This window comes from Manis pentadactyla, chromosome 4 (assembly GCF_030020395.1).
Source record: "Manis pentadactyla isolate mManPen7 chromosome 4, mManPen7.hap1, whole genome shotgun sequence".
Classification (NCBI taxonomy): Eukaryota; Metazoa; Chordata; class Mammalia; order Pholidota; family Manidae; genus Manis; species Manis pentadactyla.
In genome coordinates, this window is record NC_080022.1 from 30,629,196 (window position 1) to 30,773,374 (window position 144,179).

Genomic DNA, 144,179 nt, shown 5'->3' on the forward strand with positions numbered 1-144,179 from the left:
TCTATTAGGAAAGCTATTATCAAAAAGAGAAAACAAGTGTTGGTGAGGATGTGAAGAACGGGAATCCTTGTGCATTGGTGGTGGGAGTGTAAAATGGTACATCCAATGTGGAAAAAGGTATAGTGGCTCCTCAAAAAGATAAACATAGCATTATCATAAGATTCAGCCATTCCACTACTAGGTATATAACCAAAAGAACTGAAAGCAGACTGTTGAATAGATCATTGTACTCCAGTGTTCATAGCAGCATTATTCACAATAGCCAAAAGGTAGAAATCTATAGATTGCTTTATAGATGAATGGATGAATGGATAAACAAAATGTGGGATATATATTCAATGGAATATAATTCAGTCTTAGAAAGGAAGGTAATTCTAACATATGCTACAACATGAATGAACTTTGAAAACATTATGCTACGTTAAAGAAGCCAGACACAAAAGACAAATACGGTATGATTCCACTTACCTGAGATGTCTAGAGTAGTCAGAACTCTGAACTTGGTGGCCGCCAGGGGCTGAGGAGACAAGGAAATGAGGGTTTATTTTTTAATGGATATAGAGTTTCAATTGGGGAAGATGAAAAAGTCCTGAAGATGGATGGACATGATGGTTGCACAGCAATGTGAATATAGTTAATTCCACTGAACTGTACACCTAAAAATGGTTAAAATGATCATTTTTATGTTATATATATTTTACCGCAATAAAAAGTGACCAAGAGTACTACCTAGACATTTTTACTCAAACCACACTCTAGAACAGAGTCAGCAGAGTGTGGGGGACAGATACAGAGTACCTCTGCCATCTCCTAGTCCATTGACTGTACACACGGACACGCCCTAATGACCGAAATTACTTTCTACACTCCTGCAGTAGAGGCGATGGTTGAGCGCAAGATAATAAGAGCACAAGCTCTGGAGACAGACAGGAGCTCCTATCAAAGTTCCACACCAGTCGTGGTTCACTTAACCTCTGTCCGCCTGACTCCCAGTGTGCAATTCGGGGTCATAAATGTATTGATCTGGAGCTGTTGTAATGGCATGACAGCAGCCCCTCGCTTCACCTCAGGGCCCAGGGCCTAAGTCCCGGGAACCCCAGCCCCATCACCCCCCGGCCTCTCTCAGCCTCACTTCCTCTTCCGTAGAACCGACGTAAATGACACCTGCTCCCCTGGTTGCCGGGAAAACTGCTATTAATAATAAAATAGCAACAATATACAGCCACCACTCTGGAGAACTTCCTCTGTGCTCAATCCTCACAATAGTGCTGTGACGGGGGCGCTCTCCCCACTTTACAAAGACGCTCGCAGTGACCTAGCGATGATGCGCAGAGCTCAGGAAATGGCAGCTGTATCCTTTCTGTGCGCGGGCCAGGGTGGGTTGAGGGGAGCCACGGGTGTCCGCGGAGATCACAGCTGGGGTCAGAGCCCCGGCCACAGTCCAGAACCCACGCCCATCACGTCTCCCCGGGCGCTCCCAGGGTCGGAGCTGCTGGGCGGCTGAGTGCTGGGCGCCGGCCCCACTTCTGCGCCTGATCGGCTCTGCCTTCTGGGTGGGTGTGGGTCGCTATCCCTCCCTAGCCCTGTGTATTCTTTTATGAAGTATGAAATCGGGGTCAGATCCCTTGCTCACCAAGATCTCTCTCTCACCACAAAGGCTGAGAGGTGAGGAAGACAGGGAGCCTGTGTCTGGATTCCTGGCTTCTCTCTGCCCCCTGGTGGACGCCAGCAGCCTAGCGTCCCGGGGGAAATCCTGGTACAGGGACTCCCTGGGGACTTGGGGACTAGCTGTGTGGCCTCTCCCAAGGATCATACCCCTCAGGGCCCCAGTCCCCATCTGTTAAATGGGGATAATAATAACACATGTCTCTTTGGGCTGTTGTGAGGATACAAAGAAGAAGATATATGAGAAGTCCTTGGACAGAGGCGAGTAGAGCCAAGCCAGCCAGCCAACAGAACTTGAGATAAGAAGTCCCATCATCAGTGAACAATGTAATGACTAGAAGCTTATAAGACCTGTTCGTTACTGGAAACCAAAGTTGTTTATTTAAGCTGTAAATGTATTCATGGTCACTGTGATAATTAACTTACCTCTGGATTAAATAAACTCACCAGCCTTATATATTTTTTTTTCTCCAAAATACCAAATTTAAACTAATCCTCATTTGCTTGTTCTCTATCCTTGGTTTCTGACTTTATCTTTATTGTTTCCTTCTTTCCTACATTTAGGGGTTTGTTTTATTGCTCTTTTTTCACATCTGAAATTGAATGCTTGACTTTATTTTTAACACTTTGTTGAGGTGTAGTTTACACATCATGAAATCCACCTGTTTGAAGTGTACAGTTGAATGCTTTTTAGTAGAGAGTTGTGCAACTATCACTACAATATAATTTTAAAATATTTCCATCACCCCTAAAAGAAAGCAATGTCATACCCATTTGCAATTTATCCCTAATCCCACCCTCAGCCCTAGGCAACCACTGATCTACATTCTTTATAGATTTGCCTTTTCTAGACATTCCACAAAAATGGAATCATATGTTATATATGGTATTCTGTGTCTGGCTTCTTTCACATAAAAGAATGTATTTAAAGTTCATCCCTATTGTAATGTATAGCAATTCTTTGTTCCTTTTTGTTGCCAAATAATATTCCATCATGTGGACATACCTTATTTGTTTATTCATTCACCAAAACACTATTTGTAGTATTTTTCCATTTTGGGGCTATTTTAAACACTTGTGACTATGAACATTTGCTTACAAGTGTTTGTGTGGTATGTTCTCATTTCTCCTGGGGGCTTGTTTATTTTTGTACATGTATTATTTCCTAATAAATGTATTTTTCAAGATATCAATTTGCCTCTAAGCACTGCTGTAGCTGTGTCCCACAATTTGATATGTAGTTTTGTCATTATTATTCAGAGCTAAATATTTCTCAAATTTCTTTATGTTTTCCTTTTCCAACAAAACTTACTTATCAATACAATAGTTTCCAACATAAAGCCTATTATAATTTGTAATTTTATTGACTCATGGATGGGGAACATAGACTGTATGGTATTAATCCTTTAAATTTCATTGAGGATTCCTTTATGACCTTAAAATATAGGCTCTGTTTTTGTAAATGATCCATGTGTGTTCCTTGGGAGCTGCTTGAAATAAATGGTTTCGCTATAAGATTCTAACATAAACATGTGTAATCTTACTCTACACTACTCCTCCCACAAGGGCTGCCGAGACCCTCTGAGAAGTTTCCACCTGCAGAGAAAGGTACAGGAACATAGCTCATGACTCTGCCTTCCTGGCTTCTCATTCCTTATGTCCTCATCCGCACAAGTGCATTCCTTCTGCATGTCACTGCACCCCTGATGAATGTGACAACCTACTGCATCTTGTCAAAGCCAAGGATCACTGTAAGCCCAGACGCATGTATCTCCAATTTGCTTCCTCCCATAAAGCCCCTCCTCCTCTTGACCTCCTCAAGACCTCCAATCCACTGAATCCTCCAACTTCTCCTATCTACCAACTCTTTCCTGCCTTCGTTCTCCTCTTTAACCAGCTCCCAGTTCATCTTCCATCGTTTCAATCACTTCCTTGCAGACATCCTGAACTCGAACACCTTCCCTTACCCCTCAGCACTTACCTATCAAAACTCCAAATTCTAGACAAACCCAGCTGTCATCTCCATGCCTGTGTCCAAGCAGTAACCATTGCTGAAAAATGTGAACTACTAAACATAAAACACACACTATAAATTCAGTCACCAACCTCAGTGCTGCTAAACATTTCCGTGTTTTGTTGTTTAGGCACACTGTCCTCAAAATTCTAGCTTTCCTCTAACCCCTCAATCCCAGAAGACACCTAATGTTCTACCTGACAGAGAAAATAGAAGCTATCACACGGCTGCCTTGCCCTCCTTTCCATCTCTCCTATCCAAGGACACTCCTGTGCTCAGAATTCTACCCCTCCTGGCTTCTCAGGAACTTTGCATTATTCACTGGAGGGAAGTGAGGCATTATGGAGGGAGAAAAATTAGGAGATAGTTTCAGAGGTGCTTGTTTTAAAATGCAAATCAGGGTATTTTTGTTTCCAACAAGTAACCCTTCAACACCTTCCCATTGGTCTGAAGATTTTTAAAATGCTTGACATAGTCTTCACCCATATATAGTTCACAAAGAGATGTGAGCAGCCTTTAAATATATCAAAATATGCCAATCTCACTCATAACAAGAAAAGTACATACTGAACAGTACAGTCTCTATGGAGGGCAATTTGGCAATATCTATCAGAATCTCAAATTCATTCACACTTTGACCCAGTAATCTCTCCTTCTTTTGAGAACCTGTTGTATATCTATATCTCTGCACTAAAAATGACATATATATGATAAAGTATATTGCATGTGTATATATATATGCACATTAATTTTTTAAGTTATATATAAGCATATCAATAATTTTGAATATTCCCTTTTATTCTCTAATTTATCTAACCCATATCTTATGTAACTGGTTCACAAGTGATATAAATTGTTAGGTGCTAATCCATTCATCAGATTATTCTCATGATTTCCAAATCATATATTGATTTTTAGAAATTGTTGGCACATTATTTGTATAATACAGCTGTCACTAGCTAATTGATACTACTGTCTGAATCCTGATGAGAATTTTTTCTTAAAAGCAGTGATATTGCTGGCACAAGAACAGAACCATAGACCAGTGGAACAGACTATAGAGAACCCAGATATAAACCCAATCATATATGGTCAATTAATGTATGGTAAACGAGCTATGGACATACAATGGGGAAAGAACAGCCTCTTCAACAGCTGGTGTTGGCAAAACTGGACAGCTACATGCAAGAGAATGAAACTGGATTGTTGTTTAACCCCAAAAACAAAAGTAAACTCGAAATGGATCAAAGACCTGAATGAAAGTCATGAAACCATAAAACTCTTAGAAGACAACATAGGTAAAAATCTCCTGGATATAAACATGAGCAACTTCTTCCTGAACACATCTCCTCAAGCAAAGGAAAGAAAAGCCAAAATGAACACATGGGACTACATCAAACTAAAAAGCTTCTGTACCACAAAGGACATCATCAACAGAACAAAAAGGCATCCCACAGTATGGGAGAATATATTTGTAAAAGACATATCCGACAAAGGGTTAACATCCAAAATATATAAAGAATTCACGCACCTCAACACCCAAAAAGCAAATAACCCAATTAACAAATCAGTGGAGGATATAAAGAGACAATTCTCCAAAGAAGAAATTCAGATGGTCAACAGACACATGAAAAGATGCCCCACATCACTAATCATAAGGGAAATGCAAATTAAAACCACAATGAGATATTACCTCACAGCAGTTAGGATGGCCAGCATCAAAAGATGAAGAGCAAGTGCTGGCAAGGATGCAGAGAAAGGGGAACCCTCCTACACTGCTGGTCGGAATGTAAGCTAGATCAACCATTGTGGAAAGCACCATAGAGGTTCCCCCAAAATCTAAAAATAGAAATACTATTTGACCCGGGAATCTCACTCCTAGGAATTTACCCAAAGTATACAACTTCTTAGATTCAAAAAGACATATGCACCCCTATGTTTATCACAGCACTATTTACAATAGCCAAGATATGGAAGCAACCTAAGTGTCCATCAGTGGATCAATGGATAAAGAAGAGGTGTACATATATACAATGGAATACTATTCAGCCATAAGAAAGAAACAAATCCTACCATTTGGAACAACATGGATGGAGCTGGAGGATATTATGCTCAGTGAAATAAGCCAGGTGGAGAAAGACAAGTGCCAAATGATTTCCCTCATTTTTGGAGTGTAACAACGAGCCAAAACTGAGGGAACAAAACAGCTGCAGACTTGCAGACTCCAAGAAGGGACTAATGGTTACCAAAGGGGAGGAATTGGGGAGGGCAGGTGGTGAGGGAGGGAGAAGGGGATTGAGGGGTATTACGTTTAGTATTCATGGTGTGGGGGGTCACGGGAAAGAAGTGTACCACCGAGAAGGCAAATAGCAAATTTGTGGCATCTCGCTACACTGATGGACAGTGACTGCAATGGGGTATGGGTAGGGACTTGATAAGTTGGGTGAATGTAGTAACCACATTGTTTTTCATGTGAAACATTCATAAGAGTGTACATCCATAGTACCTTAATAAAAAAAAGGCAGTGATATTCCTCATGGTGCTGAAATTTTTCTTAGCTTTTGCTGAACCAAAAGCAATCATATTCAAAATTCTTCTAACTGTAATACCATGTGAGATTTAAAAAAAATATTTCAGACTTGTTTATTAGAGTAATATGAAAAGTCTTATTTTAATATCAAATAATTAAAATTGTATAGAAAAATTATATATACAGTAAATGGATTTGAATATTCCTTTTGAAATTTTACTACTGATATTCTCTAGTTTAGTAGATGTATGAGATTTTTATATACACAGTATCTTTTTTATCAACCAAATCATGAAGATCATTAATTCAAACGTCATATTTAATTAGTTGGCTTAATTTTGTTGATCTTTTTTCACCTTTAACCCACAGAACTTTGCAAGCATCACTTGGCCAAGTTTCAGATTCAATAATAATTTGGAAGAATTTAAAGTTGATTAAATATTTTAGTTTTGTTATCAAATACTACATTTTTATTTGACCCAGGAATTCTACTCCTAGGAATTTACCCTAAGAGTGCAGGAGCCCAATTTGAAAAAGACATATGCACTCCTATATTTATCACAGCCCTATTTACAATAGCCAAGAAATGGAAGCAACCTAAATGTCCATCAGTAGATGAATGGATAAAGATGTGGTACATATACACAATGGAATATTATTCAGCCATAAGAAGAAAACAAATCCTACCATTTGCAACAACATGGATGGAGCTAGAGGGTATTATGCTCAGTGAAATAAGCCAGGCAGAGAAAGACAAGTACCAAATGATTTCACTTATCTGTGGAGTATAAGAACAAAGCAAAAACTGAAGGAAGAAAATAGCAGCAGAATCACAGAACCCAAGAATGGACTAACAGTTACCAAAGGGAAAGGGACTGGGGAGGGTGGGTGGGAAGGGAGAGATAAGGGGAATAAGGGGCATTACGATTAGCACATATAATGTGGTGGGAGGGGCACGGGGAAGGCAGTATAGCACAGAGAAGACAAGTAGTGACTCTATAGCATCTTACTACGCTGATGGATAATGACTATAATGGGGTATGTGGTGGGGACTTGATAATGGGGGGAAATCTAGTAACCACAATGTTGCTCATCAAATAAAAAAATACTACAGTTTTCATAGACTTTATTAAACAATCTACTAATTTTTCTTTCAAATTTAATACTGCACTGATATTCTGTTTTCTCATCCAGATCCATTTTCATTCTTCTCCACTCTGCTTTGTGTTCCTGGAAGCCAGCCTTTATAGACTGCAGAAATTGGACTTCCTTACCATCTGGCTTCTGACAGTGTTTGACCAAGGGATGGCAGTGACAGACATGCCTGGAAGATGGGAGGAGAAAGAGGTCAGGGTATTTATTCCTCCAAATCCATCCCTGTCTGGCCATGGCTGCATTTCTCCTTCTAAGGCCGCATCATCCAGGTGTCATCACTATGTAGGGTTCCATAAATTCTCTTTCTCTTGCTCCTTCAGAATTAGGAGTGATACCAGTTTCCTGCTTTTGCTAGTATTAAGGATAATTTCTTCTCCATCCCTTGTTGATTTCTCTAACTCTGAATATCAAATATTTTTTTGCCTATTTTTGAACTTTATATAAATGGAATCACACAGCATACATTCATTTGGGTCTGGCTTCTTTCAGTCAACAGTAGTTTTGCGAGATATGCTACTCATGCCGTTGCATAAAACAGTAGTTTGTGTGTTTTTGTTGCTGCATAGTATTCCAACTATTTATCCATTCTAATGTCCATAGATATTTGAGGGTTTTTTTCCTAAGGTGTCCATATATACCTAAGAATGAAGTTTTGGGTCACAGAATATACATAATTTCAACCTCAGTAAACACCCAATTTCTAGAGAGGTTGTACCCATTTACAGTTCCATACGCAAGGTAGGAGTTACCATTGTCTGTAGGATCTGTAGTGTTATTTTTATCTTCACTTCTGACATTCCTTTTTGGTGCCCTCTTTCTTTTCTTGATCAGACATGACAAGGGTTTGTCACTTCATTCATGCTTTTTTCAAAGTACCATCTTTTGGTTTTTGTTGATCTTTTCTTTCATGTTTGCTTTTATTTCATTATTTTATGTTCCTAATTTCCTTTCTCTTTTGGGAAGGGTTTGCTATTTTACTACCTTCTCAACTTGGATACTTAGCTTATCAATCTTCCAGTTCACTAATTCTCATCTACTGCATTTTTACTTTTAATGTCTATATCTTTCAACTTTGTGCTCTCTGTATTCATTTCTCAGGGCTGCAGGAATTATACCAAAACTGGGTGGATTAAAACAGTGGAAATCTTTGCTTACAGTTTTAGAGGCTATTAAGTCTGAAATTAAGGTGTCAGCAGTGTTAGTTCCTTCTGGAGGCTCTGGGGAGAATCTGTTCCTGGCCATCCTTGGCATTCTTTAGCTCACTGATGCATTACTCCAATCTCTGCCTCTGTCGTTACATGGCATTCTCTTCCCTGTGTGTCTTCACATCATCTATGAGGACACCGGTTGTATTGGATTAGGGGCCCATGCTACTCCAATCAGACCTCATCCAAACTTAACTAATTACATCTATAGTAATCCTATTTTCAAATAAGGTCACATTTTGAGGTGCTGGGGGTTAGGACTGCAACATATCTTTTGAGGGGACACAGTTTAACCCATAACACTTTCCTTTTGATTCTCTTTATAGTTTACAGTTCTCTGCTGGAATTTAAGCTTGCCTTTTATATCTTTGGATATAGGAAGTTGCTTAAAGGTCTAGGTCTATAACTCTAATATCTGAAGCCTCAGAGGGTCCATTTTTCTTACCTGCTTTTGTTCTTGTTATCTGGTTTTATTCATGTTAACTCATGTGTTTGTGTGTGTGTGTGTGTGCACATGCATATGCTGAGCATTATATTAGCAAAATTCCTTGTAGAAACAGTTTCACACCAAGAGTAGTGCTATCTTCCTCCAGAGAAGAAGTCCAGAGAGGACTTCCTTTTGCTTCTGCCCAGCATTTAGAGGAACTTGCAATCTAGAATCACCTTAATACAATTTCAGGTATCATGATGGTACAGGGCTAAGATACATTCTTTGTGAGGAACTATCTACTTCCCAATCATCCTTACATACTTCTAGAGTTTAGCCTTTCAGGGTACTAACTCAGAGTGAGGGGGGTTCACCATGAAATCCTCCTTAACGGTCCTTGACTCCAAATCCTGTTCCACCTACCCTGCAAATCTGCAGAAGTACTACTACTCAGCTCCCCCTCCCCAGTGGAAAAGCAGCCCCAAACATAAGGCCCACCTCCCTGAGCCTCTACATTCCCAGGAGTCTTGGCCTAGTTGCTAATTCTTCACTACCTTGTTAGCAGTCCACTGCCTTCATGTTAGTTATCGATTACTGAGTAACAAAGTACTACTAAACTTAGCAGCTTGAAATAATAAACATTTATTATCTTACACAGTTTCTGAGAGTCAGGATCCAGAAATGGCTTAGCTGGGTGGTTCCAGGGCAGGGTTTCTCATGAGGCTGCAGGAAAGCTGTCAGCTGGGGCTGCAGTCATCTGAAAGCTTAGTTGGGCCTGGAGGGTCCCCTTCCAAGACAGCATGCTCACATCTGGCAAGATAGTGCTGGTTGTTGCCAGGAGGCCTCAGTTCCTTCACCTTGCAGACCTCCCCACAGCGATGCTTGGGTGTCCTCATAACATGGCAGCTGGCTTCTCCTGCAGGGAGTGATCCAGGAGGGAAACCAAGAAGGAAACCACAATCTCTTTAATGCCCCAGCCATGTCCTGACACTACTTAATTCATTAGAAACAGGTCACCAAGTCTAACCCACACTCAAGGGAGGAGGAATTGGGCTTTGCCTCTTAAAAAGAGGAGTGCCAATGAATAAATGGATGCATTTTAAACCCGTCACAGCTGTTAAGTAGAATGATTTTTAAATGATTTTGTCCAGATTTTCTAGTTGTTCTCAGGAAAGGGATTGACCAGAATTACCCAGCCCATCAAAAGCTGAAGTCTATAAATTTGTTTTTTTAATTCCAGAAATACAAATTATTTGTCTTACTTTGTATTGATCCTTGCATGCTAATAAATATTCTACACTCTTCAGATTTTAGCACACTAATAAAAGATATTCCAGGCTGCAATTGATCATTATTGCTATTTATTTCTTCATTTCCCTTCCTCCCAGGGAAGGAAGATTCATATATAAGATATTTAAAAGAAATATTAAGAAACACCCAAAATTTTTTATCTCATAATTTTGGTGTTTGTTTTAATGTTTAGCTATAAATCTTAGATTTATAGATAGCACATCACTGCATTCATCCTACTTAACAAGGATTAAAATGAACCAATAAAAGTTCAGTGAAAACTTAAAATATTTGCAAGTGATAGAAACTAGATAATTAGAGGATAATGAAAAACTTGTGATTCTTGTAAAATACAGAGTGCTCAATATGATCATACAGTCACATCACTCATCTGGCATAAGCTAAGGCTTTAGTTAGTATTAATATTATTTTAATAATATCTTATTATTTATTTTAGTTTATGTATTATTTATAATTAATATAATAATATTATTATTAATAAGTATTAATGCTCCCAATGGCCCAGATGCCTGTATGGCAGGAGGCCCAGTCAACAAGTCCTGATATCCTACAACCAGTTTGAATAAAGAGTTTATAGCAGAATTCATATCATTAGTTAAGTTTATCAACTGTTACAGTTGCAATTATATCATTTACCAAACACTAAAAGTATTTCCATATTTTAACAACTGGTAGAGCCGTACTCTTGATCTTCTTGCACAGTCATCACCCTGTGTAGGTAAGGTTTTCATTACAGTATTGCCTGTGGTAGCAAAAGTCTGAAAACAACCCAAGTGTCCATTAGTAAGAAAGACACTGGCTAAATAACCCATGGTATCCCTATGATGGAATACTACACTGCTGGTAAAAGAATAAGAAAGATCTCTGTGGATTAAGCTACAAAATACATTGTTAAGTGCAGAGCATAGTATGCCTTCCTCTGAGTAAAAGAGGGTGTGAATGAATACAAATATGTGTTCATATTTGGTTGTATTTATTCAATGAACGGTACATGGGAAACTAATAAAATCGATTTCTTACAGCAGATGAATGAGGTAGATAAAGAAATAGAGATACAGAATCTGGTAATGGGTAGCAGGGAGACTTCTAAAAGTACATCAGTCTATACATGGTTTCTTGGATGTTGTGAGTATATTACTTGTTGAATTGATGCATGCTTCATATAACCCTAAGGAGCCTATTTTTCCTAATCCCAACCTCAGTTTCTCCAAGTGACCTGCAGGACTGCTGAGTGCCCCCGCTACTTTCTGCCCCAGCCCTGACAGAGGGTTGGAAGGTGTCTTCCTGTTATATCAGGGTCAGGGCTGCTCCCTGGGGCCTCTTCTCCACCTGGTCCTGCAGCAGGCCAGCAGGGTGAGATCACAATGAGGGGCCAACCAAGCTCTGTGCTGTACCCAGAGGCCAAGGCTATACTGCCTGTTCAGAGCATGCCCTGCTGGGGTCTGAGGCTGCTGTGGGGCCTCGGAGCTCTCATCGCACGCCATGCCTCGCCTTGAAGCTGCAGATGGGACTCCCCACTGATAACACTGAAGACAGACCCTCCTTCCCAGCTGTAGGCACCTGGCTTCCCTTGGTGGCCACTGCAGACCAAGTAGTCGGTGTATTATCTCTTCTCATCATCACAACAGACCAATTTGGCCGATAAGGAAACTGAGCTCTAGAGAGTGGTTTGGGCAACAGCAGAGGAGAGGAAGGGAAAAGCAAAGGCAGGTGAAGTAACCTTTCAATGGACTCACCTGGGAGGCAGGACCCCTGGGCCCAGGCAAAGGGCTGCCAGGAGCTCATGTGGTCAGAATATAGGGAACATAAAGGCACAGGTTGACTGAGGCTGCAGGGGTGGGCAGGGTCCCTGATGGCTGGGTCGAGAGGCATGGACAGGTGTCTGAGCTGGGGCCTTTGCAGGTCTGGCCTCGTGGCAGGGGCAGACTGGTCACTGAGAGGAGGCACAGGGGGGCTGGAGGGGTGGGGTGCGGTGGGGCAGTGGTGAAGCCGTTGGTGGAGCCCAGGAGAGAGATGGTGAGGCCTAACGGGTCTAGGGGGTGAAGGGGATGCTAGAGGACTGAGAATCAGCAGGATGTAGTGACTGATCGGTGGTGGAGGTAAGGGAGGAGGTGGGGGGGATGATTAACCTCTACTGGACACATTCTGTGTGTGGCTCATTAGGAGTGTTACATACTGGTGATTGCACTTAATCCTCACAACATCCTGATGATGTTTGTACTATTATTATCCCCATTTAACAGATGGGGACTGGGGCCCTGAGGGGTATGATCCTTGGGAGAGGCCACACAGCTAGTCCCCAAGTCCCCAGGGAGTCCCTGTACCAGGATTTCCCCCGGGACGCTAGGCTGCTGGCGTCCACCAGGGGGCAGAGAGAAGCCAGGAATCCAGACACAGGCTCCCTGTCTTCCTCACCTCTCAGCCTTTGTGGTGAGAGAGAGATCTTGGTGAGCAAGGGATCTGACCCCGATTTCATACTTCATAAAAGAATACACAGGGCTAGGGAGGGATAGCGACCCACACCCACCCAGAAGGCAGAGCCGATCAGGCGCAGAAGTGGGGCCGGCGCCCAGCACTCAGCCGCCCAGCAGCTCCGACCCTGGGAGCGCCCGGGGAGACGTGATGGGCGTGGGTTCTGGACTGTGGCCGGGGCTCTGACCCCAGCTGTGATCTCCGCGGACACCCGTGGCTCCCCTCAACCCACCCTGGCCCGCGCACAGAAAGGATACAGCTGCCGTTTCCTGAGCTCTGCGCATCATCGCTAGGTCACTGCGAGCGTCTTTGTAAAGTGGGGAGAGCGCCCCCGTCACAGCACTATTGTGAGGATTGAGCACAGAGGAAGTTCTCCAGAGTGGTGGCTGTATATTGTTGCTATTTTATTATTAATAGCAGTTTTCCCGGCAAACAGGGGAGCAGGTGTCATTTACATCGGTTCTACGGAAGAGGAAGTGAGGCTGAGAGAGGCCTGGGGGTGATGGGGCTGGGGCTCCCGGGACTTAGGCCCTGGCGCCCACACCTGCCTCCGGAGGGCCTCTTCCTTTGGACAGTTTTTTAATTCACCCATCTGACTAAGTATTTGTGCAGGACACACTCTGAGCCTGGCTCTGGGTGCTGAGATGAGTAACAGGGACGGGAGCAAACAGAAACCTGAGACTGGCCAAGCCCAGGGTTACAGGCTCCCTGGGTCTGAGCCTGGAGCAGTGAGCTGGGGGAGCAGAAAGTCAGGCCCGAGGGTACAGGTTCAGAGCCGTCCCTGCCGGGCCAGGGCTTATCTTCCATACAGAATCACACTTGAGGTCAGAGCGCCCCCTGGACAGCATTCCGCCTTCAGAATAGCCTCAGAATACCCACATCTCAGGGGTACTCACAGAGCTGGGTACTCCCACATCTGGCTTCTCCAAAGCATAGGGTTCCTCCTGGAAAAAGGTTCCCACCAATGGCGTTGGGAGCTACTTCTCAGGAACCCCTCGTGATTCCTTGCTGTGCTGTCTAAAGCTGGTTTGGGCCAGTGAAGAGGAGCCACCTCTGGAGTGACCTTTTGTCCAGGACAGGGGGACAGGGTTTGGCCTGGGAGCCAGGGGCCCAGGGTTGCAGTTGCGGATGACCCTAACAGGCACTGCCCTGAACAGGCTGGGTCTTCACAAGGTCATGTAGATAAGAAGCAAGTGGGGGTTAAGCCCAGCTCCACTGAGCCCTGCGGGGGGCTGTGTTCCCCTGGAAGAAACAGCTTTTTCTGAGTCATCAGAGGCACCACACTGGCTGGGAGTGGCCCTGATGGGAAGGTAAGGCTTGTTTCTGGCCAGGGGCTGGGAGTTGGGCCTGGGGTTCCCGGGCCATCCAGATCCATGCCCATGCAGTCTTGCTCACATGACAGAGGGAAGGAGGAAGGAACTGGTCATAGGCTGGCCACCCCCTCAGAAGGCCAGATCTCCCCCATGAGGAGCTTTGCTCACATACATCCGAGGAGAACCACACCATCACCCTCAGGGGCCAAGTCTTCTCCACTTTTCATTCTCCCAGACCCCAGGTCCAGATTCACTTCCCCCAAGTGCCAGTTGTTGACTAAGCTCAAATTCCTTTGCAGGGCCTTTGGTTATTCACCAGACACACATCTGGCAAGCCCGACCTCCTGGCTGGAGGGATTCCAGGCCCCAGTGCTGTGAAGCCCCCTGCCCTGGACACCATGGGAGAGGGTGGCAGTCACAGGAAGTCCAGGCAGCAGAGACCCCAGGTGGAAATGAGCCTGCACCTGGGGCAGCCAGGGAAGTGTCTCCACACCTCCTGAGGCCATGTGAAGACCCAAACCGGCCTGGCTCAGGGGTCGGATTCCTCAGCTGAGGAGCTGGTGGCAAAGGACAGGCGGCCAGTCCTGGCGGGAGGACGCCTTTGTTACAGGTATTTTCTCAACAGTATGGCTGGGCTGCCTGCCAGGTGCCAGGGTGCGGCTCTGGTCTCCCGCCGCACAAGCAGCTTTGCCGCCAAGCCCTGTACCTGGTTCAGCAGCTCCTTGCCGCGCTTCCTCTGCCAGGCCCGGCAAAGTGAGAAGCCGGAGCTGTGGAGCACACAACTGGGCGGCTCCCAGCTCACCCAGCCTCGTTTCAGGAGAAAAGACTCACTTAGGGCTCCTCATGGGGTTTGGCACTTAGAACTACATTCTCCCGGGTGAATGGATTAAAAAACACAAACTTTTGCTCAGCAAAATATGATACAAGTGCAGTGTTGGGGATGGGCTGTCTAGATTGGAATCCCAGCTCCACTACTTACTACCTGCGTGACCATGGCAGGTTACTTAACTCTCTGTGTCTGTTTCTTCATCTGAAAACTCGGGCCGATAGTTGTACCTACCTCATAGGAATGTTGTGAGGATTTAACAAGTCACTACACATAAAGCTCAAAGTCTGAGACATTGTTAAGAGCTGTGGCAGTGTTTGCTGAGGTCATGATGGTGACATCAATGAGTAGCATCAGTCAAGCTCTTGGTTGCACAGAACAGACCACTCAGTCAAGCTTAAGCAGGAGAGGAATTTAATAAAAGCTTTCAGAGGTATCACATGGAACCCTAGAGAAGGGGGAACCAGGCCTCATCAGGAATGAGAACCACTATCTTAAAAGCCATTGAGCATCCAGGAAGCTTCTCCCCTTCGCTGGGCCTCACCATCCCCACCTCTCTGAATACGTGGCCAAACACAGCCAGCACTGAGTCCTCAGGTCAGGTGGCCAGCAGAAATGAAGTGGCACCTCTAGATCCCAAAGCAAAATCATGGGAGGAAGAACCCACTGCCCAACGGGGGTCAGGCACTAAGAGCCCGTCAACTACAGCTGAGAGGAGTGCCAGAGACCCAGTCCTGGGCCCACAGACAGAGGCACAGGTCAGGCAGACATTCATTCCCACGAGCCGCCGTCTACTCCCACGGCGCTCTGGAGCCGGGGCAGGAAGCCCCTGCGGCTCTGCACGCTTTTCCTCTTCAGTTTACTCAGCGCCTTCCACAGCCCTGTGTGACAGCACATAAGTTGTATCACAATGATTTGTTTAGGTGTATCTGGCTTCCTCATCACAGGTGACTGATTTCCATTCATCCTTTCAATATAATAAATATCCACCAGGCACCAGCCACGTGCTAGGGATACAGGGTGCTTGCTGCCCTCCCAGAGGCTCCATCTGTCTTGGCCCGGTTCCTCCCAGGTTCAGGTGCTGGAACTTTCCTTCTCCCACCATTGACACTCAGTGTCAAGCCCCCACCTTTCTTTCACGAAGCTGTTATGAAAGGCAAGTGTCCACGGGAAATGGCTTGGGGCGGGCACAGCATGGGTGGGCAGTTTCTGCTGGCAGAATCAACAGCAACAGCAGGCAGCTGATCGGATAAGCACTTCACCAGCGAGGAAGGAGCCGAATGGCGACCACGGCTCCTCGGCCCAGGTGATGGCAGTGCCGATGCAGGGGCTCTGGATGGCTACTGGTAGGGGCTTGAGCTGCCCACACACACTCTGGCCCTACTGCTGGGAACTCTCTCGACACCAACTCTACTTCCCTCCATGTCTTTGCTTCCATCTCAGACAACTCTATTTCCAAGATCAACTCCTCTCCCCACTCCCCGCCTAAGTGATCCCTAAGCAGTTTTCCCGTGAGCAGGATGGGACAGTCACCCTCCTTTGCTCTTTCAGTCCACTACCTAGGCATAAACTTTAAACCCTGCCTCCTTTAGGGCCCCTTCTTTGGGTTCTCAAAGTCCTTTCTCTCCACAAAGCACACCATTTTGGCTTTCAAAACTATACGTGTGGGTGTTCACACTGAAGCCTGGTTTGGAAGTTGAAATACTAAACATAGTTCTTTTCCTTTCTCTTTGCACTCTCACTACAGAAAGATGAAGGTAATGTGAATGCATCTGACTGACCAGGAGAAGGGCCACTTACAAGGAAGTATGGAAAATAAAAGCCTAAATGTTAATATTGCAAGATGTTTTCTCCTACACACACACATAATCAAATCATGGTAAATACAACATGATAGGGTCTCTATGCAGGTCTACAGAGTTCCTGGAGTTCTGGCACATGGTGGGAAGAGAAAGCCAGGAGACCTGTGCAGAGGAGGCGGTACTGGGATGAGCCTTGAAGGGATAGGTAAGAACTTCCAGGGAAACAGGGTTGTGGAGAGAGCACTCAAGATAGCATCCACAGGAATGAAAGGACACGGGGTGAGGGAGGAAAAGCTGTGTCCCAAACACTGGATATGTACTTTTAAAATAGTGGTTTAATCATCACAGCCACCTTTGGATGGCTGAATTTTTTAAAAGATGAAACTCGGGCACAGTGATTAGGTCACTGGCTCAAGAATTCCTGTCTGGCAAGTGCCAGAGCTGGGATTCAAGCCCAAGGAGTTCGGCTTCAGAAGCTCTGTAACACAGACTATTTGGCCCTGAAGTATTGAAAATAACTCTGTCATGGTTGGTGGAGCTTCCTCTAAAGGAGTGAGCAGGAGAGAGACCACAGAAGACCTTGAACAGCATCTCAGGAGCTGAGGCTTTTTCCTAACATTGTACGGGAGTCAGTAAACACGTGTGAGCAAGAGACAGGCACACCAGATGCCATAGGATAGTGGGTTAGAGAGGCAGGACCAGAGGCAGAGACAGGTAGGTTGCCTTTTTTTGTTTACAGCCTAGACGGGGAGACAATGTGACCTGAAGGCCGTGACCACTGGAACAGATGAGTTCCGGGAATATTACGCGAGTGGGATGGTGCAAGATGTCCACATCCTAATGAGTGGAACCTGCGAATATCATGACATGGCAAAAGGAACTTAGCAGATGTGATTAAGGATCCAAAGATGGGGAGACCATTCGGGGCATCTGGGGGCCCTATGTAAACCCCAAGTTCCTTAGGAGAGGCAGGCAGATCAGAGTAGGTAGGAGGAGAGCCGAGGGAGAAGTGCTGCGGCTCTTACACCAAGGAATGTGGGCAGTTTCTTGAAGCTGAGATAAGGAATGGGTTTTCCCCTACAGCCTCCAGAAGGAGCAAGCCCTGCTGACACTGATTTTAGCCTCATAAAACTCATTTCAAACTCTGACCTCAACTGCCAGATAGTAAACTTATGTTGTTTTAAGTCACTAAACTTGTCATTATTATGTCCACAGCAGGAGATACAGATGATAAACCTGGTGACCTGGTAGTTTATGAAAGAAGGAAAGGGAGGGATGATGGGAAGAGTCGAGGATGATAACCAGGATTTTGGCATGGGTGATGGTAGTGAGGACATCATAACCAGGATTGAGACTGGTGAGGAAGGGCAGTTTGGGGAAGGTGGGAGAGCAGTGTGTTCAGTCTTGCTCTTACCGAGGTTAAAGTGCCTGTGGGACACGCAGGCGAAAAGTCTAGGTCTGGAGCCAGGATGGAGCTTGGGAGCCATCTGTGTGCACAGGCTCTGGTCCAAAACTGTGCAGGAACCCTTGTGGCCAGATAAATGGATTTCCTCTGCTAGCCTATTCTCTGTGAGGTCAGAGGTCTCCTAGATGCAGCTGCTGAGCACTTCCAGCCCAGCCTGAGCAACCTCCTCATACTCCTTTGGACTGGGGGGCAGACCTTCTGCGGATGGCAGAAGCCTCCTCAGCTCCTGTGGAACGAAGGTCCACAGAGATCAGCTCTGCCAAGCCATGTGAGCTTCCTTGGCCCCTGAAGAGCCACCCCATCCCACTGGCCCATTTGAAGGTGTAGTTTAGCATGAAAGCCAGTTTAACTCAAAGGATATGAGTGGACAGCACCAAGGTGCTTCTGAAAGTGACAGAAATACCTCAGTGGAGTTTCTGGTCAAACTGAACATAAAAACACTGACTACAAAAGTGTATGGGCTAAGAGTCACAGTATCATTAAACAAACTAAAATGAAATAAAACAAAGCCTGCTCACCCTGCAGAACTGGTGGGAGCTGAGGCCTGAGCAGATGAGAGCACTCTGAGAGGGCTTGTGGCCCAAGGAGAGGGGGCCAAGGGGAAACAACTTCTACAGGGTGGCCAAAGAAGGCAAGGGGAACCCTGCCGTGCCCATCTTATATATGCAAGGCTGACAATATAGTAGGAATTCAAGGCATGTTTGATGAACGAATTTGTACTTTATCTTCTGTAGACTGTAAAAAGGAAAGAGAATGTGGAAAATAAATCCACCAAAACAAACAGATACATGTTTATTAACCAAATAACTGAATTAAGTATGTAAGTTATGTATGAAACTGGATTCTACTCAGAAAGAGCTTACATGTAGATATGAATACAAAGTTATCTCAGGAAAGTAACTGTCTTACCAGTCAAAATAATGCAAATTCAATTACCTTAAGGATAACATTATAGGCCCATAAAACTAGAAAAAGACAAAAACAGGCTAATGAAGATCTATGCTGGTGAGGCCGTGGGCAGCAGGGGCGCCACCAGCCACAGGTGAGAACGTGGCCAAGAAGGGCAGGAGTCATAATGTGCACACCCTGGGACAGGGGTCCTTCAGTTACATGTAAAAGAAATCTACTTAAGCAAAAATGGGATTTTATTAAGGAAATAAAGGAATCCAGCACCCCAAGGAAGCACCTCTGGCTTCAGGAGGGTCGGAAACCAGGAACCGGAAGTAGCAGGAACCCTTCTCTCCCCTCTTCCAGGCTCCCCTCCCACACCCGCTGCTCTTCTTGCTCTCTGCAGACCTTTTTGTCACGCACCCATTCGTACAACAAATATTTATTTTGTGTAAAACATGCCCAAACGTTTCCGTGTTCAGAGGGATCCAGCAAAAACTGAGCTGCAATTTTAAGTTCTGGGAAGGAGTCTGATTGGCTCAGCCTCAGTCCTCTACTGGTCTAATCAGCTAGGCCCCAGGGAACAGGGGATTTACCTCTAAGGGGGCTGGAATGTCTGATCCCCTTTTCCACAAGATTGAGCTAGATTAGCTGGCAGCAAGGGGATGCCCCAGGGCAGGAGACAGCTAGAATTAATCTTTAACCCACCCAAACTTCTGAGCTCTAGGCCTTCCTCCCGCCAGAACATCAAGTTAAACATTTTCCTGCTTCTGCATTCTACATCCTCATTGCATTACAGTCCATTCTCCACAGAACAGCCAGACTTATCTTTTAACATGTCAGACTGTATTCTCTGCTAAAAACAAAACTCTCAACTCCTTCCAGTTACAATCAGAACAAAATCCAAAATCTTCACCATGGCCTGTAGGCCCTACCTGACCTAGTCCCTGGCCCCTTCTCTTTCACAGATCTCCCGTCATTCCCTCTGCTGTAGCCACGATGGCCTCCTCGCTAGTCCCCCAACAGGCAAGGTGCATTCCCACCTAGGGCCTTTGCACTTGCTGTTCCCTCTGCCGTATTTTCTGCACAGCTGACTCCACATCATTCTGGGCTCCGGTGATAACATCTCCTCAGAGGGTGTTCCCTGATCATTTAAAGTAGTAACACCTACCTCCACACACACACATCTCTAGTTCTCTCTACCTTGTTTTTCGGTTTTCTTCTTCATAGGACTTCATATTTTGTTGAAATTCTCATTTGTTTCGTGTGGTCTCCCCCTTATCCACAGTTCTGCTTTCTGCAGTTTCAGCTACCCGCGGTCAGCTGCAGTCCCGAAGCAGACGCTCCTGCTCCTGAGGTACTGTTCAGAGGTCCGCAGGAGCCCAACGCTCTATCGTGGTGCCTGTGTCAGCCCCCTCACTTCACCATCAGTAGGTATTTTATCATCTCCCATCATCACAAGAAGGGTGAGTAAAGATGTTTTGAGAGACAGAGAGACCACAGTCACATAACTTTATTACAGTATATTGTTACAGCTGTTCTATTTTTAGTTACCATTGTTGACCTCTTACTGTGCCTAATTTATAAACTGAACTTAGTCATAGGTACATGTATGTGTACAGGAACATAGCATATACAGGATTTGATATCATCCATGGTTTCAGGCATCCACTGGGGGTCTTGGAATGTATCCCCTGTTGATAAGGGGGACCACTGTACACGTGGATTTTCTTTCTCTCCATATTAGAATGTGAGCTCTGCCTGAGCAGGGACATAGTCTGTCTCTTTGATCTTTTCCCAGCAACAGAACTGAATCTGGCACTTAGGAGACACCAAACAACATTTGAACAAAAGCCTGAGTAATTTGGTTTCGATGTTGTACCACAAGGAAGTCCAGCACAGAACTTCAGAGCAAAGGCTTTGAGGCAGGACCACCTGGACTGGGCAGCTCCCTCACTTCCCACCTGCGGGGACTTGTACAAGTTGTTTAACTCATCTGTTTCAGTTTCCCCATGTGCAAAACTGGGAGGATAACAGTACCCACACCATTGTTTGAGGATTACATGAGTTCACACATGAGAAGGGCATACAAAATGCTTGCCACAGAATAAGTACTCAACATGTTGTCACTTATTATCTTATTATTAATCATGAATCCATTCCTTTGAATTCTTAAAATTCATCTTTCATGATCCCACCCTCTATAACTCCTCTTTTATTTTCGTATCTTTGTTTCCTCTGTTCTGGGAGACCATCTGACATTTGTTTTCTTTATTAAAGAGACCCACTGTGTTCCACCTGACATTCATTGCTTCCATGCAGTTTTTTTTTTAACATTTATACATTTTTATTCCTTAAATAGAGGGAAGCATTTCAGCTTTATTTATTTTAATTTTTTTATTTGGTATCATTAATGTACAATTACTTGAACAACATTATGGTTACTAGACTCCCATTATCAAGTCCCCTGCACATACCCCATTACAGTCACTGTCCATCAGCATAGTAAGATGCTATAGACTCATTATCTTCTCTGTATACTGTCTTTCCCATGTCCCCCCCGCTACATTATGTAAGCTAATTGTAATGTCCCATTTTCCCCTTTATCCCTCCCTTCCCACCCATCCTCCCCAGTCCCTTTCCCTTTCGTAACTGTTAGTCCATTCTTGGGTTCTGTGAGTCTGCTGCTGTTTTGTTCCTTCAGTTTTTGCTCTGTTCTTATACTCCACAGATAAATGAAATCATTTGGTACTTGTCTTTCTCTGCCTGGCTTATTTCACTGAGCATAATACCCTCTAGCTCCATCCATGTTGTTGCAAATGGTAGGATTTGTTTTCTTCTTGTGGCTGAATAATATTCCATTGTGTATATGTACCACATCTTCTTTATCCATTCATCTACTGATGGACACTTAGGTTGCTTCCATTTCTTGGCTATTGTAAATAGTGCTGTGATAAACATAGGGGTGCATGTGTCTTTTTGAAACTGGAATCCTGCATTCTTAGGGTAAATTCCTAGGAGTGGAATTCCTGGGTCAAATGGTATTTCTATTTTGAGTTTTTTGAGGAACCTCCATACTGCTTTCCACAATGGTTGAACTAGCTTACATACCCACCAGCAATATAGGAGGGTTCTCCTTTCTCCACATCCTTGCCAGCATTTGTTGTTGTTTGTCTTTTGGATGCTGGTCATCCTAACTGGTGTGAGGTGATATCTCACTGTGGTTTTAATTTGCATTTCTCTGATGATTAGTGATGTGGAGCATGCTTCCATGCAGTTTTTAATTCAACAGCCACACTTGTAATCTCCTCCTAATCCTTCTTTTTCTCAAATTATTACATTTGCAGGCTCCCTGGTTCTAAATTCATTATGTACCATGTTTCTGAAGCCTACTGAAACACAGATCAGGTATTGCCTACAATTTCTTCTGTTCCTTGCAACAGGTCTTTTTCTAAGGTAGGCAGCTCCCCTAAAACTGCAGAGAAGTGGTAAATTGCCCTTCTTACAACTGTAGAGTATTTCTTACTTATCCTTTTGGAGGGAAGGCTACACCTAGAGTAACCAACCACCCTGGTTTGCCCAGATTGAGGGGTTTCGCAGGTTGTTGGGCTTTCAGTGCTAACACCAGGAGAGCCCCAGGCCTACCTCCAGCTGACCTACAGTGTCAAGGAGGAGCTGTCAGACTGGTACATCCTCCTCCAAATCTTTCACAAAAGGAGTAACCATTTTCTAGTACTTAGAACTACTAGCCCCTTTCAAGTAGCATTTAAATATGTGAAAGTCTCTCGGAGATAAAGGAAAAGTTTCCTTCAATCCCAAGCCTCCTCTAACAGCCACCCTCTCTTCCTTTCATAACTTGAAGAGCAGATCACACTCACAATGGCCACTCTGCTCTCCTCACACTCCCTCCTCAAACCACTGAGCTGTGGCCTCCATCCTCTAACCACTGAGACTTCTCTTACCAAGGTTGCCATGATGTCCTTGTCACTGAAATTCACTGAATGCTGCTCATTCCCTTAACAAACATGGCCTTTCTACACATTTTCCCCCTGCTGACAACTCTTCTCAAAGCTTTCTTTCATTTTTAAAAAATTGAGGTACAGACAATAAAATGTAAATCTTAGTGTACAACTTGAATTTTGACACATGTATACACCCCTGAAACCATTGCCCCAATCAAGATATCAGACATTCTCAGTGATGTTTTTCCCCTTCACCTCTTCACCCATTCCCCTAGCCCTCTCCTCTACGGTAACCAGCACTCTATTCTGTTTATGAGTGTAGTTCAGTTTTATTTGTTCATTTGTTTTGTTTTTTAGGTTTCACATATAAGTGAGATCATACAGTATTTGTCTTTCTCTGACTGACTTATTTCACTTAGCATAATACCCTCTAGGTTCATCCGTGTTGTCACAAATATCAAGATTTCATCCTTTTTAATGGCTGTTATATTTCATTGTGTATATATATATATATATATATATATATAAGATATATATATATACACATATATATAGCACATTTTCTTTACCCATTCAGCTATCAATGGACATTTAGGTTGTTTCCATATTTTAGCTATTGTAAATAATGCTTCAATAAACATAGGTGGACATGTTATCTTTTCAGATTGGAGATTTTGTTTTCTTTGGGTAAATTCCCGAAGTGGAATTGCTGGGTCATATGGTACTTCTATTTTTAGTTTTTTGAGAAACCTCCATACTGTTTTCCATAGTGGCTGCACCAATTTACCTTCCCACCAGTGGTGTACAAGGGTTCCTTTTCCACACCCTCACCAACACTTGTTATTTCTTGTCTTGCTGGTATTAGCCACTGTAAGGTGTGTGGTGATACCTTGTGGTTTTGATTTGCATCTCCCTGATTGATGAGTGATGCTGAGCATCTTCTCATGTGTCTCTCAGCTTCCATGACCCCAGCCTACTGGTTTCTCCTCTCCCCCTACATCTCAGTTTCTGATGTAAGCTCTTTTTCTGCAATTGTCAATGTCCTTTAAATTCTCTTCTAGACCTTTTCTCTTTTCACGACACCCCCAGTGATTTCATCTTCCACAGCTTCAAATACCATCAATGATGACGACTTAGAGATCCCCATCTCCAGCTCAGGATTCTCTCTGGACTCAACCTGAATATCCAGTTCCTTACTGTCCTTGCCATTAGGATTCTCCTGACACTTCAGTCTCAACAAGTCCCAAACATCGTTTGCCCTTGGCCCAATGTGCTCTTCTTCCAATGTTCTCCATTTTGGTCAAGGAAATCACCACCAATCAATTGCTTAAGTGAGAAACCTGAGCCTTATTCTTGCCCCCTTCCTCTCCCTCACCACCAATCATCCTGTGAATTCTATCTGCTACATACTTGAATGGTTTCCCTGCCTCTCAACTGTCTCCAGCCAACTGATTCTCTGCATTGCCCCAGAACGATCTCTCCAGTAAACACATCTGATGTTATCTTGGGGTTAATGACTTACAGAGACCTCTATGGCCTGGTTTCTGCAGATTTCTCCAGCTTTTTTTCTAATACTTCCCTATCTGGCTCACTCCTATTACGTTTTTTGGTGTTTTCTTAGATGCCCTTTCCTCAGAAATCCTTCCCAGACTCCTCTGAACTGGGTCAGGAACAATTGTGCATGTTCCCCTGAACAGCTCTGTTACAGTATTTATCACATCCATTGAAACAGCATGGAAGACTTGAACTCTCTGAAGACAGAAACTGTCTTGTTCAATAACTATCTCTAGCACCTAGAATGGGGACTAGTAAGCACTCATTAAGTTTGTTGAATAACAAACAGGAGTTCCTAACTATAAACCTTTTATCTGTTTCTTAAATTAGGCTCCCCAAGTCCTCTACCCGCCTTCCTGTTAGCCCAGTTCAAGTCATGATGCTCCTGAAGGAAAGCAGGCCTACTTTGTTAGAGGGAATGTTCTTTCAAAGTAACTAGAAGCAGTATGAACACTAGGAATAACACAATTCCTAACCAGTGTTCTAGTCACAGCACTACTACCCTTGGGGCTGGTGTGAGTGACCTACTTAACCTCTTTGGGCCTCAATTTCCCATCTGCAAAATCAAATGGTTATTTTAGGTCAGTGACTTCCAAAGTGTGTTACACAAGGGAGGAGATAGAATCAAAGGCTCCAGAGGCTTCTGTGACCTGCCCAGAACCCATGTCACTTTGCTTCTATCTATATCATACATTAGAGTTTAGGTAAGGTTTTATTTGGAGGAAGGAAGAAATTAGGATCCACAGCCAAAACAAGTTTGAAAACAACTGAGCCAGGTGATCACTAAATTCTCTGTACCCTTTACATGCTGACATTGAGATAACTGAAAGCCATGAGTGTCACCATCAAGAAGGTAGTTTTTAAAAAGCATGTGACAATTCTGTGAAAGTTACAAGAGGGTGGGCTGGCAATTCCATCTGCCATCAAGAACCCACTGGTTTTCATGCAACTCTACCTAATGCAGACATTTTTTGATCCACAAATAAAATTTATACAAAGGTCTTTATTTCTTAATCCCCGATATTAACAAGAAATTTCAGGCAGAAGACATAGGCCTAAATGATTTTAAGCCCCACTTTCAGGAGGCTCATCATCCTGTATCTGGTGGCTCAAAAGCTGATCCCAACCTCACACCTAAGAATGCACTGTCCCAGGGGCCTTCCTTTTGCATGGGAAGTACTCAGTAGTTAACACATGCTACTGAGGGCTGTCATCAGAAGACGTGGGCTTCTCTTCTAGTCTGCCACTTACTTGCTCTGTGTCACTGCTGTCAACACCTGTTGTTGAATCTACTCAGCATCAATCCCATCCCCACCCTTTTTGAAAACTGTTTTCCCCAGCCCCATTCTGGTCATATAGTTCTATCGGGAGCTGCCATGTTCTTAGGTGACCAGTTGCTGTTTGATCCAGGGGAAAATAGAATTCAGCTCTACTTGGAGTCCTTCCTTGGGATTCTTAAGCTTAGAACTCAGGCCCACTTCTGAGCAGGGAGGAAAAGATACAAAGATGCAAGGTGGGGAAGCGTCCAAAGACCATTTGAAGAAAACCGGTTTGCATGGAGAAGAAAAGTCAAGTCAGCACACAAAGGAGAGAAAGGAGGGGCTGAGAGAGTGCTGGCAATGCCTGATTTCCTGGTGGCAGCTGTTCCTGATGCCCAGCTGCACCTGACCTGCCCTTCGGGAGGGGCTCGGTTGTTCAACTTGTCCTTGGATACCATGAGCCAATAAATGTTTCTTTATACTTAAATTAATTCAAATTGGCTTTTAGTCCCATGCAATTGAACTGACACCAACCCTACATTAAGTCACTTAAATAGTATGAGTCTGTTTCCTCATTTGTAAAAATTACTTCGAAGATTTTGGCAAGGACTAACGAGCTTTGTAACTTTGTTAAAAACTGTGCAATTATAAATATGTAAGGAGTGACTATGACAGATGTCTGATGATGAAGGTAATGGCAAGAGCTACACAGGTGGAGCCTGGACTTCACAGAAGATAATCCCTACTGTCAGAAAACAATCATCCTGTCGACTAGAGGGCAGCAACTCCACAGTGGATACCCACTGCTTGTCTGTCCAGTTGCCCTCTCCTCCCCCAATCCACACACCTACTTCTAGGAATCACTCCACCTCCACTCCATCCATTTGAGTTCCACAGGAACGCCCTATTCTTTCAAAATTCCATCCCTAGTCTAGTTGATGGGCCTCAGGGTAAGTGCCAGACCCAAGCTGGGCTAATGAATCCCTTTCTTGGAACTATTTTAATTGTGGTAAATACAGATAAAATTTACAATGTAACTATTTTAAAGTATACATTTCAGTAGTGTGAAATATTTCACAATTTTGTGCAACCAGTCTCCAGAACTTCTCATCTTGTAAAAATGTAACTCTATACCCACATTTCCTCCTGTCTCCAAGCCCTGAAGACCCCCATCCTACTTTCTGTCTCTATGAGACCCACTCCTTTAGCTACCTCATGTAAGTGGAATCATACATTGTCTTTTTGGACTGGCTTATTTCAATTAGCGTAATGTCCTCAAGGTTCATCCATGTTGCAGCATATCAGAATTTCCTTCTTACAGCTGAAAATATTCTATTGAACACATATACCACATTTGGTTTATCCATTCATCTGTCAATGCCTGAAGTACTTGGAGTTATGTCCAACTTTAAGCAACTGTGAATAATACTGCTATGAATATGGGTATGCAAAAATTTCTTCAGGCTCGTTTTCAGTTCTTTTGGATACATGTTCAGAAGTGTTATTACTAGATCATATGGTAATTCTTTTTAATCTTTTGAGGAACCACCGAATGTTTTCCATGGTGGTGTGCTATTTTACATTTCCACCAGCAGGGCACAAAGGTTCCAATTTCTATCCATCCTCATCAACACTTATTTCCTGTTTTTTTTTCACAGGAGCCATCCTAATGGCTGGGCGATATCTGGCACTTTCAACAGAGAACCAGAGAAAGCACCAGCAGGATCTCTCAGATGTGCAAGCTATTAAGAGGTAAGGCTTGGATGCAACTGGCAGACCTGTCTCCTGCCACATAGAGAAAACCTGTTTACAGTGAGAGAAGGGAGAGGGTCTCCACAGCATCAGATTAGGTAGAACTAGTTGTGGCTGCGGCCTTGATGCTTTTCTGTCTTTGAATTTGATGAGACACCTTAGAAGCCCTCTCATAAAGTCACCATTTTGCTGAAGTTAGGCTTTGGCTTGTTTCATTTGTAATCATGAGTCTTGACTAACACAAACACTTTAGTAGAAGAGTTAGTTCTCCTGGAATCTTTTTGGCTTTTTCTTGTCTTGATTCCTTATAAGTAATGGGATAGAAATAATTTGTACATTTACAAGGCCTAAAGGAATGCCCTTGGAGAAGTACAGCATAATGGTTAGAGCATGGGTTTGGAGTCAGCCCAAACTGGCTTCAAATCCTAGCTCAACAAATGTTTACTAAGTGCTTTTCAAGTAGCAAGCCCCTTGTAGGTGCTAGGGATAAAGCAGTTAACAATGGACAAAAACCTATGCCCTCACAGAGCTTTCTTTCTAGTACTCAGTGAATATTTGCATGTCTACTCTGTGCCAGCCACCATTAAGCTCTCTGAATATGTATGATGCCTGTTGATAAGGCAGGAGTAATGAATTACCTTGTCCATCTGCTTAAAGGAATCATTATTAAGGTATGTATGTTCTTAACACGTCTGACACAGCACGCACTCAATGAAGAGTGGCCACGTTTATGTTTAGACATAGCATCACGCCTTGCAGGAACTAGCTTCAGTATCTACTGGGTAACCACTGTATGTCCCACATTTGTCTTTAAATAGGACACACATCTTGGCAAAATTTACTCTCCAATCAGAGCAAGAGGTAGTTACAGGTGATATGTGCTAGAGGAGAATCATGAGAAGGTAAATGAATATGGTGGCTAAGAACACAGATCTTGGAGCCCCCCACCTCAGCAAATCCCAGCTTGCCCTCAGGAAAATCTCTTAATTCTTCTGCATGGTTTCCTCAATTGAAAAATAGAGCTAATGACAACAACTTTATAGGGCTGCTGTTAAGACTAAATGAGTTGTTATATATGTAAAGTACTTAAAACATGCCTGGCACATGGTGCTATGTAAGTACTTCCTATCATTATGTATAAAATGCTATGGGAACACATAGGAAAAAACTAAGCCTCTCTGGAATTGCCAAGGAAGCTTTGTCTGAGAGAACATCAGATTTGGGCTTTGAAGGATGTACAGGAGTTCATTTGGCAAAGAGTAGGGTAAAGGGAATTTCAGATGAAGAAAGCAGCTGTTCACACAAATGAGCTAACCCGTGAACCATATGCCTTAAAACACAACAACTAGCTGAAGCCTAATTGGACAGCAGATAAAGCCTGAGGCACCATTTTTGGCCATTAGCACCGACCATGGACCACCAAATTAGTCAGTTCTAAGTCAGAGCTTACCCTGGATAACTCTTGGGGACTGACACTATACCATAACCAACACTTCAGTAACATTAACAATTTTTCTCCAATGAAGCAAATAAATCCGATTTATACCTACCATTTATTTACTGGGCTCTGCATTGCCAAACACTGCTGTTTTCAGAAGGACCTCATTTAATCCTTACAATGTCCTCTGCAATGAAGTAATAACTCATTTTATATATGTGGAAATGCAGGCTGATTGAGCAATTTTCTCAAGGTCACACAGACAGTATGTTAGATAGGAAAGTGTTCAACTACAAATACAAATAGCAGGGTTTGGTTTCTTTCCCATATAAATACAAGTCTGGAGGTAGGGAGTTACAGCCCTTAGTTATTATTCCACAACACCACTGAAACCTTCTATCTGTCCTCCCTACCATCTTTAGCCCTAATGCTCATTCAAGTCTCACATTTCCTTCTCACAATGCTTTTTTTATTCTCATCTTAAAATCTCACCAGCCAAGATTTTGTCAAACTTTACTTTTTGAAATACTTGAGGGCAGCTCATACAACTCACTGATTTCACAGATGGGGAATTGGAGAGATACGCCCATAGCAAGCTATCAAAGCTAATCAGTTAAACCAGCCAAGAACTCTGCCCTTTCCATGATACTAATTTAGTGGAGACTGCAAGTTGCCCACCAAAATCTGTTCTCCCATTCTTTCTTGGCACATGGCTTAACTACATTTATCAGCCTCATTTGCAGGAAGGTGTGGTCATATGACTAAGTTTTTGCCCTTCGAACAGAAGTGTGCATGCCACTGCAGGGTCTAGGCCTTAAGGCATCGGGTGTGCCTTCCCTATGCTCTTTTCCCCTTTCCCACTGGCTTAAACCAGTGATGACCCGGCTTCAACCATGCAGGGGATGACAATGCTCCCCAGAAGATGGAAAAGCAACATGGTTTAAGGAAACGGTGTCCCTGAATGACCACTTAGAGCAGAGCTGCCCTACTGACCTAGCCTGTTCTCTTCAGAAATGTTAACTCCCCTCAGAGTTGTTATGTGAGAAAGAAACAAACCTCTTTGTTCTTTAAGCCACTGTATTGTGAGTCTCTTTGTTACAGCAGCTTAGCCCTTTACCCTAACTAATACAATCATGCAGCTTCCTTTGTATGTATTCAGAATAGTTTTACAAACAACCAGTTAGCTACCTTTTTAGAAAACAGTCCTAACTGTCCAAGTAGGTGGTAACCAAATAAAGAAATTCCTTCCTGGAGCTATTATCCCAAGATTTCTTCATTCTGGTGAAGAGCTATTTTATGACTGAAACTGATTATTTAAGTAAAGACCCACTTAACTTTACACTTTTATGCAATTAATTCAACAAACATTTGACTTTCTAGATGCTAGGGATATATAGACAGATTACTGCATTCAGAAAGCTTGCTTGCTTTCTAGTGGGTGTTTGTATTTGTTTAATGTTGTACTGTGTGTTTTGTTTCAAGCAGAAAAATGCTCTTTGTAGAATGTGGAACTGAGGCTAATACAAATAATTACTGAGAGTTATAAAGGATCAAATTACATACCTAGACTACAAATGAACTTCTGCTTAGCCCTAAAAATCAAGCAAACGATTTTAAAGACTAAGAATCCACTCTCTTTTCAGAGTCAAAATATTTCTCACCCACTTAAAACAGCTTGTCTGAAGTGTGACAAGTCTGTAAAGTCTAGTCAGGATTTTTACTTTATATGTCAATTGTACCTCCATAAATCTGGGGGGTGGGGGGAAAGATTGTTACTACATAAGTAGATGGGCCTAAGAGCTTGCTGAATGTCAGAATTAATTACCACAGCCATTTAGCTAGTGCTGCTATGGACAGGAGACTCTGGGTACCTGGACTGAAGGGCTCTGTTAGATAGGAAAGTGTCTTGCCTGGGGCCAGACGGCACAAGATGGGCTTCCTCATCCTCACTCCCAGATGAACAGACAGCCCAAGCTATCTAACTGTCTGTCTCTGCTCTCAAGTGAGATTACATATGAGATTTCACAGTTGAGACAGGGGACCTACGGTTTGTCCTCGTTTTGCCAAAACTTGCTCTGAGACTGTGGAACATCCACATTTTGGGCCTCAGTTTCCCATCTGTACAAGAAGGTGCTAAGGACCCTTTCATCCCTACATTTATGACAATTACTAGAAAGAACTACGTTCCTTCCCTACATTCAACAGCAAAGTCATTCCAAGGGCTGCAGACAGAGAAGAGGAAACTGACCTCAGGGAAGTGCTTCAGACTAGAGCACCAGGCAGATTTCTAGTGAACATTCTGCCTTCCCCAGACTCTGTGCTGCTGGTAAAGGAATTCCACCTTGCTGAATTTGCAGTTTCTAAGAATAGGAGCAGTGGGCACAAATACAATGCCCTAAGCTTTGTAAGTGCTTCATAAATAATTAGGAACTGATTTTTTTTTCAAGAAATTCCTGATGTCCAGTTGCCATAGAGATAGCAATGAGTTCAATGAGAAGTTGCTGCTCCACGTATTTCAGAGGGAAGGATTAAAGGCTTTTTGAGGGAGGATTATTAAAACTAGTTTTTCCTGTTTATCCACTGAAACTTTTTAAAAGCTTTAAAACATATTTAGCAACTTGAGTGAAGAGCATTTCAAAGAGACTTGGGTCCTCCCTAAAAACAGCCAGCTTAATTTAACACAGTGCTCGACAGCTTGAGCTCTGAAAGGTGCTGGGCTCACCTCAATTTCAGCTCTGCTGCTTACTAGCTTTTTTGACCAAAGAAAAATTTATCCCTGAGATTCCAATCAGTTAATGGTGGGTAAGGCTTAATAAAACTCAAGGAGCACAGGACATCCCAAAGACTGGGGAAAAGGGAGAAGAGAAGCGACTCAAGCCACGTTGAGAAACCCAGCTGTCCAAGTCACATGGTACCCTATCTGCAGTCCAGACCCCAGATTCCTGCTCCGGCATTGTGCGACGCCACGTCACATGCCTCAGTACATGCCTACCCTTAACACACACACACACTCCCACGCACCTGCATCAGGCAACTCCTCAGATTACTTGCTCTTACGGCAAGTACTCTTTCTTTGCTGCCCTTGTTATAGTTATAATGCTGTAATTACTTATCAATGTGGATTTTTTTTTAATCACCATTGTATCCTGAGAGTCTAGCACAGCACTTGGCACAAAAGTTCTAAAAATACCTGCTGGTTGAATGAATGGGCTGGTTATAGCTTCAGAGTTCCTCAGAGGCAGGCTGTGACCTAAACCCTAGCATCTGACTGAAGTTCAGTACACAAAGGTAAATGAACCATGACTATGGCCTAGAGCTAACTGGGGAACCCTAGGGTGGGTGATTAAGACAAAAAACAGAGACCTGACAAAAGGTGGCAGGAGGAATCCATGCACACCCAGTTACCAGTAGGTATGGTGACAGATGAAGAAAGAATGTGTTATATGCTACCTTTTGAGTAAGGGGAAAAATAAGGATATATATATGTATTTATTTTTGCTTTAAAAATTAAGAAAAATGTAAGAAACTAGTAAGTAATTATCTATGGGAGGAGAAGGGGCTGGAAGTGAGATCAAAATTTTTCAATTAATATATTTATATATCATTTTGATTTTTGAACTATATGCAAATAAATCTAGTGAAAAAATAAAACCTAAAACATGTTAGAAAAAAAAAGGTGAGGCTACGGAATTCAGCACTGTTTTACATGGTCAATCAAGTTCAATAGTTCTCTTACTTTACCCTCTCCTTGAATGCACAGCTAACAATACATTTACCAAGAATTGCTTAAGGTCCAGCAGAAATGCTCCTTCCTCTCCCCTCCAAAGTGAAATTCAAGTTTTTACAGCCTTTAGTATTCTCTTACCTAGATTGGTTATGTATATATACATTTACAAGCTCCCTAGAAGCAAGAACCACATCTCATTTTATCTCTGTTTTCCTCTAGCCTAGTCCAGGGCCTCTCATATAGTAGATTCTGAATAAAGTATTACTTGAGTGAAGAGTTATTAATGGGTAGAGAGTTTGTTTGGGTGATGAAAAAGTTTTAGAAGTAGAGGTGATGGTTGCACAGCATGATGAATGCTAATTAATGCTGAATTATAAACTTAAAAATGCTTAATTTTATGTCAAATACACAAATACATATACTTAACATTGCTGGCAGTTCAGGTCATTCTAGAAAGAGAGCTTCAACTAGAAGTAAATTTCCAATAAAAGACCCTTTCCAGGGGAACCCTCCTACACTGCTGGTGGGAATGTAAATTAGTTCAACCATTGTGGAAAGCAATATGGAGATTCCTCAAAAAAACTAAAAATAGAAATACCATTTGACCTGGGAATCCCACTCTTAGGAATTTACCCAAAGAAAACAAGTTCTCAGATTCAAAAAGACATATGCACCCCTATGTTTATCACAGCACTATTTACAATAGCCAAGATATGGAAGCAACTTAAGTGTCCATCAGGAGATGAATGGATAAAGAAGATACGGTACAATGGAATATTATTCAACCATAAGAAAACAAATCCTACCATTTGCAACAACATGGATGGAGCCAGAGGGTATTATGCTCAGTGAAATAAGCCAGGAGGAGAAAGACAAGTACCAAATGATCTCACTCATTTGTGGAGTATAACAACAAAGCAAAACTGAAGGAATAAAACAGCAGCAGGCTACAGACTCCAAGAAGGGACTCGTAGTTACCAAAGCGGAGGGGTGGGAAAGGGTGAGTGGGGAGGGAGGGAGAAGGGGATTAAGGGGTATTATGATTGGTACACATGGTGTGTGGGGGGGTCACAGGGAAGACAGTGTAGCACAGAGAAGACAAGTAGTGACTCTCTGGCATCTTGCTACACTGATGGACTGTGACTTCAGAGGTGTATGGGGGCACTTGATAATATGGGTGAATGTAGTAACCACAATGTTTTTCATGTGAAACCTTCATAAGAGTGCATATCAATGATACCTTAATTAAAAAGAAAAAAAAGACCCTTTCCAGAGGTCTTCTAAGAATATAAGTGTTCAATAAAATTCACTAAATAAATGAATAGGCAGCATGATCATATGAAGAATGTCAAATCTGAAAAAAGCTATTGGGTTAACAGCATATTGTATATAAACTAGACATGGACATATACATCTTTTTAAGAATGAGAGAGACTCTTGCAAACTTTTTCTTTATTGAACTTTCAATAAAAATTATTTTTGATTAATAAATAGAAAGACAGCAGTGACAGTAACTGTCACACAGGAGGGGCTCAACAAATGTTGAAGTCTTTAGTTTTCAAGTCCCATGTCACAGCTATCTCAGTCTTGATTCTTTCCTCCTTTATAGAATTCCAAGAACTGGTTTGGTTTATTTCATCATCTCACTGGGGCTGGTCCTTTCCTGCTATTCACTCAAATCCAGAACTCCTAATTTGCGGCTCACAGTATCAGCCACCCACAAAAGTCCATCAACTAGGTATTTTTATCCAGAATCAGGGACATTAAGACTTCTTTTCTAAGGGATATAGTGAATCCTGGTGCTCCTCACCAAAAAGATCCTCAAGTATAAAAAAATGCAATCTGTGCCTCTTTTAAAAATAGAACCTTTAAGGTTGAAAAAAAAAAATCCCTTGCCAAACTCATCATTACCAGACACATCAGCCACATAAGGAGCTAACAAGACCTGCTGTCTCCATGACAGAGAACATGAGACTTTAAAGCCGTATCATTTAACAAAAGAAAAGAATGGAAGCTTTCTGCACAGCACTACTCTGTCCAGACTATGACACTAACATGATCTTCCCTCCTGCACTGGATCCCCAGCGCCTTTGCAAAGGCCACTGGACATATCTTTTAAACACTGGATTTCAGTGTATCATCAATTTGTCCTGGGGATCCCTTCTCTTTAAGTTCTTTTTCACGGTCTGGAGATATACTTTGACTTTTTCTGGTAATGACATCTGAGTCCAATTTTCTTCTTTTCTTCAGTTGGTGCAAGTGGGATTTTGACTTTATATGTGCTAAGACAAAACCAAAAAAAATTAGCATTTTCTAGAATTAATCCTAGAAGCATACAAAATTAACTATATAACTTTTCTTTAACAATAGCAAGATCAACACACGTATTGCTATCGCTACTTAGCATTTTTAAGGGAAGTAACATGGACGGCTAGCCAGCACACCAGTGAGCTACAGTGTACAAAGTGCTCCCTGCTAGGTGCTTTAAATCACTGATCCTCACAGCAATCTTGCAGGACAGTATTATTCAGCTCACTTTATACTGGAAGAAACTGAAGTTCACAGAGGTCTACATTTTGTTCAAGGTCACATAGCAGGTAATATAAATCCTTTGGTTTCCCTATAACAGCTCAAAGAGAGACCAAATTTTCCAGACTCAGGGTGCTGCAATCAGTTTTCCAGTATGGAGCTTCCTGTTACAGATACATTTCAACTCACATGGCTAAAAAGTTATAAATCCAAATCCGTGTCTGTACTGCAGGACATATAGCCTGTTCTGCCTCAGGCCTACAAGCACCCAGAGCTGTCCTTCCCACTTCCCTGCTTGCACAGGTTGCCCCTCCTGATCTGACATCCTTACCCTGGGTCAGATAAGCCATTTGAATGACTAACCCACAAGGCTCACATTCTCTCAGCACACAAAGTTCCAGAGAGGTAACATGAAACATTCTTCTCTGATGATCCCTTTTGAGGGTTCCCAGAAGCAGTACAGCTAAAAAGCAACTGTTGCTCGATAGCAATTTCTGACCTCTCACCCCAAACACAGTTCCCACCCTCTAACTCATACAAACTCTTTTTTCACTATCCTGTTCTTTTTCAAGGAAATCTTATTTGGAAACACCTAAAGAGATCTTTTATACATATTAAGAACATCTTTTTTAAGGGTTTAGAAGCAAAAATAAGCAAGGAAAAGAAGTCAAACAAAAGTTGGGGGAAAAAAGTCAGTTTTGTTCTCCAGCTAGAGCCTAAGGCAAAAAATGGGCTTCTGGACTGCCTTTCCATAGCAGCAGGAGATGGGAACAAGACTTGACAGATGGTACTATAGAAGGGCTTAAACAAGCTAAGCTCACAAAGGCTCACAAATGTTGCTTCTCTAAGGCTATCCCTAAAGGACATTCGACAAATCGAACCACTAAGTTTCCTTTAGAAAAAACAATCAGACACTCTCTTTCTCTTCCCCTTTCATCATTATAAACCAACGACAATCAAGGCTTCTTCTGCTGCGTGGGCAATCACAGCCATCCCCAGTCTCTGACAATGGAGTTCATTTTGTCAGAGTTACCAGTTAATAGAACTAATCATTCTATTGGTCGGTATGGGGCAAAAAATCTACTTCTATGAGAATCCCATGCAAAGCAGTACTCTGAACAGAAGGATTCTAGCCACTGGGTAAACTACAAGTCCTACTGTGCCTAAAAGGAGTCTTAAACAAGCTTTGACATATGATGTAAATTCAAGGCTTGCAGCTAGGGCCCTTTGGGCCTTTACTGGATTAATAGAGGAATCTGACAGGGAGTGCAGTGTAACTCTGTGGCAGAAGCAGATCCAGGCTCTAAAATGGAAACAGAGCTTTAGGGCAGGACCACTCCTGGGTCAGGAGTACCTTTTACAAAGAAGGTATGACCCTTCTACCACTTTTTTTATACACGTCTCTGACAGTCTTGCCTTCAGTTTCCCTTAACGTTTTTTATCACAGTTTTAGCAACCACCACCATGTCAAAATATTACCTTAAAAATTACCCAAGAGACGCCATTTTTGAAGAACATGCTCGGGAATAACTGCCTTCCTGCTCCCTCCCAGCTGCTTCTCTGTCTTCGGTGTCTTGGGTGAGACCCTGGCTTTCCCTGCAATCGTGCCTCACCCCCACTGAGGTCTAAACATGAAAGGCCAAGAAACTATAAGGCAGGATCACAAAAGTCAAAGGAGCTCTGGAAAATTAACTGCAGACCTCTCAGTATAAAATATCTACTCCAGCTGAAGCTGGAGTGCATATGATCTTCCTTTGAAATTCAGAATAGAGATAACTCTCCAATTTGGGAAAGACTCCATGAAATTTGAGCACTTGGGCTCTTAGAGGAATCTGGCCATCCCTTTACTAATAAGAAGACTCCAGTGTTCGACCTACCAAAGGCTTTACACTTCATAAAGTCAATGTGGCCCACCCTTACAGATTACTCTGTGCCCCTCCCCAGACTCTACCTGCCCATTCGCGGTCCCCAATGATGATTCGATCACAGGGGTCACACATGTGATGACTTCTCTTGTTCTCAGTTTCACTGCATGGCAATTTTACTGGAGCAGCTGCAGGCTTATGGCCCTGAAAAAATAGGGGGAGTGGGGAAGGAGCATTCAATTCAAAAAGATTTTGATATCTCTTTGAGAGCAGGTGGGCTACGAACAGATTTTAGCAACAACCTTTCTAAATGTGAGAAGAGAAACACAGCCTCAAGGGATCTAAAAGCAGACAGCCCTTCTGCTCTATTTCATAGAAAAGAAGGCTTGGTTCCCCAACATAGCAACAAAGGTGTCAGCTAAGGAAAGCTCTCTGAAAAACAGAAAAAAAATGGAAAGTATCATTATTAATAATCACCTGGATGAAACTCTGCACAATTTCAAAAGCAGGTTCAAGAACAGACTCCTCCCACTTTGAGATATCAGATACTTCTAAGCCATACACTGGTGGGACACTGGGACCAGGTCCTAGTGATGACAAAGAAAAGTTGTGAGAAGTCAGTCTCCAATACCAAATCTATTCTGCCCCCTAGGACTCCAAAATCCTCAATGGAAGTACAGGCGGCCAAAAGAATAAATGCTGACCATGCCATTCATTCTAACCAGAAACATGAACCAAACAGCTACATACATTCCAGGAAAGACTGGTCAATCCAGGTTGACTGGTCTGCAGCCAACATCTGGCTGTATAATCTCGAGACTCGAGCACAGGAACTTCAAGATCAGTCAGGAAAACAGAACAGAGCAACAGCTCTAGTGACCACTGTGTGGGCTAAAATATAAAGAAGCCCTATCACAGGAGAAAGTAAACTAACAGCTTGAAGTAAATGTCTGTTCTAAGTTCCATACCACCTTACAGTGATGTTGCATTGTGGCAAGAGAGTTACAGCTTTCTTTAGGAAAAGACTCTAGTTTCAGGTTTATAAATATATCCCTTCAGCAGTAGAGCACTCGTGAAATTCATTTATACCATAGTGATAATCATGGGCTGGGAACAGTATTAGTAGTCCCTGAGCCATGGAATCTGAGAACTAGAAAAAAGCCTTGGAATTGAACTAGTTGAGCCCCTTCTTTTAAGAAACAGACGTAGCAGAGTATTCCAGAAATAGCCTCTGGTAAATACTTCTGAATGGAGATTTGACTAGAGGTAGCCAAGACTACAGTTACAGCTCCATCTGAGCTGACCATGTTTAGTCTCTGCTGGTAGCTTCCCCAAGCCCCTTGACACACTAAACTGCCTTCTACAGCTAGGTTATTCAGCTGCCTCAAGCAAAGGGCACTGCCTCATGGACAAAAACATCAAAGTCTTCAGGATGCCAACGGCTGGCAGGTGCTGGCCTTTTGATTATGCCAACCACAAATAAGATTCTTCATAAACTGGACTGGGCTGCACCTGCCACCACACGGAAAGGTGAGACTGGGAGGTTGCAGGCAGCATCCACAGCACACCTGGCCTTGGCTAAGCTCTGCACCTGTTTCCAGGCCCTTCTATATTTTCCTTTCCCCTCTAAGTCTTTTGTTGGGCTTCTGTGCCCTGTCTAAGCACCTTTCAACAAGTTCTCGGCTCCCAGCTGCTATTTCTGGCTTGAGTCCAAGGCCAAGCTGGGGTGGGGAAGTCCCTCTGGCTCCTTGCCAGAACCATATCCCAGCAGACCAGCCCTAGCCAATCACACACGGCTCCTGATTTACAGGGCAGCTGTGCCTTTCACTCTAGCACCAGGACTGTGCAGCACACACATAAATGAGGAACGGGCATATAATGTGCTGTGCCATCAACCCCTCCTGACTCAGAGATGGGGGAGTTGTTGTGGCTTTACCACAGAAGGAAGTTCCAAATCATTACAAAAAAATGTGTTTTGTTACAGGCTAATTGTTAGTCCTGGAAAGAAAAGAAGCTGCAGTACTGAACTTCAATTTCAGCTGACGCAAAGGCTTCTCCTATCCAACAGGACAGCTGAGAAGGCAGGATAAGCAGAAGAAGTGTAAAGAGCCTCCTGGCACCAAAACTGCACTGGAGAGCTCGGGCACAGAGGACTCCAGCAACCCAGTGGTCAACAGCATGGATCAAGGCTTTTGTGATCAGAGGCACTGGAGAGCAGGGGTGGAGGCCTCAGCTGTCCTTATCTGTAACTGAAAGCGGAAGTCTAATGGTAAAAGGTAAACAGGAATGATTCAGAAGCATATTAGAAAATGCCCACACGATAAAATTGGTGTTGTACTCATGCTTAATCTCCTTTAAATTAATCTCCTTTTAGCTCACAATCACACAATTTTTTACCCAAGGCCCAATACTAATGCTATCTAGATAAAGTTATAGCCAAAGGCAACAAGAGTGGTATAAAGCAAAGAATGTGGACTTAGGAGTCAGGCCTGCATTCAATATTCTACTGTTTATTAGTTAGGGGACTTCTGTCAAATTACTTAACTTCTCTAAGCCTCCATTTCCTTATCTGCAAAAAAGAAAAAGAATAATACCTACTTTGAAGGCTCAGTAATGTATGTAGAGCACCAAATTTAATGCCAAGGACGTAGTACAGAGTCAAATGAATGAGAATTTCTTTCCCTTTTCCTTAAAAATACTGTTCAACTAAAGTTAAAGTTGTAACAGTCTGAGGCACCACATGCCTGAACATGAAGGCAATGCTGGGAGAGTTGGTGATAGTTTGTATAAGGCCCATATAGCCCAAGAGCCATTTAAATTATGAAAGCTGCCCTATAGAAATCTGACTGTACTTCAAGTACAAATGTGAAGCTAAAATCAACCTTGAGCACCTACTTGGCTAGAAAGATGTTGCTATTTTGCTCTTACCTGTTTGTAGCCAGCACCCATGTGTTCAAGGCATAAGGCAGACTCCTCATTGGAAAGATCTAATTTGTTTTCTGAGACATCAAAAGAAAATATCCCTGGATAGTCATTTATGCAATAGATACCCCCACCCCCACCCTGAGTCAGGTCCTAAGTCTTAGAACAGGTCCAGAAACTAGAGTTCATTTGTACATTTTTTGGGTGAGCTGAGGACATCTATAGCCTATTGAAAACAGACCCAGGGCATAAAGAAAAACGTGAGACTTACTGTTCAAAAAACGGTTTTTAACCCATCGGTTCTGCTTCCGAGCATATCTCTTGGTCACTTGTTTTAGAGCCTCAATACCTGAAAGATTAGGCAAATATAAGATCCTCTAAGTAAGTACTTCTCACCCTGCCACAGTCAGGCCCACCTAGCCCAGCAGAAAAGAAAATCAGCCAAGGCAGAACACTGGCGCACACGTGGTAAACAAATACCTCAATTCTGAGTTGATGGCCATTTGGCACTGTTAGGCTGGCTCTTTCTCAGACCATACCAGCAGGGTAGGTACTCTGTCACCCAAGGATGCCCAAAGCTAGTTTAGATGGAGGAATTCACACCTTTCTTTAGGAGCTGGTTACTAGTCTCTGGTGTACATTTTCCCTCAGTGATCAGGTACTCGTGAAATTCCTTGAAGCCAATTGATTGGAAGATACCATGTTGATAGTCCTGGCTGGGAACAGGAGAGCATCAGCAGATGAGCCATTGCACCTGAGAGCTAGCAAGGGCCTTGGAGATGACATAGTTAAACCATTTCATCTCACAGATGAGGAAACAGATCCTTAGCAGTTACCACCTCTCTGAAATCTCCTCCGCTACCACCCCGCTACCACCCCCAGCTCCCAGGTTACTTCCCTTGAAAATTAACCCCTGGGAATGTCTGACAGATTAAAAATTGCAACTGTAACAAGTACACCAAACCTCATTCCAACAAGCCTTGCCAGTGCCAAGGACAAAGGCTAATAAACAAGTAAATCCAAAGCCAGTATTACGTTTAGTCTTCTGACTATAAACAAGGAATAGAGAATAGGTCAAAGTAATAAGCAAATCCTCACCTATTTTCTGCAACTTTCTCCTCATTATAACGTCTGTGAAAATCTCTTAGTTCATCCAAGAGCCCAGCAGTAAGCATGTCATCCACCCTCTTATCCAAGCGCTCATCTAGAACTTCAATCAAATTAGCCCATCAACCAGCAAGCCTATCACAGGTACCTACTATACACTTACATAATGAATGGACAGGCTGCCACAAAGAAAATTTGTTCAAGTGGAAGAAAGGGTTCAGAACCTAAAGATTATATAATAATTCATATTATATTTAATCACACATAAGGCTCTACAACTTCAATAAAACCAACCAGAATGAAGTACACATCTTCTTATATAAAGAGAAAGCATACAATTACAGCCATTAACAAGAACAAATATTTTATCCCCATATGGAATATATATCCACTGTTTATATTAGAGGCAGCTAAGAGACCCCTAGCTTACCCCTATTATTTTTTTCCATTATATTTACTATTCTTTGTGTTATTTCACATTAAGAACTTTCATATGATACTTTGGATAGGAACAAGAACTTTAATCCAGAGCCATCCTAGATATATCTTGCACCAACCACTGAGCCAAAGAAGCAAACAGTGAAAGGTTATAATCACTCAGATGTAGTCAAGCATAGCTTTATTATGGATCAGATACCATTATTTTATGCTGAATCACAGTACATTTTTCTTTAAATTTCACTATTAAAAAATTACTTTTCTATAAACTTATAACTGATATTAACAGATTTTCACCATTTCAATCATGCTCTTCCACATCTCTGCCATTGCTATTTTACAGCCTGCAACAGTAACCTTTTTTCCTATCTTCCTAAAAAGTTTGCATTTATTGAGGATTCACCTTATGTCAGGCACATTCTGACCACTTTGTATTCTTAATTCATCTGATCCTCAATAAAGCTTTGAGAAATGTACTATTATTATCTACATTTTACAGAAGAGAAAATTCGTGCACAGGAAAGTAAATTAACTTGCCTTAAAACTCACAAAGCTTTGAGCAAAACTGAAAGTTTCTGTGATGACTGCCCTTGTACTGTTCACTATGTAACTTATTCATTATGTAAGAATTTGTTCTCCATGTAAGAACTTGTTTGTTATGCCTCAGAAGATTGGAGACTGACGAAAATTAGGCTTGGGGTGGATTAATGATTGTGCATTGAGCATTGACTCCCCTATACAGAATTTTATTGTCGTTAACAATCATTTGATCAATAAATATGAGAGATGCCCTCACAAAAAAAAAAAAAAAAGGACAGACTTCCAATGGTAAAATAAATAAGTAACCGGGATGTAATGTATAGCATAAGGAATATAGTCAAGATAATGTAACAGCTTGGTAGGGTGATAGCTGGAACCTCGAATTATGTATATAAATGTTCTACCACTGTGTTGTACACTTGAAACTAATGTAATGTAATACTGTGCGTCAACTACCCTTCAATAAAAAAATAATTAAAAAAAAAAAAAAAAAAAAAACTCACAAAGCTAGAAGATGGTGGAGTAGAAATTTTGATCCAGACAGTCTGGCTCAGAGACTGCACTTTTAATCACTATGCTATTACTGCCTATTCATGTAATAAATCTCATCTTTCCTGACCTAGATTATAGGTTACTTTTAAAAACTGGTCCCTTACTCCCCACAGACAATGCTCATCATCCCTTCTCTGGGGCCCACAGCACTTTCTAGCCCAGCATTTATCACAAGTAGTATCTATCTTGGTATTTCTTGCCCCACTAGACCGGGAGCTCCTTAAGAGCAGTCACTGTCTCATATTCACCTCTGAAATCTAAGTCCTGTGCAGCATACCTGATACTTCCTTGAATGCTTATTGAATGCTTGTTGGGTAAAGAAGGTAGTACCAACATGGGGCATTTACATTTTAGCAAAAACAAAAAAAACATTATCAGGCTAGCTAGTTAACCATTATACCCAGCCCTTGGGTGCACTGCTTCTAGAATAATCAGTGATCCAGACTCCAGCCAACCCAGGGACTCAGACCTCCTTCCACAGGAGCCTTCCTTCTCTTTTTCCTTTGGACCTTCCCTGGATGGCCATCTCTATCCCATTCCATCCATCCTATCTTATCCCACCCTTGGCATCTTATCCTAGTGCCAGGGCTACTCTTCCTCCCTTTACAGACAGATACCTAGGGGAATGGCACTGCACATGACTAAGTTGATGAATAATGGTAATGAGAATAAAGTTAATAGCTAACACTCATTTAGAGCTCCTCTTGGTTCTAAGCACTTTATAAATGATACTGAATTACTATATGCTTATCTCAGCTGGACTCTTAGACATCAAAGGGCTTTTACCTGACTGGTCAGCATGGAGCCAGAGGATGCAAAGGTTAGGGAACTTCAAAGGGCCTCCAAGGGGACCACCACCTTCCTCTGCATGTTGACGATGAAGAAATTCACTATGAGAGATTCCCGTTTCCTCAAACACTTGCAAGCTCCTAAGTCATTTAAAAGGGTAGCAGGGGGGAACACCCATAAAAAACATTAGCAAATATTGATTCTCAAGTGAAACAAGAAGAAAGGCTATTTATTATAGCACACCTCATTGTCATTTGCACAGCATAAACCCCCGAAGCCATGAAGGTCTGGGATTACTCCAATCCTAAAGCTATTCAGAAAAGACTACTAAAGTAAGAAATAATACTCTACTTACAAGCATACATTAATTTTTCTCAAATCAGTTAAACAGGTTCAGAAACAACAGGTTTCTTCTATACAAACAGAATAGGATTCACTCATTTTCAGGTAAGCAATAAAAAGAGCCTATTTGGGACACTGTTACAAGCTAACAAGTCTAGTCTCGCTGGAATGCCTTTCCCATGGTACAAACTATGTTGTATATCCAGCTCATCAACTCTCTTGTTAAATAAATATGTCTGCAATTAATAAAGAATACTTCTGACTAATTCAGTACTCTACTAGCACAAAGATCACTGAAGAACTCGCATACTTATTCTAAAGCCACCATCCACTCTGTCCGTATCTATTATGTTATGCAGCAGTAGGTAATTTAATTCCCAAATCTATACTCTACCACTCAAGGTGATTGCAACTTATCAGCTTGAAAGCGATCTTTCCCTTCCTGACCCAGTTCTACTTCCTGAAACCCTAACACAAGAGTAGAGACCCCTTGTCTTTCCATATCACTGGTCACTCAAAGACAACCTATGAAGAAAAAATGTAGTAACAGATATCTCACTGATCTGGAGGTTAGAATACAGCCTCAAACTAAAAGAAAAATTAGGAAAGTGCTCCAGTGCTCTCTAAATGAGACTCTAGAGCTCTTGCTTAGAACCTACTGACTCTTACTACGACACAATTCTCAATGTATTACAAGTAGCAAAATGAAAGAGGTGATAAGAAAGAACCAATTAATAAAAGGAGAGGATAATAAAGACCAAGCTCTAGAATCATGGGATAAACAAGTATAATGATGCATGTTCATCATGTTTCTGATTTCCAAAAATTTTTTGGAAGATTCCTGTTAAAATATTTAAAATAAGATGTTTGAATAACTGAAAGCATAAGCTTCTTCTATATTTATCTAGACTATGCATTATCATGAGGGTGATACTGGCCTCAAGGGGGCAAAAAAACTTACATTATCACAATGTGTGTGGCTCTCCAAAGAGTAAACATGCCCCCCAAAATTGTATTCTTTAGTATGAAATTTGATAGAGGGCAAGGAGGGAGGCACAACTAGGAAAAAAATTTCTAAAAAGGCTCTGGGTGTGTATGTACAGGGAAGAATAATGAAAAAAGGATTAAGAAACACTAATCTAGAACATTCACTCACCTGAGTGGAATACTTTATAATCCCAATCTATACCAGATGTTGCTATAATATTTAATCTGTGTAACCACCTATATAGTAGGTCCTTCATTAGATCCTCTATCTATTCTGCCAGATATGGTGTCACTCCCAACATGGCAGAAAAATAAACCTAAAACATGAGGTTTCATTTCAAAACAACCTATGGAACCACAACCTTATGAGTTCATTCACCACCACCTCTCCCTTCCCTTCAAAAGTCTCCATGTGTAGTGTCCACGTGAGCCAATCTATGAGACAGTTTATAAAATCTAACTCCCCACTGGGAAAGCTGTGGGGCAGAACTCAGCATTGCACAATCAATTATGAAACCCAAATCACAAAGTACACCAACTATATGCCAGAAAAAATGTGTATGAAAACTGTTATACAAGCAAAGATCAAATAGAAAATGAAGCAAGATTATATAGGCCCTAGGGAAAAAACTGTATTGTATTACACCTTTTAAATAACAACAAAGTAGGGTGCAACTATTTATTGAGGGAGTTGGCTGAGGCAGTAACTCAGGAGCCTCCCAACCTACTGAGCTAGAACACATCAATCTCTACAATGGCTATGACCAGACTTCTCTTATCACCCAAACACACTGAAGAACTGACTATCCCCTCACTCTAAAGGAATACAGGGTCAGCGGGCCAGTCTTTCTTACCTGGCCACTTTGCGTTTATCATGCGGGTGTAGTTTGGCAGCCATTTCTGGGTCCACCTGGCTTAGGCGTTTGTGGAGTGTGTGGATATCTTCCTTTTCGAGCTCTACCTTCCGGTCAATCACTTTCCCAGTGCTAATCTCCTGAGGCTATTAAATGAGGGTTTAAAAGTAAATTTAATTCAACAATTCAATAAACAATGAAACAGTGAATGTGCCAGGCACTTTGCTAAATGATAGGAATACAGAATAGAAATGAGGTCAGAAACTTCTGCCATATAGAGAGACCAATCATAAATGGAAAATTGCAATAAATGGTGGTAGTGCTGTGCGGCCACAGCAAACAAAGAGAAAGGAGGACTTACTGTCTGCTTCCTGTGAGAAGTACAAACAGGTACCGGGGCTAACACATCTGTAACTAACATATTCAAGAGTCTAGTCTTCTCAGTAAGACTGACCAATGAGTGAACCAGAATTGTCAGCACCTTACAGTGTGTAAAGTCCCACCCTATGCAATAGCATCTCTGTAAGAAAGATTAGTGTTGGACACATCCGTGACATAGATTGTTACACACAGGCAATGCTGAATCAGACTAACGTACTTTTAACTCACATGGAGATGCTAATTAATCCACAGAAGAGCATTTTTCCCATACACAGCTCCTGCCCTTAGGCCTGGAGGAGCACACTTCACATATGGAGGTGGCATTTGTTTCAGAATATTAAGTAGGAAAATTACAGTTGCTGAGTATAAGAAATAGGCAAGAGTCAACTTCCCTTCCACTAAAATTAGCTGGCAAGAAAGAAGAATCCATTTCCTCAGCGAGTTACAAGTGAACCAAACATACCTTAGTATTAACAAGAACTTTCCAGAGCAGGGACTCAATGTAATAATTGGTTCCTCCCACAACAATAGGAATTTTGTCTCGGGCAAATATATCTTCAATGTGAACGTTAAGAAAAACATCACAATATTTAATATCATGAAGAGAATCTTGACTCACTCGGGAAGGAGAATATTAGTTAGAAACCACATTCATTTGTCTGAAGAGCACAGGAGAAAGGGTGGAAATCAAGAACTGATAGCAGTCTTCATTGTTTCTCATGAGTTCTCACAATTATTTCCTATTAGTTCTGGAGGTAACTTGAATAAACCAGAGACAAATGCATGATGGTGATTCCTTCTAGATCTGTCTATGCCTTGCTGTTAAAATTCAAAGCTTGTCTGGTATTGTGAAGTAGTTTTATGAGCACAAGCCCAAGGACCCTCACAGAACCAAATATAAGATGCTCAGGAAAACACCAAGGTCGCGTCCACTATGTGACTTTGCCTTGGAAGGCAAAATACAAGCTGGTTTCTCTAAGCCATGGTTCTTAGATTCAGTCACCACCATATGTGATAGTGCACATTTCAGCCACTTGAGACTCCACCAGATAAACTAAGCAGCACAGGTTCTGAAAACAGATTTCAATTACCAGCTCCAACTCTCTGGCAAGTTATTCAACCTGAGCTTCAGTTTTCTCACCTGTAAAATCCTCGTGAGTTCTTATAAGCATTATATGTGACAATGCACATAAATCCCCTACCAAAATGCTGGAGGTATTTTTAACTCAATTTTAGCACTCAGTTTACTTTAGCCACTATTGTTTTTATATCCCTGCTACTTTTAATTCTTCTCTTTAGAATCTCTGTTGAACAGATAATTATCTGCTTTAAGAAGGGCTTTGCTTCTGAGGATAACTGATAAAAAGAGACTTTCAACCCTGATAAAGACTCATTTACACACTTCTTTCCCTTGCCCGTCTGTAGGCACAGAGATAGGTGACCTCCTTTCTATCAGAAGCCCACTAACCTTTAAGAGGTTGGGGGGCATTGGGGTGGGAAGAAAGATGTTATCAAAGATCATAAAGAAGAAACATTGTTGTTGTTGTTTTTAAAGAAACAAATTCTGTATTTCCCCTTTAAATCAAGTATTGGGAGCATACAATTCCACAATAATTATAATAAAACTTCAAATATATGATTAACAAACTGAAAGGGAGCAAGGAAAATAAAACAGTAAGGGGAAAATGGTGAGATATCGAAGGGGAGAGAGTGGAAAAGAGGGAGTTGGAGGAAGATGGGATAAGAGACATCTGGCAAGCAAAGGTTGAACTTGTTTGCCTGAGCCATGAAACAGCTGTGATCCTGGGCAACTCCCTTCTCCTCTCTGGGCCTCAGTATCTAGTCCCTTCATCTGTCCCATCAAGAAGGTCGACTGGGTACTTCTTAAGGTACTTTCAGTTCTGCCCCTCTGATTCTAGGTACTGACCTCAATTCACAGATCTCCAATCCTGTAAATGATATGACTACCACCCCATTGCTGCTGCCCTTTGAACATTTTAATTAGCTCTCCATTTGCTATCTGCTCTTTCAAGACTGAACTGTCTTATAGTGACAACATACATTTGGGGATATATTTTAATATGCAAAGGGTTTTCAAATACATATACATCACCTCATCTGACATAACTGCCTTGTAAAGCAGGTAAGGCAAGAATTATTATTTGCATTTTAATCTCTGCCCATTTGATAGGCAAAAAAAATTATCTCATTATTTTGATTTGCATGACCCTGATTAAAGCAAGGGTAAAGACTTTTTCATGTTTATCACCATTTATTTTTCTTCCTTTGTGAATTACTACTCATGCTCTTGTAAACATTTTTTTGTATTGATTCATAACAATTCTTCATATATTAAGCATATTAATAATTTGCTTTTCTTATGTTACAAATATTCTCTCCCTGCTCTGCAGCAGCAATGGGATGGTAAAAACAAAGTTTTTAAACTTTGTTTACAGTGGGCTGTTTCCCTTTTTTAATTATAAAATTCTCAACACATATGAAAGAATGTAAGTAACATGTGAATTATGAAGCCTAATAGTAAACATTCATGAACCCAAGGTAAGAAAGGGAGTATTATCAATTCCTTTAAAGCTTCCTGTGTACTCAGTCCCATCCCAACCCCTTACTCTCCCTCCCTTCTCTCTCTGAGGGAAACACTATGCTGAACTGTTCTGAGGTTTGTTTTTCATCATTCCCTTTCTTTTCTTTACATTATTACTGATATGTATATACCCCAAACAATAGATTGGTTAGTTCTGCTTGCTTTTTGATCTTTACAATAAATGATATGAACATGTATGTATCCTTCTATAATTTCTCACATTTGACATTTCTGAGATTCCTCCACATTGATTAATGGATTTAGCTAGAATTTATTCATTTTTCACTCCTGAAAAATTAATTTACATAAGCAAAGCAGATTTTATGTATTCTTCTCTAAGAATCTGGGTGTTTATGTTTGCTGTTAAGAGCAATGCTGTTATGAATGAGATCTACCATATATCTCCAAGTATACTTGTGGCAAGGTTTCCCTGTGGTAGATACCTAGGAGTTCTAGTCGATAGACATTCTTGCCAATGCAAATTATTTGTTCTTACATATTCAAATCTAGCTGTATTCCTTTAAAAAACAAAAAAGACTTATGGGGATGGACGGTGGTGATAGCTATACAACAATGTGAAAGATTTAACACACTGTACTGTACACTTGAAAATGTAAATTTTGCTATGTGTAATCTAACACAATAAAAAGGAGGAAAATTAGTTTAATAATATCTTAATCCTTAAAATTTTTCTTTAAAGATTATATCTACAAAGCCCTTCTCTTCTCTAAAATCACATTACTCAACTGTGTTATCCCATTTGATTCAGTTTCATTAAAAATATATTTAACTCTGAAATCCAATTGGAATTTGTCACATATAATGAGGCCCTGATTTCATTTTTTTCCAAAAAATTTACCTACCCCAAGAATAATTATTAACAATGTATTATTTCTCTATTGTTTTGAAATACCACCTTGACCATAAGCTATTAAATATATATATCCATTTGAATTTGTATCTGTTTTCCACTCTGTGCCAAAATTTGTCTAGCATAAGTCCCATGCTATTATAATTATTAAGTTTCAATGTTTTAATATCTGGCAGTTCAGATATTAAAGGTTATCTGGACAGTTAAAATATGAGTAGTCCTCCTTATTCTTTTTTCAAAACTTTCTTGACGTTAACCAGACCTATTTTTTTTCCAGTCATTCCCCACCCAATAATCCCTTTGAAATTCTATTAGTAACTCCATTTTTTTTCTAAATGTATTTTGGATCCTCATCTAAAGGGTGGGAAACTGAAGCTCAGTGGGGTAAATGCTTTACCCAATAAAATTCACCTGGTCAAAAGAAGCAATTCTGGGACTAGCGCAGGGATTTTCTGGTTCCTAAATCAGTGTTCTCTCCACTAAAACAGTGCTTCTCAAATTTTAACGTGCATATGAATCAACTGGAACTCTTGCTAAGCACAGATTCTAATTCAGTAGGTCTGAAGTGAGGCTCAAGTTCACCATTTCTAACAAGCTCCTGAGGTATGCTGACGCTGTGACCTGAGGACAAGACTGAGTCGCAAGGACACTGTATCTTTCTGTCCACAGTTCTGATGGGGATGCTCCCTATTGGTAGTCAGATCTTGGGTGCCCCTGCGTAGAAGAAATTGTCACCAGAAAGAAAACTTTCTTGGCTCGGGTTGCCTTGCTCCCACCAAGCCCCATTGCTGTCTTTTCGAAGGATATCAGAGCAGTTGCCTTGTTCCTGAAGTCCACCACGGTGTAATTTGTCACAAGAGGATCCACAAAGCTGATCATGTGGTGCCGGCACATTCTCTGTTCCTGGGCAGAAACCTTGTTGGTGATGATGTCTAGGCCTTCATAAACCTAGGGGAAAGAAAATTAGCATGAGAAAGCCATCTGCCTCCATAAAATGCACACCTGAAGGGAGGAAATGGTGATTTGCTCTTCCTCCAGCCAAATACTTGCCTGACCCAAATCACCAGAGTAGAGGTGTTGTAACCAGAGCACATTCAGATCCATGAAACCCCAGACAAAGGAAACAAGAAAACAGAATGCTGGCTTCCCTATCAAATAGTGGTTACTAGCTCAGACTTAAAGATAAAAAGTGTGAACTAATTCTGCAAGATTAACTGGAGGTTCTTTGTCCTGAACTTGAAGTATTTTAAAATGGGCAGGTTGTTTTATTGATTCTACTTATCACAAATCTCCAGAAAGGGAACATTTTGCATTGTTCATAGTTTTACTTCAAATGCTTAGCTATTTCTTGGATTTAAGTGGCTGACAGGTTTTTAGAATTTATATAAGACTGGCTCCACTTGTGGAGAAGTGGCCTATCTACAAGGATATAAATAAAACACACACATACACACTTTGAAGTCAGAACCCCTAATACTGTTATACTCTAGTGGAAACACTGTGCTCAATTCAAATTATTGCTTCAAGGGGTCAGCACACAGTGTCTAAATACTCAAAGGCAATATCCTGTCTGTAAGCTCTTGATCTGCCAATTCAACTAAAAAGTTCAAGTGTACTTTTTCTAAATGCAAGGTCTCAAATGGAGAACAGATCTGAAAATACTAGTTTGAAAACAGGGATGAATGCTTTGACATTAAATGTTCTCTCTGTAATCATTGATTCTACAGGGAGCATTGAATGAACGAATAGTAAGTACCATAGAGTCCACAAAGACGTTAAAAGCATTTTTTAATCTCACGTTACCCTTTACTTATAGGGGTGTCAAGTAAGTACAGTACACTATAATAGTTAGGAGGAAGGACCCTGGTACCAAGCTGCCTCAGATCAATTCCTAGCTCTGCCACTTCCTAGTTATTTGTACTTGGGGTAGTCAGTTACTAACCTCTCTGTGCCTCAATCCCTAGCAATACAATGAGGTAGTAATAATGCCTATCTCAAAAGGTTGTTGTGTGGACTAAACGAATTCATGTAAAGCACTTAATTTTTGCCCTGCACACTGTAAACGCTACATAAGGGTCATTATATTAGTACCTCTATTAAGACCACCATCACAACAACTCAGGGAGAATGGGAAATAAGTTTAGTGTCACTACTTATCACTCTGAGGCACCTGTGATTAGCTACTGAGATTATTTACCCAAAAAAGGATATAAGCTATCTTCAAGTAAAAGAAACTTAATTAGTAAAACAGTGCACAGAAAAAGGATAGAGCTACAGGGAAAATAACAGCTCTGCCTACTCATTTAATCTGTACCTGACAACAGACTTGCTTTCTTACACCTGAAAACTGATGGAATCTTAAATTACAGGATGTTCTTTTCTGTGTATCTTGAACAAGACTTGTCTCTGACCTGATAAAGTGCCATCACAGGAAATTTCTGTGTGTGTGTGTGTGTGTGTGTGTGTGTGTGTAGTTATTTCCATTATGTAGGAAATAACTGTATACTGGGGTCTTCTGTGCAAATTTAGAAACCTAAATTTAGTTAGGTTTTAGGAAAGGAGTTAATAACCGTGTGTTCCTCTCCCTCTTTTCCCACAGCCTTTAGTTGGCTCTATTATAGCTTAGAATTCCAAATAACCCAATGTTAAAGAACTTAACATAGCAACAACTTGGTTTAGTCAGTAGGGGATTTCTGAACTCTCTAAGTGGATTCTCATTTTTAACACTGAGATTAATGTTAAAGATTGCATAGTTGCAAATGTACAATTACTATCCCCCACTTCCAAAAAAGCCAAAATGTAGACATCTCTACCAGTACATTCATCAGATATATACACAAACTTGTAAATAAATTTTCATCCTCTGTTCTGCCTTTAGGTGTATCTTCTACAGCCCCTTAAAATGATCAAGTTCAAACAAACACACACATAAACATAAATCAAACAGACAGTAACCCCAGGATGAGGTTCTCCTTATTTACTAAAGGAAGTGGCCTACTGCACTGTTCGTAGTATATCCAAGTGACAACAAATACCAGAAAGATAAGAGTACTAATGGTTTAAAGAAAGCAAGAGTTCTTGCTCACAGAGTTAACTAAAAACCGTAACCTATATCAACACACTACATCTTGGTTACCAATGTAAATTGTCATCTCTGAGTGACTTGTCAACCCTTTGTTTCCTGTACCATTAGATTAAAAGAAACTGGGTATAAAGATAGGGGTGATATTAACTAGATACCTAATAAAAAGAATTACTAACTTTTAGGTATAATATGGCTTAATAGTTGTGTTTTAAAAAGTCCTTAACTTTGAGTTATACAGTATACTGAAGTACATATGAAAATATATGACATCTTTTTAAAAAAATGAGCTGATTCAAGATTATGTCTGTAATGGTGTTGCTTCACTCTTTTCCATTCTAAAATGACTTCTTTTGGTAGTTACTGGTGAGCTGTTATTATAGTTCTATTTACAAATGACTGTGCAACTTGTGATCATAGCTCTGCATTTTTTAATTCTACCCATGAATACATTTTTTACAAGCAAGAAGGCAAGGGTAGATGAAGGGCACATGTAAAGTACATCTGTACCTGCCCTTCATGAAAGCAGAATGATGCTAACAACATGGTTGTTAATAATGACACGAGAGTTATGATCACTGAATCAAAGGCAGAACAACATTACAATGATAAAATTTCCAGTAACATCATCCATAACATTAACATTTTATGTTTTATTTTCTGTTCTGAACAAGAAAAAAATATATGATGACTGGAGTCTGCATTCCAATAAATGTGGGGTGGGGGGCTGTAACTGAAACAAGACTGGCCAAATGTTCATTAGTACTGAAGCTAAATGACAGACACATGGCAGTCCAACTATTATTCCACCCTATTTTTTATTTGTTGAAAAATTTCCATAAGAAAGTTTGTTTTTTTTAATTTTAGATGCACTTCACACCCACAGGATAACTGTTATCAAAAAAAAATAAAGTAACAAATGTTGGTAAGGATGTAAAGGAACTGGAAACCCTGTGCCCTGCTGGGGGTAATATAAAATGATGTGGCTATGGAAAACAATATGGCAGTTCCTCAAAAAATAAAAAATACAATTACCATATGATCCAGCAATTCCATTTCTGAGTATATACCCAAAAAAAGTGAAAGCAGGGAGTTGAACAGATATTTATATATCCATGTTTACAAGAAGTATTATTCACAATGGCCAGAAGGTGGAAGTAGCCCAAGTGTCCATTGACAGATAAACGGATAAACAAAACAAAGACATACAATGGAATGTTATTCAGCCTTAAAAAAGAAGGAAATACACAAACTATAACATGGATGACCTCTGAAGACATTATGCTAAGTAAAGTAAACCAGTCACAAAAGGACAAATGTTGTATGATTCTATTTATAAGACATACCTAGAGTAGTCAAATGAAATGACCGAAATGAATGGGCCGAGGCAGAGTGGAATGGGGAGTTAGTGTGAAATAGGTACAGAATTTCAGTTTGGGAAGATGAAAAATGCTGCAGAGATAGTAGGTGACAATGGTTGCAGAACAATGTGAATGTGCTTAAGGCATAGTAAAATTTATATTATATATATTTTAACACAATAATAAAAAACTTAGACTTTTAGATATAATGAGAAACTGGTGAATACTAGCAATGAAATAAAATTTTCAAAAATTTGTTGGATTTTTCAATTTTTTTAACTATATACCCAGAAATGGAATTGCTGGATCATGTAATTGTCAAAATTATTGAGAGGGCTGGTAATGTTCTATTTCTTGAACCAAGTTGTGGTTACAGAGGTATTTTCACTTTTTGATAACTTACTGAACTGTATAGTTACAAATTGTAAATTTTATGGTGTATATTATCAATTAAAATCAGAGCACATGGCCAAAAAGCAAAAATACAGCAACATTTTGCATATTTGCACTAAGAATAAATATCTGATCAAACCTAGAAACCAATTTTGTACATGTCACTTGATCCATAAAAATATTTATATAGTAAATGATACCATCAGACTTATAATTTTATTACCTGTCTAGACGGTAACATTCTACCAGAACAGGTCAGGTTTGTAGCTGATGGCCTTATATTTCACCTGTTTTCCAGCTTCAATTATAGTTTCAGCGTGACTGTATAGCACACTTAGCCCTTGGTACTAGAAGAGTTTAAAGGATCTGTGTTATCTTTTAAAGGCATCATGTCACTCTATTCCATTTCCCCTTCTCCCAGAGGACACCTGTGACCTGTCTACATAGAAATGACTGGCTAAAATGCTTCTCTGCGAAATCAGATTTTGACAATAATAAAAGAACTCTGGACTTTTTGTGAGGCCTGATAACTGGAATATGCTGAAGAATTACAGGTTTAACCTGTAATTCTTATCTCAGCAAACATTTATTGAGAGTCTATTATGTACAAGATGTTAGGCAAAGATTAAGACAGGGTTCCTGTCCTCAAGTAGTCCAGGCTAGCAAGAAGCAGACATATACAACTGTACTGTAAGAAAAGTGATATGAAAGTTTCTGAGAGATATTAAAGTTTGTACAATCTTCTTTAAATATCATAACCATTAAACATTTAATGTTTTAGGTATTTAACTGGGCGCTACAAGGAAATATGCCCCTTTGTCTCACCTCTATTGAGGGTTTATTTCTAGACTGAAAAAAATTTGGGGAGGCAACAAGACTGAAATAACCTGAATTCTCCAAACCCACAGAGCTTAAGTGCCGTGGGGAGCTAATGAAAGTGAGGGAAATCTACAGAGATCTAGAGGAAAACCAGAATATAGAGCTGTGGTTGTCAACCGGAAGTGAATTTGTCCACTAGGGGACATTTGGCAATGTCTGGAAACATTTCTGGCTGTCACAACTTCAAGGGTGGGGGTGCTACTGACATCTAGTGGGTAGAGAGGCCAGGGATGCTGCGAGACATCCTGTGATGCACAGGGTAACTCCCTACCCCCACAATGAAGAATTATGTCAACAATCCCAAAGCTGAGGTAGCCCTACAATCAATCAGCAGCATCCTGAGCACTGAGCAGATCACAGAGCTCTCTGTCTGAATGCTGGTTGGCTGATGCTCCAATACAGCTGTCTTCAAGCAAGAGAAAGAGCTTCCCCCTTGCTCCCAAGTTATCTTCCCTCTTTTGACTTCATTTCCTTCCCAATTCAAATTAGATTCCAAAGCCCTTCAATCACTTTCTTGCCTCTATGGATTACTCCTGCCTTGAAAACTAATCTCAGATTACGGATCAATACCACCATACACCTTCTCTGCTGGCTGCCCCATATGCACTGTCTGAGATCACCAACTGAACCCTGAGACTCCCTGACTGCCAAATACAACACTTTTCTCCTAAGTTCTCAAAACACCTGGTGGAAAAAGCAACAATCTGACTCTACTGAGCTCTCCATAAATCATTCTCCTTTGGGGCTTCAATGGCACCAATCTCTCCAGCTATTCTTATCTCACCACCCTCCCTCAGTTTCCTTTACTGAGGCCAGACACACTGATCTATTAGCAATGTCTGTCATGGGAACAATATTGAGAAATGGCAGTCTTTATGACACCTACCTCCTGTTTCTATTCTACAAAGTGTCTCTGGGTGACACTCATGGCTTCTACAACCATTTTTGTGTTGATAACCCTAAAATCCATATCTGCAATCTAGTTCTCTCTCGTGGTGCCAGACCTGTATATTTAACTGCCAAATGGACATCTCCACAATCAATGAGAGGCGTGATATAGTCAAGTGGTTAACAGTACAGACTCTGGAGCCAGTTTGCCTGGATTTATATCCTGGCTCCACCACTTACTAGCTATGCAACCTTGAGCAAGTTATTTAACCTCTCTGTGCCTCAGATTTCTTATTTATAAAGTGAGGATAATCTTAAATATAACCTCAAAGGTTACTGAGAATTAAATCATTAATACATACAAAGCATATGGACTAGGGCCTGCCCTATAGGAAGCAGTCAATATATATTAGCTAGCTAGCTGTCACCATCATCACCACCAGGAGCAACAGCAATCCCAACAAGCACCTGAAACCTGACAGGTCCAAAATGAAACTGCTTATATCCCCAGCCACACTTGAGTAAACCACCTAGATAATCAAACCAGAAACCCTGAAGTGATCCTAGTATTTCTGTCTGTCTCTCCCCCAACGTTTCCAATCTGTCTCAACTTCTGTCCACACTAATTTCTAAAATTACCTCTACCTTTATCACCATCACATTTCCCCCTGCAAGTTCATCAGCTGAAGTCTTCATAATTTCTCAGCTAGACTGTTTCCTCACTGACCTTCCTACATTTTTGGTACAATCCCTCCAATTACTTATGTCTGCACTGCAGCCAGTGACCCTTCTAAAATGAAGATTGGCTCTTATCTTTAGCATCGCCTCCTGATGAAGCCTGCCTTGAGATCATTCCCCAGTCCCCAGTGTCTGTGCTTGTCCTCTGTGCTCCCACAGTACCCTGCCTTTACCTCTATCACAGCACTTATTGTACATGACTTTTCTCCCCCACTAGGCTACAAGTTCTAAAGGAAGAAACTTGTGTATTTTGTCTCTAGCCCCAGCACCATGCCTAATATATGGAATATATGTAATGAATACTCTGTGCCTGAGGTCAGAGTGCTTAGATCCTGTGGTAAATTTCACACGCCATGAAGTTATGTTGCCCTCATTTGCCTAATGAGAAAATAGGAACTTAGACAATTAGGTAACCTTCCCAAAGTCACACAGCTAATTACTGGCAGAGGCAAACTTTGGATCCATGTCTTCTGGCTTCACAGTGTTATTTTCCCACTATGTTGCTAATCTCTGTTCTGTAACCAATCAGCTTTGTGACTTTGGGAAGTCAGCTTTCTCTCCTACAATCTCAAATTCTTCACATCTCACATCCTTTTACTTCTGATAGTCCAAGCTTCAGAAAAAAGTTTTGGCATAGGAGGGTGAAGGGGCAAAATAAATTTTTTTAAAGGATGTTGGCACTCACTAGAAAGTTGGTTTTCCCTTTTTGATTCAAGGCATTTGAATCTGAATTTTATTATTCAACTGAAGAGATATCTGAAGAGTAGGGAAAAGGTCAGTCTCTTGGCTAACTTTTCTTTCTTAATAAAAGGATGAGTTTTCAATACATTTACACTTTACTAGGTTAGAAAGGATGATTTAGCTGCAGGAACATCATGGCAAGCAAGTACTCCTTTTAGCTTTGTTTGGCAGAAATTCAACTGCAGACATGCTGGATATCTCAGTCAGATTAAGATGCTCAGAAAGCAGGAGAACCTGTACCTGACCTGTTCAATCAGTCTTGTGAGAGGAGTGGTTTGGAATTTACAGTGCAAATCATGACTTTTATTCTTCCTATGGTCCTCCCCCCTTAAAAGAAAAGGGTCTCTAATCATGATAGAAGGCCATGCTTCTCAAAATAAGAAGTGCATACATAATATGTATGTGACACATTCTTTAGGGGCATCAGTCTTTGGTAAAAAGATGTGAAACATTTTTACATTTAAATAAATACAGATTAGGAGAGAGAATGCAAAATTGGCACATACTTTACAAACATGAGAAACTTGCAATGCAGTCTGTGCAGTGGCTGCTTAGATGTCCACCTGCAAATCCTGGAAAAGCATGGATATAAGAAATTCAGAAATCACCCAACCAATCCAATCACCTGAAATTTTATACTCGAGAATACTGAGGCTCAGAAGCTCCCCTGGCAATATCACTGTCTGGTAGTAAAGACAGAACTTAAAGCCTGGATGCTCTACCTGTAACACAAACTGCTGCTTCTGCCTCTTACCAGTAGAATTTTTATCCCCATTTGATTCTGGTCTGCTTTTTTGCCTGCAGTAATGAATTTCTACTCAGGTAAAATTAAGTTTCCAAAACTGAGGAGAAGACAGCTACCATCTACCAAACCCCTTTCAAGGTTTTCAAAAGTGTGATAGAAAGCTAGAAAAAGACACAGAGACAATGCTATATGACTACAATACTGAGACAGAAACAAAGGGCTCGTTTGAGAATTGAGAAGATAAACAATAATAAAGTTCCATTCTGTGGCCATTTTTACAGCCTCAAGATTGGTCCACTTCTTAGGGTTTCAGTGATATTTTATCTTAAGATACCTAAGACAGAATATAATAGCTAATGTGCTCCATTATTTAGAGGTATATGTCTGAGTTAAGGAGAGGCAGTAGATGCGTAGGTTCAAATTCCAACTCTACTACCCAGTTGTAGCCTTCATTTGGCTGGTTGTTTATCTAATTTTTCTTTGCCTCAGATTTTCTCATCTGTAAAATGGGGATAATAATAGCACTTACACACTTCCCTGGGTTATTCTGAGAGTTAGAGTTAACATATGTAAAATGTTCAGAACAGTGCCAGGCAGATGGTAGGTGCTATATAAGTACTTGGTATTATCTATATTTAATTGGTGGTAGCAAAATAAGATTCTGTTATTCTTTGAGGTGAGACCCATGGTTACGGTTTGAAAGAAGAGAACCACAAAATACCAGAGCTGAAAAGAGCTGTAGACATTGTGACAGACACTGGCATGGCCCAGAAAGCCTAAAATATTTTGTATCTGGACTTTAACAGAAAGTCTGCTGATGCCTGGTCTAATCCAATCAATTTCCCCTCCTTAATATATCCAGAGGAACTTAAAGCCCACAGAGGGGCAGTAACTTGCCAAGGTTGTATATACAGTGAAGTGGTGGCAAAGCTGGGACCAAAACCCAGTCTTCCCAACAAATAAAACTGCCTATCAGGCTAAAACAAGCTAAAAGAAGAGCTTAAAGACTAATTAGAGTATATCAACTAATCATTTGTCAATTAAAAAAAAAAAAAAACAAGAAAAAAAGAGACCAACTGTAAATTAGGAGAGAATACTGGTACCTTAAGAGTTAGGCAAATCACCTAATTCTAGTCAACAGATATTTACTGAATACTATAAGCCTGAACATCAGTATTTTCTAATATTCTCCAGGTGATTTCAGTGTAGAGTTTGGGGTGAGAAGCACTGTTACAAGTATTGTGCTATGCAGCAAGATGTAAACAGAGAGAGAAAGAGAGGGAGGAGGAAGAAAGGAAACTGGGAAGCTAGCCAAAGATTTCCTCTGCAATTACCTACACGAATATGTAGGCAACTCTAAGAGCAACAGGCATAGCAAGGGCAAGGAGGCCCTGGGTATATCCTTATTTATACCAAAGAATTCAATGACTTTTTAAAAATACAAATTCTAAGTTTCAACAGTTCAATGGATTATAAACTTTATACCTGAACTCTTTCTAAAAGAATGTTAAAACTGGTACTTCTAAAATATGTACAAGAATATACAAATTTAAAACCTTTATGTGGCTAAAAAAAAATCACAGAAGATAACCAACTGAAAAAATACTTTCAATACATGAGACTATAGAAAGTGTTAAAACCTGCAATACATAAAAAGCTCTCACCAATCAAACACAAAAATGAAAATTATTATGTATATTAAGTGGACACAACAAATATGAACAAAAGAAAATTCAAAAAAGAAAAACAAATGCACTCTTGAAAAGACAACCAAAAAATTAAATTAAAATGAAACCCATTTCTTGTTTACCAAGCAGAAAACAATGAACAGGTAATATACAGAATTTGCAAGGGTGAAGGGAAACAAATATACCACCAGCACAAACTTTCATGAAAGCAGTATGCCAATATGTATCAAAATGTAGTGTGTACAACTCAAGAACAAGACAACCAACTCAATTTACAAAGGAGCAAAGGACCTGAGTAGATATTTCTCCAACGAAGATATACAATGGTCAACAAACACATGAAAAAAGGTCCAACATCATTAGCTACTGGGAACTGTAAATCAAAACCAGTGAGATACCACTTTCACATCCACTTAGGATGGCTGTAATTTAAGACAAAAAGGTTGGGGGAGGGGGATAGAATAACAGTGTTGAAGATGTGAAGAAATTGGTACATGGCTAGTGGAATTGTAAAATGATGTAGCCAGTGTAAAACAATTCCTCAAAAAGTTAAACACAGAATTGCCATATGACCCAGAAATTCTACTCCTAAGCATACACAAATTAAAACAGATATTCAAACAAATACATGTACATGTGCTCACAGCAGCACTATCACAACAGCTTAAAGATGCTAATGTTCATCAACAGATGGGACAAACACTGTGATCTGTACATACAATAGAATATTATTCAACAATAAAAAGGAATGAAGTACCAACACACACTACAATGTAAGTGAAGGAAGCCAGACATAAAAAGTCATATGCTATATGACACCATCTATATGAACTATCCAGAGTAGGTAAAAATCTATAGAGACAGAAAGCAAACTGGTGGTTGCCAAGGGCTAGGGGAAGGGGAATTGGGAAGTAACTGCTTAATGGGTACAAGGTTTTCCTTTGGAGTGATGGAAATGTTTTGAAACCAGAGAGGTGGTGCTTGTACAACACTGAAAGTGAGACAGGGACTGTGGGCTTAGACAAAATAGGGTAAGGGCTTCCGGAAAAAGCAAGGCAGCATATTTACAGTCAGAGCAATATAACTACATGCAAGGAAACCCTCCTACCAAAACTCTGTGTTAAACATCAGCCTTTAGAGCCATTCTTCAGTGAGATCAGTTAATATACCCCAGATAAAGAAGAGCAGCACATGTTTTTATTATGCTAATCATTTGTAATCACGTGTAAGATTCACTTTAGCATCCTAAAATACCCAGGCCTATGGGCTGTCTTTCCTCCTTCAGACCTGATGAGGTGATTTGCAGTCTGGGCAATTAATGGCAAGTAAGCGCAGGCATAAATAACATAGTAAAAGGCAGGAAGGATTCCACCTTAAAGATAAGATTGCATTTTAATACCCAGGAAGTTAAGAAGTAAGATTCTTAACTTACTCTTCAGCAAACAATACCTCAGCCCACCTAGGGGGCTGGGCAGACAGCCTTGTTTGATTGCTCCTAGACCAAGACACCAGTATCTCCAGAAAAAATCAGAGCAAGAAGTTCCTTGTGTTAAGTTAATTCTAAATATTCAGGGATGACTTAACAAGTCCACACCCCTAAGCCTTTTTTTCACATTCCCCAAAATCCTCAACTGCCTATAAAACCCCTAGATAACGCACCACTACAGGCTCTCTTGTCCCTCGCTCTTTCCTCTCACTGTATCTCTAAATAAAAGCCTCTCCCTGGCTCTCCTACCTTGGGTGTTTGCTAAGTTCATTCTTTGACTCTGCAAATAAAAACCCCCAGCATAAAAAGTACTAAATGCCACGGAAATTGTTCAATTTAGAATGGTTAGTCTTAAGTGAATTTCACATCAAAAGGAAAAACAATATAAAACAAGTATATCCTTAAATAAAGCTCTTAGAAAATTGGAAGAACAACAAGGAAAGAATGTGTGAATCTCTCTCATCCAGCACTTTCATTCTAGGAAGGTACCCTGAAGAGAGACTCACACAAGCACAAAAAGACGTATGTGTAAAGATGGTCATCAACACCATTATTCTGGCAAAACTGAACCCTCTAAATGTCCTTCTGTAGAATTCTGGTTAAGTAAATTAAGATACACATATAAAATGGAATACTACACAGAAATTAAAAACAATAATGTACCAAGTTAGAAGAGCTTACACTATCCAATTTCAAGACTTATAAAGCTACAGTAATCAAAACAATGCCATATTGGCAAAATAGCTCAATGGAAAAATATAGACCCTAGAATAGACCCACACAAATATAGTCAATTGGTTTTGGACAAAAGTACAAAGGCACTTCAATGGAGAAAGGAATTTTTCAAAAATAGTGTTGGTATAACTGAGCATCCAAATGTACCTCATACCTTATACAAAAATTCACTCAAAACAGGTCACAGACCTAAATATACAACGCAAAGTTATAAAACTTTCTCTTTAAGTAAAAGTTCTTTATAAAAAACAAAATCTGCATGACCCTGGCTGTGGCAATGAACTTTTTTAAGAAAGGGCACTAAAGGCACAATCCATTAAAAAAAAAAATTAAGTTTGACTTTATGAAAACTTAAAACTTTTATTCTGTGAAAGACACTATGAAGAAAATGAAAAAATAAGCCACCAAGCAGGAGAAATAATTTGTAAATAACATACACAATAACGAATTTGTACACAGAATATATAAAGAATTCTTAAAAGTCAGTAAGACACTCACCCTCCAACACCCCTCCACCACCAACCCAACTCCTACCTCTAAAGATCTGGAAGAAGTTCACCGAAGATACACAGGTGCCAAATATGCATATGAAAAGATGCTCTACATCATTAGCCCTTAGGAAAATGTAAATTAACCACCATGAGATACCAGTACACACCTATTAGAATTAATTTAAAAAACAAACAAAAAAGACCCAAAACCTGGAAAGGAACAGATATTCTCATTCACTGCTGGTAGGAATGCAAAATGGTACAGCCATTTTGGAAAAAAGGAGTTTCCTATAAAATTAAATCAGTCCAATATCCCTGATGAACGTAGATGCAAAAATACTCAACAAAATATTAGCAAACCGAATTCAAAAATACATCAAAAAGATCATACACCATGACTAAGTGGGATTCATCCCAGGGATGCAAGGATGGCACAACATTCGAAAATCCATCAACACCATCCACCATATAAACAAAAAGGACAAAAACCACATGATCATCTCCATAGATGCTGAAAAGGCATTCGACAAAATTCAACCTTCATTCATGATAAAAACTCTCAACACAATGGGTATAGAGGGCAAGTACGTCAACATAATAAAGGCCATATATGATAAACCCACAGCCAACATCATACTGAACAGCGAGAAGCTCAAAGCTTTTCATCTGAGATTGGGAACAAGACAGGGATGCCCACTCTCCCTACTGTTATTCAACATAGTACTGGAGGTCGTGGCCACAGCAATTAGACAAAACACAGAAATACAAGGACTCCAGATTGGTAAAGAAGAAGTTAAACTGTCACTATTTGCAGATGACATGATATTGTACATAAAAAACCCCAAAGACTCCACTCCAAAACTACTATAACTAATATCAGAATTCAGCAAAGTTGCAGGATACAAAATTAACACACAGAAATCTGTGGCTTTCCTATACACTAACAATGAACTAATGGAAAGAGAAATCAGGAAAACAATTCCATTCACAATTGCATCAAAAAGAATAAAATACCTAGGAATAAACCTAACCAAGGAAGTGAAAGACCTATACCCTGAAAACTATAAGACACTTTTAAGAGAAATTAAAGAGGACACTAACAAATAGAAACTCATCCCATGCTCCTGGCTAGGAAGAATTAATATAATCAAAATGGCCATCCTGCCCAAAGCAATATACAGATTTAATGCAATCCCTATCAAATTACCAACAGCATTCTTCAACGAACTGGAACAAATAGTTCAAAAATTCATATGGAACCACCAAAGACCCCGAATAGCCAAAGCAAACCTGAGAAGGAAGAATAAAGTGGGGGGGATCTCGCTCCCCAACTTCAAGCTCTACTACAAAGCCAGAGTAATCAAGACAATTTGGTACTGGCACAAGAACAGAGCCACAGACCAGTGGAACAGAACAGAGACTCCAAACATATATGGTCAATTAATATTCGATAAAGGAGCCATGGACATACAATGGGGAAATGACAGTCTCTTCAACAGATGGTGCTGGCAAGAACTGGACAGCTACAAGTAAGAGAATGAAACTGGATCACCGTCTAACCCCATACACAAAAATAAATTCGAAATGGATCAAAGCCCTGAATGTATGTCATGAAACCATAAAACTCTTAGAAAAACACATAGGCAAAAATCTCATGGACATAAACATGAGTGACTTCTTCATGAACATATCTCCCTGGGGCAGGGGAAACAAAAGCAAAACTGAACAAGTGGGACTATATTAAGCTGAAAAGCTTCTGTACAGGAAAGGACACCATCAACAGAACAAAAAGGTATCCTACAGTATGGGAGAATATATTCATAAATGACATATCCAATAAAGGGCTGACATCCAAAATATATAGAGAGCTCACGCACTTCAACAAACAAAAAGCATGTAATCCAATTAAAAAATGGGCAGAGGAACTGAACAGACAGTTCTCTAAAGAAGAAATTCAGATGGCCAACAGACACATGAAAAGATGCTCCACATCACTAATCATCAGAGAAATGCAAATTAAAACCACAATGAGGTATCACCTCACACCAGTAAGGATCGCCACCATCCAAAAGACAAACAATAAATGTTGGCGAGGTTGCGGAGAAAGGGGAACCCTCCTACACTGCTGGTGGGAATGTAAATTAGTTGAACCATTGTGGAAAGCAATATGGAGATTCCTCAAAATGCTCAAAATAGAAATACCATTTGACCCAGGAATTCCACTCCTAGGAATTTACCCTAAGAATGCAGCAGCCAGTTTCAAAAAGACACATGCACCCCTATGTTTATCGCAGCACTATTTACAATAGCCAAGATATGGAAGCAACCTAAGTGTCCATCAGTAGATGAATGGATAAAGAAGATGTGGTACATATATACAATGGAATATTATTCAGCCATAAGAAGACAAATCCTACCATTTGCAACAACATGGATGGAGCTAGAGGGTATTATGCTCAGTGAAATAAGCCAAGCGGAGAAAGACAAATACCAAATGACTTCACTCATATGTGGAGTATAAGAACAAAGGAAAACTGAAGGAACAAAACAGCAGCAGACTCACAGAACTCAAGAATAGACTAACAGTTACCAAAGGGAAAGGAAATGAGGAGGATGGGTGGGAAGGGAGGGATAAGGGTGGGGAAAATGAATGGGGGCACTACAATTAGCATGTGTAGTGATTGGGGGGCACAGGGAGGGCTGTACAACACAGAGAAGACGAGTGGGGATTCTGCAGCATCTTACTACGCTGATGGACAGTGACTGTAATGGGGTTTGTGGGGGGGACTTGGAGAAGGGGGGGAGCCTAGTAAACATAATGTTCTTCATGTAATTGTAGATTAATAATACCAAAAAAAATTTTTTTTAATTAAATCAGTCCTATAAAGTTAAACCGCACTGTACACAAATGTTTATCATCACTTTCTTTATAATTGCCAAAAAGTGGAAACCCAGATGTCATATCATAGGTGAATGGACATATTATGGTACATCCATACAATGAAATAATACTCAAAAATAATTAGTAATGGGCTTATGTAACAACATGGAAGAATTTTAAATGTATTTTGCTAAGTAAAAAGAGTCAGACCCCAAAGGCTGCGTATTGTATGACGCCATGTATACGATACTCTGGAAAAGGCAAAACCTAGGGATGGAAAACAGATCTGTGGTTGCTGCAAGTTGGGGTGGGCAGAAGAATTGAGTACAAAGAGGCCACTTTTTAGAGTGACAATTTTAAAGACAATTTTTAGAGTGACCAAATGGTTCAGCATGGTATTGGGATGGTGGATACCTGACTCTCTGCATTTGTCAAAACTCACAGAACTGTACCAACAAAGAATGTACTTCACTGTATGCAAAATATTTTTTTAAATAACCAGAATGTCTGGGGAATCCAGGATAGAATGCAGACTGCAACAAATGAATCTAACTGTATTAAAAATGTATGGCGTAATCTCACTGAAAGGGGTGGGGAAAAAAAAGAGCTGACCTAATTAACCTTGTAAAACAATGTTATGACCAGATACTTTAAGACTAAAATGAGCAAAAAGAACTGTACACAAAGATTATACCCTAGTTGGTAATTTATTTCTCACAGAAATACTGAATTCACTGTAATACACTGTATTTGAGCCAGATTTCTTACTCTCAGAGAAAAAAGTAACAAGCAAGGGGGAACAACTAGAATGAGCCCTTTGGTGCCAGAGTAGAATCAAAAGACATAATTATAAATTCATGTTAATTTTAATATATATTTTAATATATAATACAGATAGAAATACAGGTACTTGTGTATACATGGATTAGTGTACACATACATGCTTCCTAATTCTTCTCACTGAAGGAACTAGAAGCAATGGTACCTCAGTAGCAACAAGCACAACTAGCACCCAGATTTTGGTTTCTAAATACCATTCACTGATAAAAGAAACCAGGGCTCCTTGGAGAAATGGCTGATCCTATGACTGGGGCAGGACAAATATAAGTTGGGAGTATCTTGTATTAAAAGAAAGTAAGGAAGTGCTAAGCAAACATAGGGACATGCCAAAGGACATAAGAGTAAGTGTAAAAGAGCAATAACCTAATTATTCTCAAGAGGGAATAATTTGAGCAACTAAGTTAGTATTAGGTTATAACCCAAAGAATAAAATAAATACCCATACTGATGTAAGTAAATGCTGTAAATAAATAGGGGAGAAAGGACAGATCTATCCATAAGAATTTCAATAAGTAAAATGAAGGAATGCACAGTAATTTCAGCAGGAAAGATCCTGTTTCTCCTGAAAGTATCACAGAATATCTGTATCACCTCAGAGTGTCTCCCCTAAAATACTTATTAATCACAGTGTTGTGTTTTTATGTCCACAAATTATTTGATAGTCCTTCCTCCAGGAGGTGGAGCTCAAAAACCCTCCCCTTCAATATGGCTGGACTTTGCAACACATTTCTAGTGAAGAAAGGGAAAAAATTTGACTTTTCAGTTGAAGAATCAGGCAGACACAAACTAAATCAAGTAATTATGGTTAACGTCATTAGAAATAACTCATGTTGGTATTTACCTTAATAGGGTAAAGAAGGGTACTTCACCTTAGTTGTATGCCTTTGCAGAAGCCATAGTGCCAGTCTACTTGTGAGAAACCACCAACCCAAACTGAGACACTCTACCAAATACCAGACCAGTACCATTCAAAAGTATCAAAGTCATGAAACATAAGGGGAGACTGAGAAACTGTCACAGATAGGAGGAGACTAAGACAACATAATGACTAAATGCAACTGGTATCCTAGAAAATGGATTCTGAAGAAAAGGGACATTAGTATTAAAACTGGTGAAATCCAAATAATGCCTCTTGTTTAGCTAACAGTACTGCACGTAAGTCTATTTCTTAGTTTTGATAAATATACCATGATGATGAAAGACATTAATTTAAGAACTGTGTGAAGGGTATATAGGTATACCTCTGTACTATCTTTGAACTCTTGTGTAAATCAAAATTTTTAAAATAATAATACAAAACAGGGTTTCTCAACCTCAGTACAACATATTGATACTTTGGACCAGATAATTCTTTGTTGGAAGGGGCTGTGTTATGCAAAAGTACCATGTTTAGCAGAATTCCTGGCCTCTACCAAAGAACCCACCTCCCAAGTTGTTAGAACAAAAACGTCTCTGTATGTTGCCAAATGGCAAAATCACCCCAGACTGAGACCACTGATCTAAGCTATATACATTAACACATGAAGATATCCATAATATATTAAGGAAAAAAAAGCAGGATACAGAACAGCAAGAAATGTATGAATCAATTTACGTAAAAACACATACACAAGCAGGAACCTTGAGGACATTATGCTAAATGAAATAAACCAGTCACAAAAAAGACAAATACTGTATGATTCCACTTACATGAGGTACTTGAGAGTAGTCAAAATCACTGACATAGAAAGTAGAATGGTGATTACCAAGGGCTGGAAGGATGTGTACCAAAATGTTAAAACTGTTTATCTCCGGAGGTTAAGACTGGTGGTATTTCCTTGGTACTTTTTTTTGTTATTTGGGCTTGTTCAATAAGCATGTCTCCTTTTTTCCAAACACAAAAAGACTTTTCCATCACCTCACAATGCTTCCCATTCAATAACCAAAACCCTATTGGTCCTGTTTCCAAAATGCCAAAAGCATTACCTCTTTCTTCTCCCCAGTCACAGCCCAACTCCATCCCTCACACAGGCTAAAATATAACAGAATCCTAAACCCTTAATCTCTTCTCTAACCCAGTCTCCACCCAGCCATCAGTTACCTTATGAAATATATTTACTATCACTATCCATGTTTAAAACCCCAAACTTCATGGCATGCCTCTCTCAAAGGCATCTACAATTCATTCCCAGGGTCTGTATTTTCAGTTTCACCTCCCACTACTGTCCCTCAAGTAACCTCCAAGCCAGATAGTTACTGGTCATTCCTTGAAAACATACCATGAATTTTTACTTTCTTTACTTTTCTTATGTTCTTTTGATGGGAATATTCTTCCTCCTCTGTCTGATAAAATGTAAAGTGATAAAAAGCTAAAAGATAGGATAAAGGATGAATGGTTAAATAAATAGGAGGAGGTGGAGGAAAAAACTGAACAGCACAGAGATGAGGATTCAAGAAAGTATTTTTTGGTGGGAGTGAGGTAATTAGTGGTGCCTAGTGCCTACTTTATATGCTTGTGCTGAGGATATTCAATGAGATAATATATGTCAAACCTGTAGAACAGTGCCAGATATTTGTTATTATTAACTATTATTTTCATTATTATTGTTATTCATGGTGCAGTAGTTAAGAGCTTGAACTCTGGATGCCACAATGAGGGAGAAGCAGTAGTAAAGCTCCAGCTCAGAAGCAGGGCCCCAAAGGTGAGCAAAGAGACAAGCAGGCCACTGATCGGATTCAAACTTATCGAATAATTCAATAAACTACACAAGAAACCAAAACCAATTCAGGTAAGCCATACTAAAGTACATGCAGAGCGCCAAGGTGAATTCCTCTGGATTTTGAATAAAACCCAAATAACTTTTACCCCTCAAACATATATTCCTTTTTGAAGTGGAGCTGTTTCAACACCCTGCACCATGTCCCGAAGCAGCAGGGCAGCACCTGAGCCTCACAGACCTGAATCTGCCAGCCCCATCTGCGGTCTCCTAAGGTTTCCCATTCGGCCAGTAGCTATTTCTCTTTCCTTATATAACATAGGACACATGACTCCTAAGTTCTTCCATAGCTGCAAAAAAGTGAATATACATGTGCAACCCGCCCCAGCTTAATAATGTAGCCAAAGGAAAACTAAACTCACAATGGAGGTGAGGGACCTAAAAACTCATGCATAGATTTTTAGATAAGAAAACTTGAGATTCCATCTCACCCTCTTGTTAGGCTTAGTCTTTTTAAAAGATGGCCTTGGTCAGTTGTGGCAAACAGCCTCCAGGTAGCCCCCATCTCTCCTGGTTATCAGGTTTTCATGACTTGTTTCATGTCCTAGTAAAGCCACTGTGATCCACTATCCCATCTCTCCTTTCATATCCCTCCCCCCTGCATCCCAGATCTCCCTTGAGCACTATCAAACAGTCCTTTGCTAAGAAAGACTGCTCCTAAATTATACCCCAAAGCAAACAAAAAGAATGCAGAACTCCAAATCTTAGATGACACATGGCCTGCTTACTAGTCAGACTGCCAAAAATTATTTGCTTCTCCTCTTGTAGTTTTAGATAAACACAAAGGGAACTATGCTCCGATGTATGACTACTGCTTCACCACAGGACTTGAAGAACTAAAGCATTAGAGATACTTCCTCCCTATAAATGCAAATAGAGCACTTTGTTTATTTTTCTCTTGACACATAGTTGGTAGTCTGTATTTCCAAGCAGTCATTGTACATCTTTTGGCAAGTGCCTTCAAGTTTCTCAGTACAATGTTTCATCCAGTTGCAGTACAATGTTTCATCCAGTCCCTGAAGGCGATGCATTGTACCTTGAATTTACATACCAAGAAAAAGACTAAGACTGAAAAGAAACCTTCAGTATCATCTTCCTGTAATATATCAGACACTACACATGAGTTAGAAGACCCAGATCCAATTCCTAGATGTACAAGTGTATTGCAGTGTGATCTCTAGTCTGCTCTTTAATCTTTCTGTACCTCAGTTTTTCCATCCTGGAAAGCAGGGATTGTATTACCTGTCCCTCCTTGAATTTAGACTCTAACTGCTGACTGAGAATATTTATGTTCCTGTAATTTGTGGAACTCAGCTTTGGAAAACTCAGAAAATTAACACAATTATTGTTTCTCACTTTTGTTACACCTGCCATTCAGAAATCCATAGCAGAACGCAGCAGGAGTCCCTAAGCAAGTAATCCCTCAAAGGGCAGTTCTGACTTCCCACTCATTTCTCAAAGAGGGGAAGGCAAAAGCCAGGCAGAACCTTAAGATAGTACATGACTACAGAAGTTAAGTCATTCTCTACCAGGCTCCAGCACAATATTATCACCTGGACATACTACCCTTAATAGTCCACTGTGGTTTTACCTCAAAGAAGCTACTTCAGTACTTAAAGCATTTATTTAGGCAATGTTTACAAAAGCAAGCACTTAACCTGGGTGGGAACTGCTCTCATCCAGGGGTTGCCTTGGTATGACCTTACAATAAAGGAAGGACAAAGAGCTGATAAAACAAGTACAAGGTGCAAGACAATTTACGATTTAAGACAAGTGTTTCACAATCCTTTTCAAGTTACTAGTACACTTGAGAAATACAAAATTCCAGACAGCATTCCAAAAGGATTATTAAAATGCAAATAGGTCAACTTGGAAACCTGAAAGTGTAATTTATAATTATCGCACTTTTTATTTGGTCACCTTTTGGTCTGTTTAGTTGTTAACCAAAGGAGTTTAAAGCTCTATTTAGGCTCTCCATAAGGCCAAGTTTCCCCTTTCTTTGTTCCAGTAAACATCTTTGGTATCATTAAATTACTGGTATTAAATTATATCCCTTAGTTGTAGCAAGTTTGATCTCCCTAGGCAATGCACTATGGCCACCACTCAGCTCAACACTCCACTTGACAGACATCACTATGAATTCACACTATGATTCACAATATGAATCCTAAAGTACATTTTATATCCTGACCCAAACACAGCATACTCATATGAAAGAAGAGTGGCATACAAGCTAAGAAATACTCTCTAGTGATCGAATCCCAGAGTTCCTGCCTCACCTAAAGGGGATGGCTTTGTGTGGACTCGGCACTAGGCAAGCAAAGTAGACACCTACACTCACCTCCAGGTACCCTGCTCACTATGACCTTGGCCTGTTTTCTTAACTGTGAAATGATAACACTACCTACCTTACAAGGTTAATGTGGGATAAAAAAGCGTTTGTAAGCATTTTATAAACAGTGCTATATAAATTTGAGTTATTATTATTATTCTGCTTGTGGATTTTCTTCAAACTGAAAATGCTCTTTAAAGGAGTTGGTGATCAAACATTAAGAATGTCATTTTGCTTACCAAAAATTGAATCAACCTCAGGTTACTGAAAAACATAATTTCCTTCCATTGGCTAAAAAACAAGTGAAGCAGCACTACCCTAACAGGGAAATGTGGTGAGGTAAGATAGAAATAAAGAATTTTATATACCTACAGTGAATGAAACAGAGACTTTATTTCATTATTTGTACCCAAAAGTAAAATCAAAGGTCAAAGTTTTCCAGTGGGAACCAAGAGGAAATTTTGTGAATATTCACAGTATAATCAAAATTAAACACAATCTACAGCCAGTTCAGAAAGCTCAATTATCTTCAAGTTGTTTTGCATACATCAATTAATCCTCATGGTATCCCAAAGATGAAAGAAATTTAATTTTCATATTCTAGTTATTTATAACTGAAGGGCCCCCACCCATAAGATGGCGAACCTCCTGCTTCTCTTCCGGGTCCTCGGTTCCCACCGGCGCCACCTGAAGCCCAATCACCCCTCGCCCCCCTTATCCCAGCACCTAGCCAATAGCCACCAGCCCCGTAGAAGTAACACCACAATCACCCCATGCCCCTTCCTATATAACCCAGCACCTTTCCCTAATAAAGCGGAATTCTCCGGTGAATTGCTGCTGTGTGTCGCTCCTTTCCTTTCAATAACCACAGGAAAAACCTGAGTGTTTGAATGTATCAAAATGTGCTATTTAATAAGGCAGGTCAACACATATTTCATCAAAAAATAAGGATCTACCATAGTATCAGCACTATATAAGACACAAAATGTCCCACTGATAAAGCCTATTTTATAGCCAGCAAGACCTCTAGCAACCTCAACCCTAAAGTGCATAGCTATGAGTAAAGAACATTTCTGAGAAATGGGTACTAGCTCTTACAGAACTATATCCAACCATCATTGGCAGAACACACTACCTTACTTAAAAATAGATGTAAAATTAAGATGATTGAGAATACTCTCCTGACAAGGACTATGTTTGGTATACAGCAAAGAGTAGGTAACGGAGGGGAATAAGGAGCAATGTGTTATTTTAAATATGATGGTCAGAGAAGACTTCAATAAAATGACATCTGAGTAAAAACCTGAATAAAAGAGGAAGAGAGCCAAATGATTATGTAGAAGAGATTCCACCAGGCAGAGGAAACAAGTCCAAGAGTCCTGAAGTAGGGTCATACTCATACTTGTTGCATTCTCCACACATACACTGGACACCTACCCACTGATCTCCTTGGACACCCTGTTGCCACTCCCACTTGTACCCCACCAAATCTTCCTTGAGGTTCACCATTGTGGGTAAAAGTGTAACATTTCCAGAATATCTCGCCTGGCTTTAGTACATCTGCATATCAATAGGCGTTCAGAGGTGGAAAGAAGTATGGCTTTAGTGCATTTGCATCATTCCTCAGGGGTGGAGAGCTCATCTCCATATCAATGGGTAATTACCTGGGCAACAGAGGGCTTATCTGTGCCTGAGAGGTGAGGTATAAAGAGCTGGTTTTGCTTCTGTTGGAGCAGCAAAGAGAGAAGGCCCTGGACTGCAGTTTTATAAGCAATAAACAGATTTTAAACTTTATTGCTCCCTTTGACTGATTTTGGTTTTAGAAGTATTTTCCCCTGGGATTTCCTCTCCCCAGACTTAAACCATTGTCTCCCAGGCACACAAACCAGAACCCTAAATCACATTGTGTGCACTATTCTCTTCCCCATCAGAGACCAATTCACTATAATGTGGTACCTTCAAAATGTTACAACTTTCTCTTCCCCTCCATTCCTACTAACACCACACCAAACCAAGATTATATAAATTATAGAACATTAAGACTGGAATGGACCTTAGATATTATAGGTGTAACTGTTAGGCTGGAGAAAGGAAAAACAAGGACATGCAAACAGAACAGAGAGATGCCATAGGGGGAGAACAGACCAGACCCTAAAGTCCGTGCCGTATATGGAAAGGGGACAGCTCTCCCTGAATTCCATCCTGATGTGCCAACTAAGATCCGGATGTCAGCCTCCTCCCTCTTGGAAGGAAAAAAGTTTCTAGTTGGCTATTATGTCACCTTTAGCCAATCATACCTCTCAACAGCCCCCTAAGATAGTTTGCCCACTCCTTCCCCTCCTAATCCCTCATAAGCGCCCCACCTCCCTAACTGGGCGTGACTTCTCTGAACTCTGGCAAGGCCACAGAACCTCACCCGGGGGTATTTAAATAAATTACCTGGCCCTTTGTTGCCTCTTCTTTGCCTGCTTATTTCGGCTAGAATTTACCTTACAGTAACTTCATCTTAATGAAACCCATACTACTCAAGTCTCTGAAGTATCAGGCCAAAGATCTATTATTATACCATTGTAAGTCCGGGGAATGGAAATCCCAGGGAAAAATACCTCGAAAAACCGAAATCAGTCAAAGGGAGAAATAAAGTTTAAAATCTGTTTATTGCTCACAAACTGCACTTTGGGGCGGTTTCTTTCTCCAGCTCCAGCAGAAGCAAAACCAGCCCTCCCCCTCACCTCTCAAGTACAGATAAGCCCTCCCTGGCCCAGGTAATTACCCATTGATATGGAAATGAACTCCCTCCACATGATGCAAATACACTAAAGCCATACTTCTCTCCACCTCTGAACGCCTATTGATATGCAGATGCACTAAAGCCAGGCGAGATATTCTGGAAATATTACAATTTTACCCACAATCATACTTGGATTTTTTTATATGTCTCTCCCACACAGCCCCAAATCTAATTCATCATGCATTCTGCTCATGAATAAGTCTCACATACTGCCTTCATCACGGTATTCATCCCCCATTCCACAATTACCCACAATACCTCCACGATATCTATTGAAGAGTCTCTCTTCACAGTCCTACATACACACTATGCCCATTTCACCTTCTAAATCTTCACTCATGTTCCTTCGACATAATGCCTTTTCTTATGTTTTATCTGTATCTTATCTATATATTATTTCTTATCTATCCCAACTTCACTTATATTTCAAGTCCCTTTTCCGAGAGCTTTTCACGACTATATCAGCCTTCATTGATTTCTACCTTCACAGAAATTCTAGGGTTTATCATAATATCTAACATATTATGATATGTTATCTGCAGTTTTATAAGCAATAAACAGATTTTAAACTTTATTGCTCCCTTTGACTGATTTCGTCAAACTGGACACCTCCCCTCCCCTCCCCACCCTGTCCATCTTGCAGAAGCATCTTTAAATATCTCAGTTCAAACATTTTTTAACTCTGCTCTGTTTCATGTTTAGCTGGACTAAAACTCCTTGAGGGCAGGGATTATGATCTTGTCTCTCCAAAAGGCCTTGCAGAAAACAGCACCTACCATATTTTCGGCATTATGTGCTATATATTGTTTTAAGTGTTTTACATACTTTATATCATTTAATCATCACAGTAATGTTGTTATTGATATTATTCTTCCTATTTTACAGAAGAAGAAACAAAGACACAAGGAAGTTTGTCTGCAGTTGTCTATCTTAGAAAAGATGGGGCTGGAATTGAGCTCAAGTCTCTCTCCAGAGCTGCCACAAACTAGAGGTTAAGAATAAATATTTATTGAATTACCCAGACCGTTTCATATAGGTATTGTCATGTTACTCCGAATAAACTAATGAAGGTAGAAACCATGTCCAGAGGTTTACAGGGTACAGTGGGGACCAGGACTGCCCCTCCTTGCTGAGTACCCATCAGGTGCTAGATTCAGGACCAGACATTTCATTTACTCTTTGAAACTCATCAGCTGTAAATTCTCTTCAACAAATAGCGTTTGCAATAATTCTTCCATCAGAGATTTACCCAAAATGTCACCCACTCTCAATCCAAACACAAATGCTCCCAGATGCGATGTGTAATACACTCCTGGGTTTCCCCCTGGCTCAAGGACAAAGCCTTGTGACTCCTATCAGCCAGGATGTTAAAAATCTCAGCTTCAACAAGCATTTACCTTCAGGAATAGCCACCTTGCTCTTCATTCTAACCCTCATGATCTCTCTTATTAAGCACCAGAGCCTGTGAGGTAGGTATCATTTTTCTCCACTTTACAAATAAATAAAATAACTCTCCCAGAAACGACATTGTTAAGGTTATGTGGCTGACTCAGGACTAGGATCCAGGTCTCCTTACTATCCACCCTGGTCCATTCCCTCAACAGACACTCATAGAAGGTAATCCCAGTGTTGCTGAACCCTCTAAATAGCAAAAGTTCTGCAATTATTTTCATTCAAGAAGTATTTATTGGACGCCAGTATATCAACCTTGTAGGTTTCAAATACCATCTCCTCCACTTATTCGCTAGGTGACACGAAGAAACTCCTTTCGTCTTCCTAGGTGAAGTCCTTCATCCGTAAATTTAAACAATTATAGTACCTACCAACAGTAACGTCGAAGAAGTGAGATGATGCAAGTGAAACACCTGGCACTACGTCTGGCATATGGTGAGCGCCTAATAATTATGGATTCCCTTTACCTACCCCTTCCGCCCACAAGCCCCGAGGTTCACCCACTACCAGCATGCGACAGGGTATCCACTCGGCTAGAGGCTGCACGCGGTCCCCGACTTTCACAGGCCGGAGGCCAGTCGCAGTGTCATACCTGCATGGAGTCAGCGCTGACGATCTCGCCACCGAGCCGCTGGCCTAGCTGTAATGCCAGAGTGGATTTGCCGGTGCCCGTGGCCCCGAGAATCACCACAAGAGGCAGCGTCCGTTGCAGGCCGCGGAGTCCAGGACCAACAGGAACAGCCCGCGCGGCAGCTACGGCCGCCATCTTGAAGACATCTGCGCTTGCGCAGGACAGCTGTCCCCATGGCAACCGTCAATGCGCCTGCGCGGACCTAGGGCTCGGTGGTGGAGGTGCTAAGGGGCGGCAGGACCCAAGATCCCCAAGATTGAGAGGCTCCCAACATGACTGCTATCATCAACTAGATGGTATTAGAGCCTCAGCAATTTCTTTTCTTATGTGTGGGATGGCAGTCCTATTTAAAATAGATCTATCATTATTATTCTTCCTTCACGGCACCCAGTTCTTTTCATAGCACCAATTACAATATAAAATTGTATGTTGACCTCTTGTCTATCTTCTGTCTTCTACTCCAGCTATTCCAAACAGGCAAGGAACAGATTCTGCCTAGGTCATTGCTGTATCTCCAGTGCCTAGCTCAGTACCTGCTACGGAATAGGCACCCAGTAATTGTTAAATGGAGAGGAGGATGGCTTGCCTATCTGGGGCTGGAGTCAGTGAGCTCAGAGGCATGGCGTTCTCCAGGATCAGAACTGCCCAGTTCGCAGGCAAGGGCAGCTGCTCCAAAGTTTTCATTTCACATGCATATTCAGACACAGTCAGAAGGCAAGACGAAATTTTCTATCTCCTTAGCGAAAGGATGCAAGAGATGGGGTGAGTATAGAGAAAAACAAGCAAATAAACAGCTCACACACATACACAAAAAAAGAGGAGGAAATATAAGGCAGAAAGAATAAACTAGTAGCAACCCTCAGATTAAAGTGGGGGTGGGGGAAAATCAGGGCTAGAGAGGACTGGAATTCAGGAGACACCGGAACCTTTAAGAAAGGGCTTTGGAATCAGATGAACCTGGGTTCAAATCCCAGCTCTGTCACGTACTAGCTGCTGCATGACCACACGCAATTTACCTCACCTCTTAGCCTCAGTTTCTTATCGTTAAATATAACTCAGTATTGCCAGAAGGAGGAAATGAAGTGCTGTCTGAAAAGTGCCTGCTGCAGTGCCTTGGCATATAACAACCATCATTTGTTGAATATTTTTTATTATAGTGGTAATGCCCCACCTGCTTCGTTAAATACGTAAGAGCAGCAGTTTAAGAGCAGAGAAATTTTCAGTAATTTGTAGAAGTGCCTAAATATCTATTCTACTAACCTCCTGTTAGCCAGTTTAAACGTTAGTTGATTACTTTCTCCCTGAGATTATTTGGCTCTGCCTAGCTCTCAGGTCAGATCGTCAGGATTCCTTGGGCCAGGGGAATCACCCCTGGAAGTTTAGAGCACATGGTAGGCCTTCCTGGAATAACTCCCAATACATTTCTCAAGCACTTGGATTACCATTGGCATAATGGCCACTCCTGCAGACCCGGCCTAAACCTTGTAGCTATATATATTGTGTGGAGAACACCAGGTCCTAGGGTCTCCCCCTACCTCCTTTTCTCAATCCAGCTGCTTTGATCAAAAGCCTTGTTCTCTCCAATTTGTGGTACCCACCTGGGGCTGGCTTTAAAATCCAGATGTGTGGTCACATACTGGCAGACACTCTCACATGATGGTTGTTAACTGTAGAGCTTTTTGCCTGGAGACTTTCAGAGGGTACGGTTACCATGACAACCACCAGAAAGATGGCAGGCCAGATAAATGATGCAAATAAAGCAAAAAGAAGGTTAGTTTCCTGATGACAATCTGACCATGACAGAGTATGCCCACTCACAGATGGGAAAGCACCATCCAAGTCACAATCAGGTGACTGTTACTAGAGAGAGAAAAAAGAGGGGAGTGGAATTTACCACTGAGAGACTAGAAGAGGCAGAGGCTGGTTACCAAGGCAACTGGGGAGAAAGGAATGAAAAAATGGAGCTTCACCACAGCAGCAGAAAATTGCTTCTAGCCAAGCAACACGGGACTGTTGCTATAGAAACAGAGAACAGGGATCCTGTAGACCATGGGGAGATTATCACTGAAAAGATGAGCAGGAAAGACTCCTAAATCAGAATGGAGCCCATGGTTCAAAACAAATGAGAAGTGAGAAAACCATCATATCATTTCCATTCATTGTAATTTTACAGTCCTACCAAAAGAGAATGGGAACATATTTTTTTAAATACCTATAAGCTATACTATTTGTACCTCTGTTTGTCTCCCCAATGATCTTCTGAATTATACTAGGAATAATTCCTGTGAGATAGTCTGTCACTTGAAATCCTAATTGGAGATTAAGTTCAAGGGAAAATTCAGAAATTGAAGTCTATGACTGAGAGTTAATAAGTATTTCTAAAAAAACAACATAAACCCTCTAAAGGGAAGCTTTGCAAAGTAGTAAGGAGACAAAAGGGGGTCCTGAAAGCTGTTTGTAGTCATGCCCAGGTATCAGCACTGACCCCTTCTTCCCCTTCCATGAGGCCAGATGGAAAAGTAGCTCAATCTATTCTGAAAGATAGCTCAAGAGGAAAGGGAGTCTCTCGTTTCAAGTGTCTGTGTATATCAAGAGGTAAAGGATGCAGAAGCCCATCTCAAACACTGCTTATAGATTATTTTGTGTAAAGAATTTGTAGTTTAAAAGGCCAAAATGCTGGGATAGTTTCAGTCAGTAGGAGCATATCTAAAATGCAGGAATGAGGTACTAGGATTCTCAAATTACTTGGAGAGTAATAATTCTTTGCCTGCCCTTCACAAAGTCCAGAGCCAGCCACCTAATTGTTACCCCCAGTGTGTGTTGTACCCTAGGCAGGGTACCTCACCTTCTTCAGGAAATTGAGAGCAGTACATGGGGTGGGGTGAGCATGGGAACATGGCAGAAAAGGAGAAAGGGACATGTGCAGAAAGGTAGAAGGGAAATCTGGGTGATGACACATTAGTGTTTATTATATTATTTCCTAAGCTCTGTATTTTTAAATAACTTACTTAAAAGATGTTTTAGAAAAAGGAAGAAGCATAGGGAGAAAGCCAAAGGTGAAGCCATAAGCGTGGAAGGGTTGTTCAGAATGAAGCATCCAGAAAGCTCATTGAAGATGGAATGCTAGAGGATGCTGTGACAGTCAGGACACCAGGAGGAACGTGTCATGGGAGGCCTGAAGTATCTGTTCCCAAGGTGAAAGAGCAAAGTCAGGTCGAAGACAAACACTAGCTTTTGGGAACAACCCAAGGTGCCTCTGCAGCCTGACCCCTAATATTAATTTGGTACCCCAATTAAAAAATATTCCCTGCAGGAGTAGATCATGGTGAACTTGGTGCCTGTTTTCATTTCCTGGGGCTGCCATAAGAAATTAGCAAGATCTAGTTCTGGAGAGCAGAATTCCCTAACAAAGGTGTCAGCAGGGAACTCAGTTTCAGCCATCTCCTCTCAGAGAGCCTGCCTGCCCACAAGGGATGCCTGAAGGCTAAGAAATCAGAGTGAGGAAGGTGCAGAAGGGGAAAGATGCAGAGCTGTCAGAGGTCCTTTCCTGTTCGAATGTCATGACTCTTTCAAGCCCTCTCCTCTACTTCTCTGGCCCTTTTCTCATGACTTGGCATTTGGGGCTTTCATCATCTTCTTTCCTGATGAGTTTCAAACCTGTATCTTCATGTCAAACCCCTCTTTAAAGCTTCTGTGTCACATTTTCAACTTCCTGTTGGGTGCTCTATTTTGAATGCCCATATCACCTCAATCTCATTGTGTCCCAAACCACAATCAGTTTCTTTCCCTGACTTCCCTATTTCAAAGAATCATAGACTAAGTTTGCTATTGAAAGTATCCTCTTAGATTTCTAGTGCAACCCCTCATTTTGTAAAAATGAGAACACCCAACCAGCAAATCAGATTTCTCCCCTTTTCCTAGATTCCATGCAACCTTCCCAATCCCCTCTCCCCCAAAGATATTCTCTTACCTCTCTCCTCTTCACCCCTGGTACTTCTAGTTCCAGTTAGTCACAGTATCACCAACAAGAACTTTCTTGATGACTCCAAAGGGCTCTCTTCCCCTTTTGAGGCTTGTGGCCCTTGTCTGAGACATAGATTGCCTTATTGTGTGAACGTGTTTGCATGCTCAGAAACTTCCCTAAGGAACCATAGCTTCCTATGTCATAGCTCTTACTATGTGACAGGCACTGTTTTAAGTGCTTCACGTATAATTTATTTAATCTTCACAACAGTCTTATGAGGTTAACATTCTATCCATTTAGAAAAGGAGACTTCTAGGATTCAGGGAGATTGGGTGATTTTGCCCAACATTACACATGTAGTAACCCCAAGTCCCTGTTCTTAGCCACTATACTATACATCTATACCACCTTCTGTGAATAATTTTGTATCTCCACAGGACCTGGCTCCAACCCCTTATTCCAATGCTTTTCTAAGTGTGACCTCAGGATTCCATCTCCCTGCTTTCTTGTCAGCAATGTAGATTCCTGGCCCTGACCTACTGCCTCAGAGTCTTGGGGGTGGATAGATTCTTTAGATAACACTCAGGTTTAAGAATCACTGCCTGAACAAAGTAAGTATTAGAGACTTTGATGAATGAATGGAGTCAGTTGACTCCAGTTCATTTTGAAGACACCACAGTGCCAAGTAAGGACAAATGAGGGGCCATATATGCAACAGCATCACAGATTCACAGCTCCTGGCAGCCATGGGTCATGGGATGCTGTGTATCAGTCAGAGGCTTAGGTCTGGACCCTCCATTCCTCCTCTGCCTATCTCAGTCTCCCAAAACTGTGTCTACTCCTTTCTTGATTTACTGCCTCTTGGGACATCAATATGTACATTCCAGGTTCCTTAAGTACTCCTGGGAAGTTTCTTATTTTACCACTCCCTTCTATCACTTTTCAAATATGACTAATCTGTATTCTAGGTGTGGCTTGTTAAATGGCTTAAATAACATCTAATCATTTACTGAGCACTTGCTATTGCTCACAACCCAATGAAGTAGGTGCTATTATTTGTACCTGTTTTACAGATGAGGAAACCGGGGCTGGGAGAGATTAATAATTTGCCCCAAATCACACAGCTGGAAAATACAGGGCCAGACCTGGAACTGAGATCTGCTGGGTGTGGGAGACCACTTAATCATACTGCTTCCCACAAGTCTAAAGGTGATCCAACACTTCCTGGGTACCTGCTGGACCCATGGCACTGAATCTAAGTATTTAATAACTCACCTGATTAGAGACTTTAAGGATATATTTACATTTCCTCACAAAAAGAATAGTAACATTAATACAGTTGATTCCTTTGGCAGCAGTTCAAATAAAGACATTAACAACTGCCCACGGGCTTAAAGTAGAAATGCCCACAGCCCCATGAAACTTTGCTGACACATTCAGACATCTCCCCTTCACCCCTCCCCAGTTACCCAGTCATCAATCATCTCCCAGCTGGTTATCTAATCCTTAGAAAGAACCTCTCCCTCCTATCATCTTCCAGATCAACAAAGCCATCCCCATCCCCCTCTACTCCTTCTCCTAAAGTGAGTATCCAGGAATATCCTGATCCTGGGGGCACTTTGGACAAATTGCACATTTAAGATAGTTCAACCTGTCTCAGGCCTCCAAAATACCTACCAATTAGGGCAGGTATGAAGCACACACTTTTGCCTTTGTCTAATAGAGAGAATTACCTTTATTTTCTACACCACATGTCTTCTGAGCTGCCCCTTATTGTCTATGTCTATGTCCCTGAATTGGGCACATAGTCCCGAGGTATATTATTCAGAGACAGACCTAATTTGCAGAAATTATCTCCAAAATCCAAGAATAAACTCCTAGCTATTTTCAGACAAAGATAAGAGGTAGGAGTCTGTAAAAAAAACAAGCTAGGAAGGAGCTTAAAATACTTCACATTCCAGAAACACCCTCCCTTCCCCCCAGGAGATGGCTTTATTCCCACTCCTTTCTCAGCAGTCAACTCAAAGCTGAAGCTTGGACTCAGGCAGCTGGTACTAGTTGTGTGGGCTTAGACAAATGACTTAAATTTCTGAGCTTCAGTGTGCTCATCTGTGAAATGGGGCTGACACCACCATCCTGTTCTCTCCAGCTTATTGTGAGAATTAAGATGTGTGAACAATTCATGTACCAAGGAATCCCTACCATATTATGGAGAGCCCAAGATACATTCAATGTCTAGTATAATGAGAGAAGTTGTATAAATTAGTCTCTTGACAAATGGCCTCAAAAAAGGATGAATACCCAAGGAATAGAGTGACTATAACTTAAAGTGGGAAGTGGCATTTTAAGAAAAGAGTAATCTAAGTCTCTTTTTATCATACAGCTACTTATGAACTGGATTTGGTGACCTAGGGGTAGTAGGGGTCAAGTGGAAGTTTACCTGACAGGGGACTGGGTTTGGGATTCTGATTTTGTTATGTGACCTTGAGGAAGAAACCTCTATGGACTCCAGGACCATTTGGCAGATAGTGCCTACTTAACCAGGCTCAGATGAAGGTCACTTTGTAAACTGTTGAATTTATAGTAGTATTGTGACTTTACTCAGGCTCTGTAGGAGAGCAGGCAGGCAATACCCACGCAGGTCTCAGTTATACCGCAGGATTAACTAAGGCAAAGTGGCTTTTTCTCACCACAATGCCTATGGCCTTTCTGAACAGCAACTGTTTTCCTTTCACAGTCCCAGACGGGGCCTCTCTGGGGCAAGACTAACCCACCCAGCCCTCAAATGCAGCAGAGTGGCTGGTCATGGAACATTTGTTCCACTTCATTTCAGGAGTGGCAGGCCCAATGGCCCCAAGTAGAGACAGTCCCAACAAACAGTTAAGTGATGGAATGCCATGTTTACCTCCTCCACACAACCGATGCTAACAAAACAAGCTGATCATTATTATGCAATGTTAAGACCCCTGGCTGTGGAGATAAGAAGAGCTGGGTTAAATCCCAACTCATTTACTTCCTAGCTATGTGTGTAACCCCGGGCAGTTTTGTTTCACCCTCAGAACCTCAGTTTCTCTTCTGGAGCGCTGGCACAAGGCATGATATGTAGGAGGAAGCAGTTTTCAAACTTCCACTGAGGTTCTCTGAGGCCAGGAAGCAAACTCAGAAACAGAGGGCTTAGACACAGGCAGTACTCTGACAGACACAGCTATTATTATAATTCTCTCCCTTGCATTTACGGCAAGATTATGAGAACTATAGGAGGGAAAGGGAACCTCATTTTCTCTCGTTCACTGAGGGATAAAGAAAAAAAACCACAGTATATCGCAAATTCTCAAAAGAATTTCAAAAAAGGCATCCTGCAAAGGGTCATCAGACCACTAAGGTAAGAAAAATAGCACCCTAAAGAATATAAGGCTTTATAGTTCAGAAAGTGGTTTAAAGTCCACTACTTCATTTAATACCTGCCAAAAATGCCGTGAAGTAGCATGTGTCCCCATTTTACAGATAAGGAAACTAGGGCTCAGACAGGCAAAACCAAAGGCACAGAACAAGTAAGTGGTAGAACTAGGATTTCAAGCCGTCTGAAGTACAAATTCGGCACTCTTTGCAATTCACAAGAGAATTTCATGTTCACCAAGTACACCAAGTACTGGGCCTACATTGTATAGACGTGTCTGAAATGGCATTTCAGGAACCCAAAGTGGAATGACCAGGTTAGCAATGTGGTTAGAAAAATGCAACCCTGTGGATCACTTGGGGCTACCCTGAAATAGTTTTCCTTGGTTCAGGGGGCTCAGTTTGCATAAGGTACCCCCACTCCGACATGTTTGAGAAATCTTTTATTAGATGTCCCAGAAGGCAACATTTTAAAATCAGGCAATCTTAAGTCACAACTAAATACAAAATTTCAGGTAAACTTGCCTTTCAAAATAAATCAGACTCTTGCAAGAGGAGAATTGCCCGAGAAATTTTTCTTGTACAAAAACACCACCACTTTGCAAAAGGCATACAAAAATACAGTATAAAAAAAGGAAAAAAAAAGACTGCTTCCAACATAAGACCCAACAGCAGCTTATAAAACACAAGCGACTCAGGTGATACAGCTTAACCTACATCCCACCTGTTCTCCAATGACAGTTCCAGAAGTCGGCTGGCTCCCCAAACCCATGCTCCAGAAGGTAGAGAGGTTTTTTCAAACTTCCACTGAGGTTCTCTGAGGCCAGGAAGCAACCTCAGAAACAGACCATCATGCATAATAGGTTTGGAAGTAGCAGCTGGCTTTCCAGAGCTACAGAGTGCGCTACCATCCTCCCCTCCCCCACTCTGAAACCCTGTTGCCAGCAGGCACCTGTTGCCCAGAGCAGAGTCCTGGAGGGGCCCGTCTAGGCCAGGCTAGGGGCTCCTGAGGTTTGGGTCACATGACACCTGTTGGATTGGATGCCTTTCCCAGACCACAAGCTGCACCTGGAGTTCACTTGGAGGTACCGAGTCCAGCTGGGGCAAAATCCATCAAGGTCTGCTAAGCGGAGCTCCTGGAAGACCCTTTAAAACCCACCAGGAAGGTAGTCCACCTTCTGGAGTGCTGCATGAGTTCCAGCAACTCTCCCAGTAAAAACTTCAGTAAGGCCCAGGTTCTGGGAAAGGGATCCAACTCATGTCAGGAGGCTACCTGGTGGCTGCAGAGCCAGCAAGCTCCTTGGAGTTGTAGGATAGGTTTACATGGTGCTAGTAGAACCTCAAACTTATCAGTCGGGAATTGAGATGAGAGGGAGATGGCAAAGAGGAAGTGGTACAATTCTCCCTCCTGAGGTGCCTAACATGTCTTGAGAAGAGATTCCAAGATGGAAAACACCTGGTCATGTAACATGTTCTGGCGTGGACTCCAAGCCTTCCCAGAATCCATTTCCTTGGGTCTTGGGGAATTACTTCTGACCTATGGGAAAGGGATATTATACAGCCCATTGCATAACAAAGGCAGAAGGAAACAAAGTCCTTATAAGGACAGAATAGGCTCTCCCTCAGAGGACAGGGACCAGAGGGCTTTGAGAAAAAAGATTTAGAGGCCAAGCTCTTTAAATGTTCTTAAGGTTGCAGCATTGAGAATGGGAGGAAGGTTATCATCTGACATCATAATATATATATATTAAAGGTTTCCAATTCCTCAGCTACTGTAAAGTGTCTGATAGTGAGGTAATGGTCCATGTTGACCAAGTCTGTGAGCTTGTCTTCACCCAAGACAGCTCGTATGTCTCCTGGAAAAAGGAGCCTCAGGGAGAGCTTCCAAGCCCAGCTGTCCTTGCATCACCCCAGAGACACCAGTGAGAGCATCTTTTCCCAGCCTAAAGCTCATCTGGAGTGTGAGATTTCAAGCAAGCTGGAGCCCCTGGCCTCAAACAACGTCCACCACCTGTTGCATAGCATCTGTCAGGCTTTTCTTCGGAGCTAGTGATCTAGGCAGACCCCAAGTCTCCTCAGTCAGCTGCCTGCCTGGGAGCCAAAGGTGCCAGGGAAGACACAGCACGCCCATGAGTCAGGGAAGAGGGAGAACTGGGTTTCAAGGTTTCCGAGAATGCAAGCCCTTATTGTATGTGCACCGGCTGCAATGCATTCTGGGGATCTACTGTTCGGACTGTCCCACCTAACCAGAATGTGCAAATTACTAAGGGGAAGAGGGGAGGTTAAAAAATAAACTTGAGTCTTTGTCAGACAGAAAGCAGTCAGGCTTTTTGGTCAGTTAGTAGCCACTGAGGTACGCAATTCTTTTCTGCAGCTGTTGCTGCCGGCATCGGAGCTGCCTCTTCTCTGTAGCCATCCTCTTCTCAGCCCCCACCAGCACTTGCAAGTATTCCAAAGCCTTGCTCAGGATCACTACTTTGGGGGCCTTAGAGCAGCTGGCCAAAGTGGGTACCTGGTCCCTCAGGGCCAAGAACCTCGAGCGGAGGTCGTTTCGCCTTTTGCGTTCCAGGAAGTTGTGGTTCTTCCTCTTGGTCACATCCTCGGTGTCCGAACTGACAGGTTTAGGGTGGCAAGACTGGGGAGCCTCACTTTCTACTGGTGGGGGGCTCACAATCTGTTCATCTGCTTCTTCCTTTTCCTCAGGGGCCTCTCTCTCCAGAGCCACTTCTTGAGGGCCTCTCTCTGGAGCCCCCCCTTGGGGACAGCTTTCTGGAGGAAAACGGGCAGCATAGTTGTGCTGTTGCTGATGGATGGAGATGTGGAAGTGTTTCATGCAGGGGTCCAAAGGGTCTGCTCGCACTGTGATGGTGACTGGCTTCCGTACACCCAGGGACTGTCTCTTCTCCACTGTCACAACGTCAATTTCTTCCCCTTCTGTCCAAGAAGAGAGATCAAGAAAAGAAACACACCCCATGAGAAACACATACACAGACCTTTGCCGGGGCTTCAGAATGAAGGTGACATTTTCCCAATTTAGATATAAACAAAATGAAGTGGAGAGAAAGACAGCTGATTCATCTGTAATGGGGTAAGGGCAGCGTGGAGGAAAGTAGGGGAAATAAGCAAAAAGGAAAATATTCTCCAATTTCCTTTTGCACAGCAAGGCTTAGATAAGAACAAAAGGCAGACCCAAGCCAACAGCCCCAGTCTGCACAGACTCTACCCTCCCCCACAGAGGGAACGGAGAGAAAGAGCTATGGCCTGGGACAAAGTTTAGCTATAAAGATCTTCCCCAGTCGGGCTCTTTCATGCTCCATCAGAATTGTAAATGAGGGGGTCTGTGGGCAGGGTTGCCCTTTGTTCCTGCCCAGCACAGCCTGCACTTGGGGAATTGTTACTTTTCACAAGTTATAAATCCTATTATTCTCCCACCTCTCTTCTGCCATCCCTTTCAGCTGAAGATTCAGAGAAGGGAGGGCTACAACCCATTCCTCCTCACCCTCAGAAGGCAGGGAAAGTGTTTCCCTTCCCTTCGGAGTGTTTTGCTCATGGTTTCAATGGGTTTCTAAAGTCATCCATCATTTATAGGTCACCCGCCCCACCCCCTTTCCTGGACCAGAAGGCTGAATTTGTAATCGCGGGTGGGCAAAGCTGCAGGAACTTCACAAAGGTACCAGCGACCATTTCCAAGCTACCTATGCTGGGGGCCGGAACTGAGTGGCAGGGGCATGTCCCGATACGAGGGCTAAAACACCTGGGACCTGGAGTCACTAGGGCATGTCCCCATCATTCCCTGGCTCGAAGGTCTCTAAGGCTATCCCAAACAGGAGAGAGGAGCAATTAGGGGAAAACCTTCCTGCTCCAAACATTTTACAGCCCCCACGTAGAAGGTCACCTTAATGCATTTCAGTCTGGCAACAGAAAAAGCTCAGTTCTCGGCCTCTTTTGCATATCAGGATGCAAGAGACCCTTTGTCAGGAAGGCTTCCATTGTGTGGACAATCGCATTATTTTTCCATTAATAAAACCTGACCATTCAGCCCTCCTGGCCCCAAGGCCTGTGATTGGTTGGCTAAGCTGTGTTTGGAATGCTGTTTTACCCAACCCCTAGCCCCAATTGGCTGAGCTTTGCCGTCAGTCACTCTCCCCACCCCCCTCATTGTTTGCAATCTGTTGCATTTTGTTCTGGGCCATGTGGCCTGTGAGTGAACCAGGAGCCTACAAACAGGTTCAGGTTAAAGGGCAGGTCAGAAAATGATTCCGGACGCTTCCCCATTTCCCACATCCCAAAGCTTTAATATTTCAGTGGTGTAAACCTCATGGCTGGGAAGGCTCTGCCTAAGGAAGAAATAATATTAAGACACCATTCTCTTTTTCATAGAGTAGTGTCTAACTCTATTCGGACAAGGAGATGTCCTCAGCTGGGCAATCAAGCCCAACCCCATCGCAAAGGGAGAAAAAACTAAGACCCAGATCAGCCAAGTCCACACATGACCTAACATTTTGAAACTCAAATTAAGATCTCCAAACTCCCAAATCAATGCTCTTCCCACTCTTATCATTCCATAAGCCTTTGTAGAGATACATCTTTATTGATTTCTTGATCTCAAAACTCCCACTTCAGCCATTAAACAAACACAAGCTCTTAGCGTAGAAAGCAGGTTAAAATTGATCTTAACACAGTGGACCGAAAAAATTGACTTTTAATTTTTCTTGTTACCCTTATTTTTTCCCCTCAAGTGTATGACAACTTCCATGCCCCATTCCCCAGTTCCCTCTCAAATGGCCATGTCAATGTTATTCTTAAACTACAGTGAGTTTTTTCTGTCCTGATTTAGTTTTCAGTCTGTATCCTATAAAAGTACCTTCTCCAGTATTGCACAGGGACAGAGGTATGAGGTAGGTTAGGCTAAGAACAGCTACTCTGGTGGCACAGGATGCCCAAGTCTGCCCTTAGTGAAGCTTACACTTGCATTGAGGCCTGGGGAGGGGCTGGCACTCCGTATTCCTGACCCCAGCACCTAACCTTGGGGACCTCTCTCTGGCACAAAACAGGGGCCAGTGAACATTTGTTGAATGCAAAGACGCAGCTAAAGCCCATAGATGAATTGGGAAGGAGGTAGAGGGACACCTTTCCACCTCAGGCCAAAGCAACAAAGCCAGGTGTAGCCCTTCTCACTTTAGCTACCACGAAGATCCTCTAAACATCAAGGAAGAAGTACCTGGTTGCAATGGAGGGTTGGGCAGAGGCTGGTTAGATGGCAGGAAGGTGATTTCCTAATTATAAGCCTCAGATTTCCTGTTAATGGGGAGAGTTTAATCCTCAGCTACCTGTCTCCTAGGTGATGGTATACGGGTGCACAAATGTTAAGGGGTGGGAGGTGCAAGGGGAAGGTATTGGTATTTTAAAGTTAAATAGACAGGAGACCAGGCTTTTTAAAGGATGAAGGCTTTGGCTTTGTACAAAAGGCTCCTCAGCTTCTTTTCTCCCTAAGGGAGTGTGAGTTACCCACAGAAAGAGCAGTAACAAAAACTTCAAGCTTGGAGTCACCCTTAAGGGACCTCTTCCAGCCTCCAGAGGACAGAAATCCCCTACAGTCCAATCCCAGTATTGTCCTCCCTAAGCGCCAAGCCTCATCCTGTCTCCCTTGTCCCTGGGGCTCCAATCACCATCAAAGTGGCTGGCTCCCACGCCACTTCTTCAAGCTGTTTACTAACACACCCACGTGCCAGACAGACACCGCTGGGGGCTACACCGGCAGCTTCAGCCAGAGAAAGGAGGAGGTGGCCAGAGGGCTTAATTAAGAAGACTAGTGCCTGACCTCGGGCAGCTGCGGAGTTTGGGCCACCCAAGGGGTGCATCCCTCTTGGATGGCCCGGGGCGTTCCTTACCCGAGTCACTTGGGCTCTCAGACCCCGAGCAGGCCTGGGTCTTGGGCTCGCCGAGCGGACAGGGGGCAGCCGGCGCCGGGTTGCTGGCTTCGAGGCTAGGACTGCAGTCCGGGGCGGCGGGCGCCTTGGGCGGGTTCCCCCGGGACGCGCCAGCGGCGAGCCGGTCGCTCACCACTCTCTCCAGCCGTTCCCGGGCCGAGAAGCCGCTCCACATGCAGTCACGGCGAATGATGGAGGCGTAGTTCCTGCCCCAAGCTTTCGAATGGCCCCGGGATTCAGCCTCATCCCCGGCGCCCCCTCCGGGCCACGGCTCCGGAGGACCAATTCCAGAAGCCGGGTCCGCGACGCCGGAAGCCGAGCCCCAGGGTGGCGATGTGGGGGGCGATGGCACCAGTTCGAATTTTTTCCAAATGTCCTCGCTGGGCGCCGTGGAGCGGTAGAAATCCTCCCCGCAGTCATAGTCGTAGAAATAGTGCTGGTACGAGTCGAAGTCCATGTCCGCTCCCTGCGGGAGGGAAGGGGGTTCGTACTGACTGGGGTGCGGGCCCAGGGAAGGAGTCCGCGGGCCCCCCAGCACAGCCGGCTGCCAGGCTCTCGTCCCTCCCCAGCCGCCCAGCTTGCAGTCCTCACCCTTCCCTCGGGTCTGGGGAAACCCGGCCCTGGATCAGCGTGCCCAGGGAAGCCGCTCACAGCGCGCGGACTAGGCTAACGGGGAGCGAGTTCAAAGAAAACTTTGCCAGCACCGCCCGGAGCGCAGCTCTCAGGGCCCGCTGGGGCCGAGCGGGGGCGCGCGGTGCCCAGCAGGCAGCCTGTAGCCCGCCCCGTAGCCGCCCGTAGCCTCACCTCGCTCCAGCTGTTCCCAGACCTGGAGCGGACCGGCTCCCCGCGGGCTCGGGGCAGCCGGGCAGCCCGCACACTTGCACATGCGCGCCACCGAGCGCGCGCCCCGCACTCAAGAGCGCGCCTTCCGCGCTCGTGCTCCCCCTCTTGCTCGCGCACAGAGGCCCAAACGCTCCTGGAATCGGCGCGGGAGCGCGAGTTTGCAGGCGCATTGTTTCCGGCTGCCTTATATCTCGTTGCGCGCCCCGGGCTCTGGAACCGGAGGCGTACCCTACGGGAAGAGTCCAGCCCAGGTCCCGCCCCCTCCCGGCAGCCGACAGGTGGGGGCGGTGGAGTCTCCACCTCATCCCTCCTGGCTGCTCCCTGCCGCGCTACTCAATTCCCCGTGCTCCCCAAAGTGATTGCACGCTGGGGAGCGCAGGGCAAGCAGCGAGCTGATTCAGCCCGAAGGTGGCCTGCTGGAGGCGTGACTCTTTAACGAGGCCCGGGCGGTCCCCAGCTGGTCGAACTGAAGCCGCTCTCCGCGCCCACCGTGAGCTGGGGAATATGGTTACTCCCCGCCCCGCCCCTCGAGCCTGCTTCTCAGGCTCCGTTCAGGTGCTTCTGGCGTGAGCAGCGGCACCTCCACCGCGCCGCCTGGCGGCCCTCAGCCCTGAACTGGAGATGGTTCCTGGCACCGGCTTCCGCACCGGCTGGCCCGTTTCTTCAGCGCGGTGATCCAAACATGGCCCGCAGAGAAGCGAGATGGGAAGATTCCGGCCTCGGGAGCCTGAAACTTAACCTTCTGTTTCAGTTTTATCTATAAAATGAAGGGATAGTAATACTCACACGATTGCTATGATTTTAAAAGGTAGCGTAATATGAGGAAGGGAACTAGGCCAGGAAGAGAGGCAAACAAAGACTCAGCCCCCGGTGCAGGTGTAAGAAGTTTTTCCTCAGGGTCCAGGCTAGGACTGAGACTCCTCTCCCTCATGCCACCCACAAAACAGGAGCTCTATAGGAGCTGTAGTAGTAGTAGTAGTAGAGGAAAGAGAATGGGGATTGGGAGTCTGGAAACTTCAGTCAAGTCCATGCTTTGCTACTTGTTAGCTGTGGAGCCAAACCATTGGAAGCCTCAGTTTGCTTATCTGTAAAATGGGAACACTGCTTACAACAGCATCTCTGGCCAAGATGATGGATATACAAGCTCTTCGTGTCATCTCCTACACAGACTACCTGTGGTAGGAGAGGCAAGCTGAACTATACCAGTGTTTCTATTTACGCCAAGGGAAGTAACTTGGGATAGGAGACAATACATCTAGAATATTCTACCTGGCATTCAAGTTCTGGTCTACACATTAGTGGCCTAACTTCCTGCTGTTGTTCTCTCCCCACCCCGCCTGCTATTCTGTGGTATAAGAATAATTCCACCCTGTTGGCCTCCCAGCAGAGGGCAGTAAGAAGTCCAAGCAGTCACTGTGTTTGGAGCATGGGATACAAGGTGTGAGGTGATCAGTGGGCTGGGAGAAAAGACAGGGAAGATGACCCCCTCAGTTTTGGAGATGTTGGGTCTAAGGTGCCTGTGGGCCATCTCTGAAGGTAGCCACAGTTCTTACTAGCTTTGGAACCTCAGTACCTAGAAGAACTTCTGGCAGATATTTGTGAACTTAATGAGTACTCAGCCAACCAGATTTTATTCAGACAGTGTGTGTGTCCTGCTTTGTGCTGAACAGAAGGCACAGATCAAAAAGTTTCCAGGTTCATTGCAGCCACGAGACAGAAGGATTGGAATTGCCTTTTAGTAATTTGTTCTCTGGTCCACAGATGTCTGAGATGGTTGCTGTACCAGTCAGGGTTCTTGGTTACAAATGACAGAAAGCAATCCTAGATAAATTTAAGTATAAAATTATTTTTTTAGAAGGATTTTGGATATAGAATCCACAGCAGGCTGGGAATCTATGCTTGGGAAAATGGATCTTCTTTCTCTGTAGGAGAGCCCCTCCCCATGGTTCATTGTAGTAGGTGATATCCAGGGGCATAGGTGGCCCCACCCCAAGGACTAGAATAAAGGAAATCAAGTTGTCCTCTGAGAGGCTACTCTTTCATCTTGCACACTTTGTTTAATGTCTGTCTTCCTCACCAGACTGTAAGCTCAATGAGAGCAGAGACAAATGCCAATCTTGTTGACCTCTGTAACCCCAGGGCTTAGTATAGAGTCTGGGACATCATGGGTGCTTTGTAAACATGTTGACTGCTTGGGCACAGGCCACTAATTCTCTAAAGTAAAGATTTGCCAACTGGCCTGATGAAACAGAGTAACTCTCAGGCTATTATTGTAGACTGTAACGTGAATAATTGCATTAATTAATGCAGTTAAAGAAAGAGGTCAGGAGGGGTCTGGATAGCCAGTGAATCAGAGAGCAAGGAGAGTCACCAAGGCAATCACCAGAGTGTTTCTCTAGCACTGTCTGGGGATGGGGATGCTGGTCCAGGAACAAGGGAGATAGAGGCATCATTCTTTGAAACCCAATTCAACTGCAACTCACTTGTGCCCTGGATCACCAAGCAACCTGCTGAGAACCACACTGTTCCCACAGGGAGAGGATGCACTCATCAGTGAACAAGAAGATCCACTCTTCTCCAAAACCCTGCTTCCCCTTACAACTTAATGAATTGGCATCTGGTTTGAAATATCAGTCTTGTGAGCCTGGTTAATGTGTATCTGTTCCATAGAGATGCTGCTGCTTTTAGGGCTAACAACTCCAGTTTCTGGGGTGATGTCTGGACCCAGGATGGTGAAGAATCCCTCAAGGTAACAAATGCTACCCTAGGGATACTCCTTTTTTTCCTGAAATTTTTTATTTCCTTCATTTTTGTTAAAATATATTTTTAATCAAAATAATACATGTACATTTCTTTTTTAATGTGTATGACAAGGCTAATAAAAAAAAAAGGCACTCTTACAGCGAAGGTGTAACTCCTGGGAGGGGAAATCCTGGGGCAAAATACCTTTGAAACCAAAACCAGTCAAAGGGAGAAATAAAGTTTAAAACCCAAAAAAAAAAAAAAAAAAGGCACTCTTCTGTCTTGCCTTTACCATCCCCCTGATTCTCACCCTCTGAAGGCAACTAGTCTTAGCTGGTTTTTGTCCCTAATATTTACTTCATATTTTGACCAATCTATTTTTCCTGATTTTTAAATTCCTATTGACATTCTACAATACAAGACGATGTAGCTCTTTTATTTCCCTTTCTGCCCCCAGGTACTTGGTATTCCCATATTCTCCAAATATAATTATAGTTTAATATTTAAACAAATATTACATATTTACAGTATTTTGACTATATGCCTGTAGACTACTCTGACTACATTTCCTTTCTTATACAATGTTTTTCAGACTTTGTTTCACTTTTTTCTTTTGCTTAGGTTTCTATGTATATGTCATAAATTTAACCCTGCACATTCCCTCCAGAGCTACAAAGATTATTTCATATAGTCAAACACATCAAGTGTCTATCAGTTCCATTTTTCTTTTCTTGGAAACATCCCTCTCGGATTCCTTTGTCTTCCTGTACTAACCTGAACTTATTGATGTCTAGGCCTGCCTCATAATTGTCATTCTGCAACTTCCCTTACCACTATCCTGGAAATTCCCTTTCCTTCTCCCCTGTGTTGGCCCACTACTTTGGGGGACTCATTGCTTCTTCTTTCTTGATTTACTTCCTCACATTGATAGAACACATCCTAGAAACTGCCTGAGAAAGGATCCTTGGGAAGTAAAAATTTTGAGACCTTGCATTTCTGAAAGTGTCTTTAGTATACTCTCACCTTTGGTTGATAGTTTGACTGGGTATAGAATACTAATATAGAAGTAAATTTCCCTTACAAATTTAAAGGTATTGCCTTCTTGTATCTTGATGCCATTTGATCTACAAACCTTCTCAGGTAACCTGTTTTTCTCTCTGGAAGCTATCTGTGCTAGATATATTCTTTGTATCAGGCATTCTGAATTTTTTAAATCATGCACCTTAGTGTGGGTCTGTTGTATAATAAAGAATTTGATTGACCTAGAGTACATAATGCTAAGTTAAGTAAGTCAGACAGAGAAATACAAATACCATGTGATTTCACTTATGTATGGAATCTAAGAAGTGAAACAAACAAACAAAACAAACAGAAACAGACTCAGATAACACAGAACAGTTTGGTGGTTGTCAGCAGGGAAGGGAGTGAGGGGATGGGTGAAATAGGGGAAGGGAATTAAAAGGTGCAGACTTTCCAGTTGTAAAATAAATAAGACAGAGGTATGCAATGTACAGCATGGGGGATACAGTTAATAATATTCTAACAACCTTGTATTGTGACAGGTCATAGCTATTGTGGTTTATTTATTATGGTGATCACTTCATAATGTATGTAAATGTTGAATCACTATGTTGTGCACCTGACACTAATAAAATATTGTATGTCAACTATACTCCAATAAAAAAAAAAAAGAAAGAAGAGAAAAGAATTTGACTGGCTCTTGTCTCTGGTCCCTGGGAGGTAGCCTCTAAGTCCTTGGAATTTCCCAAGTGATGGGACTTTCTTTGTTATTCACGATGGGCCCTGATAGTTTATGCTAATGAGGTTACTCATAGTGGGCCCCTAGATAGTTTAGGATGACTCAGAATAGAGGGTGGGCAAGTAAAAAAGGCCAATCATGTGATTAGAGGGTTTGGGCTTTGAGCCATGTGATATTAGCCTGACCTTGGGGAAGGGGAAGGAGGCTAGAGATTGAGCTCACTCACTTGCACAATGATCCAGTAAGCCATGCCTATGTAATGAAAACCCAATAAAAACGCTGGACACTGAAGCTCCAGTGAGCTTTCCTGTTTAACAATAATCTATTGTGTTATTAAACATTCATGCGCTGGGAGGGTGGTGCATTCTGACACTGGAAGAGGACATTGGAAACTTCACACTGGGACCCTCCAAGACCCTGCCCTAGTGTCTCTCTTCTTGGCTGGTTCTGATTTGTATTCTTTTTGCTGTATTAAATCTGTTACTGTAAATATAGCGTTTTCTTGAGATCTGCGACTTATTCTAGTGAATTATTAAACCTGAGTGGGTTGGAACCCATGAATTTGTAGTCAGTTGCTCATAATTGTATGTGGCCTGGGAAACTCTGAACTTGCAGCTGATGTCTGAAGTGAGGCCAGTCTCATGAGGACTGTGAAGTTTGTCTAACTGCCCCTAACCTGTGAAGTTTGGCCTAATTCTGGATAGTGTCAGAATTGCACTGTAGAATCTTTTTACATTTTTTGCATGGGCTTTTTAACCTGGAAACCCATTCACTCTGTAATTATTTTTTTTGAAAAATTCCCCCTTTCCATTTTTTTCTTCTTTCTAAAACTTTTACTAGCTGTTTCTTCTCTTTTCTCTCTTTCCCACCTCAGTGTATTTTCTTTGACTTTCTAAGAGATTTCCTCAACTTCCAATCCTTCTGTTGATTAAATTTTTTTACTAGTATATATTTAAAAATGTTTTTAAGAGCACTTTTTTTTGTTATTCCCTTAATAATCCCCCTTTTTTTTTTTTTTTTAGCTTCCTATTCTTTTTCCATGGACACAGTTTCCCCCCTCTTTTTCTTCTGAGGCTATTAATAATAGTTTTTATAGTAGTTATAAATTTAGAAAGTTTTTTCTGCTCCCTGTTTACCCTATTTCCCCTGAAACCTGCCCTTCCCCTTCTCGTTTGCTTTGCTGTTTTTTTTTTTTCGTTTTTTTGTTTTGTTTTGTTTTGGTTAGAGGCTTTCATCATACTTCTATCAGAGTGAGTTATTCAAAGTTGATTGAATATTCTATGTGTGGGGGTGGGGAGAGGAGATGTATTGATTACTGAACTTCACTAAAGGGCTATTAGGCAGGTATCTGGAAAATTTACCAGGGACTTCCCAACTGTTAGTACCTGTGGGTCTTATTTTTCACATAGAAGTCTTCTTTTTACCATGGGCAAAGTTAAAACCCCTGGTTGCCAGTGTTCTGGGAACCAAGAGGGAAGAGAGGGTCCTACAGTTCAGCAAATCCCCCCCTGATTACAGTACAGTTTGTCACTCCCCTCTCAGCTGTGCTAGGTTCCCAAATCCAGGGCCTCTCAATTCAACTTCCTGCCGAGCTGGAAGAGGCAGTCACCTGGCAGCAGAGGTGGAGGAGGAGATTGAGGAGTTTAACACATACTTTTATCCAAGCCTTCTCTCTTCAACCCCATCCTACAACCTTCCTTCAAAGATATCCAGTGCCTCCAATTTGAGCCTTTCTTGGGTTCTGATGCACTAAAAGACTCACTTCTTGTTGACGTGGCTCTCACCTTCTCCCCATTCCCACCATAAGTAGTTACATTTCAGCTTCCTCTCTGTGTTTTCCTTGTCAGCTGGCCAATATCCTTATGCTTTTCAGAGTTACAGAGCTTGCAAACATCTCTCACTTGCTGTTGTCTCCTCCTTGCTTTGTTTAAATGGAAATAAAATTCACATAACATAAAATTCACTATTTTAACCATTTAAAATGTACAATTCAGTGGTTTCTGATATATTCACAAGTTTATGCAGCCATCATCACTATCTAACTTCAAAACATTTTCATCACACTAAAAGAAACCCTGCATTGATTAAGCAGTCACTCCCTTCCCTCCCACACCTTGACAACTACTAATTGGCTTTCTGTCTCTATGGATTTGCCTATTCTAGACATTCCATATAAATGGAATTATACAATAAGTGGATTTTTGTGTGTGGCTTCTTTCACTAAGTATAGCGTTTTTGAGGTTCATCCATGTTGTAGCATATATGAGTACTTCACTCTTTTTAATGGTTGAATAATATTTCATTGTGTGGATATACCACATTTTATTTATTCATTCATTAGTTAATGGACATTTGTGTTCTTTCCACTTTGGGCTATTAGGAATAATGCTGCTCTCAACATTTATGTACAAGTTTTTGTTTGAATATATGTCTTCAATTCTCTTGGGTATATACCTGGTAGTGGGAGGTCATATGTTAGGTCAAGTGCTAGGTCATATGGCAACTCTATGTTTAACTCTTTGAGGAACTGCCAAACTGTTTTTCCACAGTGGTTGTACCATTTTACATTCCTATCAGTAATGTACAGGTGTACTTATTTTTCCATATCATTGCCAAAACTTGTTACTTTCAGTTTTATTAGTAGTATTAGTACTACATTTTAGTTGAGTGTGAAATTGTATTTTGTTGTGGCTTTGATTTGCATTCCTCTAATTACTAATAATATTGAGCATCTTTTCACGTATTTATTGGCTATTACTTTTTTCTTTTTTAAACTATTTTTTTAATAAAGGTAATATTGATATACACTCATATGAAGGTTTCACATGAAAAAAAATGTGGTTACTACATTCACCCATATCATCAAGTCCCCCCCATACCCCATTGAAGTCACTGTTCATCAGTGTAGTAAGATTGGCCGTTACTTTCTATCTTCTTTGGGGAATGTCTAGTCAAGTCTTTTGCCCATTTTATTTATTTATTTATTTTTATTTTGGTACCATTAATGTACAATTACATGAGCAACATTATGGTTACTAGACTCTCCCCAGTATTAAGTCCCCACCACATACCCCATTACAGTCACTGTCTATCAGCGTAGTAAGATGCTATAGAATCACTACTTGCCTTCTCTGTGCTATACTGCCTTCCCCATGCATACTCCTCCTATATTGTGTGCTAATCATAATGCCCCTTTTTCCTCCTTATCCCTCCCTTCCCACCCATCCTCCCCAGTCCATTTCCCTTTGGTAACTGTTAGTCCATTCTTGGGTTCTGTGAGTCTGCTGCTGTTTTGTTCCTTCAGTTTTTGCTTTGTTCTTATACTCCACATATGAATGAAATCATTTGGTACTTGTCTTTCTCCGCCTGGCTTATTTCACTGAGCATAATACCCTCTAGCTCCATCCATGTTGTTGCAAATGGTAGGATTTGTTTTCTTCTTGTGGCTGAATAATATTCCATTGTGTATATGTACCACATCTTCTTTATCCATTCATCTACTGATGGACACTTAGGTTGCTTCCATTTCTTGGCTATTGTAAATAGTGCTGTGATAAACATAGGGGTGCATGTGTCTTTTTGAAACTGGAATCCTGCATTCTTAGGGTAAATTCCTAGGAGTGGAATTCCTGGGTCAAATGGTATTTCTATTTTTAATTTTTTGAGGAACCTCCATACCACTTTCCACAATGGTTGAACTAATTTACATGCCCACCAGCAGTGTAGGAAGATTCCCCTTTCTCCACATCCTCACCAACATTTGTTGTTGTTTGTCTTTTGGATGGTATCTTTTGCCCATTTTTAAATTGGGCTGTTTGTCTTTCTGTCATTGAGTTGTAAGAGGTTTTTATATAGTCTAGATACTATACCCTTATCAGATACATTATTTGCAAATATTTTCTCCCATGCTTTAGGTTGTCTTTTTACTTTCTTCATAGTGTCCTTTCATGCACAAAGTTTTATTTTGATTAAGTCCAATTAATTTATTTTCTTTTTTGTTGTTTGTGCCTTTTGGCATCATCTAAGAATCCATTGCTAAATCTAAGGTTATGTAGATTTACCACTATGTTCTCTTCCAACAGAGTTAGGTTATGCACATGGTATCAGGCAAGGGCCCGACTTCTCTCATTTCTTCCTCCTTCCCTCCCTTCCTCCCTTCCTTTCTTCATGCAACCATCACCACTAATTCCAGAACATCATCATCACCCCCAAAATAAACTCCATTATCATTAAGCAGTTATTCCCTTCTGTTATGAGTTTATACTTTTTAATCCTTAATCCATTTACTGTCATTTTAGTGGAATTTCAGGAGTGAGTAGAGATAAACACGTGACCAATCCTCATGTTTAGCCAGAAATCCACTCTTCCGTTCAAATTGCAACAATTCTCATTTCAGTGGGCAGCTTCCTGAACCATGTGGTCTGAGAGGGTTTTCTGGAAGAGAGAAATTTGATCTGAACCTTAAAGATGTCTAGAATTACAGTGGAAGTTAAGGAGATGAAGGTGAGAGAGGATGAAAAGGGAGAGTTGGAGAGGGTGAAGTGAGATGGAAGGGAGAGAAAGGACTCTGGTGACAGCACCAGAAGAATTTAGTCAGATTTTAATCTGGTGTTTTATCCCATGTCTGCATTGTTATTTCTGCTTGAGTTTCACTGAAAAGCAGTCCTTTCCTTAGAACCCTAAAGAAAGTATCTTTCCTTGCATGCAGTGAGAAAGGGGTTCTGAAGATATTGTACCCCACTCTATAGCCAATCCAGGGAAGAGACCAAGCCTAGAAAGACAAGAGCAGCTTTCAAGAATAAAAAGAAGTAGGCTGAATATACAATTTCTCTGTTTGCAAGTTGTGTCACACTGAGCCAGCTTGTACTGACTCTCAGTTTTCTCATCTGTAAAGTGGTTATCCCTATCTAGCAGCATTATTGGAGAATGAAATAAGATACTACAGGTATCTCCCCTTTTTCAAAAGTACACTAGTACTGGATTTTGCTAGCCATTAAGAAATCAGATGATTTTCGATTTTACCAGAAAAGCCATCACCATACTAACATAGGTCTTTTGTAAAAGCAAAGTGGCATAATGCAACCTCTCAGAGAAAGGGGGTACTCTTCACTTTATGCCATTTTGGCTTGTGAAAGTCTTCATAGGCGCACTCTACTTTCAGATAGCTAGGGAAACCTGTGTTTGCAAAGTTTTTAGCGAAGTGCTTGGTCTAGAGGAGAATTTTTTAAATGTCAGTTTTCTTCTCTTTCTATCTTTGGAAATTTAAGGTAAACAACATGGTTGAGGTCTCAACTAAAGCCTTGAACTTGCCTTGCTAAGGAGCTTGGACTGAAGCTGAAAGCAATGGGGGGGATCATAAGAGATTTGTGAGTAGAGGAGGAACGCAAATGTATCTGTGCTTTGGAAAGATCACTTCTGGAAGAAGAGAGTCCAGGCTTTACAAGGGAGAGGGAGTCCAAGTGCCAGCTCTGCATCTGGTTGGCTCCATTTTCTCATCTGGGCCCAGCACATGACTGGTCCCCATCAGTCTCTGCCCAGTGGGCTGAGGTGTGTGAAAGCTTACTCCCTAACACAGACAGAGTCTTTCTTTTAGTTTGTCTTCTTAGAGATAGACATGATGGGGGGGAGGTTCCCCCAAACTGAAGGGCTGATATAGCTAGCCTGAGCTGTCACATGGGGGATGAGATGGAATTTTCTGGAAGAAGATTGTGCTAATGGCTGAATCCTAGCGGGCCCACTGGCACTGCCCTTCAGAGAGGAGGAATACTAAGTGCCTAGTGCCTGAAAACAATGGTGAAACCATATGGACCTTCCTTAAGAAACTTTTCGCATGAGGATGACAAACCTCATCCACACCCTCTCAGTTCTGAGCTCCTGGCACAGGTGGAGCAAGAGAGTCACCTGGAATGACTCTTCTGTCCACTAGAGGGAAACCCAGGCTAGAGAGATGGGGAATCTTCTGTGTGGGAGCCTCGAGGCTGGAGGAAGGCACGATGCTGCCAGCTCCAGGACCTGAGGGACCTGGGTGGGTTCAATGCAGTGCTGAGTCAGCTTCCATCAGCTCAGCGGAAGCCAACTGTTGCATTTTCAGGAATCATGGGTGCTGGCTGTTAAACTCAGTCATTAAAAATTAAATTATAGAAACTCAGACTTAAATTATATTAAAGGCAAAAGTAGTATAGACTCCAAACTCATCATTCCCTACTTATTTTGCTATTATCTGTTTATTTTATCTGCTTGGGGGGAAGCACTATGTAATAGTGTGCTACTGTCCAATTCCAACTTTGAGAGCTTGAAACTGGCCATGGTGGGATATTTACTCCATGGAAACCTGCAAATGTTGTGTCTCAGGGTTTCCCTGTATCTCATGCCAGTTATTAAATATTTACCAGGTCTTCATTTCTTAGACCTTTCTCACATCAGATCTTATGAGGAGGGGATGCTTTTCTGGCAGTCTTACCAACACAGACACACTCAGAGATGTCCCCATGGAGAGAGCACCCAATTTCAGCAGGCAGAGGCTATTGAAGGGCACAGCAGGTGCGGGGCGCTGTTGTATTGTTGCAGGAATGTGGCCCAGAGGTCTCTGCCCAGTCTCAGGATTTGTGCAAGTTGTTCAACCACCTAAAATCTGTGCTCAGGCATGCCTTTCTGTCTGCCTACCAACGAAGTGAACTTCTAGATCATCCAATACTAGAAAGCGTTCCTCCATCAGATGGTAGCTTCCTAGGGGCCAGAGAAGCACCCACCTGGTAAGGGCCAAAATGTTGGAGCAGCTTCAAAGAACACTTCGGGAACATTGAGAACCTGGAGTCAGACAGCTCTGGGCTCTGCCACCCCTTGGCTGCATGATCTGAGAAGGCACTTAATCAATCTGGTCTTCAATCTCCTAACTTGTCAAACAGGAATGAGAATAATGATTATGCATGGCTGCTGGGAAGATTAAATGAGGTTATCATCCAAGGAAAGCTTTCAACTGAGCTTTCCCATGACCTAGGTGCTCGTTAATGTAGAAGCTAGTATCTTTTTTTTAAAATTAAGGTATCAGTTATATACAATCTTATGAAGGTTTCGTAGGAGCAACATTGTGGTTTCAATATTCACCCATATTATCAAGTCCCCCACCCCCACCCCATTGTAATCACTGTCCATCAGTGTAGTAAGATGCTATAAAGTCATTACTTGTGGAAGCTAATATCTTATACTTGTGGAAGGGTAGAGTGGGTGCTGAATTTAAATTGGCTCTGAGTGCCTGACTACCCTGCCACTCTGTGTGTCAAGAGGGTGGGGGCTGGAGATGACAGATCCGTGGTGGCATACCTGCTCCAAGAACACATCCGGGAAGTGGACGAGGGGACTGGAAACCAGCCCTCCAGCCAGGACTCGGCCAAATAGGGGGATCCCGGGCAAGGGGCGCTTCCTCCTCCGTGCCCCCTCCCCGATTCCAGGGTTGAGGCTTGGGGGCCAGTGGGCAAGCAGCCGGAAGTCGCAGGCCCCGGGCTGTGCGCAGGAAGCGGCAGCAGGGGCTGTCCGGGAGCCTCAAAGCTGCGGAAGGGAGGGAGCGGCCGGCACCTGCATTGTGAAAGCCCCGCTCCCTGCTGAGCGGCCGCGGTCCCCTGGCGTCCGCTGCTGGCGCGGATGGCGGCCTTCTGTCAGGTAGAAACTGGCTAGAGAAAACCAGAGCTGCACTTTCATTCACTTATTCATGTATTCACTTATTCAAGCTTCCATCCATTATTGAGCTGTGGCAGGAGCTGGTAAGCAAAAACAGTTCAGGATCCCAAGGACCTTCACAGTTCCTGATCTTTGGTCAGCTAGCTGGCTGAGTGGAATCCTGGTTCCTCCACTCACGAGCTGTGTAACTTGGGAGGATTACTTAACCCCTCTGAGCCTCAGCGGGTGGTGTGTTGGATTAAATGAATTCCATGTGAGGCACTTGGAACCATGTCTGCAATTAGTAAGCGTTCATTAAGTGTAGACTTTTTTTTTAATGTTATTATTGCAAAAGGCGATTTCAAGAGTGGTGTGGAGGAGGCCCTAGAGGGCACAAAGTTGCATACTAGAGGGCTGAACACTTGCTTTAAGAATTTTTAAAACTGATTGCCAACATTTAAAAATTGCAATTTCATCTAAAACTCAGATTTTGACTTCTTTTAGAAAGATTGAAGTTCTGGGAGGCTTCTGTTTCATAAGATGTTACAAAGTTTTATGTTAGACACAGTCTCTTTTATAGTAGTGTATTTTTGTATGCCTTTTGCAAAGGGGTGTTGTACCAGAAAAAATCTCTTGAGCAATTCCTGTGTTGCAAGGGTCTGCAAGGCAGTTCACTTTGCAAGGCAGATAGTAGTTGTGATTATTGATTGTCTGATTTTAAAATGTTGTCTTCAGGGACATCTTCTAATAAAAGATTTCTCAGATATGTCTGAATGGGGCAGTTTATGCCCTCTGAGTCCCCTGAACCAAAGAAAAAGGCTGTAGGCCTGACTTTTTAGAACTGGACTAGAAGCCAAGAATTGGTGATTGGGTGGAAGATGCAGAGACCTTACCAGGAAGTGGAGTGGAGATAGAAGGAGCAGACAGGTGAGAGGTATTTAGAAGGTTGACAGGACTGGGGAGAGAGAGGGGAGACAGGTTGACTGGTTTCTGGCCTAGAAGAATGGGTGGGAGGTAGACCCTTTCACTGACATGAGGGTCCAGAGGAGGAGAAAGAGTCTCCTTCCCTCCAGTCCTGGAGTCACTGGCTATTTTAGCCAGGTGGGGCCTGAGAGTTGGGTCCATCATGAGATCAGTGGGATTGCAGGGATCCGGTGCTCAGGAGAGACAGCTGAGCTTACGACGCACTGTTGGTGAAACAGAAGGCCTGGAGAGTGGGTAAAATCACTCCAGGGATGTGTGTGAAGAACAGGAGGCCCAGGCAGCCCTGAGGACCCGTTTCCATTATGGGATTAAGGATGTTTAAGAGACTGGAAGTATACTAAAGGAGAAGAGGAACCTGCAAGACTACAGGGTCTAGCTGCCTCCCCAGGTGGCCTTAGCCTCCATCCTGAAGGACTAGACCCCTCCCCATGATCTCACTATGGAGGTGCACTGAAAAGCAGGTGGGGTGGAGGGGTTCTGATGGAGCCTGCTGTAGCCCAACCAAGTGCACTACAGGAATGCCTGCCTGCCAGCCAGGGTCACTTGATGGGCCTCTGGGACACTACTGGGAACAGAAGCTCAGAGGAAGGGCCCAACTCGACCCCACTGGCTGGAGATTGAGCAAACAGAGCACCCAGACATTCTTCTTAGCTGTGGGGCAGTTGAGAGGCCAGAGATGCCTAGAGCAGCCAGGACAGGCTAGGGAGTTGGAGGTCAGGCCAGGGAGCCTCACCCCTTGTAACCAGAGAGTATTGCAACTGCCACTAACAGAGGCCAGTGATCTTGCTTGGAGCCAGAGATCTGGGCTGGGGCAGGACTGAGCTTTGAAACATACATTGACTCTTACTATGTGCCAGACACCATCATACGTTTGTCTAATCTTCATGAAAACTCTATGGAGGAAATAAAAATTCCTTATTCTACAGAAGAGGAAACAGAGGCTCAGAGAGCACAAACATGCCAAGGACAGACAGCTGGTAAGAGGCAGTGTTGGGGAACAAGGCTGGAGCTCAGGCTCTGTCCATATCATTTCTCCTTGGGTGGCCCCACTTCTGCAATGGCCTCTCAGCCTCCCTGACACTTGGGCTCTACCCTGGGTGTCCTCCTAGCCTACATCCTCTCCTTCACACTCAATAAAAAAATGATCACCACATCCTGTCCATCCTACCCCCTCCACAGCTCGTGCATCTGTCCACTTCCCTCCAGGCCTGGAGTCACTGCCCAGTTTGGGCCTCATGATCTCCCACCTCGGCTATTACATCAGTGTCCTCCTTGGTTTCCCTGCCTCCCAGCTACCCATCCCCCACTGCTAGCTTCTCCTCCACTTCAGCATCCAGGGGGCTCTTCTACAACACAAATCTGACTATATCATTGTCCTTAACACCTGCCAACAAGTCCTGCTATCCTCTGGATAAAGTCCAAATTCCCAGGCAGGTCACCAGGCCCCATGGGCTTTGGTCACCAGCCTCAGCAGCCTCATGCTCACTGCCCCACTGGCCAGCTCCAGGCAAACAGGATGCTAGCTCACCCTTCTCTGAACAAGCCCTGGGCTGGGCTTTTTCACCACTGGGCCTTTGCTCTCATCACCCACTCAGCCTACTACAATCCCCCTTCCCATCTCTGTTGTCTGAAGTTCTGGCCACCCTCGAAAGCCCAGCTTCACAGAGGCCCTTTTGCCAAAGCCAAATGGACCTTGGACTTAAGTTCTTTGTATTCCTGTCTCTTTCCCCTACTGAACAGTGTGGGCTCCCATGTGCCCCTTCCTGTGTGCCCACAATAGTACCTGACATACTGGGGAGGTTCTGTACGTGTGGGGTGGGAGTGCCTTAGCCTCTATATCCCATCCTGGCTCTGGCTCCAGGTCCAGCCTGTTGTCCTGGCCTGGATTTGCTCCAGTGACAGCAGCAGCTCCATGTCCTGCTCCCGGCTTAGCTCCAGCTCTGATCCTAACTCTGATCTGCTTTAAGCTGCAGCTGCAGCTCCTGGCCTGGCACCAGGTTTGCTCAATATCCAGGACTAACATGTGCTTAGTCTATGGCATCAGGTCCAAATTCACAATCCATTTAGCTGTTTCTACCCTCCCAATCCCCAGTTCTACTTTCCGGGGCTAATGTTTCCTGCCTCAGTACAGGTTTCCCCCACTATCCAAAGGTAATGTGTTCTTATGAAAACTTTTGTAGGCTGAAACTGAGTAAAGTGAGGAGGCAATTACCACTAATTCATATAATTTTGAGCCTTCTCAGATCCAGAAAATAACCTCTGTCAGGCTTTTTCTGATACCTTAGGACACATCTTGCTACTGGATGCACAAAATAAATCCAGATAAAGCACAGATGCTCAGACAGGTTTCAAGGTTCTGCAGCCTGATGCTGAGAAGCTGAGATGCTGAGCGTGGCTCCCATGGTTTCCTTGGAAGGAGCTCAGAGGGGACTTTCTCACTGCCCAGGATGCATGCTACTTCTATATACTGGCCGGCTGCAAAACAAATGCAGAATGCTGTTTTCGATTTTTGCCTTTTTTTCCCTCTTCAGATTTCTTTTGGTTAGTAAAAAGAGGCACTAATGTAGGTCTTCCATGAAGGTGAGGTGGCATAACTCAAACTTTCAAAAAGTGGAGAGTACCTGTTCTCCCATTGTTGGAAAGAAGGAGAGAGAATGGAAGACTAGAACAGAGCCCCATGGAGCCTGTCCACTTCTGGGGTTACCTAGGCCACCTTGCAGCCTCATCTCAGCCATGATTGGTGCATGGGGACAAATAGTCCAAGGCTCAAAGCGAGTCCCTACCATTTACTAGCTGTGAGGTTTCAAGCACCTCTTTGGGCCCCAGTTCTCTTGTCTATAAAATGGGTAGCAATTGATGTGAGAATGATAGGAGTCAATGCTGTGGAGGTCCAGGCATGGTGCCTGGCACAGAACAGATGTCAACAACCACTAGGGCCTTCCCTCTTCACCCTGGGTCAGCTCCTGAAGGTGGCCGGCACAAGCCGCACTGCCCATTGCATAAGGGCTCCTGCCACTCTGACATTGGTGAGCCTGGCACAACCTTTGCCTCTAGGCTTTTGGCCTGGACTGTTGTCCTAGGGCATCTTGGGCAGTGGGGGCAGAGCCAAGGCACCATACTGAATTCCCGGCCCAGAACTCCACGTCCCTGACGTCAGGGGCAAACACGGGTCCATAGAGTACTGGGGAAAAGGCTGGTGTTCCTTCTGTGCTGTGGGATGGTATATTTATTTGGGTTAGGGAGGTAGGAGAGCTTCCTTCTCCCCTCTGATGGCCTCCTGAGTCTCTGTCCATCAAAGCTCAGGAGGGAAGAGCTCCTCTGGATAAGAGAACTTGGGGACCCTGCCTCCCAAACTCAGGAACCATCAAATGGAGGCCTGGGTGTGATGTGTAGGTAAAAGAATGTATAGGGATGGATGGATGTGTGACATGGTGTGAGGCAAGTACAGGCATGTTAGAATGTTATATGTAATGTGTATATATGTCTGTATGCAAGGTGTGTGTGTGTGTATGAGTGATGTAGGTGGTTGAAGTACTGTCTGTGGCATGTATGTGGTGTGTGTATGTGACTTTCATGTGTGAATGAATGTGTAGTGGAGATAGACATGGACCTAGGTATGTGTTCAAGCAATGTATGTTTGTGTGAAGTGGGACAGGTAAGTATGAGCTGGAGAGCTCTGTTAAGCAGTGGGGAAGTGTTCGCATATCTGGGATTACCTGCTGAACCGAGGTGGCCCAGGCCAAGGTCACTGTCCACTTGCTATAAGAGCAGAGAAGGGCAGTAGAGGCAGGTCAAGGGTTTGGGTCTATTCTCCAGAGAGCCAGACACTCCACACCCAGGTGAATGCCTGGCCCTGATGTCTGCAAACATCCCAGGGAAATAAACACAACCTTTGGAAGTCCTGGTGATGTGTCTGGGGAGGATACACTGCTGGTAGTTTATGTTGGTACTGCTCTGCCTTTGACCAGCAGTCGAGGCTGGAGAGGCCATTGGCCTTGCTGCTACAGAGGTCCTAGATGACTGCCTCAGTCCTTCAGGCCAGCTCCAGAGCTTCCCTGCTGAGGGGAGTCAGCCCAGTTGCAAAGGTGCGTCTCTCGGAACTCCAGGGCCTGGAAGGAAAATTAAGGGACTTTAAAAACCAAGCCACACCCAGGCTGTTGATCTCTGGAGGAATGCTTAGGGTAGTTCCTCCCTGCCCCACCCCTGGGTGTGTGTCTTTCCTGAGAATGGGCCATGACTCCCCCCTCAGAAAAACCACTGAGATAATGTGATTCTCTGTGTGTCTTCCATCACTTGCAATATGCACTCCATGCTGGAGACAACCTGAACACTTGCATTCCGAGGAATGTACTATGCAGCTCACTGCCTAAAAACTTATCAGCCTGGCTAACTCTGATTCATCTCTTAAAATTCAGGTTAAGTGAAAGTTCATCAGGATGCTTTCTGAAGCTAGAATTACTAATTGTCCCCTGATATCTATTATCCTGCTTGTCCTTAATCATAGAACCTGGTTTTTAGCTGGGCTCCTGGCTGGCCTGGAGTAAAACCACTATTCCCCAGAATTCCTTGCAGCTAGGTGTGACTCTCTTGACTATAGCTTATGGCCAGAAATGTTTATGCAACTTACAGGAACAGTTTTGTTTTGTTTTGTTTTAAATATTTTCTACCTTCCTTTTTTTAAAAAATTTTATTTTGGTATCATTAATCTACAGTTACATGAGCGACATTATGGTTACTAGACTCCCCCCATCATCAAGTCCCCACCACATACCCCATTACAGTCACTGTCCATCAAGAACAGTTTTTAAAGGGAGAGTGTGCTGTTTTTCCTATCTTCCTCCTTCCAACTGACCGAAATGCAAATGTGATGACTAGCGCTTGAGCAGCCATACTGGACAATGAGGTAGAAGCATCGTGTTAAGGATGGTAGAGGATTGTAGAGCAATAACACAGAATGCACCGGGGCTCTGATTGTCGTGGATCCATCATACTTGCTCTGGACTAGTTATTTCTAACCTTCTACCTGGTTGCTATGACTGTGATTTGGGGTTTTCTGTTACTCACAACCAAATCCAAGCCTAACATACACTTTCTGGGATCAACGGTCTCATGTCTTGTTCCCTTAGCTCTCTCTGCCAATATAATCCATTCTAACTGCCTACTTCTGTCTGTGAGCTCACATGGGCAGGGTCCATATCTGCCCAAGCATAGTGGCTAACAACCAAAAAATGTTCGCTGTGTTAAGAACATTCAGGTATCCAGGTTTGGTTGGAGCTGTAGATGAGGGAGTTATTAGTATAAATATAGCGATTGAAAGGGTAGGAGACAATGGGATAAAGAGAAAAGCAGGTTAAAGGAAGAGGTCCTTAGAGCTCTAACACTTAAGGTCATGTTGAGGAGGAAAAGCCTTAGAATAAGGCTAAGAAAAGCCCACTTGGGGGTTCACTGAGGCTACTCCTACCCAAAGTTAAGGGCACTAGTGTTAGGGGAGCAGTAGTCCAGGACTCAGGGTTCTAGAGTCCAGAACACCTGGGTTTCCACTGTGGCTCTGCCATGCACTAGCTCTGTGACTTTGAGCAATTTGGTTAACTTCACTGTGCCTCAGTTTCCTGATCTGTAGAGGGGAGAATAATAAAGAACCAATCTGATGGGATTCTTGTAAAGTTAAAATGAGAAAAGTGATGTAAACCACTTAACACAGTGCCTGGCATAGACTGAATGGTTAACAAATGTTGGCAGTACAATTTTTGTTATAGTCTCCTTGCATTTATTAACTCATTTAACAAGCTCTAGGCATTTTGCACATGTGCCCAGTGCTTCAGCCAAATGTACTTCCTGGTATTTCTCAACATTTAGCATGTTTCCTCACCCCTCTGCCACTTCACACATGCTGTTTGCTCTGCCTGGACTGCCCTTCACTCCTCATTTGCCTGGCAAACTTGCCCTTCAAGCCTCAGCTAATATATGATAACCTCAAGGGTTTCCAGACTTGCCAAGACTTCCCATCTAGGGCAGATGCCTCCTCTGGGCTTGACACTACCAGGCCTGTCCCATTGCACAACTCAAGGGGGGACCAGTTCTATAGACCCTTGGAGTTGTGCAACATGGCAACTTGCCCATACCTCTCTTCTGTTTCCCTCTATCATAATTTTTATCAGAGTTTACTGTAATGACTTATTTATCTGCTGGCTTTTTTTTCTAGACTCTGAACTCCTTGAGGACTCTGCCTGACACAGAGTCAGGGCTCAATGAACCCTCATCCTAATGACGGGACCCTGGCCTAGTCCCTTCATCCTGGGGCTCCCAGTCTGGCTGAGGAGACAGAGTGAACAAACACACAACATGTCAAGAAACATGTTGAGCATGAGCAGGAGGTTCACAGCCCTGTGTGTTTCAGATTGAGGCTTTTCTAGGATGGACAGACACGAGCCGTAATGGAGGATGCAGTGGTCAGAGTGGGCACTAAAGCTGAGATGTAAAGTATGAGCATGTATTTGGAAAACCCAGTGCTCCACACTTCCGGATTGCTCTGCTTAGGAGTGGGGAGAATTCTAGCCCTCCACCTGCCATGACTTTCATCTAGTCCAAAATGAAGGAAGTAATTGTTGCAAAGCTCTTACAAGGACATATATCCAAGAGAGAAGTGCATAGGTTGATGCTGTTTGCCAGGCCCATTTTTATGCATAGTAGGCTGGGGCACAGCCTGAAGTAAGAGGATGTACCCAGAAGATCTGACATTGCTCTAAAAAATAATTTGAGTTATCCCCACTGTGGGCAGGGAGCAGATGATGGGGCTCTTAGGAAAGTGTTTTTCTCCCTTAATATGGATTTAAACTATATTGTCACTGAGAATAAATGCTTATCTTTTGTAGGTGTGTGCGGTATGTATATTTGACCTGCATTTAACTACCCTCGTTCTACCTCAGCTCAACCCAAAGGCCAAGTCTGAACAATAAGGAGGAGGCATAGCTCATCACTTCTCACTGACAGAAAGACTTTAACAGAACAGGATACTGAGAGTCAAAATTGCCAAGCCCACCCTAGGCTGTTTGGTGAAGACTATTTCCTGCACCTCTCCATCTTCCTGCTGTGATAGTCTTCTAGACTGAATAAATCAGTCTTTGAGAAGTTTTCTGCTAAATGCTTCTTATCCTGTTGATCCTATCCCATGTGGCTTAGAGGGTGAAGTTTCCTACACAGAGCCTGATGGAGATTTTGCCAAGTGGAGAACTAAAGAGGTGTCTTTTTTTGTGGGTGTGAAAGAAGATCTGAGACAGGAGAATAAAATTAAGAACTGAGTGTACTTATGAGGAGACATCCTGTTAACATGTTTTAGTTGTTTTCCCTTTGGGCAGTCATGTGACATGTATAATTTTAAATGATCACTTTTAGTTGTATTTCCCTACAGGAAATTCCTGCTCCTTCAGTCTGTTGTGTGCACATGGGCCTTGTGTTCATGGCAGCAGTGTGGAGTGAGCATGTCCAGCAGTGGGGCTGGGGAGGAGTCCTGCTAGACGGAAGGCTCCAGAGCTGGAGCAGACATGGGAAGAAGGGGACTTTCCTTGAAGGGGAATAAAATGTGGAGCTGTCCATTGTAAGGGAGAAGGTAGTCAGGGTAAGGGGCAGGACTTGAGGTAAGGTTTAGGTGAGTCCTGGGAACTACCTCTTCTGGGAACCAAGGACTTCAAGCCAAACTCCTGGCTGAAAGAGAGAGTAGGCTGAAGTCTTGGGGAGTGAAGTAGGATAGGTGGGGGTGGGAGCCCCTCAGTCTCAGTCCCAGCCCCCCGTTGCTGCTGCCTTTCTACAGGGAGCCAGCCTGCAGGCTGCACCTGTGCTTCCTCTCTGCTTGGCAGGAAGTTCCTTGGAACAAGCAGGATAGATCTGGCCATGTGAGGACACCTCACGTGTCACCTGCCTCATTCATCCCAAAATCCAGGTCAGCATCCAAAACTAAAGCCCAGAGCCCAGAACCCAGACTGCAGGGCCCAGAGCACAATTCAATCCATGCCCAGAGTCAGTCAAAGTTGAAGACCAGAGCTCAGAACTTAGAGCTGAGCCCTGGGCCTGTAACCCAGCTAGCTCACAGCCTAAAACCCAGAGCCAGAGGGTCAAAAGTTCAGAGCCCAGAATTCAAACAAAAGCTAAGCCCAAAGTCTAGAGCCCAGAGTAGCACAGAGTCCAGCTCAGAACCTACCCAAAATCCTAAAATCTAGCACAGAGTCATCTTAGCTTCAGAGCACAGAGTCCTAGTAGGGAGGCCTAGAATCCCACAGCCAGCCTAGAGCCTAGCAGATCCTTGATCCTCCTCCTAGGAGCAGCCCCAAAGGGAGAGATCAAGGCTGCAAGCTAAGGAGGAATTCCAGATTTCAACCCTCCTCCTGGCAGGAGGGGATAAGGAGCTGGAGTTCGTGTGTGTGGCAAGGGAAGCGTTCTGTGTCCTCGCTGTGGTCTGGAGGGTCCATCCTGGGTACTCAGATACCAGGCAAAACATGGTCTGGGGCTTTCTCTGCAAGGCTGCCCCTCAGAATCCCTAAGGGATGGGAAGCAAAGGCCCACTGATGACTTGCTGTGTAACACTGAGCAAGTCCCTTCCTTTCTCTGGTTTCACTTCTCCCAGAAAGGAAATCAGGAAATGCTTTAATTAGACCCATAGACCTAGAAACATAGAGGAAGGGCTGTTACAGATAACCCCTTCTTTCATTTAGTCTTTTATTCTTCAAATATATACAGAACACACATACTAGGCAGACTTTAAACAGGGAGATGAAATGGTCAGTTGTTTTCTTTTTAATTCGTGTGCTGAAGATTGGATCAGAGGAGGTCAGTTACAGCATTGCTGCAACAATGCGGGAGAGACAGGATGAGGGTCTAAGGATGGCAAGTGACAGTGTCATCTTTAAGTCCAGACATGGCCATTTTACTCCTCTGCTCAGAATCTTTTTAATGACTGCCCACTGTCTTCAGGATGAGGATGTAAGGCCTGCCTCCATCTTCTTGGCCTCAGAGCTTACCGGTTTCCTGTCTAGCAAATGCCCAGCCAGTTCTAAGATCCTTCCTGCTTTTGCACCCACCATCCTCTATCACACCTCCATGTCTGTGGTGTTCCCTTTTGCCTGGCATGCCCTTCCCTGAAGCCTTCCAACTTCCACCCCTCCAACAGAATCTGGTGTTCTCAAGTCTGTACACTCAGGTCTCCATTAGGCCTTTGCTACATCATTTTATAATGTAGTCTGCTTGATTAGGTGTGACCCCCTAGAAGGAGAGGTCACCTATGTCTTAATTCGTTTCCCTGTGCTTTGCCAGACTAGGCTCAGTGAACCACTGACAAGGCCACCTTTCACCTTTTCCAAGTAGCTTTTTTTTTTTAACTTAAGGCCCCCATGTTTTAAGGTTTTAAATTCAGAAGAAAAATGTGTTTTTCCACCACCTATTAATCAAATATATCCTGCCAAGCAGAGGAATGGACAAAGGAAAGATGCTAACATTTGTTGAGAGCCGATTGTAAGGTTTGTTTTATGTACACACAGTCTCACGTGGTCCTCAGGATAACACTGCGAGGTATTACAAATCAGATAAATGAGGTTCAGAGAAGTGATCTTCTCACAGTCACAGAGCTAGCTAGAGACAAAACTAGACTCAAACCCTGATGAGCCTGACTCCAGGCCACACTCTTTAAGGGCCCCAGCTATGCTATTATCTCTTGCCCCTAGCCAGCATATCACAGGGTTACCCCAGAGTCTGCAGGTAGTCCCCCCAAAGCCAGAGGTCTCCTCTACATGCTGCAGTGGAAATGGAAGCATCCAGTATGTGGTGCCCTGTTGTTCAATACACCTTTTGTGAGGTCAGGTAAAAGGAGGCTCAGAGCAGGGGTGGGACCTTAGGGCTTGTCAAGGCAGATTCTGTTTCTGCCACGCTGGCCTGAGTTCAGCAAATCACTTTGAAAGATTCTTTCAGCTCTGAGAGGGTCAAAGTCAGCAGATTGAGCAGGGCCTCCATGCAGAACGTGGTGTGAGCATGAGGAGAGCTAGGGCAGAGTCCTAGCCAGTTAGAAGGGGAGAGGTAGTGCTCAGACTCAGTCCCCATCCCTTCCTCTGACACCCAGCTCTGGGCCCCTGCTCAGAAAGCACCTTATCTGATCTTGCGGTGGTAAGTTGGTAAGTTTGTCCAAGCCTAGGGCTCCCTCAGAGCCATGCTCTGGCCTCAGATGGCATGGTTCACCTGACCCAAGGCTGACTGTCCAGCTTCTTCTACTCTGTCATCCTTACATCTCTTCAGCAATCAGTCTCTCTGGGGAGTAGGGCTGTCTCTCTGTTCTGGGAAGGGCCTTGTATTTGGGGGAGTCCAGGATGAGAAGATATATAGACACTGGCTCATGGTAGTGGGGTCACCAGGTGTCCAAAGAATCTGTGGGGACACTCTGTGTCACTCAGCCCCTGATGACTGTGGCTCAGAAGTCAGAGCTATCACCCAGTCTCAGTGCCCAGGATAGGGGCCTTCCTGTGGAATGGTCTGTAGTCTTGTGGGATTACATGGATTAGCCTGAGACCTCTCCTGTCCTACAATTGCCCAACCAACACCCAGGCAGGAACTGGTAACCTCAGGTGACTTCAAGGGCCCTCAGCTGCTTCCTCCCAGAGAGCCTCTCTTGAGACCCTCAAGAGCCCCTCCTTCCTACCTTCTGCCCTATGTCCTCCCCACAAGGCAAATAAAAGGGCCATATGGGGAACAGCCTGAGGCATCCCCATCACAGCAACTGTTCCAGAAAGCCCTTGATCTAGGACCTGGCCAGCACTTATCTCTTCTATCTGCCCATTCCCTGGCCTCAGACCTCAGGGCACTACCACCCAGGATGTAAACATACTAGTGGCTGTGGAGCTAAGTATGTTTTAAAGGCAAAGGCTGGGCTTCTTTTCTACTGAAGTCAGGGTGGTAGGTCTGCCAGTTAGGGACTGAAGAAATCTTACCATTGGGTAACAGATTGCAAGCTATCCCAAAAGGCAATGCTGGCATCTGGCACCACCTTCACTTAGCACAGCCACCCCAACAGAGCCGCCTGGTAATCCTGTCCTGGTGTACTAGAAAGAACACCTTATGTCACATAAATCTAGTCCCCAACTATTTGCATCAAAACTTTGCGTCTCTGACTTAAGCGGCCTTACTTGGTGAGGTTTTGCCCATGGTAATAATGATAATAATAATAAACCTTTGTAAGTGCTTACTATGTACCAAGAACTGTTCTAAGCACCCCACTTAATCCTCATGCCAACCCTATGAGATAGGTACAATTATTATCCCCATTTGGCAGTGGGGAGAGAGTGACTCTCAAAGAGATTCAATAAATTGCCTAAGAGTACATGGCCAACAGTAGAAATAGGCTCTGAAGTCACATAACCTATCACTGGGATCTTTACACTCCACTCTGCTGTTCTACCTTCCAAGAGGCTCAGGAGATCTGGTGGCCTCCCCTAAAGGCCCTCAGGGGAGAATGCTAGGACACAAGAAGAAACTCACCAGGCTGGGCATGGTGCCCTGTGAGGGTGCAAACAGGTGGAGAGCAACAGGGGGAGCTCTGAAGTTCATTTGCCCTGTGCTGTAAGACTGAGCTAGATCCAGAAGGGGGCAAGGATGGCCGGGACCCCCAGAGTGGGGAGCTGGCTCCCTGCTCCTCAGGGAGAATTTCTTGTCCTCACTGCTGTCTTGGAAAGAGCGCTGCCATGGAAACTGGGCTCATGTCCTGGCTCCAGGCTCCTGATGCTCATAAAACTGGTAAGGCTGCCCTCTGCCCTCCATGGACTGGAGCCTCAGCAAAGCCCCTTGGGCTCCAGGTCTGGTGGTGTGGGGGGAAGGGGTTAGGAAGGAGAGTGGCCAAGAGGGCCAGTGGAAACATGCAGTCACAACTATATGAGGACAATATCTCTAAGTGACAAGTGTACAACCAAACTCATCATCAGTAAAAGGGTCCTGACTTTGGGTTTATAAAACTAGTCTCTGCTTCCCCTCTCAGCCTCAGATTCTCCATCATCCATGAAATGGGGGTAATAAAAACTACCCTCCCCAGTGGTGATATGAATGCTAAATGAGATAGTATATATAAAAGCACTTAGCATGGTGCTTGCCTAGCATACAGTGGGTGCTAAATAATTGGGAGCTTTTGTATTAGCAGTGCTCTGATTTGGTTAATAGTGAGTGAGTGGCTCTAGTGGTATGCCATGGGGCTCTGTTCTGAACAATAGTATGGACGGTGGAGTTGAAGTTGCAAGGAGCAGCCTGGATCTAAATTTAGAGAGGGAGAGAAAACAGTGGGCAATAGAACGAGCATTCAAAACCATTTCATCAGGCTGCAATATGTAAGATGACATTGTCCTTCTGTGAAATTCAAGACATTAACACAAAGTAGAGGATGGGGCAGAGACCTGACTTGACCCTAGCTCCAGAGAAAAGGATCTGAATGATTTAGTTGACCACAACCCGATGGGAACTAATCATGGGAGAGAAAGGCTCGGAAGCTCAGCAGTCTTAGACTGCACTAACACTGTGCCGAGTCCAGACCAGGGGGAATAATAGGCCTATTGTGCTGGCGTGATCAGGCCATATCTGGAATCTCACATAGCTCCACCGACAGAATGGAATCAGGCTGGGAGGGGGACCAGCCCAGCCTCTGCTCCCAGGCTCTTTCGCCAAGCACTTCCTGTGTATTTTCTTGTTTCATACAAAAAAACACCCCTATCAGGTAGTCATTATTAATATTCATACTTGACGCACAGGGAGATTAACTGAATTGCCCATGATCAACCACAGCTAGTAAACGGAGATGCCTGGGGCTTTTCCGAATGCATTCCTCTTGACGGAGACTGAGCATGCCTCACTGAACACACATTAATTAAGTTCCTACTGTGAGTCAGGCCCCAAGCTAGTGGTGGGGATACAGCAGTAAAAAAGATGTGGTTCCTACCTTCCCGGAGCTCATGAGCTGGTGGGGACCTAAATCACTTGTGATAGCAGTGATGCTATAGGAGTGAAGATTTTAGGGCTGGAAGGGACTGTACAGTTCACCTCAGCTAACTCAAACCCGGAGAGAAGAGTCAGAATAGCGTCACACAGCTCATGGCAGAGCCCTGGGGGCCTGTCCATGCCCTTTTCACAGTATTTAACTGCCTTGTTTTGGCTCTCTTCTTCTTAGCAGTGGCCAAGAGGTGTGTGCCAACTTGGGATCTGGTAGGGCACACGAGGAAACTTGGTGTGGTCATCCTGGCCCCATTTCTCCTTCCTGCAATCAGAGCTCTTCAGAAGGAAAAAAGGAGCTTGCAGCTGAGCAACCCACAGGAACAGGGATGATTGGCCTTTGGAAATCCCAGCAGAGGCTCCACTAAGCAGGGTGAATTGCGTCCCCCCCCCCCCCAGCCTCGTGAGTGTCTGGGAAGCCTGGGGTGACCCTGCCATAAGGGACCCAGAGGTGGTAGGACTGTTTTCTGGCATGTGCGTCTGGCCTCTGTTCTAGATTAATGTCTGCCTATCTTCTTTCCAGAACCAGATTACTCAGTACTCAGTTTTTCAAACCTTTCTTTGATTGTTTCAACCAGACTGTCATTACAGCTTGTATCTCCCAGGGCTTCTTGTGGGGGAGACACATAAACTCCACCAGGCTTCTGGAAATTTTTGTTGAGAGGGACAGAGTAGGGCTGTGAAGGGGGAAGGTTGTGGAAAGGGACAAAGCCTTCCAGGCCTGGCTCTGCCGCATAACTGTTTCACTCCTCCCTTCCCTCAGCTGTAAAATGGGGATCCTGAGAGTACCACTCCCTCACGGAGGCTGCGAGCTGAAAGAGATCACGTAAGGCATGGAGGAAGCTCTCCATAAAAGGCTGCTGTTACTGTCACAGTGCAGTAGTGGCGGTGGTCCTATCTCCTCTCCACAGCTTGCGAGCTCCTTGCCCGCAAGAGCAGCTACTGCTCTGCCTCATCTTCCTCCCCCATTGCTGAGTGTCAGCAAGAGGGAACGGTAGTCTTGGGGGATGAGAGAGGGTCATCAGTACGGAAGGTGCCAGCGCTACAACCTCCAGATTTAAAGCAGACGGAGACTCAATCTGACTCCAGATTTTAAAGGGGGCAGGGGGCTTCAGGGCCCCTACCTGTCCTAGGTCTGGGGTCAGAAGTCACCGGGTGTACGCCCGACTCAGGGAGAACTCACTCTGGGGAACCCCGGGCAGCCCTGGGCCGCAATTTCCACGTGCGTGTCAGGTGGGTCTCCAGCCTTCTCCCAGGGCTGCGCAGAGCGAGCGCACCCAGACGCCGCTGCGGGCGCACTGCGAGCGTGACTGTGGCAGAGAGCCGCGGGGCGGGGCGGGCTGGCGGGCAGGCGAAGGGATTGGCTGGAGCCCAGAGGGCCGGATCGAACCTTTAAGAGGCGCGAGGGGGCGTGCAGGGGAGTGTGCGCCCAGTCCGCCCGCCTGCGGGTACTGCTGGTACGCTGGGACCGTGGCGGCGGCGGAGGCTACGGCGAGAACCCGGACCGAGCGGAGGCCCACGGAACAGAGGAACATCCCGGCGTTCCGGTCCCAGGCGGGGTGGCCCGCGAGTCATGGCCAAAGGAGAGGGCGCCGAGAGCGGCTCCGCGGCGGGGCTGCTGCCCACCGGCATCCTCCAAGCCGGTGAACGTCCGTCCCAGGTGAAGGTGAGGCCCGGCACCCCGGGTGAAGGGCAACGGGTGCGGGCAGGCTGAAATGGGGGTGGGGGGACAGGCCTGGTTCTGGGACATCTTGGGCTAGCCAAGGACAGGCCGGACCCAGAGACAGGAGCGGGCCCGGATGCCCTGGGGGCAGGGAGCGGAGAACATTTGTAGGATCCGGGCGTCCTCTTTCGCCCACCCCAGCTCCTCATCTCTGTGGAGCCGCCCAGCCGGCAGCTTCACTTGGTGCCCGGCTCTGCCTAGCCGGTTTCAGTTCTGTGAGGAGCGGCTTAGGTTTGCTGCCCTAGAAGCAAGAGACTCCAGATATCTAGGAAACAGTTTCCGAAGTCTCAGCCCCTGCTCCCCACCCCCACATGTCTACTCTACTGTGAGTGCCGCTCAAGTTCATTCATAAGAACAAGGGCTCTGGTCTTAAAACAGCCGCAAGCGTTTGTGTGATTGGGTGTTGAGGCGAGCCCGGTGCTTTGAGGTCTTGACCTTCGGCTCCATCCCCAGCTCTCTGGACCTGATGAAATAAGGCGTCCCCAGGGAGGGGTACCAGGAAATAGATATCTGCCTGGGAGATGACTGCCTTTTCCTTTAAATTTTTTAAACTGATCTTGGTAAGAGCAATTGCACTAGGACCAGCTAAAAGTAATTTCTACTTTCCCTGGGCAACCTCTACATCGCTAGTGTTCCAACCAGAGAGGGCCCAGCCTTGCACCTAGAGGTTTTTTCTTCCCGTCCAAGGTCTAGGAACTGGAGAAGAGGGACAGGAAGAGGGAGGGTAGGATTGCTCCTGGGTTTGCCTGCAGCTCTGGCTGCCTACAGGGGCTAGGGACACTCTGGGACAGATGGAGAGAACAGCTGTGACTGCAGCCAGCTTGGCTGGACCCCTACAGCTCACTAGAGCCCTCACCCAGTAGGCAGGTGGGTCCTGGCCTCTGAATCAGGGTGGAAGCTGGGGCTGGGCTTAGGCAAATCTTGGCACAAAGAAGGTTTTCAGGTTGTGACTGTTGGTGCTGGGTGGAGACAGGTCCTCTGCTAGAGCACGTTCCTGCTCCAACTTGGATAGGAGCATGGCTTGAAGCCTTGGGGATTTTTTTAGGGATGGTGGTCTGGTAAGTTTCCCCAGAAGCTGGGCCAGAAGGTGGTGGAATGGCTTAGGGATGACTTCCTCAGTATGGTTTCCCCTTTTCCAGGTTCCTAAGAACAGAGAATACCTTTCTTTTCTCCCTGGGTGGGGACCCGGCAAAGCAGACTTGTTCCTCCTGGCAGAGTTGACTGGAGGCATGGCCTCCTGCCTCTGGAACCTTCAAGAACAGAGTCCAGGATTTGGGGTCTCTTTTCATCCTTTCCTCTTCTTCCAGAAGGAACCAAAGAAGAAACAACAGCTGTCCATTTGCAACAAGCTTTGCTATGCAGTTGGTGGGGCCCCTTACCAGGTGACTGGCTGTGCCCTGGGGTTCTTCCTGCAGATCTACTTGTTGGATGTGGCTCAGGTGAGTGGGCCAAGCCTGCCAGGACCTGTCCAGCATCCTGAGGTGGGAAAGACGAGGTACTCCCAGGCAGGTTCATTGAGTTTCCCCCATCTGTGAAATGGAACTGGGAATATCTACTTTGCTTCTACTCAGAGTCACAGTGGATGAGAAATAAGGCGGCTTTGGAGAGTATCCAGAAGGGGAGTCTGTCCACCCCAGGAATCTTAACTGGCAAGGTCAGGCAACTCCTCCTTGCTGGGCAAGAGCAACAGAGCCTGGAGGGGTAGGCAGTGGTGTGAGGGAAAATGGGGCCCATGTTGATACTGTTCTTAGAAGAGATGGCACACCAAGTCCCTGGCTGGACAACAGTCAGCTGGCTCAGCTCAGGTTGGTAGATGTTGCCAGCCTTGTGGATGAGGTGCATCCTACCTTCACCTGATGATCAGGGACATGTCAGTGGGCAGAGGGGCCCTCAAGGGCTGGGCTGAGTTAGAGTGCCCCAGTACACAGGGTCTTTGACTAGAAGAGGTACTTGGGGTGAAGCAGGGCTCCTCTGTGCATTGAGAAACTTGGCTAGCAGCCTGGCATCCTGGGAATTTGCCTTGTCTGGATGGAACAGTGGGAGGCTGAAGAGCCATGGCTCTCTGGGTCATGTACTACACTGGCTTTTTTTTGTCTGTAGCATCTGACTTTGCAAGTAAGACATCTTAGTTGTAACCATTTCTAGGTGAGGAACATCAAGCCCCAGAAAGGACAAATGACTTCATTCAAGCAGCTATTTTTTTAGCAACTCCCACGGGCTGGACCCTGAGTGGGCTGCAAATATGAGGAACCTGCAGTCCAAATGTGAAACTGTTGTCTTGAATGTCAGGGTTGGGAAAGTCAGATTGGGGAAACTAATGTGAGAGAGGCCACCGGCTTCTGGGAAGGTTCCTAAGGAGGCACTCAGTGGTACTGCTATCAGAGAACTGTGCAGTATTACCAAGGCAAGTGAAGATGCTTAAGGCCTGGGTGGGAGCAGCAGCAGGTCCCAAGGGTCTGGCCAAGGCAGGGAGGGAGCCCCTGTTTTTGTCCACCAGTGAGGTTTGAGGTAGGTAGAAGGATAAGGGGGTTGCCTTTTGCCTGTTCCCCATTCCAGGTGGACCCTTTCTCTGCCTCCATCATCCTTTTTGTGGGCCGAGCTTGGGATGCCTTCACAGACCCCCTGGTGGGCTTCTGCATTAGCAAATCCTCCTGGACCCGCCTGGGCTGCCTCATGCCCTGGTGAGTAGAAGAGGCTGCAAGGTGGCAGAAGACGGAACTTCTGGCATGTCTACTGACTGTTGCTCCTTCCATCTGGCTTGTCACAGGCCAGGGGGTGAGGAGGAGGAATGACTCAAAAATGTCGAAACCCCAGCTGAGGCCTCCGCTGCCCCAGGTGTAGGCACTTGGGTGCCCTTGTAGTTTACTCTCAGGCTTGCCAGATTGTCAGACTCAGCAGGTTTCCCTAGCCCAGACCTCATTGCTTCCCAAGGTCCATTACCTTCAATGAAGCTGGAATTCTAACTGTTCCCACTTCTCACTTCTCATACTAGCAGGGCTAATACTGCATAGTGGTTGAAAGGTTATACCCTGGAACCAGCCTGCCTCAGTTTGAACACCAGCTTCACCACTGTAGCTGTGCAACCTTGGGCAAGTCACTTAACATCTCTGAGCTTCAAGCATCTTCATAGGCAAAATGGAAATAAGTATGCCTATCTCACAGGGTTGTAGTAGGGATTAAATGTTTTTAAAATATGTAACGTACTTAGAATAGTGACTGTACACATATTAAGTAATATATAATTTGGTACCCCTTCAGAGTGGCTCCTGGCGGGAGGTAATACCGTGAATGGGATAGCAGACCTATATCCTCTGGCCCCTTGTACGATTTGAACTACCTTTTCCCTTGTTACAAAGCCTACACTATTCCATCAGGCTATGGGGCAAGGTGGGGGGAGGTGGTGTCATAGATCAGACAGCAAAGGGAGACACAGGACAGGCTGACAGGCCGGAGCTCTGGTTCCCTCCAGGACATCCTGCTTGGCGTGGGGAGGGAGGGTAGACATACCCCTTTCATCTCCAGCCCATACTGGCTCAAGTGGGCGCCTTCCTGCCCCAGGGGTGCCCATACCTGGTCTCCGGCCTTCAAAGCTCTTCCCTGGCTCTTCCTATGGCTCTAACCCCCCTCCAGAGCTTCCTTTCCCACAAGACCCCCTCCCACCACAGCTCCTGGCTAAGGCCCAGGCTGGGGCCTTTGATCCAGGCCTCTGGGGGTGGGAGGGGGTCTCATGCAACAGGCTCATGATGACAGCCTGCTTTACCTGGGCAGGCTGCTCAGGCCTCCCAGCAAGCCAGCTGGTGAGGCCCAGCCCTGTACCCGCCTCCCTGGCAGCCAGTGGAAGGCGGGGCTCCGCTGCCACATCTCCTCATGAGGCACAGCCAATGGGAGGCAGCTACTTTGGCCAGCCCAACCCAACGGCAGCGCTGGGTTTCTCCCAGTCACATTCGGTTCCTCAGCGAGGCTGCTCAGCTGCCTATGAGAGGAGGATTGAGTGTTTGACGAAGGCTGATGGAGGAGCCCTTGTTCTCTGAGGAGACACGTGGATTTGGCAAGGGTGGAGGAGGGCAGGGAAGGAGAGCAGAGAAGGCCCTCCCTCTGGGCGGCAGGATCTGAGGGCCTCTCGCAGGGCAGGTGTGGCAGCGGGCTTGGTGAAGTTGCTGAGAACCCTTCAGGCTGGTTTCTGTTTTAGCACTGTGTCTGTAGTTGTCCTCACTTGTCTGGGTGGTGATTCCTAGTGATACTGCTCAAGTGGTGCCCCAGCCCTGTGTCAGAGTGTGCCCTGGGTTACTCGTGGGCTGAGGGGCCCTGTGTAGTATATGTGACCTCATGGACTAGGCTCTTTCTCAGGCCTGGGACCTGGCACCCCTTCTTTCAATGTAGGAAGAGGTTGGGCCTTTCGAGGATCATGAGCCCCGTGACCCACTCTTCCTCCTGGGCCTCAGGCTAGCTCTTGCCCTCAGCCAGCATTTAAATCCCTTCTTCAGACCAGGAAGACTTTGACAGACACTTTCCCTGGAGTTCCCAAGGCTATCCGATGAGAGGCAGGATGTCTGCAAAGACTCGGGGAGGCCAAGATGGAACAGGGGTGGACCTGAGGTCTGGTTCCTAGCCCAGTGCTGTCTGCAATTCCTAGCTGTGGGCCTGTTATAAACTCTCCAGCTGAGATTTCTTGCTGTGATAATCAGAGCAAACCCTGTTTCAAGTACTGTTCTACATTTTAATATCATCTTATTTATGTCTCAAAACTACTTCAACCCTATGAAATAGAGCCAAAGTCCATATGATGGCCTGTAAGGCCCTACACGGCCTGGTATGCCCTTTCCAAACTCATCTCCTAGGCCCATCTGCTATGCTCACTACTTCAGCCCTACTGGCCTCCTTGCTGATCCTCAGACCCACCTGAGGACCTTTGTACCGACTATTCCCCTTGCCCAGCAAGCTCTTGCCTCAGATCTCTGCAAGGCCAACCCCCTCTTCACACTCAAGTCTTGACACAGATGTCACCTTCTCAATGAGGGTTACCCTGTCCCCTCAGTTGTGAATCGCACCCCCTTACTCCTTTAGCCTGCTTTATTCCTTTTCTTCATAGCACTTAATCACCTTCTAACATCTGATATAACTTATTGTGTGAAAATATGTATAACAAAATTCACCATTTTAACCATGTTTAGGTTTACAGTTCAGTGGTATTAAGCATATTCAAGCTGTTGTGCAACCATCACCACCATCCATCTCCACACCTTTTTCATCTTTGCAAACTGAAACCTAGCACCCAATAAAAAATAATTGCCCATCTTCCCTGCCCCCGGCCCCTGGCAATCACCACTGTACTTTCTGTCTCTGATTTTGACTATTCTATGTATCTCATATAAGTGGGGTCATACAATATTGTCCTTTTGTGTTTAGCTTACTTAGCACAGTATCTTCAGGGTTCATCTGCACTGTAGCATATGTCAGGCTAAATAATATACCTTTTTAATTATGTATATTTTTAATTTGCCAACTAGAATGTAAGTTCCACAAGGGCAATGATTTTTGTCTGTTTTGTTCACTGATAAATCCTAAGTAATCAGAATGGTGCTCAGACATAGTGGGCACTTGAATATTTCTTGCATAAATATTGAATGTAAAGTAGATGCTATTACTATTTTCATTTTACAGATTGGAAAATAAGCCTCAGAGAAGTTAAATAATTTGCCCAAGACCAAGTTGTTTATAGTTGTTGGTAGAACTGGAATTGGATCCCTGAAGTTTGGCTCCAAAGGCCTTTATTTTAACCACTGCTCTCTGCTGCTTTTCTATACTGATGCCATGAAGTTAGTCCATCTTGAGGTCTAACCACTTGTGACATGTGGGACTCACAAGTGGGGAGGCAGGCATTTGCCCCCTTTATACTTATTCCACTAGGCCCAGTCCTCCACCATGGGCTCTCTAGAAGGAAAACCTTTGCCCACGGTTGGCTTCCCCGACCCCTGTGTGTATGTATCGGGGTGTGTGTGTGTGTATGTGTGAACATGTGTGAGAACACTGGTGTTGAGGTTGCACCTCCCTGCTTCCCTGCCCCACAGTCTGAGGTCTTGGCCGCCATTCTCAGTCCCCTAGCCCACAGGAGGCCCCTGTCTCTAGAGCCTACTCCCCTGGGAAGATGGAGGCAAGACTCATGTCTAACCTCATGTTCCACACTCAGGATTTTAGTCCAGGAGCCCAATTCCAGTCTACCCTTCCGGGCTTGGCTATCAGCCTCTTCCCAGAGACCCTGGGATGGGTGGATTTGGGAGGAGGAATTTCCTTCTCAGCGGGCACCCTGTGGGGCTACAAAGTAGTCCAGCCAAGCTCAGATCCTGGGGTTTTGGCATCCAGCCCCCCTCAGACCCTCCCCTTCCTCAGGATCATCTTCTCCACGCCTCTGGCCGTCATAGCCTACTTCCTCATCTGGTTTGTGCCTGACTTCCCACAGGGCCAGGCCCTGTGGTACCTGCTGTTCTATTGCCTTTTTGAGACACTGGTCACGGTGAGTGCGGGCACGTCCCCTGGGTATCTGGGATGGGGGTGAGGGCAGTCCCTGGGGCCTCCAGGGCTGGTGCCCAAAGCCACATCTGTCTGTCCATCGTCTGACTGGCCGAGGGCCTCTCTTCCATGCCAGTGTTTCCACGTTCCCTACTCAGCTCTCACCATGTTCATCAGCACAGAGCAGAGTGAGCGGGATTCTGCCACTGCATATCGTAAGTCTCTCCCCAGCTCACTGATCCCACCCACCAGGGACCCTGGGTCAACTTCTCCCTGACCCTCCTGCCACATCTTCCCTTGCTGAGAGTGGGTGTGAGATTATCTTAAAAATAACTCAATCCCCTTATTGCTCTGCTAGGAACAGAAAGGTACAGGGACTAGCCAGAGGTCACACAGAACCAGGCCATGAGTTTAGGCCCAAGTGCCATTTGCCCAACCACTTTATAGCCACCCTACCTGGACCTGCTACCATCACCTGGGGCTAGAACTGGGCTTCTATCTATCTGACCTTCCTCCGTGGGGGCCCATAAGCCATGAGGCCCCTCCAGAGGACCTCCTTTTCATTGCTCAGGGATGACTGTGGAAGTGTTGGGCACAGTGCTGGGCACAGCGATCCAGGGGCAAATTGTGGGACAAGCCGATACACCTTGTCTCCAGGACCCCAACGGTTCTGCAGTGGCCTTGGAAGTTGCCAATCACACACATGGCACCACCTCACTTAGAGAAACGGTAAGGCCTCTAGCAGACAGAGATCTGGGGACATGAGGAGCAATAGGGTGGTTTGCAATCATTCTCAAAATAGTAATAATAGCTAGTGTTTATTAAACGTTGGGCATTTGATATATAAACTGTTAATATGCCCTCCTTGCAGATAAGGAAACTGAAGCATAGAGAGAATAATGATTTGTCCATGATCATAGAGCTAGTGAGTTGCAGAAACTAGGTTTGGGGGGAAATGAACTGTGGGCTCTCAGACTCCACAGCCTGACTTCCTAACATTTTGTTCCTCTGAACTTTACCCAGTCTTAGGAAGCAGCAACAGGCCTAAGATGATCCCCATTTCACAGAGAGAGACAGTATGAGGCCCCAGAGAAGAAGGGACTTGTCCAATGTCATCGAGTGGAGCTTCTGGGGTTTGGGATGAGATCAGACTGACTGTCTCTATGTTGCCTTTACTCCCTTTATAGCAAAATGCATACCTGCTGGCAGCAGGGGTCATTGCCTCCATCTATGTCATCTGTGCTGTCATCCTAACCCTGGGCGTGCGGGAGCAGAGAGGTGAGGGGCCCTTGGGAGGGATGCAGGCACCAGCTCGGGACGGCTTTGCCCCTCTGCCCAGGTCTCAGGCTTAGGAGGGCCCTCTGACTCTTCCTCACTGTCCCCTCTGACCCCCAGAACCCTATGAGACTCAGCAGGCTGAGCCAATGCCCTTCTTTCGGGGCCTCCGGCTGGTCATGAGCCATGGCCCATACATCAAGCTTATTGCAGGCTTCCTCTTCACCTCCCTGGCTTTCATGGTGAGTGGGGGCCTGATATGCTTGCTGGAAGGTGGGGTGGAGGTGTATGGAGGTGAGGTAGACCCAGGACTCAGGATGTGATGAATCCTAAGGGATGGATGGGATGTGGTGGGGGTGACTGGAGGCCCCTGGGGCATGTGGGATGTCCTGGGGAGGTTCAGCCCAAATATCACCTCTTTCCATGCATTTTCTTCTCCCTACTCTGTCCTGTCCCCCAGCTGGTGGAGGGAAACTTCGCCTTGTTTTGCACCTATACCTTGGGCTTCCGAAATGAATTCCAGAACCTGCTTCTGGCCATCATGGTATGTGTGGGGCCCAGAGGGTGGGTAGGGAACCTGGGCTGAAGTGGCATAGGTTGTGAGAGGGCTCTTTGGATAGTCTGAGGACATTTCTCAGACTGGCCCAAGGTCATGAAGGAATTAGAAGACTTCTCAGAATGTTTGGTTGGACCTGACCTACAATTGCTTAGTTAGCACCATGAAAGTCTGAGTCTGGGGTTAGCTATTCAAGTAGAAAGCATAGCAAAAGCAAAGGTGTGGAGGCCTGGAGAAGGCAGGAGATGAGACTGGACTAGCTCTCAGAGAAAGTGCCTGCCAGTTTCCTCACTGCCCAGATGATGCCGTCCGGCTGCTCTCAGGCCAGGCTGGGAATCCCTTCGGGGTCCTGGGAAGGGCAAGAGGAGTTCCATGACTCTAGCCCACTTCCCTCACCCACTCTGTCCCTCTTTGTCCACCCACAGCTCTCGGCCACATTCACCATTCCCATCTGGCAGTGGTTCCTAACCCGGTTTGGCAAGAAGACGGCTGTATACTTTGGGATCTCAGTGAGTGGGGCTGAGGGGTGAGGCCTGGGCAGAGTTGAGGGTTGCTGGTGGGACCTCTCAGTGGGCTCATCTTCCTGCACCCACCCCCTCCCCAGTCTGCAGTGCCATTTCTCATCTTGGTGGCTGTCAAGAAGAGTAACCTGATCATCACATATGTGGTAGCTGTGGCGGCTGGCATCAGTGTGGCTGCTGCCTTCTTACTACCCTGGTAAGTATGATAGGCCCACCTGGGTATGGTCCCCAGCCCCACCCCTCAGTTCAGAAGCTCCTCGGGGAGAATTCTGTGGGGGCTTCTCCTCCTGTAGGCTATTCTGTGGGTCAAGGTTGGGCATGGTGCAGGTCTTCCCTGCACATTTGTTCAGGTTGGGAACTGGCCAAGAACACCTAAGCAGTGTGGGAAATGGGGGCTTAAATCTGGTCTGCACTCTATTTGCCAAGCTGGAGGAATGGGCCTTATTCATAAGAAGTTGCCATCTCTCTGAGCTATGTGCTCGTGGGGCTGCACACTCTCAGATGGCCACCTCTTCTCACTGACACAGAAGCACCATTTGGGCAGGGGGAGGGCCGGGGTTGCTAGGTGGGAGCATCCTCAGAGCTGCCACCACTTGCTACAGGTCCATGCTGCCCGACGTCATTGATGACTTCCATTTGAAGCAGCCCCGCTCTCGTGGAACTGAGCCCATCTTTTTCTCCTTTTATGTCTTCTTCACCAAGTTCGCCTCTGGAGTCTCACTGGGCATCTCCACCCTCAGTCTTGAGTGAGTGGGGTGGGGGCCTGGGGCAGTGCTGGGCAGGGCCAGACCCCAGGTGCCCCATCCTCATCACTGCCCTGCCACTGGGTCCCACAGCTTTGCCGGGTACCAGACCCGTGGCTGCTCCCAGCCGGCACGTGTTAAGTTCACCCTGAAGATGCTGGTGACCATGGTTCCCATAGTCCTCATCCTGCTAGGCCTGCTGCTCTTCAAGCTGTACCCGATTGATGAGGAGAAGCGGCGGCAGAACAAGAAAGCCCTACAGGCTCTGAGGTGAGATCGGGGCCGGGATGGTGAGGAGGAGGAGGGCATCTCCCTGTCTAAGCCCTCAGTGTGTGCCTCCTGTGGCCAAGTCCACACTCACCTCCTGTACTTCTCTTACTCTGCCCCTTCCCACTGCTGATTCCTAACAGTGGCAGCTGACACTTCTCCAACACTTGGGTGCATGCTAGGCACTGTGCTGAGTGGCTTTACACTTTATTCATTCAGCAAATACTCACTGGAAACCTATTACAGGCCAAGCAGTGCTCTAGAGAATGAAAGAAAAGCCCTGCCCTCAGGAGCCTACGTTTTAGGGAGTGTGCATTCATGATCTCCTATTGTCCTTCAACAACCCTAGGTGTCAGATATTCCTATGAGTCCCACTCTGCAGATGAAGAAACTGAGGCCTAACCAGCAAGAGTGACTGGCCCAGCTGATCAGGGTTAGAGCTGGGGTGGAGCCCTGGCGTTCTCACTCCAGAGCCTGCATTCTTCGCTGCTCTTGTGGCATGCAGGAGCTCAGGTGTGGCCTGAACTCTGGCTTTCGGGAGACTAGAAGGCAGGGTGGGGTGAGTCATGCCAGCCCATCAGTCAGCCTAGGCCAGAGCATAATCCTGGGGCTTGTGGGCAGCAAAAATAGTGAACAGGCCAACCACCAGTTTCTGGGCAGAGAGTGGGGGTGAGTAAAGTGTGGTTTAGAGTTAGTTGCCTAACACCAGGCTAAGACTGCAGAGCCCAGATCCCCGTGAGGAATGAGGCAGGTGGGGACAAGAGAGGGGTAAGGATGCTTCTTCTAACCTGTCTCTGGCTCTTGCAGGGAAGAGGCCAGCAGCTCGGGCTGCTCTGACACAGACTCTACAGAGCTGGCCAGCATCCTCTAGGGCCTGCTGTGGGCCTTGCTCAAAGCCACCATGCACGGGACCTGGGTCATCAGGCCACACAAGAAATCCGGGCATGCTTGCCTGCTCACTGAATAGCTGGTCTCCAGGTACCAGGAAGAGAGCCAAAGACTCAGAGTAAGCAGCCCAGGACACCTCCTGTGCCCACTGTGGGGCAGGCCGTTCATACAGCTGCCTGCCTCCCTTGCCTGCTGTGGGGCTGAGCCCTGGGGCTGCTACTGTGAATATGCCAAGGACTGATTGAGCCTAGCTCGGAACACTAATGTAGAAACATTTTATACAGAGACTAATTAATAACTTAATGACCATGTACATAGCAATGTGTGTGGGTGTGTGTATGTCTGTGAGCTATTCATGTTATTAATTTTCATAAAAGCTGGAAAATGGGGCTGCCTGGTTCGATCTCAGTGAACTGCCTCAGCCACTCAGTGAACCCTTCTGTGCTAAGGCGCAGTGAGGGATCACTAAGCCACACGTGCCCTGGATGGGGAGACATCTCTGAAAGTGTGGTAACAGCATCAGCTAACATTTACTAAACACCTGTCTGTACCACAGGCATTGTGTGGTGAGTTTACATTCACTTTGCTGGTGTTCTCATTTAATCCTTGAAATGGTCTTGTTGAGTCAGGACTGTCCCCATGTTAAAGATGGGGAAACTGAGCTCCAGTTTAGAAACTTGGCTAAAGTCACACAGCCAAGTGACCTATCTGGAACTCCACTCCAGGTTTGTGAGACTCTAGCATCTTTTAAGCACCACCCTCCATTCCCCTGTGCCTGAGAGTGACGGACCCACTGTCAGACTCACGGTGGCTCTGCCCAGGCCTGCATGCTGTGCATCCTGCCCTGCTCCTGCCTGAGCATGTGGGGCTGGCTGTGCTGGCACACTGTGTATGACTGGGGCCCTGTGGGTCCTAGAGACCTGTGAGTCTTTCTCTATGACTGTTAATGGCTATGTTGAAAGGTAAGAATGTATCTGGCTGTGTGTGTGTGCGTGTTGGGTGAGGAGAGGTCTCACCACTGGTGTGCTGGTGAAAGACCACCTCTGTTGGGGAGGAGACTGGGGGGGAAGGCCTAGTTTGAAGTACTCGTCTATTCTCATTGAGTAAATATTCCTATTATAGCCAATTTCAAGTTACCAATGGTTGTGCTATATTGCAAAATTCCCGAGAATTTAACAGTCAGCTTTTGAAAGCTGGTAGGAACTTGCCTTTGCACATTGTTGGGTCTCACACACTTAGGCCTAGCTCCAAATATTGGGAAAGCAAAGCTAGCAGGATTGGGGCTCCCAGGCTAACCTCTTGATTTTACAGATGAATAAACAAGGCCCAGAGAGAAGTGCTTGGACTATGGAGCTTGGTTTTTACTTGGCGATCCATTTTTGGGGAGAGGGGGGATGGGGAGGGGGTGGGATACATATCTGCTGATGAAATTCTGCCAAGCCTGTCATACATGCTTAATAAATAATTCATCCTCATAACTTCCCTATGAGGTCTGTACATGCATTATTTTCCCTATTTCATAGATAAGGAAACCAAGGCATAGAAAAGTCACTTGTCCAAGGTCATCAGGCAGTAAGTGGAAGAGCTGATACTGAATCCAGGCTGTCCGGTAAGAGCCTGTGCTCTGAACCACTACCTCAGGCTGTCATGGTAACATGTGGTTCACCACCACCAGGCACGTCCTACTGCATTTGCAGCTGCCATCTCAAGTTCAGAGGCTGCCTGGGCAGGGCAGGTGCCCTGGGCTGTGGTCTAGCCTCCACAGCTGGAATGCTCAGGGACTCAGGTAATGTTTGCAGAGGCCCACTTAAACCTCCCCTATTCCTCCACTCCAATCAAATAACCACCAAACCCTGCTTTTAAAGAAAAAATTTTTAATTTTCTCAACCACTCAAGTTTGCTTCTTTCCCATCCTTACAGTTACTTATCAGCTACTCTCTCACCTGGCTGATTGTACCAGCATCCTCACTGGTCTCTATCTTTGATTTGATCTCACATTTCTTCTGTATACCTTTCAAGATAACTAAGTAGCTCTCCTGTTTACATACCCTTCTGTGAGTTGCAATTGCTTTCAGGAGGAAATCTGGGCCCCCTGCTGACCTCCCCAGATCTAGATGCAGGCCACCTACCAAGCTCTGGAATACAACACTTCTGGCCTCTGGTCCATCTGACAGACACCAGTCCAATATGTCATGGCTACAGCATGCCTCTGAGCCCAGCATTACTACAAAAAAAGCTGCCTCTCCCTCTTGACTCTGTCCTGCCCACAGCCAAGCCAAGCCAATTACCGCCCCCCCCCGACTCCTTGGCGCAGCTCTGAGAGTCCAAGCCCGTACACTGTGGTCTCCCACACTAAGCCCAGGGCCAGGCATGGTGGGGTCGGGCATGTGAAGTTGAATAAACGTGAGCTATAATAAGGGGACTTTGTGAGCCATCCCCAACACCCACTAGCCCATCAAATGCTTCTTCCTAGGCCTCAGTTTCCCTCAGCTGTGCAAAAAGGATTTGGAATAGGAAACCCTTGCCTCCAGTTTCATGCTCACGGAAAAATTTTCTCTTCCTCAAAGACCCCCTGCTACCATCTTGGGGGATGAATTTTGAATGGCACAGGTGGGGGAGTGGGAAAGCAATCTGGGATCCCAGAAACCCCTTGCGTATTGCTTACTCCATGCCTGTCTGGACAGCTCATACCTACCATCCTTTGGGAGAAGTGCCATCTTGACTTTCACTATGCTTGGATCCAGCATTACAAAAAAACCTGCCTCTCCCTCTTGACTTTGCCCTGCCCACAACCAAGCCAAACCAATTACCCCTCACCCCCACCCCACACAACTCCGACCCCTGCTGAAGACCAGGTGTGGCTTTGGCTCCACCTGCTGGAAAAGAGGGGCAATACCTTACTTCCAAAATTGCAAAGCTGGAATTCCAGATCTGTCTCTGACTGGCTCTATGACCTTGGCTACCCATTTATCAAATATTTGTACTGGCCTGACTGTGTCATGCACTGGCTAGGCCCTGAGGATAGAATGGTGAGCAAAACAGAACTTACATTCTTGGTGGGGCCAGTGACAAATAAATGGCATATATAAATAACTTCAGATTGAGTACCGAAAGAAAGAAGCAGGGTGATGACATAGAGGGCACTGGTGTAGAGGCTATTTTAAATTGAGTTCTCAGGAAAGAATGTTCTGAGGAAGTGACATTTGACTTGAATCATGAAGGAGAAGTAGCATATATGTGAAGAGCTTGCATAGCAGGTAGAGGAGACAACTAGTGCAAAGACCCTGAGGTAGGAAACAGCTTGGCGTATTTGTAGTCCTGAAAGGAAACAGTGCATCCAGAGTGTAGTGAACAAGTGGGCAGGTGGTATGAGGTGAGTTTGGAGAGATATACAGGTATTACCGGAGACAGGTCCTTGGTCTCATTGCAAGAAAGCAAAAACGGATAGAAAAAGCCATTGAGCATTAAGTTTATTGGAAAAGGAGATTTGAGATAAAGCAAGAGTTCATAACTGAGAGTTCGGGTGTGGGCAGACCTAGAAGGGGTTGCACTGAGGAAACAAAGGGGACCCTTTTTTTTTAATATAAAGAGAGATGAATATTCACTAAGTGAGGTTAAGTTTCAAAGGAAATAGTTTTCAGAGTTTGGGCTTGCTCCACCCTCACTTCAGGAGGAGGGAATTTGGGTTATATTTGCAACTATTAAGTCTAAACTGTCATTTAGACATAATGACATGAATGGCAGAGTGAGAGCTGCTTTTTACTATGCTAATGACATAGAGGTGTGATTTTTATTATGTTAATGGATTTTTGAGTGAGGTTTGGGTCAATTTCTCCTTCATATTGGAACTAGCTTATTTTGGCCAGTCTGTTATCTATATTCTTACTTCACATCCCTGGGAAACAGCTCACACGGAATGTGTAGAATGGAAGCAAGCATTCTACCGAAGTACCCTCCCCCTCCCTGCTCATGTCGGGCTATCTACCTACTCTAACACAGGAGCCACCATCCAGGGCCTTGCAGTCCACAGTGAGAGTTTGTATTTTATTTTGAGAACAGCCAAAAAATTACTGAAGAGATTTAAACAGAAAAGTGATTTCCATTAAAAAAAAATGAAGGCACAGAACCCAAGAATGGACTAACAGTTACCAAAGGGAAAGGGACTGGGGAGGATGGGTGGGAAAGGAGGGATAAGGGGAAAAAGGGGCATTACGATTAGCACACATAATCTAGAGGGGTGGCACAGGGAAGGCAATAGAACAAAGAGAAGACAAGTAGTGATTCTATAGCATCTTACTATGCTGATGGACAGTGACTGTAATGGGGTATGTGGTGGGTACTTGATAATGGGGGGAATCTAGTCACCACAATGTTGCTCATGTAATTGTATATTAATGATACCAAAAAAAGAAGGCAGAGGCAGATGGTACAGGGCTTCGTGGGCCATGTTAAACATTTTGATCTTTATCTAAAGAGCAGAAGTCATTGATGGGTTTTAAGTAGGGGAGCCATAGGAGAGTTTAGAAATACCACATCACCTGTTTTGTAGAGAAAGGGTTGAAGGAATTGAAAGTGAAAGCAGGATGACTAATGTAGAGGCTGCCCTTGTAATGTTCCTAGGCAATGAAAATTATCAGACTGGGTGTTGGCAGTAGAAAAAGAAAGACATTTGGCAGCTGTTTGGCTTGGATAATTGAGAGGGAATGGGAATAGGAGTGGGAGTGGGAGGGAGAAGGGAGAAAGAGAGAGAAATGAAAGTGATTCCTAGATTTCTACCTTGGGAAATAAATGGTACCTCAACTCAGTAATACAGGGAGCACTGGAGGAGCAAGCTTGGGGGCATAGAACAACTCATTTGTTACCTGTTTGTATCATTTTCATATAACAAAACAAGAAATCACATCTAGAAATTCTACTAAGTCAGGAACAAAGATTCACACAATCATCACTTACTGCATAACCTTTAATTGTAGGCATTAGCCAATGCAATTAGACAAGAAAAAGAAAATTGTAAAAAACTAGGTAAAATTATCTTCATTTGTCAATGATATGTTTGTATTCCATGAAAACTTAAATGAAGGAGCTGAAAAACTATAAACAGGAAAATTAGGTAAGGAAATGGAGTATAAAATTAATATGCAAAAATAAATACCCTTTATATGTACAAATTGCAATCAGTTAAAACTGCATTGTTCAACATGACAACCACTACTACATGTACCTATTTGAATTTAAATTTAAAATATTTAAAATTATATAGAACTTAAAATTCAGTTTCTCAATCACACTAGTCACATTTTAAGTTCTCAGTTGCCACATGTGATTAGTGGCTACCATAGTAGAATAGTTCTAGAATATGCCCATCATTGCAGAAAGTTCTATTGTCCATTGCTGAGTTAGAAGATATGGTGAAAGAGAAGACCACATTTATGAGAACAAAATAACTAGGATAGGAAAGAAATAGATCCACATGACTTAATTTTTAGTCACAGGCCTCCTGTATGGACCTCTCTGTATTTCTGGGCACAACCAAAGTATCTCTCTGGGAGTCTACCCTGATTCCTCCAGGCTGAGTCAGAGGTTCCTCCAGACTTCCCCAGTACAGCATACAGCTGATCCTCATTATTTGTAGATTCTGTATATACGAATTTGCCTACTTGCTAAAATTTATTTGTAACCCCAAGAAGGGAATCAAGAGAGAGAAGGGAGAAGAAGCAGCAATGACAGAGGAGGCAGAGAGCCAGAGAAGGTTTAGGACTGAGTGTTTTGGATTATATCCAAACCAACTCCCTTTCCTCCAGGGCAGCTGGGCAGGGCTAGATGGGGCTCACATCTCCAGGGCAGTCTAAGAAGTGACTGATTGCTGTGGCCTAAGGCCCTTTCCGGGGTGAGGCCCAAGCCCTAAAGAGGCCCAGCCCGGAGTAAGCTGTGATTGCTCACCATCCGGGAAACTGCCTTTACGTCAGGCAGAGATCCTAATGTGGGTGGACCGGGTGACCGGGTCCATACTCCTAGGTGATCCAGGAAGGGCCTGGATAGCCTGGGGGTGACCTGGGGTCAGAGAAGCAGGGTGGGGAATAGACTATCCTAATAGATGGGGTTGAGGCCTGGAATCTGTCTGACTTCTGTCTCTCACCATAGTCACAACCATCGCTCATCCCAGTACCTTCTCCTTGACTCCCAGGCAGCCTTATAGGATGTCTGCTGGGGAAGGCAGGAGAACCACTCAGCTCAGCCCCGAGGCTCAGAGAGGCCAAAGGACTCACAAGTTCACACAGCCAGCCAGAAGCAGAAGCAGGATGGAATCCAGGTCTCACTCCCAGAGTTATTTTTGTTTTCCCACAAAATTGCCAGTTTCTTAAGGACCAAGACTTTTGTCCCGTGTCCTTCCCTCCCCCTTCACTTCCACCAGGGCCCAGACTCCAGAATTTCCCCACAGTCTGTGGCTGCTAGCAGAAGTCTTGGTCATTCTGTTAATGCCCAGGGACAGTGTGTGGGCGGAGCTGTTCCACTGCCTGCTATTTCTTAAAGGAACCGAATGGCAGAGGCCACAAGGGAAGAGACCCAGGTTGTTCAATCCAACCCCCACCTGATGCTTGGCTGCCCTCTACAACATCCCTGCCTTGTGGCCGGCTGCCAACCTTCTGTTCTCACATGCCACTACTGGCAGGCAGCTAATTTTGGTTCAAGTGAGCCTGTTTCATTTCTGGAGGAAGGTGTAGAAAAGATCTCCCCCATTTGGAAACTACATCCTTGGGGTTTGTCCCCACATGCCCTGTGTCACTGGTGTAAAATACCCCCTCCCTCTGTCCCATCTCAGACCTGTAGGGAGCTAAAGATAGGCCATGTCCCCAGAAATGGATTCAAGGCTTGGTTTCATTCTTCTAGTTATACTTGTTTTCATGTACTGTAAAAAGTATGCACTTATTTTGTAATTAAAACAGAAATTCCTTATTTTAAAACTTTTTATTAAGGTATAATTTCATTTAGGAAAATACATAAATCCTAACTGTATAGCTCAATTTTTCCATAGAGATTAACCTTAAAATTAAAACAGTTATCTTACCAGCAAAAATGGGTTTATTCGGGAGTAGTGGAGAATTGCAATCCACCACATGCAGGCTATAGCAAAGCCGTAGGCATGTCTGTAAACAAAAAGGGACTCTTTCTATAGAAGAAAATGACCCAGTTGGGAGGCAAAAAAAGCAAAAAAAGTTCATTGGAGTAAACTTGGAGTCCCATGTGTCATGGCTTCTCATTCGCTGAGTTGTGACAGTCTCCCATTGGCTGGGCTGTTGCAGGGAGGAGGTGGAAACCTTCTTCCTGCTTGGAGTAAAGCAGCTAAAACACTATGGCATCCATCTCTTCCTGTGGGGTCTGAGATTTAGGAGGGGTGGGCATGAGAGCTTGCACTGCAGGCCTCTGACGCCATGTCAGTGAGGTTTCCTTTAATTAATTTCCACAATATACACCCATATAACCTTCACCCAGTTCAAGATACAGAACATGTCAATCTCCTTGGAAGGCTCCAATCAATACCCAGTCCACCAGAGGTAACAACTATTCTGATTTCTATCACCACAGGATTAGTTTTGCTTATTCTCTAGCTTCTTATAAATGGGATCCTATGGTACGTATTCTTGTGTGTCTGGCTTCTTTCTCTTGGCAGAATGTTTCTGAGATTCATCTTTGTTGTTCTGTGTATTTTTTTTTCATTTGGTTATTGCTGGTAATATTCCATTTTATGACTACATCACAGATTGTTTTATTCTCCTGTTGATTTATTTTTGGATTTTGTCCAATTTGGGGTTATAACGAGTAAAGTTGCTGCTGGGGAGGGAAATTTTTCCTCTACCCTTCAAGGTTCTTCTAGCTGGTCTAAGAATTAAATTGACATGAGGCAGATCACCAGGAGAAAATCACATGTAATTACAAACATACAGAGAATATACACAGACATGAGATTCCAAAGGCAGTCACACAAAATGACATATATATGTCATCTGGAACTAAGGAGAAGGGGGTAGGGGTCTGGGATTTCAAAGAGAAGGAAGGCAATTCACAGGAATATGTAAAAGTAAATGTTTAGTAAATAAATGTTTGCTGGGCCACGCAAAAACGATAGGACAGAGAAAGAGATTTTAACAAAACAGACTGCTAATTTTCTCCTTGTCTACCACTTCTACTTCGTATTACAACATAGTTATCTACATTAGCTCTCTTACCAGAGCAGGTCCTTTATGTAAGTCTTTTTTATGCATTTAGGGGGAAGGTCAAAGTTTCTTTTTGAGTCCTTGGGCCTTAGTTGTTCTCAGCTTTGTGAAATCTGCCTGCCAAAGTGGCACACTTTGAGGTAGCTGCCCTTGGACCCTCCACTGTTATGCCCCTTCTTGCACACATCTTTTAATGTACGTATGAACTAATCTTTTTTTGTACATATGTATATATATCTGGATATAGAATTATTAGATCATAGTGTAGGTGTATGTTTGGCTTTATAAGAAACTGCTAGACAATAACATGAGAATTCCAGTTACTCCACATCCTCAGCAACCCTTGATAATGACAGTTTTTTAAAAGAGCACTCTACTGAACGTACCTTGTGGTTTAATTTTGCATTTTTTTGATGAGATAGTTTTAAGCATTCTTTCATATGTTTATTGGTCATTTGAATGTCCTCTTGTGAAATGCTTAAGTCTTCTGCTCATTTTGGAATTGAATGTTTGTCTTCTTCTTATTGGCTTGTGGGAGTTCTTTGTATATTCTTGATATAATTTATCAGTTTATACCCTGCCTATTTGATTTCTTATTGATAACTTTTGATGATCAGATTTTTAAAAATTAAGTCCAGTTTATCATTTTTTAATGGCTTAGTGCATTTTGTGATCTGATTGAGAAATCTTTACCTGTGTGACCCAGTATCAAAAAAATTCTCCTGTGTTTTTATTTAGACTTTAAAAATATACAGAATGTTTCTATTTTTTATATTTCAGTCTTCGATCCATTCTCGAACTAATTTTTGTGTACAGTTTGAGTTCAAGGTTTGTTTTTCTCCACACATATCTGATTGTTTCAACATCATTTATTAAAAAGTCATTCTTCGTCTACTTAATTTTAGTGGCATCTTTATGTGAATCAAAATATATGTGTGTAGATCCATTTCTGGACTCTTTTTTATGTTCCAGGGATTTGTCTATTGGTGCTTCTGTTAAAAAGAAAACCACAGGCCCAACATGGAGTCACTAAGTCATGACTTAGGCCAAGTCACCAAACCAGGGCTTAATACCTCACCTAACTGCAGTTTCAAGCTCCTCCCAAATCAATCAGGAATTTTTAACAGTCAATCAGGAATTTTCTGGTTAGCACCAACGCGGTAATGTGCCCATGAGGCCTCTCCATCCCCCAAAAGAAGATGAGATAATCTGTATAATAAGACCCCCTATACTTGCCCCTAAGGAGGATGACTTTGCCCAAAACAATCCTTTCTTTTCTTTTGCTAAGAACTTCTTACCCCACCCTCCTGTCCATAAAAACCTTCCACTTTGTATAAGTCCTCAGAGCATCTCTACTTGCTAGGTGGGTTGCTGCCTGATTCATGAATCATTTAATAAAGCCAATTAAATCTTCAAATTTAATCAGATGAATTTCATTTTTTAATACTCCAAAAGTGCCCCATATTAATTAATATAGCTTTAAGGTAAATATTGAAATCTGGTGATGTTAAGTCCTCCAACTCTTTTTTGAGTTCTTGGATACTCTAGGTCCTTTGATTATCATAAAAACTTTGGAATCAGCTTGTCAATTTACACACACACAGCTACCTGGGTTTTTGATTGAATTGTATTGAACCTATTGACTACTTTGGGAAAAACTGGTAACTTAACAGTATTGAGTCTTTTGATTCATGAGCATGAAATACCTTTTTACTGAGGTTGTCTTTAATTTCTTTCAGGAATGTTTTATAGTTTTCAATGTTGAGGTCTTGTGCATCTTTCAATAGATTTATTTCTAGGTACTTGGTATTTTTTGCACTTATAAATGGTATTGTTTTGTAAGTTTCATTTTCCAACTGTTTCTTTCTAGTATGTAGAAAAATATTTGTTTTGTATATTGAATTTGTATCCAGGAGTCTTGTCAAATTCACTTCCTAATTCTATGAATCCTCCACATATTTAATTTTAAAAGCATTCTCATTGATCTTTGAGTTCAAGCTAGTATCTTGATTATTTTTAAGCATCCCATTCTTTGACCATCACTGCTCATCTTTCTTTTTTTTTTTTTTTTTTAATGCCAACTCTTCCATAGTCTTTTTTATTAAGAAACTGCAAAAAAAAATCCTTCAAACTTTGTAACAAACAGCACTCCTTAACATACTGGCAGAAAGTTAGGAATAATTAAATTTCTTTATCAGAATTCAGGAAGCTTGAAACTACCCCATTCTTTACCACTCTGATACATGAGATGGAATTCATCAAAATATTAAATGCATTCAGTTATTTTTCTAAGCATTTAAAATTGAGCTCTCTCCAGCCTTATGATAAGTAGTAGCTTACATAATTTTGAAAGTTTTAGTTTATTTTTTAGTAATTTGGTAAAATACTTAGTAATTTTTTTAGTATAACTGAACCATGAATGTGTATTAAATCCCAGTTTAAGTAAGAATACCCTTAGAATCTAACATCCTTCTCTACTGGTAGGTAATAACTGCACTAGTGGGGGCAAGGATTTAATAATATGGGTAACTGTTAAACCACTGTGTTGTATATTTGAAATCAATTAAGATTGTATATCAGTGATACTTCAATTAAGCAAAAAAGAATATTCATAGAATCCTTAGTTTTATCAATTCATCCCATCTCTTTTTAACAGGTAAACACATTAATTATAGACAAAATAAATTTAAACTAAGCAAAAAGAGACAAAAAATTTGTTCTCAAATCTTGAACTTCTGAAAATGAATCATTACATGCTTAGAATCCTTTACATAATTAAACTGCAAAACTGGTATTCCTACGGTTTGGACAATTTGATAGTTATTGGGTAAGGTCTTGTTTATAAATTGCCAGTTAAACCTATCACATTTACTTTTAGCTCCTAATTGTCAATAAAGTGCAAATAAATATTAATTGGCTGATATCTCTTGCTGGCAAAAGGTATTAACCACTTTGAGGTCTATCAGAATGGGAGGTCAGTTGATGGCAATATATGTTTGTTAAATAAGGGGGAAAGAATTCTCAACAACCAAGATGATATGATTTACTTAATCCAGCAAATTATTTTTCTTTGGTTAGGTTGTATCTAAACACTTCCCTTCTAAAACTTTAAACATGAAATTTTCTTGGTCTTTTGAAACTATGGACAATTCATAAGCCACTGGTAACACAAATTACAAGTACCCCCCCCTTCACTCATACATACACACACACACAAAGAATGTGAAAATCCAGTCTCTGAAATTTCATATGAATATGAATTCAGTTATTTAAATTGCACAGTCAATACAGTAAAAAGTAAAAGACAAAAATCTACCAACTAGGCTGAGCCGCCATCCTTTCCATGTAGTCCTTGGCCATGTCTCGGGCTTCAATGTTCTCAGGATACAACACACAGAACATTGCCAAGGCGCCCAAGTTGTTGCCGTAAATTTCATTCCAGGGGGCACTGTAGTCCCTGGGGTCCCAGGGCGGGAGGTACTCCAGGGGACTGGACAACATGGTGTGCACAGCCTCGGTGAGGTGGGCTGCAATGTGCTCATGTGAGCTGGTGGCCCTGAGCTGCAGCTCGGCCACCTCGGCCTGGGAGAAGTACAGCATTGGGTGGCTGTCATAGTTGGCGTTGGTGAAAGGAATCATGACTTCTGGGTTCTCGTCAGTGATGTAGGCTGACACAAAGTAAAACAAATATATGAAAAACACACTGGGAGCCCCCCGTGTATGAGTCCTCATCGTGGCATCAGATCTCCAAATCTCCAAGGCAGCCAAACCATCTTCGAAAGATCCTCTCCCTGCCGCCACTTCGTCCTCCCGGGAGTCGCCTCCCCAGCCTGGGCCCAGGCTCCGGAGCCCCTCACGCCAGGGCGCCTGGGCCCCCGGCGCCCTCGGAGCGGAGCTACACGGCCCCCGCTGCCCCTGGGGTGTCGGAGGGCGCCGCCGCTAGGGACCCGCCGCTGCAGCCCCAGGCGGCGCTCTCCACTGCTCATCTTTCTGACTTACTCTCTTTACTATCCTGAATCCAATAACTTTCAACCCCTCTAGGACCTCTAGCCCATTGACCATACCACCTCTTTGTTGCCCTTCATCTTGTCTACTTACCCATCTTAGGGCTCATGATCTCTTCACCATTACTTTCTTGCTCCCTTTCCCCTTTACAGATCTTGCTTGGATATACTCGTGTTTAAATCCAAATCTCAGGCTCAATGTGGTTGAGAAAAAGACACAACGGTATTGACTAGTTTCACTATAAACAGGCCTGTTCATGCTACTCATTTCCCTAGTCCCTTTGTTCTCCCACTCTTAGCTGACTATTTTATGCCCTGTCTCTTCAAACCTCCAAAGTCTCATCTCTGTCCTCACTCTCAACTGAAAATCTTGCTTCTTATTTCATTAGAAAAGCAATCAGAAGAAAACCTCTACCTTCTCAACATATGCACCAGCAGCTGGTGCCCTCATGCTCTGCTTCCTTCTTTTAACAATGAGTGAACTGTCTTGTTCCTTTCTAAGGCCAAGCCCGCCACCAGTACACTGAATCCCATCACGACTCCCCTATTTAAACACTTCCTTCTACAATGATTTTCTCTGTCACTCATCCTCTCTCTCCTTCCCTCACACACATCTTCACTTTCCTTCTCTACCAATTCCTTCTCAGAGGCTTATAAACGTGCCACGACATCTCCTTCCCCAGAAAACAAATTTTCTCCTTTCTCAGAAAACATGTTTTTCTAGCTACCGTCTCATTTCTCTAATCTACTTTATAGCAAAACATCTCAAATGATTGACTCTTTCCTCTTTCTCTACTACTCCCTTTCTTCAACCCACTTCAGTCCACTTATTCTAGCCACAGGGAGTTCTGTAAAAGGGAGCAAAAAAAAACCAAAAAGGCACAGTATCTTGAGAGAGGGAATGACTGGATTCTAATCCAGTCAGGCTTTGCCCCCACCACTGTACCAAAACTGCTCTTGTCAAGATCACCGATGACCCCCATGGTGCTAAATCCAATGGTGAATTCTCATTTGCCCTCTTACTTGCCCCTCTGCAGCCCAGATGATCACTTCCTCTTTGAAACACCTGACCTCTCAGGGACACCCTTCTTTGTTTTCTTTTTCCCTTAATGGCTTTTCCTCCCATCTTCCCACCCTTTCTCTAGAGTGCCCAGGACCCAGTCTTAGATCTCTTCTCTTGTCCTCACCCTGTGCCTTGGCTGATGCCCCTTCAGACATAATGTGCCCTGTTAGGTTAATCTACTTCATTTTCTAAATGGTTTATCATAAAGAATTTCAAACACACAAACAAAAGCGGAGAAGACAGTACCTATTACTTGTATTCAGTGTTTGACAATATTTCCTCCATTTGCTGTATCTATCCCTTTTTCCCTTTTTCTTTGCAGAAGTATTGTAAAGCAAATCCCAGGCACCAATGTCATATCATCCCTATGTACTTAAGTATGTATTCCTTGAAGACATGGGTCATGATATTATGACCATATCTAACAAAATTTTAAGTAGTTCTTGGTATCATTTAATACCTAGTCTGAAATCACACTTTCCTTAATGCCTCAGATATGTGTCACTACACTCATTTGCTCACATTGGAATCCAAACAAGGCCTACCCAGTACATTTTGCTGTGGTGCTCTTTCAATCTTTTTTATCTCCTGCAGCCCTCCTCCTCCCTTTATTTTTCATACCGTTGACTTATTGCAGAAACCAGCAGAATTGTCCTGTAGAATGTTCCACATTCTGGATGCATTCCTTTTTATTTTATTTTTTTATTTTGGTATCATTAGTACAATTATATGAGCAACGTTGTGGTTACTAGACTCCCCCCATTATCAAGTCCTCACCACACCCCCCATTACAGTACTGTCCAGTAGCATGGTAAGATGCTATAGAATCACTACTTGTCTTCTCTGTGTTGTACTGCCCTCCCCATGCCCCCCTACATTATGTGTGCTAATTGTAATGCCCCCTTTCCCCCTTATCCCTCCCTTCCCACCCATCCTCCCCAGTCCCTTTCCCTTTGGTAACTATTAGTCCATTCTTGGGTTCTGTGAGTCTGCTGCTGTTTTGTTCCTTCAGTTGGATGTATTCCTTTTTATAACAAATCTTTTGTAGTTTGCCCTTTGCTCTCCTAAAATGAAATTCAGAAATAATGTAACTACTGTATTAGTTAGGGCCTGGCAGGAAACAGATGGCACATTCAAGCAGAGTCCAATTGAGGCCAGTTTAATGAAGGGATTATTGACAAAGATGTGGGTAAAGTTAATAGAACCAACAAGGAATGAGGAAGCACTGGAGGGATTTGTCTACCAACCCTAGGCCTGAAGGGCCAAGATGAAGGAGCGCTGTCTCCCTTTAACCGAGCTCAGCTGGAAGCTGCTGGGCAATGGAGCTGGTTGATGCCATTCACAGTCACCCTCCTGGGCAGGGAACAGAAGAGCAGAGAGCCGATCCAGCCTGGAGAGGCAAATGGAGGAAACCCTTCCCACCAATCTACACATATAAATTCAAAATAATGAATTTGATTCTCTGTAACATAAGGAGAAATAACAGGAGATAGTGCATGAAAATAGTATATGTTTGGACATGTGAAAATTATACACAAGTTCACCAGAAGCCCTAAGGCAATCATCAGATGCCTGCAGCCATTCATAGAAGCACTGTGCCTGCCAAAGCTGCACACACAGGCTGAACAACTGGACTGGCATCTCAAATACAGAACGCAGCCATGTGCTTGATGTTCTGAATAAGACATAGCA

The 144,179-nt window shown here is 43.6% G+C and overlaps 4 protein-coding genes across 19 annotated transcripts; 1 reads left to right on the top strand and 3 right to left on the bottom strand.

Annotated features, from left to right (window-relative positions):
- Window positions 1-7,318: 7,318 nt before the first annotated feature.
- TRIT1 (tRNA isopentenyltransferase 1) lies at window positions 7,319-76,637 on the bottom strand. Of its 8 annotated transcripts, XM_057500054.1 has the most exons (13): window positions 76,416-76,550; window positions 58,133-58,198; window positions 50,350-50,492; window positions 46,535-46,631; window positions 45,691-45,836; window positions 43,505-43,647; window positions 41,180-41,291; window positions 40,685-40,797; window positions 40,353-40,430; window positions 37,637-37,746; window positions 37,246-37,363; window positions 9,651-9,912; window positions 7,319-7,533 (listed from the first exon to the last, which is right to left on the bottom strand). In XM_057500054.1, the coding sequence occupies exons 3-12, from the start codon at window positions 50,436-50,438 to the stop codon at window positions 9,734-9,736; spliced, it is 1,185 nt and encodes a 394-aa protein (XP_057356037.1). In that variant the 5' UTR covers window positions 50,439-50,492; window positions 58,133-58,198; window positions 76,416-76,550; the 3' UTR covers window positions 7,319-7,533; window positions 9,651-9,733. The 8 variants fall into 8 exon arrangements, with proteins under 8 accessions (XP_057356037.1, XP_057356034.1, XP_057356036.1 ...); XM_057500051.1 differs by lacking the exon at window positions 58,133-58,198 and having other exon boundaries at window positions 76,416-76,637; XM_057500053.1 differs by lacking the exons at window positions 7,319-7,533; window positions 9,651-9,912; window positions 58,133-58,198 and adding exons at window positions 34,201-35,047; window positions 36,774-36,919 and having other exon boundaries at window positions 76,416-76,631.
- A 7,603-nt stretch (window positions 76,638-84,240) lies between these two features.
- MYCL (MYCL proto-oncogene, bHLH transcription factor) lies at window positions 84,241-90,779 on the bottom strand. Its single transcript, XM_036876591.2, has 3 exons — window positions 90,549-90,779; window positions 89,706-90,210; window positions 84,241-86,748 (listed from the first exon to the last, which is right to left on the bottom strand). The coding sequence occupies exons 2-3, from the start codon at window positions 90,199-90,201 to the stop codon at window positions 86,153-86,155; spliced, it is 1,092 nt and encodes a 363-aa protein (XP_036732486.2). The 5' UTR covers window positions 90,202-90,210; window positions 90,549-90,779; the 3' UTR covers window positions 84,241-86,152.
- Window positions 90,780-117,998: 27,219 nt separating this feature from the next.
- MFSD2A (MFSD2 lysolipid transporter A, lysophospholipid) lies at window positions 117,999-129,596 on the top strand. Of its 9 annotated transcripts, XR_005022906.2 has the most exons (15): window positions 118,042-118,393; window positions 119,758-119,889; window positions 121,007-121,131; window positions 124,838-124,961; window positions 125,094-125,172; window positions 125,529-125,686; window positions 126,145-126,235; window positions 126,353-126,474; window positions 126,693-126,776; window positions 127,214-127,297; window positions 127,393-127,505; window positions 127,912-128,055; window positions 128,146-128,322; window positions 128,669-128,832; window positions 129,127-129,596. XR_005022906.2 is itself a non-coding variant. In XM_036876530.2 (14 exons), the coding sequence occupies exons 1-14, from the start codon at window positions 118,301-118,303 to the stop codon at window positions 129,188-129,190; spliced, it is 1,587 nt and encodes a 528-aa protein (XP_036732425.1). In that variant the 5' UTR covers window positions 118,040-118,300; the 3' UTR covers window positions 129,191-129,596. The 9 variants fall into 9 exon arrangements, 8 of the variants coding, with proteins under 8 accessions (XP_036732430.1, XP_036732429.1, XP_036732425.1 ...); XM_036876530.2 differs by lacking the exon at window positions 128,669-128,832 and having other exon boundaries at window positions 118,040-118,393; window positions 119,761-119,889; XM_036876531.2 differs by lacking the exon at window positions 128,669-128,832 and having other exon boundaries at window positions 118,040-118,387.
- An 11,067-nt stretch (window positions 129,597-140,663) lies between these two features.
- LOC118907706 (dermatan-sulfate epimerase-like) lies at window positions 140,664-141,392 on the bottom strand. The gene has a single exon (XM_036876618.2). It carries the CDS (start codon window positions 141,150-141,152, stop codon window positions 140,733-140,735), a length of 420 nt encoding a protein of 139 aa, XP_036732513.2. The 5' UTR covers window positions 141,153-141,392; the 3' UTR covers window positions 140,664-140,732.
- Window positions 141,393-144,179: the final 2,787 nt, after the last annotated feature.

Coding starts and splice junctions, on each gene's coding strand:
- TRIT1 (XM_057500051.1), bottom strand. CDS start 76,589: ATGGCGGCCGTAGCTGCCGCGCGGGCTGTTCCTGTTGGTCCTGGACTC. Junction 50,493..76,415: donor TCAGCGCTGACTCCATGCAG/GTATGACACTGC, acceptor TCTTTCCCCTAG/GTTTATGAAGGCCTAGACAT. Junction 37,747..40,352: donor TAAAAACCGTTTTTTGAACA/GTAAGTCTCACG, acceptor TGTCATCACTAG/GACCTGGTCCCAGTGTCCCA.
- MYCL (XM_036876591.2), bottom strand. CDS start 90,201: ATGGACTTCGACTCGTACCAGCACTATTTCTACGACTATGACTGCGGG. Junction 86,749..89,705: donor TGAGAGCCCAAGTGACTCGG/GTAAGGAACGCC, acceptor CTTCTTGGACAG/AAGGGGAAGAAATTGACGTT.
- MFSD2A (XM_036876529.2), top strand. CDS start 118,301: ATGGCCAAAGGAGAGGGCGCCGAGAGCGGCTCCGCGGCGGGGCTGCTG. Junction 126,236..126,352: donor GGGCGTGCGGGAGCAGAGAG/GTGAGGGGCCCT, acceptor TCTGACCCCCAG/AACCCTATGAGACTCAGCAG. Junction 128,056..128,145: donor ATCTCCACCCTCAGTCTTGA/GTGAGTGGGGTG, acceptor TGGGTCCCACAG/CTTTGCCGGGTACCAGACCC.
- LOC118907706 (XM_036876618.2), bottom strand. CDS start 141,152: ATGAGGACTCATACACGGGGGGCTCCCAGTGTGTTTTTCATATATTTG.